The 144179-nt window shown below is 37.6% G+C and overlaps 1 protein-coding gene across 2 annotated transcripts; it reads left to right on the forward strand.

The window, feature by feature from the left end:
• Positions 1–3077: 3077 nt before the first annotated feature.
• Positions 3078–86626, forward strand: ZPLD1 (zona pellucida like domain containing 1). 2 transcript variants are annotated; one of them, XM_061383148.1, is made up of 12 exons: positions 3078–3316; positions 6292–6439; positions 32849–32962; positions 56726–56946; positions 61899–62080; positions 64440–64512; positions 69001–69098; positions 70512–70592; positions 74289–74460; positions 76441–76549; positions 83478–83507; positions 84148–86626. In XM_061383148.1, the coding sequence occupies exons 3-12, from the start codon at positions 32857–32859 to the stop codon at positions 84321–84323; spliced, it is 1248 nt and encodes a 415-aa protein (XP_061239132.1). In that variant the 5' UTR covers positions 3078–3316; positions 6292–6439; positions 32849–32856; the 3' UTR covers positions 84324–86626. The 2 variants fall into 2 exon arrangements, with proteins under 2 accessions (XP_061239132.1, XP_061239211.1); XM_061383227.1 differs by lacking the exon at positions 3078–3316 and adding an exon at positions 6029–6111.
• The last annotated feature ends 57553 nt before the right edge of the window (positions 86627–144179 follow it).

Genomic DNA, 144179 nt, shown 5'->3' on the forward strand with positions numbered 1-144179 from the left:
AGATGATCTAAATCTCCTTTGGGTATGTGGGCTCAATTCAATACTGGTTTGAGATTATTCATTCAAAGAGTATAGTCTCTCCTGAGAATTTAATAAGCTAGGTAAGAATAATCTGTGTCATTCAACTTGAGCATAATAATTTGTCTAGTGTGATTCAAAAGAGTTATTAAGGTAGCTTTTTATCTTTGGGAAAAACAATAGTAACATGGTGTGCAACATCACAGCAGCTGATGTAGACCATTTCCATAGAAAGCCGAATAATTCTTACATTAATCTGACTTCAAAAACTAGCCTTGATGAAGCAAGCATGATTGTATCCTCTGTATATGAGGTAAATCTGGACAGAGAGTGTTACGCACAGAGTTAAGCCTCCAAAAGAATCATTCAGCCAAGAATAATAAGTTGACCGTAGTAAGATAAATTTAATTATGAATAAATATAAGTTCCTTTATTTTGAGTGCAGGCAAATAAAAACTTGAGAAAAAACATCTATAAAGTTATGAGATAAGGGAGATACAATTTAGCAGCAATATGTATAAAATTAATTGCTGTGTAAGTCAGGATTCTCTAAAGAAGCAGAACCAAAAGTAAAGTATATACTTTTTCTTTTCCTCAGCTCTCTCTCCCTAAATATATATGCCCAGCAAACATAATGTTTGCTGTATGGAGAGAGGTTAGAAGGTAGAACATTTAAAAGCTTTTTTAAAAAATGCTGAAGAAAAATTGATTATTTTTCCATTTATGAAGTTCATGGAGTGAAGACTTTTCCATATACACTGTTTTTCATCCGTAATTGACATGTTTCTGAAGGTCAAAACCATACATAGGTTTAAAAAAAAGTAGAAAATGCTATTTTTGCTCTCTTTCTCAGCCTCTGTTCTAAGGATAGTGTTACAAAATACCTTCCTGAATGTGACAAAAAAATATGTTATGACCAATCTGTTTTGAAATGATTATCATAAAACTAACATCAAGATAGTGCCTGGGGTGTATCATTTTTCCCCTTCATGATAGTGTGTTTTATATGATAAAAATATGTACATGAAACTGTGATTTTGGACTTCAAGGACATTCAGTATTATGAATGCATAAATGGGTATAGGAAATTCACTCTATGACATGGGAAAATTCCACTACTGCTAATTGGGCACTACTGTCTAAAAAGAACAAGATTTTAACTGGAGAGTGTCTCATATTTTTATAGTAAGAAAGTTGACTCTTCTGACTTCTAGACAAGGTGGCAAACTAGTAGCTCAAAGATTTAAATAAGGAAATATTCAGTACCAATATTTGCAAATGATTTAAAAGCATGAGAAAGCACATAAAATTTAGATATTACTCCTTTCCAGATTTGTAATGGTATTCAACAAACAAAAATATTGATCTACTCTTTTCTTGAAAACACTGGGATGTCTGGCAAAGTTGAGTAATGTATTCCTGTATGGCAAGTTTCCTGAAAGAGTGTAACCATTGCTGCCTTGAGGAGAGCTTTGGGCCCTTTCATTCGACAAAGTTCCAGTTTCCCGCTCAATGTGTCCATGTGCCCATTCACCAAGTGGCTCACGCAGGTAGTCTTTGCAGTTTGTTTCCTGTCTTAGGAAAGCGGTGATGCTCACAGTTTAACTAAAGAGTTAAAAAGAGATTCCCACCATCCTCGAATGTGTATTGAACAATTGCAGTATGTGCCTAGCTTAGACATTTCTTAGAATCCTTGGTTTTAAAAGTAATAGGCCCATCTTATGACAATAGTGATATGATTAGAACGATTTTTCCTACCATTATGTGGCTTTCAACATAGATTTGCTGGAAATACAAACCACAGTTTCAGTGCTTTTATTGGCAAATAGGGCAATATTGGTGAACTGATACAGTAATTGTACTTTTATGGCCATCAGCACTGCAATTTACAATTATTTTAAATTTAATGCTTTTGATTAGGCATTTCCAGAAATGAGTGTGCCTAAGTAATCTAAGAATCAAGGAAATGCCTTATAAATCTAAGAATAATTTAAAAGCTTTCCTAAAGTTAATCAGACACCAAGTAAAGCTATTTCTGGATTTGATCATTTGTAAATAAACAACCCAAGAAATTGTAGAACTATAAATATTGTAGTAATTATGAACTCTTAATTGAAAGTGTCTAGAATATATCAGTAAATCTTGTATGTAAGGGGAATCTCTAAAAATACCTGAAAAAACAGAGGTTTAAATATCATGTGATATATGACCAAGAATGTAGTAGTATTTCCACTGATGATCTTAAAATAACCACTTCAACATTCCTTTAATGACATTTTCCCTTTTTGTGGTACAACACAATAAAACTTTAGTGTAGCCTTGTAGCTGCTTGCTAACTTACCAACCAGAAATTTATGTTGATCAAGAAGTAAGGCTAATTTATTTGGCTTTTAGACTTTTGAGATTAGAAATATTTGGTTAAATTACTTGTTGAATTGGGAAATCGATTGCACTTATGGGTAAAGCTTGTTTGGGTCCTCTTTCAAGTGTGACTGAATCTGTATTTATAATTTGTCTATAGTGTTGCATGGCCTGAAATCCCATTAGGACATAGAGCTACAGCGGCTTCTGTTAGTACCTGAGAAGCCTGTTACAACTCCCACAGTCCAGCTCAATAGTAAGAAAACTGCCAGGGTGCATCTCTGAGATGCCTACATGCCAAATGAAAATGAATAGTAAAGGAAATCTGTGCAGGACACTCTCTGATGTCAAAAACTATTTTCTGGCTGCTGGTTTAATTGATTGTATATCAAGAAAAGTTTAAAAATTAATTTGGGGCTTTCTGGTGGTCCAGTGATTAAGACTCTGCACTTCCACTGCAGGGAGCCCAGGTTCCATCCCTGGATGGGTAACTGAGATTCTGCATGCTCTGCCATGCAGCCAAAAAATAAGCAGTCAGTGTGTGTATACACATATTTTTATGAGGGGTCATTTATATGAGATCAAGTCCATCTTAAAACAAAAAATAACTCTGAAAATGAGACTAAACATCAAACTTTATCAAGCACAGAGGTTATCACAACAAAATTCTTACTTTATAATACAGTGCTATAGTGGGAAGCTAGAACTTTAATAGAAAATTATGCTAAAACTAGTCTTTCTTATCTTTTCCTTTAACTTTGAGAAAAACATATTTTTCCTACTTTCAAATACATTTTCTGTAATTCCTCACTGTTTTTCTTCATTCATTTGTTTATTCAAAATATATTATTGAGTGCCTCATGTAGGCCAGGCTTTCTTCTGAGTACTAGAGAAGCATTGGGGAACAAGAAGAATCCACAGCAGGGATTGCATTCAGGTATGTGTCTGGAGGGAGAAGACTTATCAATGAATTGTTATGAAGTTATTTTAGAAAATAAGTGCTATAAAACTGGATGAGATAAATCATCCAGGAAGCAATTGTATAATACATAGCGAAGCACAGAGGGCACACAATGAGCCCTGGAGGCAGCTCCATTGCTGAGAGAGAACTCTGTGAGACTACAGCAGAAATCAACCTTTGTCCTTTCCTCAATACACAAAGTGCTGGTGAACGTCATCATTCTAGGTTTGACTCTAGACAAACCTAGGAAGACAAAAATCTCACCTTCATGCCACATATTGGAAAGATGCTTTTATTAAATAACAGGAAGAATGCAGCTCTCCTGAAAGCAAGGTCCTAGAGCATCGACTTACGAACTGGGCTCTGTTATTGCTCCATGTGACAAGGGAGTCATTTTACTTTCATTTTTCAGCTGGAGGAATTCAGTCATTGGGATTTTAGTTACATAATCTTTAAAGGAAGTTGGGAAGGAGCCATCTAATTTAAGGAAACAGTTACGAATCAGGGTGCCTCCATAACCTAAATTCAGCCTTTTTAGGAACTAAAGGGTATTGGTCATGTCCTCTGATTATGAAACATTAAGTAAGTCCTTTTCTGGACAGGATGACAGTCAGATTTCCACTTCTGGTGCTATCAGATACTGATGAATATTTTATAAGGCTAAAATTATTCTTTGATACAAGCATATACTACATGGACAACTAAGTATATTTTCAACCAAGTCTCACAGACTGTAAGACAGGAAATCCTATTAATAAAAGGCTCAGAGTTTTCAAACAACTGGTAAAAATTTCCCCTTGGAAGTCTGTAGAACATACAACATTGCTGCTCATCGCGTTTTTAAAGCAAAGTAGTAACAAATAATGTCAGCCACTTCATCTTAACTATTTTATATCTTCCTTGCTGAAAGCCTCTAATGGAATTACTATCTTTTTAGCTAACCAACTAATGGTAATGGTATTCAATATTTATGAAATGCTCATTTTCAAATAGGATAGAAGCTACTGGTTTTTTTTTTTTTTTTGCTATAAATGACAGAATTTATTAATTGCTGCTTGATGTTGCGTTTCTATTTAACTTTTAAAATAGTAGAAACCATGGCAGAAACCATGGCATTCAAGGTAAAACCTGAAACGTTACTTGAAAACATCTAACTGAAAAGTTTCATTATAAAGTAAAATAGCCTCTGGAGAATAAAGCTGCAGTTCTGTCAACATAATTCAGTTCAGTTCAGTTCAGTTCAATTGCTCAGTCATGTCCGACTCTTTGCAACCCCACGAATCGCAGCACGCCAGGCCTCCCTGTCCATCACCAACTCCCGGAGTTCACTCAAACTCACATCCATCGAGTCGGTGATGCCATCCAGCCATCTCATCCTCTGTCATCCCCTTCTCCTCCTGCCCCCAATCCCTCCCAGCATCAGGATCTTTTCCAATGAGTCAACTCTTCGCACGAGGTGGCCAAAGTACTGGAGTTTCAGCTTTAGCATCATTCCTTCCAAAGAAATCCCAGGGCTGATCTCCTTCAGAATGGACTGGTTGGATCTTCTTGCAGTCCAAGGGACTCTCAAGAGTCTTCTCCAACACCACAGTTCAACATAATTAGGAAGGCCTAAAAAGAGGTTTCTTAGGATCATTTTTATGTTTTTAACCAAAAAAAATACAAGGAATTTTATATTGATGGGATTCAAAAAATTGGTAGATTCATGTACCTCATATTTGCTCATGAGTAGAATAGTATTATAACTATGCTTGTTTATGCAGCTGACACCTCCCTGAAAAACATGAACCTGAATTTGTTAGGTATAGAAAGCACCAAACTCTTTTTCAATACTAAATAGGATATAGAAGGCAATGTGAAAAGCCCCTGGCTATTTTTTTTTTTTTTTAGTAGTTATATTAGCTTTAAATTCATTCACCATTTAGGGAAAGAGGTTGGTTCAGGGGATTTACTAGAAATCTTAAAAGGCTGAACTCTTGGATTTTAATCTCAGTTCACAGAAGCTATAGGCAACTTGCCTCTATCACAGAGGCAACTGAGAATGTAAATGTTAAAGTACCCTGAGCCAAATGAATTAAGTAAAATTTTATAAAGGTATGAGCTAGTGATATTACTGATAAGATAATGTGATTTTTCAGGATAGCCATTATTATTTAATAGCCTATGGAATAATATAAATCTATACAATGGGCTTCAATCTAGCTCACAGTCATTCCTAAGCACAGTAGTACACGAAGAAAAGCTTTACTCTGATCAGAATATTTCAAAAAACTTTCCCCGTGGCATCCAAGACTCAGGTTCCCACTTTTTACTCAAGGAGAAATATAATAGCTATTGGGGTGAAATAAATGAAGTCCAAACCTATCCCAAGGCTCCAAAGCCTGGTGGAGGCCTCTAATCAAAAGCAGAGAATATGAAGCAGGTTCAGTGTCTGGTTCTTTATTCATAATTGGTTCCTATTGGGTTTTTTGCATTGATGGCTTCTTAGTCATTATCATCCCAATCAAACCAGCTTTCACTATGATATTCCATATCCCATTTTCATCGCTGCATGAAGTATAGTATTGAAAGGACCAGGCATCTTTCACGAAGCACAACAGGACATTGATAACCATGCAGATTAACTCCCAATCCAGTCTCAGGTCTTGTTTCTTACTTTATGATTTTTTTTTTCTACACCAGCAGACTTTCCCTCATCAGGCTGATGATGGCTCGCTTCATGCATACCACTCGAGACTTCTCTATAGTATAAAATAGAAGATCAAAAGCAGGTAGGAAAAAAGAGGGAATGAAATGAAAATTGAAAGAGATATAGTTGGAAGGAAACAAAAGTTTATAAAAGATGAGCTCAAGTTTCATGTTGGTGATGATTAGTCTTGTAAAACCTTCTGGGGCCTGTGGAAACATCTGCTTGTCTAAAATCCAGTTTTTGTTTTTTTTTTTTTTTTTAGACTTCTCATAATGAGCAGCTCTTCTCCCATTTGAAGGATACAGACTTTTCTGAATAAGTGTGGTAGGGCCAGGGATTTGAGCACTCAGCCACACGCCACAGAGCCAGGCACATGGAAGACAGCTGATTCCACCGATCCGAGGACTTGGGTAAGTGCCCAGCACTTAAGCCACCTAATGTGACTGCAAATGTTCCCCTTTTAGTAAGCATGGAAATTCATATTAATTTAATAGTGTTTTATGATGCAAGGAAGCCTCTAGTAAAACTCTTCTGATAGTGTGATTCCAGGGACGTGTAGAAGCTAGACTGGGAATTAAATATACCAAAAGGAAAAACATCTTCCCATATTTGGGAGCAGAAAGATAGAAACAAAACTTTATTTTGTGAACTGTATTCCCATGCATCCAAAATATTTTGATTAAATTTGTAGAAAGAACTGACCTTTTAGGAAACTTCTTCAATTCTAATGTTAGAGCTTCAGGTCAAATGTTGGACAGGTTTTTCCACACCATTGTATTCCAGGCTTGAGTCCTATACATGGTCCACCAACAATTGGCTTCGGCCCACAGATGTTCCATTAATAGAAACAAGCAGGCAATTTACATTTGAGATTTCTTATCTGAGTTCTATCATACCATAAAATGTTGGCTGAATATGGCATCATCGCTCACTGCAAAAATGATATGATAGTTAAAAATAATTATAATATATTTTTTTAATGAAAATTATTTTAAAGATGAACCTAGTATTGTTAGAATTGACATGGAATCTCACATAACCTGGGAAAAGTCATCCGTGACTTAGAGGGAATGTTGTGATTTCCATTTCTTGGGTGATCTCTAAGGCTCCTTCTTTCCAAGATTGCCTTTGGTAAAACCGGTTGTTTGGGGTGTTAAGAAAGATACCTCACTTCTTAGATTCCAGTGTTGGAGATAATAATCTTTTTGGTTTTTAGGAGTGTGACATTATTTGTTTTGCTACTGTAAATTGGTTTCTCATAATTCATTTTAAGGGCCAAAGAAAAACAATTCTAAACTGTTTGTTTAAATAAACTTGGTAGCAAAACAAAGGAGTTGATTTTAGTTAAAACCTTAATATTTCTTTTAATACACAGTAGAAAATACTTCTTTATTATGCTTTCTTATGAGGCACGTATTAGAACTATTATTTGAACCATTGTTCCTAGTTATACATTTTTTAATGTCCCTAAATGAATTTTGATTTTTCTTCACTGATAGTTATAATGGTTAGAAGAATATATGTCTCTATGTCCATTTTCTTTAGAGATTTTCAGAAATGTCCTGAAAATCAAATATAGTCATCATTCGGTTCAGTTCAGTTCAGTCGCTCAGTTGTGTCTGACTCTTTGTGACTCCATGGACTGCAGAACACCAGGCTTCAGTTAATAGTCATATAATGTAGTAGCAAGATCATGTAAAATATTAAAACAAATTCTACATTCCTTGTAAGACATTTAAAACTTTTGCCCCCTCTTTAAAGAAGGCCTATAATAATATGAGTAGATAATAAAAATTGAATTTTTCTGCAAGGAAATCTTGTTTTAAAGGTAACTTTTGAACTATGAGCAGATGCTCAGACTATTATCTATTTAGTTAAGGTATCAAAGAGAATTACTGGCAATTTATGCTTCTGTAGCTTTTTCAAAAGCTTGAATAGTGTTAAGTTCATTAGGAGAGAATGATAAATCTTCTGCATCATTTAAACACCTATTAGCAGTATTGCTTCAATGAATTCAACTTTTTGTTTAATTTACCAAATTCATGTGCTTTTTCTTTTCCTGTATTTAAGCTGGAATGTAAACTGAGTCAAGAATAAAAATTAAACTTGATCTGGATTGTTATGTTTTGTCTTCATTACAAAATGATATACCTGGAAACCAGACGTAACAGCTTCACTGCTGCTGCTGCTGCTAAGTCAGTTCAGTCATGTCTGACTCTGTATGACCCCATAGAAGGCAACCCACCAGGCTCCCTTGTCCCTGGGATTCTCCAGGCAAGAACACTGGAGTGGGTTGCCATTTCCTCTCCAATGCATGAAAGTGAAAAGTGAAAGGGAAGTTGCTCAGTCGTGTCCGACTCTTCACGACCTCATGGACTGCAGCCCACCAGGCTCCTCTGTCCATGGGATTTTCCAGGCAAGAGTACTGGAGTGGGGTGCCATCGCCTTCTCCGAACAGCTTCACTAAAATATGATAAAGTTAATATTAGCCTGAGTTTACAGATTCAGAGTCATTGATGATTGTTATTAGATATCTTGTTATTTGACTTCAAGTGAGGAAATATAGGAATTTCAAACTCTAAAGACTTCAGTGATGAGGTAAAAGAAAAAAAAAAAGTATGCCTCAAAAAAGTAAATGGTCAATTCCCTAGTTCAGTAGTAGTTTTCCAAATATTTTAAGAACATTGTAGTAAGTATTTGGTGGTAAAGAACCCATTTGCAAATTCAGGAGATATAAGAGACTCAGGTTCAATTTCTGGGTCAGGAAGATCCTCTGGAGGAAGAAATGGCAACCCACTCCAGGATTTTGCCCAGAGAATCCCATCGACAGAGTTGCCTGGTTGGCTATAGTCCATGGGGTCACAAAGAGTCCTACACGACTGAAGCCACTTAGCACACAATGGCCTTTAACCAAGGTTTACAGAAAAAATATGTTACTGAGAAAACAATATTGGCTGAAAGAAATCCCCTTAGAAATGTACTGTGTCCTATTTCATAGATTTACATGTTGTATGTATGATATCCATATACTAATTGTTTAAAGCAGGATCTCTAAACTCTGTAAAGGGTAGACAGTGACTATTTTAGTCTTTTTGGTCTCAGTCATGACTACTCAAATTTGATATGGTAGCCTTAGAAAAATACATACACAAGTGAGTGTAGTGATATTTCAATAATATTTCATTTGCAGATAATGGAATTTTAAAAAAGTTTTTTGGCCAAACTCCACCTTTGCTTGGATCTTAGTTCCTTGCCTCTTGCAGTGGAAGCACAATCTTAACTACTGGGCAACCAGGGAATTCCAAAAAGTCTAGAATTTTAAAATTTCATATAATTTTGGCTTTTTATGAAATGAAAGAAATGAAAGAATTTTTCAATCATTTAAAAATGTGAAAACTGCTTTTGTTCATGATACATACAAAAATAGAGGATGGGTAGAATTCAGCCTACTGTTTACTGAGCCCTGGTTTAAAGCATTAATTTTCTAGAATTCACAGTAGGCTATATGTAAGGAATATGAAAACCAAAATTAGATACATGTTTATTTATGGGCTTTTTTATTTTTATTTTTTTTAAGACTCAATGCAGCCAATAATTTATTTATTTATTTATATTTATAAGTAAATACTTTTTATTTTTTAATATAAATTTATTTATTTTAATTGGAGGCTAATTACTTTACAATATTGTATTGGTTTTGCCATACATTAACATGAATCTGCCACGGATGTACATGTGTTCGCCATCCTGAACCCCCCTCCCACATCCCTCCCCATCTCATCCCTCTGGGTCATCCCAGTGCACCAACCCCGAGCACCCTGTATCATGCATCAAACCTGGACTGGCGATTCGTTTCACATATAATAATATACATGTTTTAATGCCGTTCTCCCTAATCATCCCAACCTCTCCCTCTCCCACAGAGTCCAAAAGACTGTTCTATGGGCTTTTTTAAAGTAACAAAGTCATATAGAGAACCAACTCAGCAAAGTTAAATTTAGATTAATATGACATTTTGTTATTTCTATTGCTGTGTATGTGAAAAATTCAGATACTGGATACACAAAAAGTTTTGCTTGTTTAAAACGTAACTGAGACCAAATGAAAATGTCAGTGGCTTTATTTGTTATGTTAAGATTTTCTTTAAAATGGGGTTAACTTTAAACTTTCAATAATATTATAGTCATTTAATATGAAATCAAATCATTAGAATAAGAAGGAAGACCATTTATTGTCAAAATGTAGAATTTAAAATATGATATTTGTTTAAATACACTTACCTAATAAATAACCAGTGTTCATATAACTGCACTCTTATTGGGATATACCATCATTAAACCACTGAATGAAAATTTTTTGTACATTACATGAATTATACTTTCAAATTAAACCATTTTCTTGTAGGTAAGATATACTATGGAATTGGAAAGAAAAAAACTCATGGCTAACTTTTCTTTTTGTTTCAAATGTAATTAATAATACTTTGGATATAAGAAATTAATATATTTGATAGTTTTTAAAATACTAATCTTCTAGAAATTTTAAGTCATTATTATAGAATACATTTTAAAAACTTACCTTTATTAGTGTACTATGTATATTTGTATTCATATGGTTGAATTCTGGCACAGCAACTCTATTTAAGAACTTATTTTGAATAAGTATTTAAAATTAAAGTATATATATCTGCATTTTAAAATTCCTTACTTTATCAATTCTATCATAGAATGTGTTCCATCAATGATAGTGGAGTGAAAGGAGACTTAGGAAGGGACTATAATTAACTTTTGTGGGTTTTAGTTTGTAAAAAATTTAAGAGCTTGGAAATATTATTTACAGGACATAAAGGTATTAGATGAACTTTTTTTTTTTAAAGTGAAGTAATTAAAGCTATTCAAAGAACATAAAAATGCTAGCTGAATGTTTAAAAAACTTGGAATCAGGTAACTAAATTCAATCAATTTTTACTCTAAGCTTTATATATTTAGGTGTAATTTCAAATCAGAGTTCTAGACCTAAAATCTCATTTAAAAAAAATTCAATTCAGTTGCTGAGTCGTGTTCAACTCTTTGGACTTCAGCATTCCAGACTTCCTTGTCCATTACCAACTCCCAGAGCCTACTCAAACTCATGTCTATTGAGTTGATGATGCCATACAACCATCTCATCCTCTGTCGTTCCCTTCTCCTCTTGCCTTCAATCTTTCCCAGCATCAGGGTCTTTTCTAAAGAGTCAGTTCTTCATATCAGGTGGCCAAATTATTGGAGTTTCAGCTTTGACATCAGTCCTTCCAATGAATATTCAAGACTGATTTCCTTTAGAATGGACTGGTTGGGTCTCCTTGCAGTCCAAGAGACTCTCAAGAGTCTTCTCCAACACCACAGTTCAAAAGAATCAATTCTTCGGCACTCAGCTTTCTTTAGAGTCCAACTCTCACATCCATACATGACCACTGGAAAAACCATAACTTTGCCTAGACAGACCTTTGTTGCAAAGTAATGTCTCTGCTTTTTAATATGCTGTCTAAGTTGGTCATAACTTTGCTTCCAAGGAGTAAGCATCTTTCAATGTCATGGCTGCAGTCACCATCTGCAGTGATTTTGGAGCCCCCCAAATAAAATCTGTCACTGTTTCTATTGCTTTCCCATCTATTTGCCATGAAGTAATGGGACTGGATGCCATGATCTTAGTTTTCTGAATGTTGAGTTTTAAGCCAACTTTTTCACTCTCCTCTTTCACTTTCATCAAGAGACTCTGTAGTTCTTCTTCACTTTCTGCCCTAAGGGTGGTGTCATCTGCATATCTGAGATTATTGATATTTCTCCGAGCAATCTTGATTCCAGTTTGTGCTTCATCCATCCCAGCACTTCTCATGATGTACTCTGCATATAAGTTAAATAAGCAGGGTGACAATATACAGCCTTGACGTACTCCTTTGTCCAGTTCTAACTGTTGCTTCCTGACCTGCATACAGGTTTCTCAGGAAGCAGGTCAGGTGGTCTGGTATTCCCACCTCTTTCAGAATTTTCCAGTTTGTTTTGATCCACACAGTCAAGGGCTTTAGTGTTATCAATAAAGCAGAAATAGATGTTTTTCTGGAACTCTCTGGCTTTTTCTATGATCCAACACATGTTGGCTACTTGATCTCTGATTCCCCTGCCTTTTCTAAATGCAGCTTTAACATCTGGAAGTCCACAGTTCACGTACTGTTGAAGCCCAGCTTGGAGAATTTTGAGAATTACTTTGCTAGCGTGTGAGATAAGTGCAACTGTGTGGTAGTTTGAACGTCCTTTGCAGTGCCTTTCTTTGATATTGGAATGAAAACTGACCTTTTTCAGTCCTGTGGCCATTGCTGATTTTTCCAATTTTGCTGGCATATTGAGTGCAGCACTTTCACAGCATCGTCTTTTAGGGTTTGAAATACTTCAGGTGGAATTCCATCACCTCCACTAATTTAATTTAAAAATTAAAGCCACATAAAAATTAATACAAATAATTTCTAGTGATGAGTGTGTGAATTTGAGGATTTTAATTTAAGTGACATTTTGATGAAATTAAAAATTTTAACTTCATTAGTGATGTGATTCTTAAATTAAGTATTATCATGGTTCTACATTTTCACAGTGTTTTACTATCAGTAGCACTTTTGTAACAAGATAATCATTCATTGGGAAAAGGCAATGGCACCCCACTCCAGTATTGTTGCCTGGAAAATCCCATGGATGGAGGAGCCTGGTAGGCTGCAATCCATGGGGTTGCTAAGAGTCAGACATGACTGTGCGACTTCACTTTCACTTTCCACTTTCATGCATTGGAGAAGGAAATGGCAACCCACTCCAGTGTTCTTGCCTGGAGAATCCCATGGATGGAGAAGCCTGGTAGGCTGCAGTCCATGGGGTCGCACAGAGTTGGACTCGACTGAAGTGACTTAGCAGCAGCAGCAGTAATCATTCATTTAACAAACATATCTTGAGAATCTACAGTGGACCTGGCATTATGCTAAATTCTAAATACAAAGATGAATATAATGTTCTTGCCTTCATGAAATTTACAGGTTTATTAAGGGATATCAACGCAGAAGGCAATGGCACCCAACTCCAGTACTCTTGCCTGGAAAATCCCATGGATGGAGGAGCCTGGTAGGCTGCAGTCCATGGGGTCGCTAAGAGTCGGGCACGACTGAGCGACTTCACTTTCACTTTTCACTTTCATGCATTGGAGAAGGAAATGGCAACCCACTCCAGTGTTCTTGCCTGGAGAATCCCAGGGACGGGGAGCCTGGTGGGCTGCCATCTATGGGGTCTCACAGAGTTGGACATGACTGAAGTGACTTAGCAGCAGCAGCAGCAGCAAGGGATATCAAAGATGCCAAAATCTGGGATGATTTTGACAGCAGGAGGCATTTGGCAGTGTCTGGAATATGAAGTGCTCATTACTTGAGGGGGAGTTCTGGTAGACAGTTGGTAGAAGCCAGGGATGCCTTTAAACATCCTACAATTCTATTAAAACATCCTACAACAAAGAATTTATCCAGTCTAAAATGTCAATAGTGCTGGCTTTGATAAACCTTGTTCTAAGTGTAACACATTTTTAAAACTATTATAGAATGGTGTAAAGACTCTGATGGTCAATTTGACAACTCAATAAGCAAGAACAGTTGTCATGATAGAGGAATATATTGAAAAAAGACCTGTGTTTGAGCTGATTCTTGAAAGGCTGAATGGAATTGGAAAGAGTTTTCCAAACAAAGTCAGCCAAGTGAGCAAAGCTATAGATGTGTAAAATAACCTCTAATTTTTGGGAACTATGCAAAGTCTAGAGTGGGTTGGTTGGTTGGATGTTGGAGTTTAAAGACCTGAAGTTGGGCAGGTGAGTAGGAAAAGGTATTAGAAATGACGAAGCAATTTGAGCAGGTGCATATGATCAAAGCAGTCCATTTGTAGGATTCATCAGCCATGGTGTGAAGTGTCATGATTATTTGAGGAAACAATAAAATCCTACTTCACTTGACTAGAGAAGAACCACAAGAGGATAAGTCTCCCAGTGGGAAAGAAGATTCCCTACTTCTTTTCCTATAAATGTTTTGCTTCTGATTCAATATCTTTCACTTTATTTGTCAGAACTATATCAAAGCAACCATAGTTGAACCTTAACTCATTTTCTGTAGTTTCATAAATATGTTATGTTGCTGACTCTTGTGGACAAAAGCTGCATGTTGTAACATCAGGTGGCACTGCCCTTCTCTGGAGGTTCTATTTTCAGACTCCTGTTGCAGAGCCATGGTGAAGAAAAAAATAATCTGCTTACCAATAAAAAATAGACAACTATAAATGAAATCTTAATTGTATCAAAACCTTATTCTTCTGTCTCAGTGGTTCTCAATTTTGGATGCTGCATGCATGCTAAGTCACTTCATTTGTGTCTGACTCTTTGCAACCCATGGACAATAGCCCGCCAGGCTCCTCTGTCCATGGGATTCTCCAGGCAAGAATACTGGAGTGGATTGCCACGCCCTTCTCCAGGGGATCTTCCCAACCCAGGTATTGAACCCGAGTCTCTTACATCTTCTGCATTGGCTGGTTCTTTACCACTAGCACCATCTGGGAGGGATACGTACTCATTAGAATCACTGGAGGGAGAGATTTAGGTTTCAGTATTTCTTAAAACTCCCGAGGTTAATGCAGACAGCTCTGCTATGGATACAGAAAATTAACCTCATACTTTGGCTTTGCAATGATTTCTTTTTAGATTTTTTTCATTGTAAACACATCTTATTTTCATTAAAAGTTAAAATGACTCTTTTTTTTTTTTTTTTGCATACGCCAACTTTCAAAGAGTAGCTTTCTGGTTACAAGTGTAACATAACAAGAGGGAACTAGTCTGTAATTTCTTACATGATTCACAAGTTGAATGAGTCTCATGTATGTCACAGAGCAATAACTAGAGATTTGAACATGAAGCTTTGAACAATGATATTTACATTTTCAAAAAGTCTTATTGTGTGCCCGTTTCTGTGATCATGTGGTTCACATGGCTAGTGAGTGTGGTGCAATGAAGCAGGGCTGAGTTTGATCTTCCTATGGCTCATTCCATCTTCTTTAGCCACAGATTATATTCTCTGGTCTAGACAGCACTTTTGAAATTGTTGAGTTTTCTTGGTAAAATGCTGGAGAAAATTGTACGGTGCTACTGTGGTTGTACTGACATGAATTCCTTCCTGTAAAGAGTAACTAAAAATACCAGCCCCAGTCTTTTGTTTGGGCTTCCCAGGTGGCTCAGTGGTAAAGAATCCGCCTGCCAGTGCAGGAAACATAAGAGATGTGAGTTCAATTCCTGGGTCAGGAAGATCCCTTGGAGAAGGAAATTCTAGTATTCTTGCCTGGGAAATTCCATGGACAGATGAGCCTGGTGGGCTACAGTCAATGGGTTCAGGAAATTAGACACGACTTAGCAACAACAATTTTTTGTTTACTCATCAGATAGATATTAATTATCTAATTCTGTGCAAGAGGCTGCCTTTTTTTCCCTCCCTCTATCAAGAAACAGAATCTAGGCAAAGAGGAATTTATCATTACAAATTGTCTTCTCTCCAGCCCTCAAGGGGTTTTTCAACTGTATTTCTCTTTTCTAGTATCAGTGATCCCTTTGTGAAAAATTTCCTCTAGATACTAACTGCCCTTTAGCTATCTTCCTCATTTTCTCCTTAAATTCAGAAGATTCCTTATATAAGTATTTATCACCTCTACTTCCTTAATATATATTTATAACATTAATCCTCTAAGACATAAATAATGACTCTATAATCCAGCTTTGAGTCCTTACTCAGAACATGGAATATGTTTTCTTTCATCATTGTTCTTGTGAACAGTTAAGGCTGGGAATACTGTCTTCCTTTTGCTTGCTTCTTTTGTGTGGCAACATGTTTGTGGGTAGGGACCATGTAACCCATGGGTACCATGTTTCTACATTTAGTCTGTAGTCTCTTATGTTTCCAATTTGAGTACCTTTAGACTCTTACATTCTAAACTCCTGAGTTTCAAACCTCTGACTATAACTCACAGTAAGATATTTTGCATTGTAGACTAGTAAACACACATCCATCTATACATGTACAGCACATACACATTTTACAAAAATAGTCTATCCACTCCATCCTATACTATCCCATATATAGTATGGGATATACACTATCTTGTATATAGTATGGGATATATACAGCAACATTGTTGTTGTTCCTGACCCACTAATATACTAGCACAGTAATTATTTCAAAAGGTTTTTCTAATCTAAACCCACCATTTTCATCACAGCCTTTGGGTTATAGCATTCTTCTAAATGGGTCAGATAAACTCAAGGGATATTCAGATAGATTGAAAACAAAGCTGTTCTTTGTTTCATTGTTTTGATTTCTGTTTGTGAAGGGAGTTTATTTATTTAGATTTTCAAATATCACAAGAAGGAGAAAATGAGATTATTTTAATGTTTTTGAAAGATCTAATTCCTCCTTTTCTTTAAATCCCATTTATATTTTATCTTTTTCATGGAGTCCTTTAATGAATGGACCACACTAAACACCCACTGAAATTTACTTAGCATTTAAGTATGTATTGCTGGATGACACTTTTTGTGTAATTCTTTGGGTCAGAGACATTTGTCATGATAAGCCTTGGTTTTCATGCTGCTCCTGATAGACTGTTAACCAAAATGATCTTAAGAGGTGTGGTCTCCTCACCTCTGAGGATTTATGTTTAAATTTGCCAAAGGTACTAGCTGCAATGAAACACTGTCTGAAATTCATCCACTTAAATAATACATCCTTTTGCTCACCTTTTACCTTTGCTCACCTCCTTCCCCTCACTTACCTTTGCTTAGAGAGTGACCATAAGGGCAGTTCACCTTGTCTCTTGTGACTCACAGCTATCTTTAGAGCTTGCTTGGTGCTTCAGATCCCAGAATCCATTTTGGTTTGTGAGAGAGAGCTGAAAATTGTATTTAAAATTATGTCTTTGTTCCTAATTCTGGATATTGTAGGGATATAATTTTACTGGAATTATGTTCATCTCATCTGGAATACAAAAGCTCATAAGCTATCTTCTTAAGAAGTGATAATTTTCCTCCCCTTCAAACTCTCATTCTCTAATATCTTGACATCATTGACTCATCCTGTAAATGTAAGGTTGACTTCTGCCTTTTCCCCCACTAACTTTCCTTAATAAAAGATGAAATGTCCTTTTTCAAAGGTTCTATAACCCAGCTTTAGGCCATCACTTAGATCATGTAGGCCCTTATTTTACAGATAAGAAGAAAGACCAAGAGAAGCAAAGTGAGTTCCTCCTTATCACAGAGAATAAGCAACCAATAGTTTCCTTAATTTGAGTTTTTATTAAGATAAATTGCAAATAAAAAAGGCAAAACCAATACAATATTGTAAAGTAAAAAAAAAAAAATATAAAAAAAGATATTGAAATAACAGGATAATCTTTAATATTTTTACTGTATTTCCTACACATACAAACTTTTTTTTGATGAGTCATTTTAAAACAGAAATACTGCCTTTCCTTGAAAGTCAAGATTAATGCTTAATCTTTTCCCTTAATTATGATTTTCGGAGTAAGAATTTGATATAATAATCACTTCCAGTGATTGATGACTAACCTTTTACATTCATAAAACAGAAACAATGTGGTGTTTATTGAAATGTTTAAATAGAAAGATTTACATTTTAGGTTTTCTTGGCTTTAACATCGATTCTTGAGTAATGCTTTTGTGCCTATATGCTACTAGATCCAACTACTAAACCTTTGCTGGATCTCATTTCGTTATGTCCCAAGTGTTGTACTTTGTGGATGCAATTTTGTTAGCAGATAACTGAGTTAGAGATATTAGAAGTTATTACTATGAAAGCTGCTTTTAGTTACCTCCTTTTATATTACCTATTACAAGCATGCACTGCCTAGCAAAAAATTTAGCCGTTTGGCATCAATTCCCACGTCTAAAACACAAAAGCAGCTCTGTTCACCTCAATGTATTCCTCAGAGTGATGTCATGAAAGTTAATATTACAATCCCCCCCAAATAGTTCAACATGACAAAAAAATTATGAATGTTAATGAGAACCAGGGTTGAAAATGCATTTGAGGCAGAATAAAGCACTATTATAAATTACCAGCAACCTATTTTATTTTGTGATTATTGCTTCTTAAAAGCTTTTGAGACCTTTGAGAAACAAACAAAGATATAGACGCAAGGAGAAATAAAAGTGTAAGACCAATAGCAACTTATTTTCATGTAGTTTTAATTTTACCACTTTTGTCTGTGGAAGGACAGTGCTGTTCAAAAGGCTATTGCCTTTTTGAAACATTATTGAGATTAGGCTGAGAGACCTCTTATGCTTTAATTTCTTATAAAATGACAAGAGATAGACATGAGGGTGTTATAGATGCAATGTTTGCCACCTCATTGATGGCTGTAGACAGAGTGAAAAAGGCAGTAGAGTATCTCTAAATCCTCCTGAAATGGTAAAGCCTAAATTCTGATAAGGGAAGTGATTTTAAAAAGAAGGCTCCAGGGAATTTGTCATTATATTCTCCTACAGTTGTTAAAACGTCATACATTCATTGGCTCTTTATAACTGGAAGTCATCTCACTCATTTCTACCAAACACTTCATTTCACACATGAAGTAACTGAGGGTAAGGCACATTAAGTGACTTCCCTGAGACCACAATTAGTGATGAAACGGGAACTGGAGCCCAAGCCTATGGTTATATTTATTCGAAGGTATATTAGTGTAGCATAAATGTCACATTATATGAATTAATGGGTAACGTGAAAACAAAAATATCTCAATAAGCCTCTAGAAGGAAGTTGTTGGGGGGCCCAGCCTATAATTTATGATGATACAACAATGTTTTTTCCTAAGAAAGCTTTCATTGCCCCAAGATCAAAAAGATATTGTCCCAGGTCATGAAGAAATCTTTCATTATCCCAAGGTCGTAAGGATGTTCTACATAAATTAGCCTCCAGAAGTCCTAATGCTGATAATGTAATTTATGAAGCTGAAATGTCTCCCTTTTTATTAGAAACTTTCAGAGGAGAGAAACACATATTCAGAATGCATATTCTGTGTGTTTAGTGAAGTTGCATCAAACCGGCATTTATCATCAACAAATTCAACTATATAATATTGGAGAAGGAAGAAAGCAGAATTAATTTAGAAAGCATGTGCAGTCTCCCTGTTATTCCAGTCAACATATTTATTTATGATTTTATGTAAGTGTGAGAGAGACAACATCAAACTGATATCCCTCACTTGATCTTAGTTCCCCTGTAACTGAGTGTAAACATCTCAAGGTCTGGTATATGATTTTAGCGTTGTAAAGATATGATTCTATTTTGGCTTTTATAATGGCTTCAGAAGCAAAGCAACCATTTGCTTAGTGTTTAGTGTGAAATTTTCTTGATGTCCTATGAGTAATTGAAAATTATATTCTGAAAATTTTAAGGATTAATAAGTAATTAAAACTATAAATGACCAAACTTAGCTATTCTTGAAGATTTCAAGCTCAAATTCTGACTATTTATCTGTAAGTATAAGCAGACTTTAATAGTCAATTTTAATGGGACTTTGAGTACTATTTGATTTCATATGCAAGTAGTTAATTGGTGTACAAATAAGAGGTTGAATACACTATTTTTTTAATAAAATTCAAGTAAATATGTTTGAAAGAGTTTAATTATCTTCCATAATAATCCATCTATATTTAGTGCTTATAATAGATTTTAAAACTTATTCAATCTTACATTTTCTTAAATATCTCAATAATATATATGATCTTGGTAGCATGTTAATTTTACATTAAAAGTCTAAATTGTTTCCTCAGTTACACATCTCAAAAAAAAAAAAAAAGACCAACTTATTAGTTACATAGAGCAAATTCTCTAACACATTCGCATTATTAAGAATACCAACATGTATAGATTCTATAGCACGAAAAAAACGATTCTGTATTATCATTTTTAACATTTCTATGCCTATGTAATCCTGGGATTAATAGATGCTAACACACTTGGAAAGCAATTATCTTCTAACTGAAATTGCTTAATAGCCAGAGGCTTTGAATGGGACAAATCACCATACAGCATAACCTTATTTACAGTCTTTACAAGGACTTAATAAATTAGGGAAGAATTGTTGTACCCCACATGACTCATCTATCCCATATAATCCACACTTCTAATGTGCTTTGGATTCATATTACCTATTACTCAGATTTTCTCTCTACAGTCTCAGTCATGCAGCTCTTTTTTTTTTTTTTTTCCTGCAAGGCCCCACTGAAAAATAATTTTTTAAAAATTAATCTTTATTGAAGTATTGTTTTACAATGTGTGTGAGTTTCTACTCATAGCAGAATGAATCAGCCATACATATACATATCTCCCCTCCCTTTTGGACTCCCTTCCCATTCAAGGGACAGTCTCCACAGTGCACTAAGTAGAGTTCCCTGTGATACACAGTATGTTCTCTATTTTATACAGAGTATCAATATTGTATATATTTGATTAACTTTTCTACTTATGGACTCAAGCTATTTGAATGAATTTCATCTATTGTATTTCTGACTTGGACACAATCTTGCATTTTCTCACATTGTTTGAACTGGTAGGAATATAGGATTCTTACCAATGTAAAGTGCTGCAAAACAGTCAGATTTTCTATATTACAAAAGACTAAAGGGCTATCATAAACTAAATGCAAAGCATAAACCTTTGCATTTAGTTATATTACCTCTTTCATCTCTTTTTTTGGATCTTGGATAAGGGAAATATAAAAAGTATATTTAGGACCTAAAGTCAGTTATTTAACCATACTGTACTTCAATTTCCTCACCTTTAAAATGGGGGCAATTATAGTACTTGTTTCATAAGTTTTCAGTGAGAATTTAAATACTATTTAATAATTATTAAATAATGGTTATCATGAGTTTGGGTGAACTCCGGGAGTTGGTGATGGACAGGGAGGCCTGGCATGCTGCAGTTCATGGTGTTGCAAAGAGTCAGACACAACTGAGCTACTGAACTGAACTGAACTGAATTGTTGTCAATAGTAATTATGTAAACAGATAAATTATAAGAATTGATAAAGAATATGATTAACAATTTCTTGCCTAAGTGGCTTATTAGAGCTTTTGGGGGAAAGCTATCAGAGTGAGATTTGTCAAAGTCAGTTCAGTATTCAGTATTACTAACTACTGGTAGGATTTTAGGCAAACTAAGATCTTCCCTGGTGGCTCAAACAGTAAAGAATCTGCTTGCAATGCAGGGAACCCAGGTTCAATACCTGGGTTGGGAAGATCTCCTGGAGAAGGGAATGGCAACCTACTCCAGTATTCTTGCCTGGCAAATTCCATGGACAGAAGAACCTGGTGGGCTACAGTCCATGGGGTCACACAGAGTCGGATATGACTGAGCATGCACTCATGTAGCAACATAGCAAGACCTCTTTCAGTTCAGTTCAGTTCAGTTCAATTCAGTCGCTCAGTCGTGTCTGACTCTTTGTGACCCCATGAATTGCAGCACGCCAGGCATCCCTGTCCATCACCAACTCCTGGAGTTCACTCAAACTCACGTCCGAGTCGGTAATGCCTTCCAGCCATCTCATCCTCTGTCGTCCCCTTCTCCTCCTGCCCCCAATCCCTCCCAGCATCAGAGTCTTTTCCAATGAGTCAACTCTTCGCATGAGGTGGCCAAAGTACTGGAGTTTCAGCTTTAGCATCATTCCTTCCAAAGAAATCCCAGGGCTGATCTCCTTTAGAATGGACTGGTTGGATCTCCTTGCAGTCCAAGGGACTCTCAAGAGTTTTCTCCAACACCACAGCTCAAAAACATCAATTCTTCGGCACTCAGCTTTCTTCACAGTGCTAATCTTGCATCCATACATGATCTCTTTGGGTTTTAGTAAATGCAGGTGTCAGAAAAATGATTTCCAAGGAATTTTCCAGCTCTAAGGCTTTATGGTGTTACAGGAGAGATGTAAGTTCCCAATAAATGGATAAATATCAAAGTCAGTTGAACAGCATAATATATTTGATAAATGAATGTTACAAAAATCATCCTGTGAAGTACACTCACAGTGTGCTGAAAGGAACAGAATCCTGGGAGGAGAATGGCCAGAAACATTGCTGCTTGCTGACATCTTTTGCTATTTGGCCTCTGGCATTCAGCCTGCTCAGTCATACACACTGCTTATTTTGCCCACATCTGCCTTCCAAATGAGAATTAATCTCAATGCTAAGGTCTCATGTGGCCATCAAGCTCTATCTCCATAGAGATAGAAGAGAAGCTTTTTGACAAATCACCTGCAGCCATGGAGATTGTAGAGCTGTCCTCAGATTGATTTGTTTTCTCAAGACAAAATTGGAAATTCAAATATTATGTTATAGACACTGTGTCTCCGTGTCACTATATACCCCACGTCTTTCCTTGCTATCTGTCTCTGTTTTGTTAGTTATTTCCATCATAATGCAGCAAGGCTAACAATGTGGGCATGGTACCAGTTCCTATTGCTGTCTGATTCCTAATGGGTTTTGGATGGTTATGTGCATGGTGAGGGAACATTTAAATGACTTTTGTGTGTTGCACAGTCAGGAAAACAACATTTCCACACCAGCTCTTTTGATCCCTCAAAAAACAGCTATCGTAATACAAGCAGATGTTTGAATGGGTAAAAATAAATCCAGGTGGCTCCAGTCTACCCCAGGAGCCTCATACGACTCCATTGGGTCATCTAGGTTTGTCATTCTCCTGATCTTAGTGGGCACAATTATCACATTTCAAGTAGGCCTGAGTCCCAACCACAAACTTTAAACAAACAAAAAATACTTTTCTACCAGGATGATAAAGGGTCAATGTGAGAGTTGGGGGGAAAAGGCAAGGAAAATCAGTTTCTTTCATAGGAAAAATCAAAGAGAACAGTCTATGTCATGGATTATTAGCAGCTCTGGAGCAAAAGATGTACTTGACTTTAGTTTGAACCTGATCCAGTGTTAAAATACAGATAGCAACAAACTGTAAATACTTAGCAGGTTGCCAAATATGTCCAAAGCAAATTAGAAGTGAGAATAACTCAGGAGGGAAGCAGAATCAGAAAAGTCTCCACAAAGGAGGCATCTGACCTAGAGAAAAAGAGCATTTGAGCAGAGGAGAATGCATATGAGAACAAGAAAGCAAACACAAATGTGACATGTTCTGGAATTTGTGACAAGAGCAAATGCTGGACCATGTATTGTGTGAAGCTGGGGTGAATAAGGAAGAGGTAAAATAAACTAATAGGTAACATTGTAGTCTGATAGAGAAATGATGAGAAACTTAAACAAAGATGCCAGTAAGGTTGCAGATGGGCTTCCCTGGTGGTTCAGATGGTAAAGAATCTGTCTGCAACGAAGGAGACCCAGGTTTGATCCCTGGGTTGGGAAGATCCCCTGGAGAAGTAAATAGCAACCCCCTCCAGTATTCTTGCTTGGAGAATTCTATGGACAGAGGAGTCTGGCAGGCTACAGTCCACGGGATTGCAAAGAGTCAGACACGACAGAGTGACTAACACGTTTACACTTTCAAGGTTGCAGATGACAGGAGTGAAGCCTTTGGCATCTATGTGAGAAGGAGGATCAATAAAGTTACAAATAACTGTAAAAACTGTAGTTGGAGTTACTGAGTGAAATATAGGGCTAAAAATACAGGACAAAAATGTGATTGGGTGAAAAGTTAAGGTTTGTGTGTATTGCATCAGATATACACATAGAACTTGGATATAGAATGCTTAGACTGGAAATACAAGTCTGAATGTTAGGAGAGAGAGAAGGGCTGAGAATTTGATGACAAGAGAAGTATAGGGACTGGAACTTTAAATTTCTATAAAGTTGGGAATTTTCAAGCATAGACAGATTAGGAGTGTGATTTGTATGGTAGTAAGTGAGAAATCATAAATGAAGGAGAAACAGGAGTATAGAGGGCATGAACACTAGGGCAGGAAAGCATTTCTCAGGGTATGTAAACAACACTGCAAATGTCACAAAGAATCACAAAGTTGCGTGAGAAAGAGGTTGCTGGACTTGGTCATGAGAGGGTTCCTAGAACAAATAGAAGAGTAATTTTAGCAGAAATAAAGGAACAAGGAAACTCCCAGGGGAGAGCGGACAAAAGTTAGTGAACTAGAGATTTAGAATGTACTAATTTTTGAAGCAAGTTTCCAAGTAAAGAGACGAGCAGTAGGGCAGTACCTTTGTCTTTTGAGAAGGAGGTTATAGGGGAGAGGAAACAGCCTGGTGAAAAGAGAACATGAAGTGTGCGACAGGTGTCAGTTCTAACCAACAAACCTTTGATTATCTCTTTGCAGAAATTTTGAAAGAGAAAGTGTCTCAAATATTCTAGATTATGACCTTGGCTTCCATTTCTTCAATTACCCCTTTTAACTGTTATAACTACTAGAATCCTTGAACACTGGTCCCTTGATGTGATGTTGTATCCTCCGCCCAGGCCTAAGGAAAGGGACACATTGCAGTTTTTCCACATACCCATAGGCCAAATGGAGAAGGCAATGGCAACCCACTCCAGTACTCTTGCCTGGAAAATCCCATGGACAGAGGAGCCTGGTGGGCTGCAGTCCATGGGGTTGCTAAGAGTCGGACACGACTGAAGTGACTTAGCAGTAGCAGCATAGGCCAAATGTGTCAGTCAGTCTGTTAATGTGTTGGAGTAACTAAATAAAAATTTTAAAAAGGAAAAAATTAAAGTAAAAAAATAAATTAAAAGTAGTAAATTATTCTATACATTAGTTACTTTAAAAATATTTATTGTTCTGGCATTGGTAAGGGCATTTAGTCCTATGTATCATCATGTGGTCCTATGGGCCTTAGCGTGTAATGCTCATCTGTTTGGTCTTTACGTAGCATCATTGCCCTTGCTGTATCCACCATGGCTGGCATATCTCACATCTTCTCTGTGGACTTTAACACTAACTCTAGGCTTCCAACCTCTTCAGTCTTCCAACTCTGGCTCTTAAAGCCAAGATGTTGAGAACCAAAATCTTCTTTGTCTCTGGCAGTCAGAAACTATGCAGTTTTCTTCACCTTGAGTTAAAATAAGACTCTTTGGAAGTCAGAGTTAGGCAATGTTTTTCTTTTAATATAGGTTCTATTCTCATCTTCCTAAAAGGATCAAGAACTGAGGGGCAACAGAGATGATTGGCAGGAAACCCATTCAAAATATTGTCATATTACTCAGGAATTCTGCACGAAGATGGGGAACTTGAGGAATTTCAAGAGTAATTTTGACTATATGAGGTATGACTCATATATGACTATATGAGCTGAAGATCCTAACTAATCAATAGAGTGCTATCCCTCTGAATGTGTAAGAAATATTCTCCTGTAAATACATACTATATACTTTCTTTAGTCACTCCTTGACTCCTTTCCATAGCACTTATCAAATATATTTTAATGTATGCCATTATTGACTTTCCCCTCTCTAGTTGTTAAACTCTGTGAGGGTAAAGACCATGTTTGTTTTGTTCACTACTGGATTAATTCCAAGTACCTTGAGTCTAACATAGAAACTGCTTATAAACATTTTTGGAATGAATAAATAAATGAAAGAATTAACCAAGGAATACCAAATAGTGGAGTACAGATAGAAGATGGCTCTTCTATTCTTATGCAAAAGTGTACCAAAGTATTAAGTAATCTTTATTGTTATTGGTACTCATACAAATACCATTGATTTTTTTGGAGGTGGGTTGATATTCAGCCAGAAAATATCAGCACAGTGTCCCTTCTCTTTGGCTGATTACTGTGCTATGCTTGCTCATATGTATTTCGTGTATCACCTCTATTGAGAAATATTATCATTCCAAAATGATCACACTAATAGTCAATTGTTTAATTAATTGAAGGAAATGAGCATTTAAGATAAATAGCTAAATTATCACTTTATTATTAATTTGTTATGATATTTCATGAAAGGATAAAGAAAGTCAATATACTAATATGTATCTTCAAAGCTGCTTCAGAATAATAAAATGTACACATATCTTAAAAATGAATGTAGTAAATTATTTAAAAAAGAGTTTTTAGAGTGACTTAGTTCAATCTGTCAGTAGCCCCAGAACTAAGGTACAGAATAAATGTTCTAAACTAAACACTGTAGATCATTTAAATGCTATAGACTGCTTGAGAAAACCCTCCACAAAAAGACAAATGAGAAACGCAAGCAAAGGGAAATAAATGAACACTCACTTTGTGTCAGAGAAAATTGGAGTAGGTTTTACTCTAAGGAACAGCCTTCAGCATTCATATTTCCTCATGGTATACATTAGGATCTTTAGAGTCATAAAATTTCTAGATGTCTTCTTGATGACTAAACCGGTTTCCTTCTTTGTTTGAGGCATTATTCAGGAAGCACACAGTGTATTTTATTCCTTGCTGAGCAAGACAAGAATGTTCTATGTTAAGGAATGTATATACAAAATAATATATTTGTTGAAATATATTTCTGATGAAAGTTTTATATTTTCATTTCCCTTTTATTATATATGTTGCCTCTAATGTCTCAGTGCAACACAGAAATAAAGAACATAGAGCTTCAGTCTAGACACCTGATCAGAAAACAGATTACTTTATTAGAGTATTCTTCAAATAGTATTGTCTCTAGCATGGTAAAACTGGTGATTTTGGAGGGTGAGCTAATATGTCTTTCTTCTAGAGGCAAGACCATGTAACACTGTAAAACTTGACTGAGAAAGATAGCTGCCTACCTGTACAACTACAGTGCACTTTGCCTCAGATCTTACCTGGGTCCCATTGGCTCCTTTGAAGGCTAACATAGGACTTTATTCTTTTGATTTAAACTTTGATCTCTTTTAAAATAACACATTCCTTCTCCTTTTCTCTGCAAACTCTTCAATCTATTTGTAGTCAATTAAAGCTTAATCAACTTTTTCTGAGGAACAGACTTGAGTGCGTACCATAGAAGCACCAGAAAAGAGGTTAAGCTCCCTGTAGGGGACAGCAAGTCCGTACAGGTCAGTAAGTGCAGAGGAGGGCTCAGAATGAGAGGATTAGGGTGATCTCTGATGTCTAAGAGCCAATTTCCTATTTTTGTGAATCTGTATGATTAAACAGTATGCTTTGGTTTACTAAAAAATTCACATCTTAGATTGATGATTAAATATTTGAAGAAATGATTTTTGGTTTAAATTTTCTATTTTTTCCCAACTGGAAATGTATTATATAGAGTGGCACGTATAAAGGCAATAAAATTAAACACGTATGAAACTTTGATGAATTGTTTCTGCAAAAGTTATTTCTCAAGAGTAGATAAAGTGCTTTTGAACAGATTCACTTTTTCTCAGGTCACAGGAGTGCTATTTAATAAATTACTCTTCTTGGGTGCTAAGAGCCACCTTTATTCATCTGAAAAGGTTAATGCAGCTGTTAAAAGTGTCCAAGTTGTTCTCAGAGAATAATTTATGCACTGAAACTCTGTTTTATTTAGGAAATTCCTAACAAGAAAAAAAAATGTGCAGTACAAATTAAACACAAGTAGTTATAGTAGTTCATAACTGAAGTTGTTTTTTTTCCCCCTGAGCTCCATTTATATGGACTGATTTATATCCCTGACCATGTATAATTTTAGAATTCCCTGTCTTTCACCCCAGGATTTCCTATCTTTCCTTTTACTTAATTTTTTTCCATAGTACTTATTATAAATATACTGTGTTTCACATATAGATTCTGTTTTCTTCTGACTTCCTTCACTAGAATGTAAGTTCCATGCAAATAACTTTTTTTCTGATTGCATTACCTCAGTTTCCCTGGACAGTACTAGGCACATGTAAACATTCAATAAATGAATATAGGGATAAATCAATATTGATCAGATTTATCAAGTAATTACCAGATTTCCATTTGATGTACCATTGAGAGCATAATTTACCTGTCTCATGATTAGAAAATATAGTAAGAAAACATGGTTAGAAAAGTGCTTTAAAAAACATTCTGATACATAGTCAGCCCTGAACACTCACTGGTTCTATCATTAAATCAATTTGTGAAAAGAATACTTTTTTTTAATGACTCATTGCTTAAGTGAAATAGAGTCATGACAATTAAGTAGATATTAAACATATTTTGCCTCAATCGTCTGAATCCTTTAGTTCAAAGCATATTTTAAGAATACATTATTAATATAATTTACTTTTTGAAAAGTAACAAGACAATTAAATTTATTTGACAAACTCCAATTAAATCAAACAGAGTATTAGAATAATTCCAAAGATTAAGCTTGGTTTTGAATTGTGCTCTGCCATTTACTAGGTCTGTGACCCTGGGCAAGTCAATTAAAAACCTTAGGCTTCAGTTTTCACATGTGTAACATGGGTGAAAATTAAGTCTATGTCAGTAGTTTAATATTAAACATAGCACAGTACCTGACATATAATGATTCTTGATAAAAGGAAGATCAAAAAAATATTATTAAATGTATAAAATCTAGTGAAAAATGTTTGTGACAAAGCTATCTCAATTTACATAAAATTGAGTGAGGATTAAAAGTGAAATTATTTTTTTCTGACCCCAAGTTTAAGCAAATAAATTTGAAATTCACATTTTGGAAGAAATTATCATTTTCAAAAGAGAACTTAATACAAGAAATACTGACATTTGATGCAAATCACTTAGCATATGACTTCCTTTGTATTGCTAAGTATAAAACACAGAGCCTCTTAGTACCAGTTTAAGGATGCAGGTGTCCTTTTAAAATCAACACTTCTAAATTCCTGAAAAGCCAACATTATATATACAATCCTCTGCTTCCCTATCCCAATCAAATTTAAACTTATGGAGGTACTGAGTTAGAAAGATGTTCAAAAACCTTATGATACATGTCTTCAAGGTCATTGTTATCTAAGAATGTGTTATTAATGTTTTATTATATGGGCCATTTAGGCAGTCTTGTACAACATTTTTAGCACCAAAGTAGGGGCATTGGATGCCACACTTAGTTATGGTGGAGAAGATGGGAAATGTTTCTGCTCAGGTTCTCTACACAGATTGCTGGAGCCGCAGTGGGAAAACAAGCCTTTCAGGTCATCCCAAGGTAGACCACAGACACTGGGTTCTACCTTGTGATATAAAGCTCAACGAGGTTTCTCGAGCCAGATCAAGACTGGAATACACATGTCTATAATTGTCCAGGATCTGGGAAGCCTGAGCAAACAGGACATTGTGCTCTAATGAGTGTAAAGAGTCTCAGCATTGTCTCCAAATCCCAAGCAACCCCATTTCAGAAAAGAACTTTAGAAACTGTGACAAATAACATCTCCAAGCTTGCTACTACTGTGAGCTGATACTCATTTCCTATGTACAAAGGAAATGATGGCGATAGGGTTGAGGATGGGGAATGTACAAGAAAATAGTCCATCTTGTTTTTAACTTGTGGATGGAATATAAAGAGCCTCTCAAAGTCTTGAAAATGCCATGCGTGCTGCTAATGTTACAAGGATCAGAATGTGGATATTGCCTACATGAGAGATGTGTGTGTCCTTCAAAATTCCCCTGCTTAATGTACCTTAATATTAAAACACAGACCAGTACAAATAATGTTTTTATATAATAATGTGATTCAACTAATCAGGGCCGTTCCTAGGCCGGGGCCACCTTCATGTCATGCAGTCTAGCACAGAAAAAGATGGCTTAGCCCAAGGAACACAGGCCCTGTCGCTACCCCTCTCTATTGGATTGAGAAAATCTTCCATATGTTCAGACCATGCTATTGATAGCTTATGGTGAACGATGTCAGATTTGTGGTCTCCAAGAAAGATTTAGCTTTGGGACCAGGGGCCAGGCTTGAATACTCAGAGCTTTTGTGTGGCCGAAGTTTTATTACAGTGAATAAGGACAGAGAACGCTTCTGACATAGACATCAGAAGAGCAATGGAGAATTCCCCACTTGCTAGTCTTGTCAAGGCCTTACATACTTTTACCAGACTCACTCCCACAACATACATTTCAAATTAACAAGATTAGAACTAACAATAGAAAGGTCTTACCAGACCCACTCCCACATAAAATAACAGAATTAGTCAGAAGGTTCCTGTTAAGGAGAAACATGTCCTTAAGCAAGATACATTGTTGTTATATAATTAGTACAGAGCTTAAGAGAAAACATACCCTCGAGAAATATGAGTTGTTTTGTTGTGTAATCATTATCTCTGGGATTAAAGAAAATAACTTATGTCTTATGTGACTAAGACAAAACAATGTAGAAAAAAAGTTTGTCCTTTTCTCCTGCTCCAGAGCCCTGGCCCTTTCCTCCTTGAGGGCCCCGGACTCCTTATTAACCTACTTAAGAATTAACTCTCTCACTATGTCCCTTTTGTGTTTGTAGTTTATAAAGTCTTATGATCATCATCTTGATTTTCAAATGTTACATACAGAAGATGCCTGAGGGAGGACTTGAATCTGTATCTGCTAAAATAAAAATCAGTGGGTTTTCTGTTAAAGCAAGCTGCCTTCTACCTCTACCTTCTACTCTTCAAAAAAATACTTATTAAGAATTTTAATATCTATGACAGGCTGTAAGTCTTGTTCAAAGAGTAGGGCTACATCTTTTAGACAACCTCAGATCTGATCTAAAGTTGTAAAGCAAAGGCTTTACTAAGCTGCTGTTAGTGGCCTGTTTCAAGTAACATGTGTTTCTTAACCATTTTTGGTAAACATATATGTGTCCAGTTTAGCCTGTAATAATAATTCTCAATTCTTCCACAATGAGGCCCTCCTCTCTGATTTTAAAAAATAATTTTCTTCCTCACAATGCCCATATTATAAAATACATCTATTAAACAAATTGCATTCACTACATAAGAATTTGTTTTTATATAAAAAGATCTATTAAAGGGTACACAATTTTAAAAGCTAAAAAAAAAAAAGTGATGATAAATGGCAACCAAAATAACACTAAATATATTTAATAACAGATGATGTTTAGGTAGCTTATGCAGCAAACTCTCATCAGAAAGATCTGGAGTTGAATTCTAGTCCCTCCACTTGTTTTCCATGTCACTTTAGTATCCTGAGACTTATTTTTCTTTTTCAGTACACAGAGTAGTAAATTCAATATCATCAGGTTATAAACACCTGATGTTTATATATGAATGAGGGACTATAGGAAAATTATCTGGCAACACACTGCTTTCTTTGTATACAGCATCCACTCAATAAATATTATTTTTCTCCTGTGGGAGAATATAAAAGCTAGAAAGCATTTCTGAATAATAAAAATGACTTGCCAATGAAAATTCCTGAGTCCCTCAGGCTGGGAGACCTCTCTAGATAGAGAGATAACAGTGTGTGTCTCCAGTGCCTTCTAGGAATTAATGGAATTCATCATGAGCAGGAAGTTGTGGAGACTTCACTGTGTGTGTGGTGGGATGTACTTTTCAGACATAAGCTGCTGTCTTTCCTAACAATCTTCTGTAGACTCCAAAAGAACAAGGCTGTTGTAGTCTATCTGAAATGTCCCGAGGAGCTAGACATTGAAGGCATAGGTGTGGTAAAGAGACCCCAGGGTCTGGGTCAGCAATTTGTGTGAGCCTTTTGTTATAGAGTGTCCTACCAGATCAGGTATATGGTTGTTCTTCCAAAAGTCATTAGGTTTGTGTCTGAGTGGTAAGTGACAGTGACAAAGAAGGAAGCTCCTGTTGAATTAGTATTTTTTTCTGTTTATTTTTGGGAAGAAACTCGTGCTTTCCTTTCCCACATCCTCACCAATGTGACTTTGTTAATAATAAACATGTTATACTAAAAACATGATTCAAAAGCAAGATGTATTTCCTTCCTTTTGCTAAAGGCTACGCTTGGTCATCTAAGGGCAGATCATTAAGAACAGCTTAGATGTTATTATTCCCCCAAACCCAAAAGCTTTAAACATGCAATAAATTATTTGAGTAAGCTATTTACAATTTTATTTTATTTTTGTTTTTTATTCACAGATCAAAACCACCAACCCAAAAGAACTTTTTTCCCAATGCACAGACTGTGCTCTGATAACAAGCTGGGCACTTCTAGAAGATATTTTAATTCTATAAGGCCAGTAAAAGACTTAGGGAAAAAAAATTTAAACATCAGCCTGACTGGTATTTAAGTATTAAAGTCAATTTATATTTATTTGTTCAACACATAGACAATTTCTATTATACTCTTCTAAGAATTCAAGGTTTTCATAATTCTATATCAGATATCATCCACTAATGAGCAGTCACTGGAGGAACCATAATATTATTCCACACACAGTATTTTTCTGTTCTCCCTTTGCTTTATTCCTTTGTTTCCTGAGAAAATGATATATAAACCATCAATTTTGAGAAATATCAATATCCTGGGATTCCTTTGCTGAGAAGAAAGATTTCTTGACATTATTTGTTCATTAACAGCATTGAGGATTCTCTGAAAATCAACTCTTGGGGGTTAAATCCCTCAGACTATGGATATTCTACTTTAAACAGTATCGTTGCCTCCACATCATCAGTCTGCTTTGCTATGCTGTTCTAATCTACCAAATACTTGGTTTGAGTTCTTCCTATTTATAATAAAAATCTTTCATTTACAAATGTTTTGATTTATATCTTAGCTCTTCTACTACAAAAGTATAGCTTTGTTATACTTGGCAAACTGGAGTCAAAGAATGAGTTGAGATCAGCCTCAGTCTTCCCAGCAAGTAAGAGTGAAGGCTGGTGATGTCCACATGAAAAATAACTCTTTTCTAGGTTTTGCAATGGAACAGATATGGTTGCTGTTGCTACTAACAACTAGAGTGCTTCCAGGGTCTGCTCAGTTCAATGGCTACAATTGTGATGCCAATCTCCACAGTAGATTTCCTGGTAAGTCTGAAACCAATCTTTTCTCTAATTGTATCTGTAGAGAGTGATTATGTTTAAATAGAAAATCATTTAAATGCATATGTAAAATGAGGGGGATATCTGTCTTTATTAAGTGGATATTAACAAATGGAAAATGACAAAAGACATTTTTCTGAAGTTGTAATTTATAACCTATTAACATATAAAATGTTCATTGTATTAGTTTATATTATTATAATGGCTGCTCACAGATGTGAAAAATATTAGCTAATGATTCATAAAATTGGGAGAGGCTAATGTCATTCAAAGTTTGTCTACTTGATGGATTTTTTCTCATAAATTAATTCAGACTTTAAAAATTTCCATTATATTCTAATAGATTTATTTAGGAAGAATACTTAGAAAATGATTGTGAAATATTATATAGTACTCAAACAAAATACTCTTCCAATGAAATGTTGGTCACCAAAATACACAGGCCAGCTTCAGAATGCATTTCAAGCAATCCATTAATATTTTGACAGACATGAGACTTTGACCATCTTGATGGATGTGTCCCACAGGTTGTTAAAATCTGCATTTTTTTAGAGGTAATTTAAGGTTTCACTTAAGTATTCATCTTTTTATATCAGCTGAAGTTATAGAGCCATAGTTCAATATTTACAAAAAAAGGATTAGGTAATCTGAAACTATTTTTCTACATATGTATTGCAAACTGAGATACATTCTGTCATCTTTTACATGCTCCTATGTTTGGAGCACAGCAGAGCAATAGCACATCTACACAGAGCAATCAGTAGGTAGTTATTTAGTTGATGTGAAGTATTGAACACAGGTAATCTGGCTTGCTCCAGAATAAAGAAAGAATATGTAGAAATATCTTCATAAGCCCAGATCTAGTAGGAGACTATTTGGTAGGTTAAGTAAAATAAGGAGTTCAGGATGGGGAATGTCTAAAAGCAAGTATACAAAGGTAAGTTCAGGCAGGGTTCTTAATAATTTTGAGTACACAAATGATAGGATTTTTTTTTAACTGTTTTACTATGGAAAATTTAAAACATATTCAAAAGTAGAGATTAGTAAAAAAACAAAAACAAAAACACACACCCATAGTAATCATCCAGCTTCATCAGTTGTCAGCATTTATAAATTTTGTTTCATATGTCTTTCCTACTACTCCCATCCCTAGAATATTTAAAATAAATTAATTATTCATGTTTCATTATATATAAGTGACAAGAACTTTAAAATCATTACACTTATTTGTTTAACAAACTTAATAATAATTCCTTAATATCACTCAATATTCAGTCAAGTTGCCTCTAAATCAATACGGTACATTTGTTGATGTATTTCTTGAGTCTGTTTTAATATATAGCATGCCTTAGCTTTCCTAAAATGCCATTTATCTCTGTAAGTAACTTGGTCATTTGTTTCTTAGAATTCCAACACTTTGGATCTGGTTGAGTGTAACTCCTTTGTGTCATTTAACATACTCCTCTTTCCCTATATAACCTGTTAACTTATTAGAGCTAGAGGTTTGAATAAATAAATGCAGGTTCAGTTGTTTGGGCAAAAGTAATTTGTGTAATGAAAGTGTTTCAACTTTATTTTGTAGGCAGTGAAGAGCCATTGCATCTTTTTAAACACACCTTTTTAAGGATTTTATATGGTCACATTTTATTTGAGAAAGTAGACATTGGGGAAAAATGTGAAAGACAGAATCAAGTTAGAAGAGACTAGAGGCAGAGAGCAGAGAAGGCAATGGTACCCCACTCCAGTACTCTTGCCTGGAAAATCCCATGGATGGAGGAGCCTGGTGGGCTGCAGTCCATAGCGTCGCTAAGAGTTGGACACGACTGAGCGACTTCACTTTCACTTTTCACTTTCATGCATTGGAGAAGGAAATGGCAACCCACTCCAGTGTTCTTGCCTGGAGAATCCCAGGGATGGCAGAGCCTGGTAGGCTGCCGTCTATGGGGTCACACAGAGTCGGACACGACTGAAGCGACTTAGCAGCAACAGCAGCAGCAGCAGAGGCAGAGAGAAATGTCACGAAGCTATGGCAAGGGAAGCAGTAGAAGGAGGCAGCTATTCAGAGATAAGTATTTTGTGGTGGATACATCAGAACTTGAGAACTGATTTGATTTGGGAGGTGAGCCAAGGAGAAGACCAGAGGGTATTTTGAAATTGAATAATTGAATGTTGATACTGTTAACTGACACTGAAAGCATAGGGCATTTACATGTTTTAGAAAGGAAGTTTGGATTTGAAAAGAATGACTTTGAAGTACTTTTAGAATGTAGAGAGGCAGCCTCTATCCAGAAATAGGAAATACAGACCTGGTTTGAGGAGAGAGGCTGAAAACGGAAAAAAGCTGTGTGAGAGTTGAATCCCCGTGCAGCGAGTGAGCAATGAATGAGAGACAGGAGAAGGCAGAAGGAAAGGTGTGGAAATACATTACTCTTTAAATAACTTTGGTGGTAAAGAAAAGAGGGGGAATAAGCTGAGCCAGCAATTAAGTGAAAAAAAAAAGGATTTGGGGATTAGAGCACTAGAGACACCTAATCTATTACATAAGAATATGAATCAGCAAAGGGGAAATATTCAGAGACTGGGGATACTAACAAAAAAAATACTAACAAAGTATATACATGAGCAAAGGGAAAGTATTCAGAGATTGGAATACTAACAAAGAAATACTTCATGTAATGAGGAAAGTAAATACGGAAGAGATCAAAGGTACAGGTGGGTAGGAGTTCACTTTGGAAAAGTGGTAGCTATTTACTTGATTTAGGAAAGAAGAGAGATAAAAGATACAGGCTGAGAAGTTGAGAGGTTTTAATTGTGTTCATCTCCTCAGTGAAGTCGGAGGCTTAAGCCCTCAGAGAGGGAGGGGCCATAGGCCTGGCCGAGGCCTGGGAAGGGTAGTCAAGTCTTAATCTATTATGGATGGAAAAGAAAGCCAAAATGTAGGAAGATTGCTCAGTAGAGAGAATATAGCTGATGTTGTAGTTATTATACTTGTAAAGGTAAATTGAACATGTAAATGAGCCAAGGAGTGACTAGGACAGCAAAAGGAAGTATTTTTCATGTGAAAGTGAAAGTGAAGTCGCTCAGTTGTGTCCGACTCTTTGCAACCCTATGGTCTATAGCCTACCAGGTTTCTCTGTCCATGGGATTTTCCAGGCAAGGATACTGGAGTGCGTTGCTATTTTCTTCTGCAGGAGATCTTCCCAACCCAGGGATCAAACCCGGGTCTCACACATTGTAGGCAGATGCTTTACTATCTGAGCCACCAGGGAAGTCACCATTTTTTTTTTAATGTGGTAAATTTTAAAAATGATGTGGAAGCTTCCATCTACAGTAGTACTTGCAGATCACCAGCATCAAAATCAGCTGAGATAGTTGTTATGTTTGGACTTCATCACTTCACCCCAGATGTGCTGTGCTGTGCTTAGTTGCTCAGTCATGTCTGACTGTTTGCGACTCCATGGACTGCAGCCCATCAGGCTCCTCTGTCCATGGGGATTCTCCAAGCAAGAATACTGGAGTGGCTTGCCATGCCTTCTCCAGGGGATCTTCCCAACCCAGGGATTGAACCCAGCTCTCCTGCATTGTGGGCAGATTCTTTACTGACTGAGCAACCAGGGAAGCCCTTACCCCCGATATGTAGTGTCAGAATCTCTGAACGTGGTACTGGGCATTTTTAAAAAATCCTGCAGGTGAGTCTCATATGCATTTTGATTGAGAACAATTGACAATAATGGTGTTAGATTATTGAGTCCATTATTCCAGTCAAAAGCATAATCATGTATTAAGGAAATATAACTAAAAACAAAATCTTCTCCCAACCCAGAAATCCTTTCTACTAACATGGAAGATATGAAAACACTCATTGAATTAGCATTAAACCAGAATAGGATATTCAATACAGGCAATTCACTGAAAGTTTGCAAAGGCAGAAAGGAGTCTCACTCTTTTACATAGTCAAGCAGAGACAACAAATTATATGCATATTTTCAAAATAAGTAATAACTGTCCTAAAGTAAGAGGGCTTGGCAGCACCATTTGTCATGTATAGTTCATCCTAAATTTACCTGGTTATTGGAGTGACCATTCATGCTAGTGTATTAGCTTTATCCAGAGAAAAAATAAAATTCTCACATCTTTATGAAAGGAGGTACTTTTGCAATTTGAAGCAAGGTTCCAACTGAAGTTAGGCTCCCAGCCTTCCCAAACTGTGATATAAGGGTACTACTTTCCTTGATGTTTATATTTCTAAGAGATAGTTCCCAAGTCCTTGAGAAAGAAGTCCCTCAGTCATAAAGCTAATTTTCAAAAGAATTTATATACATTTCACGAAGATGAGAAAGTACTTATGTGTTTTCTGATTTAAAATGATCTCTTTATTTTCAACAGGGAAAATTAAAATTTGTATTTGTTCTTACACATTTTTGCATTTTTATTTCTGTTGGGCTTAGACAAGTATCCAAACTTCCCAAACCTATGCATATACAAACACATATTGTTGCAATTTAAAATTTATATTAAAAAGTATCTAAAATTCAGATAAATTAGAAAGCCCAAGAGAGGCTTTAGTTATATGGATATTCTTTTCAAGAATTTTTGCAGCCCAGTTTTTAAACCCATTTTTGCAGATTGCTTGCAAAAGAAGATCAGAGTGAATAAATAAAGCCTGAAGGTTAATTGCTCACTTCCCTCTTGACTTGTGGCTTCTCTTCCACATCAAGATCACCCTTGATGTCATCAAGAGTTCCACAAGCTGCTCAGATACTAAGCAAAGGCCTAGAATGAGAATGAGTCTGGCAAAGGAAGGAGCTATCTAAATGCAAAGTAATGTTAATAATGATGAGAGTAATCATCTCACCCTATCTGACCTTTGCTGTTTCATGATATTAGAACTATTTTCTTTAATTTCCATGGCATTTATCCTTGAGTCAAAGGAACTATCATGGTTTAATTTATTTTAAATTTAAAGGGACACCATTTAATTTTAAAGGTAGTTAACTCTTGGCTATCCAAACTAATAGTAGGGAATAGACTCTTGCCCCACTGACATTATAATTATGCTCTTCCAAGAATAAAACTCAAACCATAGTTGACTTTTCGAATACCAAGGAATTATTTGGCTGCCAAAGTGAAATATACAGGTAAGTCTTTTTGGCTCCTGCAATAATGTACACTAGTCTCTTTTTTAGAAGACGGTGTATATAAGAGTCTGCTAGAGCTTCTAAGTCCCTAAAGAAATCTGTAATGATAAAGGCACAATCAAGGAAAAGATTAGGTTTATGACACCAGAAACTTTGTGACCTGACATTGTTTTATGATGAACTAATGAGTCATAGGAAACTGAATGTTAGTGTTATATAACTTGTCATTTTGTATTCTATTTGAAATAGCACCAAGAAGGAGTAAATACAATACATTACATAATTTTCTCTTTTATTTCTTAAAACAAACCTACAAAACTGTTTTTAATTTTCATTTTACAATACAAAGATTGAGAATTAGAATTTGTCTAGTATTGGGAAGCTAGCAATTGTCAGAGATATAAAACTAGAACTCTTTTCATCAAACCATGATGCTTAAAGTAATTTTGAACACTAAGTTTAAAAAATGTTATCTATAGAAAACCAAACAATCCAATTATAAGTGGGCAAACAAATGAATGGACATTTTTTCAGAAAAGCTGTATAGATGGCCAAGAAACACATGAAAAGATACTCAATATCACTAATCCTCAAGGAAATGCAAGTCAAAACCACAATGAGATATTATCTTACATTTTTCATAATCGGTATTATGAAAGAGACAATAGATAACAAATGCTGGTGAGAGTGTAGGAAAAACAAGAACACTTGGGCACTACTGATGGAAATGTAAATTGGTGTAGCCCCTACGGAAAACAGTTTTATAAAGATTCCTCAAGAAAGTAAAAACAGTACTACCATACAATCCAGCAATTCCATTTCTGTGCATATTATGTGAAGGAAATAAAATCTTTGTGACAAAGAGACATCTGTACCTGTATATTCACTGTAGCATTATTTACAAATAGCCAAGACATGGAAACAATTGAAATGATTATCAATAGATGAATTGATGAAGAAGATGTGAGATACACACACACACATATGTGCACAATTCAACTATAAAAAGGAGGGAAATTCTGCCATTTGTGATAACATGGATGGGCTGTAAAGGTTATTATATTAAGCAAAATGCAATACAGAGAAATACAAATCTACATGATCTCATTCATAGGTAGAATCCAAAAGGCAAAACCAAAGCTCATAGAAAATGAGAATAGATTTTTTGTTACCAGACTCAGCGGTGGGGACATAGGAAAATGAAAGAGAGTGGTGAAAAGGTACAGACTTCCCATTGTAAGATAAGTAAATACTAGGGGTGTAATGTTCATTGGAAGGACTGAGGCTGAGGCTGAAACTCCAATACTTTGGCCACCTCATGTGAAGAGTTGACTCATTGGAAAAGACTCATGCAGGGAGGGATTGGGTGCAGGAGGAAAAGGGGACAACCAAGGATGAGATGGCTGGATGGCATCACTGACTCGATGCACATGAGTTTGGGTGAACTCCAGGAGTTGGTGATGAACAGGGAGGCCTGGAGTGCTGTGATTCATGGGGTGGCAAAGAGTCAGACACGACTGAATGACTGAACTGAACTGAATGTTAAACATGAGATTATAGTTTACACTGTTGTGTATTTAAAATATATTAAAAATTGCTAAGAGAGTAAATCCTAAAATTTCTCATTACAAGGGGAAAAAAGCACTTTTTCCTTGTTTTTTTTTTTTTTTGGTATTTATATGAATGATGGCTCAATATTCAGATCAGATCAGATCAGATCAGTTGCTCAGTCGTATTTATATTAAATTTATTACTTAAATTTATTTTTATAATCATTTCACAATTAATATAAGTCAATTCATTATGCTGTAAACCTTAAACTTATATGGTGTTGTATGTCAGTTAGGAAAGAAAGCTTACAGTGAATGGTGCTGGATTCTTGATTTCCAAAGAAGATTTAGCTTTGGGACCAGAGACCAGGCTTGATCACTCAAGAGCTTTTGTGTAGCATGGTTTTATTTAAGTATGAAGAGGGACAGAGAAAGCTTCTGATATAGACTTCAAAAGGGGGACAGAGAGTGTCCCCCACTAACTAGTCTTAGCAAGGGAGCTATATACTTTTTTAGTTGGTTATTCAGTTCAGTTCAGTTCAGTCACTCAATCGTTTCCGACTCTTTTTGACCCCAAGAACCACAGCACACCAGGCCTCCCTGTCCATCACCAACTCGCAGAGTTCACACAAACTCATGTCCATTGAGTCAGTGATGACATCCAGCCATCTCATCCTCTGTCGTCCCCTTCTCCTCCTGCCCTCAATCTTTCCCGGCATTAGGGTCTTTTCAAATGAGTCAGATCTTCACATCAGGTGGCCAAAGGATTGGAGTTTCAGCCTCAACATCAGTCCTTCCAATGAACACCCAGGACTGATCTCCTTTAGGATGGACGGTTGGATCTCCTTGCAGTCCAAGGGACTCTCAAGAGTCTTCTCCAACACCACAGGTCAAAAGCATCAATTCTTCTGCTCTCAGCTTTCTTTATAGTCCAACTCTCACATCCATACACAACTACTGGAAAAACCATAGCCTTGACTGGATGTACCTTTGTTGACAAAATAATGTCTCTGCTTTTTAATATGCTATTTAGGTTGGTCATAACTTTTTTCCCAAGGAGTAAGTGTCTTTTAATATCATGGCTGCAATCACCATCTGCAGTGATTTTGGAGCCCCTCAAAAATAAAATCTGACACTGTTTCCACTGTTTCCCCATCTATTTGCTATTAAGTGATCAGACTGGATGCCATGATCTTAGTTTTCTGAAATTTTTCTGAATTTTCTTAGTTTTTCTGAAGCCAATTTTTTCACTCTCCTCTTTCACTTTCATCAAGAGGCTCTTTAGTTCTTCTTCACTTTCTGCCCTAAGGGTGGTGTCATCTGCATATCTGAGGTTATTGATATTTCTCCCAGCAATCTTGATTCCAGCTTGTGCTTCCTCCAGCCCAGTGTTTCTCATGATATACTCTTCATATAAATTAAATAAGCAGGGTTAATTGGTTATTACAGTAAATCAAAGGAATGTCTCAAGGCTGTATAGATCTTACTAGACCCACTCTCACCATTTACATTTTAAGATGACAGGTTTAGAACTAACAGTAGAAAGATTTTACCAGACCAACTCTCATAAAATACAGTTTAGGATAACAGGATTAGTCAGAAGGTTTTCAAGAAGGAGAAACTCTCCTCAAGAAGGCTACATTGTTGTTATATGATCCTTAGTACAGAGTTTAAGCTGAGTTGTTTTGTTGTGTAATCATCTGCTCTGGGCTTAAACAAAAAACATTTTATGTGACTAAGACTAAGGAATGTAGAGAAAATAAATGTTTGTCCTTTTCTCCTCCTTGAGAATTCCAGATCCCTCTCTCTTCCTCTAGGACTCCGGACTTCTTATCAACCTGCCTAGGAATTGAATCAACTAATTGTATCCCAATAAAAGTGAAATTTGCTAATAACCTCAGATATGCAGATGACCACTGTTCTGAGAGGAAGCAAAGAAGAACTGAAGAGCCTCTTGATGAAAGTGAAGAGGAGAGGAAAAAGTTTGTTTAACTCACCATTCAGAAAACTAAGATCATGGCATATGGTCCCATTACTTCATGGAAAATAGTTGGGGAAACAATGGAAACAGTGACAGCCTTTATTTCTAGAGGCTCCAAAATCACTGCAGATGGTGACTGCAGCCATGAAATTCAAAGACACTTGCTCCTTGGAACAAAAGTTATGATCAACCTAGACAGGATATTAAAAATCAGAGACATTACTTTGTCAACAAAGGTCCATCTAGTCAAAGCTATGGTTTTTCCTGTAGTTATGTATGGGTGTGAGAGTTGGACTACAAGGAAAGCTGAGCACTGAAGAATTGATGCTTCTAACTGTGGTGTTGGAGAAGACTCTTGAGAGTCCCTTGGACTGCAAGGAGATCTAACCAGTCCATCCTAAAGGAAATCAACCCTGAATATTCATTGGAAGGCCTAATGCTGAAGCTGAAACTCCAATTCTTTGGCCACCTGATACAAAGAGCTGACTCATTTGAAAAGACCCTGATGGTGGGAAAGATTGAAGGCAGGAAGAGAAGGGGAAGACAGAGGATAAGATGGTTGGATGGCATCACTGGCTCAATGGACATGAGTTTGAGTAAACTCTGGGAGTTGGTGAATAACAGGGAGGCCTGGTGTGCTGCAATCCATGGACTCGCAAAGAGTCAGACATGACTGAGTGACTGAACTGAACTGAACTGAACTGAAAGGTAAAAACAGCATGTAAATGGAGAATCACAATAGAAATTTCCATATTAAAGAATTTGAAAAATGCTGTGGTAGAAAAATTTATTTAGCTTTTATCCAGGAGCATCTTTACTAAGGAAATCTTTTTTTCCTAATTCAGTTTAGTTCAGTTGCTCAGTTGTATCCGACTCTTTGCGACCCCATGAATAGCAGAGGCCTCCCTGTCCATCACCAACTCCCAGAGTTTACTCAGACTCACATCCATCGAGTCAGTGATGTCATCCAGCCACCTCATCCTCTGTTGTCCCCTTCTCCTCATGCCCACAATCCCTCCCAGCATCAGAGTCTTTTCCAATGAGTCAACTCTTCGCATGAGGTGGCCAAAATACTGGAGTTTCAGCTTTAGCATCATTCCTTCCAAAGAAATCCCAGGGCTGATCTCCTTCAGAATGGACTGGTTGGATCTCCTTGCAGTCCAAGGGACTCTCAAGAGTCTTCTCCAACACCACAGGTCAAAAGCATCATTTATTCGGCACTCAGCTTTCTTCACAGTCCAACTCTCACATCCATACATGACCACAGGAAAAACCATAGCCTTGACTAGATGGACCTTTGTTGGCAAAGTAATGTCTTTGCTTTTGAATATGCTATCTAGGTTGGTCATAACTTTTCTTCCAAGGAGTAAGCGTCTTTTAATTTCATGGCTGCAGTCACCATCTGCAGTGATTTTGGAGCCCCCCAAAAATAAAGTCTGACACTGTTTCTACTGTTTCTTCATCTATTTCCCGTGAAGTGATGGGACTGGACGCCATGATCTTCGTTTTCTGAATGTTGAGCTTTAAGCCAACATTTTCACTCTCCTCTTTCACCTTCATCAAGAGGCTTTTTAGTTCCTCTTCACTTTCTGCCATAAGGGTGGTGTCATCTGCATATCTGAGGTTATTGATATTTCTCCCAGTCATCTTGATTCCAGCTTGTGCTTCCTCCAGCCCAGCATTTCTTATAATGTACTCTGAATATAAGTTAAATAAGCAGGGTGACAAGATACAGCCTTGACGTACTCCTTTTCCTATTTGGAACCAGTCTGTTGTTCCATGTCCAGTTCTAACTGTTGCTTCCTGACCTGCATACACATTTCTCAAGAGGCAGGTCAGGTGGTCTGCTATTCCCATCTCTTTCAGAATTTCCCACAGTTTATTGTGATCCACACAGTCACAGGCTTTGACATAGTCAATAAAGCAGAAATAGATGTTTTTCTGGAACTCTCTTGCTTTTTCCATGATCAAGCAGATGTTGGCAATTTGGTCTCTGGTTCCTCTGCCTTTTCTAAAACCAGCTTGAACATCTGGAAGTTCACAGTTCACGTATTGCTGAAGCCTAGCTTGGAGAATTTTGAGCATTTCTTTACTGGTGTGTGAGATGAGTGCAATTGTGTGGTAGTTTGAGCATTCTTTGGCACTGCCTTTCTTTGGGACTGGAATGAAAACTGACCTTTTCCAGTCCTGTGGCCACTGCTGAGTTTTCCAAATTTGCTGGCATATTGAGTGCAGCACTTTCATAGCATCATCTTTCAGGATTTGAAATAGCTCTACTGGAATTCCATCACTTCCACTAGCTTTGTTCGTACTTATACTTTCTAAGGCCCACTTGACTTCACATTCCAGGATATCTGGCTCTAGGTGAGTGATCACACCATTGTGATTATCTGGGTCGTGAAGATCTTTTTGTACAGTTCTTCTGTGTATTCTTGCCACCTCTTCTTAATATCTTCTGCTTCTGTTAGGTCCATTTCTGTCCTTTATCGAGTCCATCTTTGCATGAAATATTCCCTTGGTATCTCTAATTTTCTTGAAGAGATCTCTAGTCTTTCCCATTCTGTTGTTTTTCTCTATTTCTTTGCATTGATCGCTGAGGAAGGCTTTCTTATCTCTTCTTGCTATTCTTTGGAACTCTGCATTCAGATGCTTATATCTTTCCTTTTTTCCTTTGCTTTTCACTTCTCTTCTTTTCACAGCTATTTGTAAGGCCTCCCCAGACAGCCATTTTGCCTTTTTGCATTTCTTTTCCATGGGGATGGTCTTGATCCCTGTCTCCTGTACAATGTCATGAACCTCCATCCATAGTTCATCAGGCACTCTATCTATCAGATCTAGTCCCTTAAATCTATTTCTCACTTCCACTGTATAATCATAAGGGGTTTGATTTAGCTCATACCTGAATGGTCTAGTGGTTTTCCCTACTTTCTTAAATTTTAGTCTGAATTTGGCAATAAGGAGTTCACGATCTGAACCACAGTCAGCTCCTCATCTTGTTTTTGTTGACTGTATAGAGCTTCTCCATCTTTGGCTGCAAAGAATATATTCTATCTGATTTTGGTGTTGACCACCTGGCGATGTGCATATGTAGAGTCTTCTCTTGTGTTGTTGGAAGAGGGTGTTTGTTATGACCAGTGCATTTTCTTGGCAAAACTCTATTAGTCTTTGCCCTGCTTCATTCTGTATTCCAAGGCCAAATTTGCCTGTTACTCCAGGTGTTTCTTGACTTCCTACTTTTGCATTCCATTTCCCTATAATGAAAAGGACATCTTTTTTGGGTGTTAATTTTATAAGTTCTTGTAGGTCTTCATAGAACCATTCAACTTCAGCTTTTTCAGCGTTACTGGTTGAGGCGTCGACTTGGATTACTGTGATATTGAATAGTTTGCCTTGGAAACAGAGATCATTCTGTCATTTTTGACATTGCATCCAAGTACTGCATTTCGAACTGTTTCGTTGACCATGATGGCTACTCCATTTCTTCTGAGGGATTCCTGTTATTTGAATGAGTACCAGTATTTCACAGGAAATACAATAGTTAATCAGCTTATTTCATTGATAGACTTCTTGGGTGAGTCAATCAAAATGAGCTGTCCTATTTTGTGTTAAACTTTGCTTGCCCATTGCACTGTTCTGTGCCCAAAGCCAGGGTGGAAAATGGGATAATTATTCCAGGGAATATGCTCTGGCCCTCTGTGCAGATCAGAAAGGCCAGCACTCCTTCTTTCCTACACAGCAGTAGTGTTTGGCCCCAAGCTGTGAAGAGGATGCCTGCTTTCACTTTGCAGAAGAACTAATCCAGACAGCGATTGCTGATCACATCCTGATTAATCTTCAGTGATAAAGTGCACTGTTGAGAAGAGGAATTCGTCAGCAAGTGCATTGACTGAACGATTCAGAGTCCCTCCCTTTCTTTATTTTAATAATGAAGTTCTTTACTGCATGAAATTTTTTATTTCTTCTACTTGTGTAAATAAAACCTATATTCGTTCTTCTGCTTGAAAAAGTCTGAACTCTTCTACTTCCAAAGAATGTGCAGCAGCAAGTTCAAATAGAAGTCTGCAGTTAGTCTGAGACTGTATATTCATTTCTTACAACCCTGCAAACCACAGCTTTCACTCACTAATGAAAAACAGATGTGGAAAATTGAGGTGGCTAGGTACCTGTTCAATACAGACAGGAAACCTGAATTCCTCATCCACTTTAAAATCTTCATCAACTGCTGATATTTGGGGTAGATAAAATATCAGTACCCCTTTAAACTTCTTGCTTTTTTAGCACCAAAACCTTAATATTGTATAAAAACTCAGGAGGAGAAGTAGTTTTCAAAAATGAGTTAAAACCACGCAAATAACATCTGTTTTCTAAGCAATTTTTAAAAAGTTTATGTGGTGTCAAACATCACTACTCTCATTTTATAGAGATAGAAATGGAAATAATATATAAATTACTTTTATAATCTGCTAAGATTATATAGTTTTGGAACATCTATTGGAGTACAAGAAATAAATAGAGTTGACCCTCTGTATCCACAGGTCCACATCTGTGGATTCAACCAAACTTGGGTTGAAAATATTGAGGAAAAAAAAATAAAAATTCCATGAAGTTCCAAAAGTAAAACTTGAATTTGCTGCATGCCAATAAATATTTACAAATAATTTACATAGCATTTACAATTACTTACATAAAATTTACATTTGGCACCCTACTCCAGTACTCTTGCCTGGAAAATCCCATGGACTGAGGAGCCTGGTAGGCTGCAATCCATTGGGTCGCTAAGAGTCAGACAGAACTGAGTGACTTCACTTTCACTTTTCACTTTCATGCATTAGAGAAGGAAATGGCAACCCACTCCAGTGTTCTTGCCTGGAGAATCCCAGGGACGGGGGAGCCTGGTGGGCTGCCATCTATGGGGTCGCACAGAGTCGGACACGACTGAAGTGACTTAGCATAGCATAGCATAAGTAATCTAAAAATGATTTAAAGTATACAGGAGGATGTGCATGTAGGCTATATGCAAATACTATGCACGCTATTTTAATTAAGGGATTTGAGCATTTGTGGATTTTTATTTAATTTTGGTATCCAAGGATGGTTCTAAAGTCAACCCCACATGGATATTGAGGGATGACTGTCCTGTATTTCCAGGTGAGATTTCTATGGCACTATAAGGCAGCATGGGGCTTCCAGGTGGTAACAAATGGTAATGAATCTGCCTGCCAATGCAGGAGACCTGAATTCGATCCCTGGGTTGGGAAGATTGCCTGGAGCAAACAGCAACCCATTCCAGTCTTCTTGCCTAGGAAATCCCATGGACAGAGGAGCCTGGCTGGGTATAGTCCATGGGATTGCACAGAGTCAGACAGGACTTAGTAACTGGGCATGAACTCACAAAGTGCACTCTTCAGCTTACAGAAAAGGCTCTTCCTATTGTATTGAATATCCAACATCCGCTGGATCATGGAAAAAGCAAGAAAGTTCCAGAAAAACATCTATTTCTGCTTTATTGACTATGCCACAGCCTTTGACTGTGTGGATCACAAGAAACTGTGGAAAATTCTGAAAGAGATGGGAATACCAGACCACCTGATCTGCCTCTTGAGAAATTTGTATGCAGATCAGGAAGCAACAGTTAGAACTGGACATGGAACAACAGACTGGTTCCAAATAGGAAAAGGAGTTCATCAAGGCTGTATATTGTCACCCTGTTTATTTAACTTATATGCAAAGTACATCATGAGAAACACTGGACTGGAAGAAACACAAACTGGAATCAAGATTGCTGGGAGAAATATCAATAACCTCAGATATGCAGATGACACCACCCTTATGGCAGAAAGTGAAGAGGAGCTAAAAAGCCTCTTGATGAAAGTGAAAGTGGAGGGTGAAAAAGTTGGCTTAAAGCTCAACATTCATATCATGTATGAAACGAGTTGCCAGTCCAGGTTCGATGCACGATACTGGATGCTCGGGGCTGGTGCACTGGGACGACCCAGAGAGATGGTATGGGGAGGGAGGAGGGAGGAGGGTTCAGGATGGGGAACACATGTATACCTGTGGCAGATTCATTTTGATATTTGGCAAAACTAACACAATATTGTAAAGTTGAAAAATAAAATTAAAAAAAATACATTAAAAAAATTGAAAAAAAATTGAAAAAAAAAGCTCAACATTCAGAAAACGAAGATCATGGCATCTGGTCCCACCACTTCATCGGAAATAGATGGGGAAACAGTGGAAACAGTGTCAGACTTTATTTTTCTGGGCTCCAAAATCACTACAGATGGTGACTGCAGCCATGAAATTAAAAGACGCTTACTCCTTGGAAGGAAAGTTATGACCAACCTAGATAGCATATTCAAAAGCAGAGACATTACTTTGCCAACAAAGGTTCGTCTAGTCAAGGCTATGGTTTTTCCTGTGGTCGTGTATGGATGTGAGAGTTGGACTGCGAAGAAGGCTGAGCACTGAAGAATTGATGCTTTTGACCTGTGGTGTTGGAGAAGACTCTTGAGAGTCCCTTGGACTGCAAGGAGATCCAACCAGTCCATTCTGAAGGAGATCAGCCCTGGGATTTCTTTGGAAGGAATGATGCTAAAGCTGAAACTCCAGTATTTTGGCCACCTCATGCGAAGAGTTGACTCATTGGAAAAGACTCTGATGCTGGGAGGGATTGGGGGCAGGAGGAGAAGGGGACGACAGAGGATGAGATGGCTGGATGACATCACTGACTCGATGGACGTGAGTCTGAGTGAACTCCAGGAGTTGGTGATGGACAGGGAGGCCTGGCATGCTGCGATTCATGGGGTTGCAAAGAGTCGGACATGACTGAGTGACTGATCTGATCTGATTGTATTGAATAGGTTTTGGTTTCTATGATCAGTTTTAAACTAATGCTACCTTAAAACCCACTGATACAGGGACAATCATATTCACAGGAATACCTGCATCACAACTGCACAGAGCCCTTGTCTGCTCACAGTAGATTCACCCAGCTCACCAGTGTCTGCTTTAATTGTTTCAAACAGTGTTCAGGGAATAGTTGCCATTTGAAGTGAAGTTCCTGCTCTTCTGGATACTAAACTGCTATGAATTGTGGAATGGGTAGAGTAATGTAGGAGAAAAAGGTTCTATTTCTAATTTTATTTCACACATGGCCACCTGAGCAGTAAAGTAGACCTATTTGGGCTCAATCTCACAAAGCCTTTCACAAGTGCTCTTTCATTGCAATTCAAACTAGTTAGTTCCTCAGAAAGAAAGTGAATGAGACACACACCCATCCCCTTCATTATTCGGGTCTCTCTCTTTCCTGTTCCTTTTCCATTTAAATCTCTCCCACTTATAAGCATATAAATCTTACAATTTGGTGGGAGTGCTTAATCCCACCAGATGGAACCCATCTAAGGATTTGTTTCTGCGTAATCAAAATGTATTGTGTAGGGGAGAAAAAATAATTTTCCCTTTACCCTTCTAAGTCCTGAGGTGAGGGCCCCTATAATAAAAGAGAGATTAACAGAAGAAAAACAAACAAAAGTTTCATAACATGTTAATCTTTTTGGGCTCTAAAATCACTGTGGATGGTGACTGCATCCATGAAATCAGAAAATGATTGCTTTTTGTCAGGAAAGGGATGACAAACCTAGGCACTGTGTTGAAAAGCAGAGACATTACTCTGCTGACAAAGGTCTGTATAGACAAGGCTGTGGTCTTCCCAGTCACATATGGTTGGGAGAGTTGGACCATAAAGAAGGCAGAACGCCAAAGAATTGATTCCTCTGAACTGTGGTGCTGGAGAAGACTCCTCAAAGTCCCTTGAACAGCAAGGAGATCAAACCAGTCAATCTTAAGGGAAATGAACCCTGAATATTCCCTGGAAGGACTGATGCTGAAGCTCCAGTATTTTGTTCATCTGATGTAAACAGCCAACTCATTGGAAAAGTCCCTGATGCTGAGAAAGATTGAGGGCAGGAGAAGAGGGCATCAGAGAACAAGATGGCTGGATGGCATCACTGATGCAACGAACATGAACTTCGGGCAAACTCCAGGAGATGGTGAGGGTCAGGGAGGCCTGGTGTGCTACAGTCCATGAGGTCTCAAAGAGTTGGATACGACTGGGCAACTGAACAACAAAACCTCCTATATTCATGGGTGATACTTAGAAAAACTGAGTAATTCCCTGAAATGGCCCAAGTCACCTCTTTAAATACTATCTCCAGTTAAAGATAAAAGAGATGTAGGGGAAGCTGGCTATGGGACATTATCAAGCAAAGCATAGCAAACAAGAGTATTGTTGTTATGCAGATTTAGGTCAGTAGCCTCCATTTTTAAGAGTTTCTGAAGATCTAGTTGTTCTACTCTTCCTTCCTGGTAGGAAGAGGGAGACACACAAATGGAGAGTTCCCTTATAAATGTAAATGTCTCTTTGAGAAGAGTAACTTCCACTTGTTTTCAGGGATTCTCTTATGTATGCTGTTTCTTAAAACTAATCAACTTAAGATAGTCCTTCTGCCCAGGAGGCATATTTTGAGGTAGCAAATTCTTCTCCCTTTCACTTACAACACTGGCATCACATGGGAACTTGTGAGAAATGCAAAAATGAGGCCTCATCCCAGATCTACTGAATCAGAATCTGCATTTTATTAAGATTCTCTGTAATGCATATTCATAAGAAGTGCTGATTGGAGCATGGTAGTCATGATGTCTTGCCAGATTTGTGTTGTTACATAACCACAGTATTTATGCTAACCTCAACTGGGTGCCACATACTTGCTCACTGTTAATGACAAGAGGGATTAGCAAATCCATTGCTATTAAAGGGAAGTGATTTGTAAGATGAATTATTAATAATAAAGCAAGATAATTAATTGCTAGACTAATACACTTAAAAAGGCTAAATACCTAAACAAATAGCAAGAATTCATTAATTTCATATTATTTACCATATTGAATTAGAAAATATCTGATGTAGAGAATTTTGATGTTCATTTAAAATTCTGAATCTCGCAATTGGCAGAGAAAGGATAGGATATATGAGTTCTGGATGAACAGTGAAGATGAGCCCATATCATTGTGTACATATTTTCTTTGTGAATCTTGAAAGCTGATATTAAAGAGTTAGACACTGTGAATGCAGTTTGTCAAAGAGTTTAATTAAACATATTTTAATAGACACTTCCTGAGTATTTGTTGGGCACTCTGACAACACCCCGGAGAAGGCAATGGCACCCCACTCCAGTACTCTTGCCTGGAAAATCCCATGGACTGAGGAGCCTGGTAGGCTGCAGACTATGGGGTCATGAAGAGTCGGACATGACTGAGCGACTTCACTTTTACTTTTCACCTTCATGCAATGGAGAAGGAAATGGCAACCCACTCCAGTGTTCTTGCCTGGAGAATCCCAGGGATGGGGGAGCCTGGTGGGCTGCCGTCTATGGGGTCGCACAGAGTCGGACACGACTGAAGCGATTTAGCAGCTTAGCAGCTGATAAAACCCACAGCATTTAATGATTTCATAATCTAGTGGAGAAACAAATATCCACTCTCAGGAATAATGTATGCAACTTTGTAGACCCATAGGGTAATGTGGAATAGGGCAGAAGAGAATGATTATATATCATTGGAAAGATGAAGTCTTATAAAAGGACACTGTAGAAATTACTTTTCTGTTCTCAGCCCACTTCTATTACCTGACTGCTATCAATGAATATTTCATCTATTATTAATTGATATACTGAGTATTGATGATTATCAAGTTTATAATTCTTACTCTTTACTATCCTCTAAATATTAGAGGGAGGCCTGGTGTGCTGCAGTCCATGGGGTTGCAATACTCGGACACAACTGAGCGATTGAGCTGAACTCATAAATTATGAAGCAATAGACTGGTCTAAGGATTACAAAGTAGTCCTTTTTCTCAAAGAGATCACAGTCCATAATGGGAGATAAGTATGGTGCACATTTACAGAATGATTGGGCAGATAGTGGAGTGGGATAGAAAGAGAGCCTCGCCCATACTAGCTGATAAGGAACAGTTTCCTGGAGAAGATGGCACTGAGCTGAATTTTGAAGTATCAGTAGGAGGTAACAACATAAAGGAGTGGAAAACATAGCACAAAGGGGACAGCGTGAATCAGGACACAAATGTGAAGTAAACATGCTCAGGCTGGTTGGGAGCTGGATGATTCCATTTTCCTTTGACTTTAAAAAGCAAAGAAGTAAATGGTGGGGAATGAGATCAAGTAGCAAGCACACAGGCAAGACCACAGGAAACCTTCCCATGCAAAATAATCTCTGTAAGGTAGCAAAATATCTACTTAAATATGAAATCAAATTGTCAACTACTAGAGCATGCACTGAGAACTCTATTTATGCCTAGGGAAATAGAGAGTGAGTATCACTGCCTTATTTGGCATACCATAAATGTATGGAAGTGAATAGATAGCATTAAATATGTCACAAGAGAGATATCATTCCCTTAATTTAAACCAATTGAAGATTTGATCTTCTTCACCTTTGTTTGAGAGGAATTAATTGATGCCTGTGCTAGCTTAACAAGGGCAATGATTGCTTTGTCCAGACTTTGTGCTCTCTTTTCTTTTCTGTTTTATAACTGGAGACTAACCCGAGGAATGGAACTGAATTTGCTACAAACTGATCCCACTTGGAGAAATGATAACAAACTAAAGACTTTACATTTTAAGAAAGGGACCTGTTCAAATCCATCCTAATCTAGCTTTCTAAAGACTTGTCACTCTCCAGAGAAACACATTCTTCCCTGGTTGTATATAGTAAAGACATCTATTCAGCACACCTTTTCCATTTGTGAGGCTTTGAGGGAAGAAAAAAATACTACTTCATGTTGCCAAAGGGCACTTCTTTGAGTAGAGACATTTTTTTTAAGTTGTTAACAGTTGCTCTCAACAACAAATTTTTTTTAGCCTTTTTATTGTCCAATCTCTGGCCAGAATTGCAACAATCCTTTGAACAATCAGTTCAATTCAGTTCACTTCAGTCGCTCAGTCATGTCTGACTCTTTGCAACTGCATGGACTGCAGCATGCCAGGCTTCCCTGTCCGTCATTAACTACCAAAGTTTATTCAGAACTCATGTCCATTGAGTCAGTGATGCCATCCAGCCATCTCATCCTCTGTCGTCCCCTTCTCCTCCTGCCTTCAATTTTTCCCACCATCAGGGTCTTTTCAAATGAGTCAGCTCTTCATATCAGGTGGCCAAAGTATTGGAGTTTCAGCTTCAACATCAATCCTTCCAATGAATATTCAGGACTGATTTCCTTTAGGATGGACTGGATGGATCTCCTTGCAGTCCAAGGGACTCTCAAGAATCTTCTCCAACACCACAGTTCAAAAGCATCAGTTCTTTGGCACTCAGCTTTCTTCACAGTCCAACTCTTACATCCATACATGACCACTGGAAAAACCATAGCCTTGACTAGACGGACCTGTGTTGGCAAAGTCTCTGCCTTTTAATATGCTATCTAGGTTGGTCATAATTTTCCTTGCAAAGAGTAAGTGTCTTTTAATTTCATGGCTGCAGTCACCATCTGCAGTGATTTTGGGCCCCCCAAAATAAAGTCTGTCACTGTTTCCCCATCTATTTCCCATGAAGTGCTGGGACCAGATGCCATGATCTTCATTTTCTGAATGTTGAGCTTTAAGCCAACATTTTCACTCTCCTCTTTCACTTTCATCAAGAGGCTTTTTAGTTCCTCTTCACTTTCTGCCATAAGGATGGTGTCATCTGCATATCTGAGGTTGTCGATATTTCTCCCAGCAATCTTGTGGGATTTCTCCCAGCTTGTGCTTCTTCCAGTCCAGTCCAGTTTCTCATGATGTACTCTGCATATAAGTTAAATAAGCAGGGTAACAATATACAGCCTTGACATACTCCTTTCCCTATTTGGAACCAGTCTGTTGTTCCATGTCCAGTTCTAATTATTGCTTCCTGACCTGCATATAGGTTTCTCAAGAGGCAAGTCAGGTGGTCTGGTATTCCCATCTCTTTCAGAATTTTCCACAGTTATTGTGATCCACACAGTCAAAGGCTTTGGCATAGTCAATAAAGTAGAAGTAAATGCTTTTCTGGAACTCTCTGGCTTTTTCGATGATCCAACAGATATTGGCAATTTACTCACTGGAGTGCATCATTGAATATCTTAGTTTCCTGCTCTCTGGGACTTTCAATTTATTGAGAAAACAATTATGCAAATGTGTATGTGATTCAAAGTTAATATGATAGTATAGGAACAGAGTAGCATACTTTAGGTTTGGGATCATGAATGTGTTTGGGAAAGAGACGATGAAACTTGAAACCTGAGGGGTGAGTAGGAGTTTCTCAGACAAGGACTGGGAATAAGAGAAGCATCTATGGAGGTGAAGAAGACCATTTAAAGGTCTTATGTAAGCTTTATTAGGCTTTTTAAAGTGCTCACGGTATTTTATTGAGGAAGAACATATAAAATAACATATACCAACTTTAAGCGCGTGGCTTAAAAATTTCACCATAGGTTTACACTCATTATCAACACTCAGATTAAGACAGAGAACAACTTTGTCACCCTCCAAATTTTCTTTATTTCCCCTATTCTAGACAGTTTCCCTCCGGAGGTAACCACTATTCTGGCTTCTGTCACTTAGATACATTTAAAGAACTGAAAAAAGTTCAATGAAATGGTTGTAGAGACCGAGGGGGATAGTAGAGAGGAGATGAGAATGCAGTGGTAGGTAGGTGGCGGGCCACAGAGAATCTTGAGGAACTGGTTCAAGATTTGAACTTTTGGCTGGAATGAAATGAATAGCTGTTGAAAGTCTGCGCAAAGAAATAAAATGATTAGATTCACTTTTAGCAGTTGTACTAAACAGAGGGCATTAAGAGCAGAATTAAAGGAACCAGTTAGGAAGTTAATGTAATATTCTAAGAGAAAAGATAATGGTTTACATGTGCAAAGGAACAGCATGAAGATGGAGAAAAATCAACAGATTTAAGAGCTAATTTGAAGTTTAAATGTTTGAAACACTTAAACATTTGTTAAAAAGAACTCATTATTTTAATAAGAGCACCATTTAAAAATTATAGTTGTGTTTGAACAGCTACTGTCATTGAAAGCTAATAGATATATTCTCAAATTTAAAATGATATTTATTATATTCTTTCTTGGCACAGTATAACTTCACAATGAATTCATTTTATTTTCCACCTACAAAGGGAATGTTGTTTGGAGTTTACCATAAGAACTAGTCTAATATTTTCCTTTTGGCCATAAACAAGATTTTCCATCTTTCTTTCACTATGAGAAAATTTAAAATTTTTTGTATTGAGTTTAAAATCATAATCAAACATAGAAATTTCCATTTTGATTTATTCATGTCCTCAAAATATGACTCATTTTACTAACAAAAACCAGTATGGAGAATAAACACTCCAAAGAAACATGCCATTGAACATTTTTACCCTGAGGTTAGAACTGATATATTTAAGAAAATTTACTTTATGCTAAAAAATCATGAGTGAGATTTACATATTACTTAGATCATTAGCCAAAAATATTTTATTTTGCTTGTTTTACCTTTTTGGAACAATTAGGGTGATTTCTCCAAATAACCTAATCCAATTTTGTTTTTTTTTTCACATTTTGAAAACCAATTGTATGTTTCAGATTCTTTATCCCAGTGGTAATAGCAAGAGTGGTAAAGAGTAATAAGGTTACTGTATTAATTTCCTAAGTCTGCTGTAACAAAGTGCCACAAGAGAGTGACTTGAAACAACAGAAATTTATCATTTTCCAATTCCAGAGGCCAAAAGTCCAAAATCAAGGTGTTAGTAGGGCTAAGCTTCCTCAGAGGCTGAACAGAATTCTTCCTGGCATCTTCCTGGTGGTTTGCTGGTGGTCTTTGCTGTTCCCTGGGCTTTCAGGTGCATCACTGTAATTCTTTGTCTTCACATGGCATTTTTCCTGTGCCTCTGTCTCTTCAAATGATAACACCAATCATATTGAATTAGAAACCCATCCTATCCAGTATGAACTCATCTAAACTAATTACAACTTCAATAACCCTATTTCCACATAAGGTCACATTTTGAGGTACTGGGGGTTAAGATTCAATGTATCTTTTTCTTTTTTTTTCCTGAAGGGAGGGAAGTAATTCAACCTGTAACTGTTACCAAATCCAAAAAAATAACAGCTTCTGCCACTGCGAAATTACCTAGCAGCAATTGAATTGGCCATTTTTTACATATATTGTCTTCATTACATGTAGAAAAATAACTAAATAGATATATGAAAATGTTGTGCATGTATGTGTGTGTGTGTGTGTGTGTGTGTAGGCATGCCTGCTCACCTCTATAGACCTGGAATGGATCCCATCACTGATAACTCATGGAATCATGGAAAAGTGCAAATTTGTCTTACGTTTTAATGCTGAGCTCATTGCTTTTATTCAGTCATAGTCACTGGAAAATTTTTTTAGGATTGACTATGCATTTCTGAATGAAATATCAACAGGTTAGTTTTCATTTTCTTCCTCTCTAGCATAGCTTAGTAAAATAAAACAATCTGGATGGATGGCTTCTGTTTCTATATCCTGGATAAGATGGGTTACAAAACACCAAGGTGCTCAAAACTTTGGCTTAGGAGATTTCTTCCTTACACTTGGGAAAATGCATCGTTTGTAGTGAGTCTCTCTACTCTAGACATGTGTTCTAAATAATTCAGTTACTTTCTTCTGAATTTCCTCGAGACCTAATTTTTTCCACTCAATTCTACAACAATCATTTTACACCACTTGACCAACATTTAATGCACATCCACTGTATACCAAGCACTAGGAAACAGAGATGAAATATAATATCTACACTCGAAGATCTCTCCCGAAATAACAAAGTCAATGACTGCTTTTACTGGGTATTTATCTTAATACTTTCACAGTGGATTATGGTGTGTTCAAGTATACAAGCCAGTTAAACAGACAGAGGGGATGAAAATAACTCAGAGGATGTTAAAGTTATTCTTGGACCCTGTGCTATGCTTTTGTGACTTGTTTGTTTTTTATATTTTTTATTTCAGCTGAGAGAGATATCAATGTCTACTGTGGGGTCCAGGCCATTACAATGAAGATTAATTTTTGCACAGTTCTTTTCTCCGGTTATTCTGAAGCAGACCTGGCACTGAACGGAAGGCATGGGGATTCCCACTGCAGGGGGTTCATCAATAACAACACCTTTCCTGCTGTGGTCATTTTCATCATCAATCTCAGCACCTTGGAGGGCTGTGGAAACAGTTTAGTGGTAAGATTAGAGTGAAACTATGTGCTAGGTTTGGCGATCATAACTAAAAAAACCAAAACAAAACTCCCCATATCATGAAATACTCAAAAACCCAATAAAACTGAACAAACCACTTTCCTTTGCCTGTTTGAGGCTTCTGATCCCAAACGTATGATTTCATTTTCCAGTAGTGGTTCTGTTTATTGTAGCTGGTGGTTGAGGGGCCTGAGATTAACTGTGCTACTCTAACCAGCATTATTTTGTATGAGAGACACTGAGGAGTATTTCTCTACAGTTTTTCATTAGCTGTGTTCCTCATGCTTTTTATGGAAGTATCTTTTATATTCCAGTGAGTTTGGCACTGAATCACTTGGCCTATTATTTCTTAGTGACCTCGTTCAGGAAGAAAGATGGAATACCGAATGAGAGAATCATCTAGGTATCGTGTTTACCATTGAATAAGCCACAACACTGTTTTGTAAAAGAGGGCTGTTAGCATTTCCAGCATGAGTTTCTTCATACTGTGGATCTATCCTTTGAATTAAAAAATGCTTATCATATGAAATCTTACCCATGAAATCCCTGCAACATGCTCCATCCAGTCATTGTGAAAATTAAAGCACCACTTCAGATATTTCTACCTTGAATGAGAGCCACTTATCTACACTATTCATTTACTTATTCATGTATTGAATACAAAAAATAGAATTATAACAGGCATTCACTCTCCTGGTACTTAAAAGTTAATTGAAGTAAAAGATAATTGTGATTTGGTGGGGGTGTTAGGCTAAAATTTATTTAAAACAGTTTTTCCTTTTGCTTGTTTAAATATAGTTTTATTGGTTAATCCTAGCAAAGACAAAAAGAAGATTCATTGAACATGTCCACTTAGGCCAGTAAAGAAGGAGAGATTGGCTTTTCCTCTTGATAAGTTATTGTTTGGGACTAAGGGGGAAAGCTTGATTATTCTAAGGACAGAGCTTTTAAGACCTGATGGGAGATAGGAGACAGGAAAAAGGGATTTCTTTGAATCTCCTTTATCTTTTCTCAGAGGGCAGTTAGAATATTGTGCCCATGACAGTTTCCAAATATACAGCTTGAGTATTGTTGACTCTTTTTATTAAAAACGTTTATTCATCTCTCTCGGTTGTGTGCAGAGAGGTTATGAAGTGGGCCTAAGGGACAGTGAGGGGAAGTGAGGCAGGTTGATTATTATACATCCAAGTTTCCTTGTGGAGGGAGGGAGGGAGGGGGAAAGGAAGGGACAGAGGGAAGTAGGGAAGAAGGGAGGGAGCTCAAGTGGAGAGAAGCAGCACAGCCTCTCCCCTCAAGGACTTTGCTTCAGGGAGCTTCCTATTCTCCATTTCAGTCTTATCTTGCTCCCTGTTGCCAAAAAAAGAAAACAATTCCAGAGAAATGCCAGGCAAAGCACCCACGTGTGTGTGTGCATGTGTGTGTGTGTGTATGTATCATTTCTTTGTGTGTGTTTTTTTTTTAAACTGAATGAGCCTGGTATGTAATGTACATGTATGTTTGTACACACATACTTTTTTTTCATAGATAGAATTTGCATGTTTAGCTAGCCAGTCAGGCAGGCAATGTGTAGAGAGGAAGATTTACTTAGTTTATATTTTTGTCTTAGATATCACCAGCTTTGGTATCTGCTCCAAGGACAGTTCTATATGGGAAAAATTAAGTAGACTACTAAATCATATGGATTAGAATCAAAATGTTTTTTCATAAGGGTTCTGGTTCTCTTCATGAATCAGTTAGATAATTGCTTCAGCTTTGCCCATGTGCTCTTAGGTCCATGTATAAAGTGTATTCTCTTGTTGAAAATTAAATGTTACAGGTCTCCATAATAGCTGCTAGAATATTAATTGATCATCATATTGTATTTGACATGGGGGGAGAAGTTCAATGGTATTATGACAACCAAGAACATTATTGATGTCAGAATTGTTAGTTCTCCATGAGCACAGGGGAGGCTACCCTTCCCAGCCCCTTTGCAGTTAGTGAGGGCTTTGTAACTGGTTCAGTCCTGTAGACTCTTATTGGACTTGACATGTACACAGCAAAAAGCCTCTACATGACCTACTAGCTCTGGCGTTTTCTGTCTTAGCAGTACTAGAAGCCACATGCTGAGATGGCAGTGCTACAGGGAAATAGACCCAGTCTGAGGCAAAAACACTGTGTAAACACTTGGAATGGAACCCCCTTTACCAAACTGTATTGGACATGTAGCATAAACAAAAGGTGAACTTTTGTTGTGTTAATATACTGAGATATAGGGGTTGAATTGTTACTCCCATATTACACAGCCTGTGCTGACTCAAATAATATGTTACCATGGTTTAAAAATCCTGAGTTTAATGATCATAAGCCCATATAAAGTTTGTTTCACTGGAGAGCCTGAATTTTGACAAACATACTGCTAGTAGTCACTGTTTATAAAAGAAGTATTCAGGTGACCCTCTACTTGGTAATTCACACATGAGAACAGAGAGCCTGGGCAATAATAACCTTAGAGCTGAGTCACTTAGTCATGTCTGACTCTTTGCAGCCCCTTGGACTGTAGGCTGCCAGGCTCCTGTGCCCATGGAATTTTCCAGGCAAGAGTACTGGAGTGAATTGTCATTTCCTTCTCCAGGGATCTGCTGAACCCAGGGATCAAACCCATGTCTTTTATGTCCCTGAATTGGCAGGTAGATTCTTTACTACCAGTGCCATCTAAGAAGTCTAATAGGCAGTCATTCCTGTATGTCATTACCATCTGAGTGTTCTAAGATATTGATACTATCATCAGAGACAGAATTCATCCCAAATCCTTGACCTCCAGGTTAAAATATGTGACCGTGAGCCTGTGCTGTGCTATGCTTAGTCTCTCAGTCATGTCTGACTCTTTGCAACCCCAAGGACTGTAGCTTGCCAGGCTCCTCTGTCCATGGTGATTCTCCAGGCAAAAATACTGGGATGAGTTGCCATGCTGTCTTTCAGAGGATCTTCTCAACCCAGGTCTCTCACATTGCAGTTGGATTCTTTACCAGCTGAGCCACCAGGGAAGCCTAAGAATACTGGAGTGGGTAGTCTATCCCTTCTCCAGAGGATCTTCCTTACTCAGGAATCGAACCAGGGTCTCTTGCATTGCAGGTGGATTCTTTACCATCTGAGCTACAAGGAAGCCCAACTGTGAGCCTAGTGCTTCCCAATAACATGTATGATGTCAACTTCACCCAAATAATATTTCATCAGAAAAACCTTCATTTAGTTATAGACTTGCAAAACATCTATAACTATGGTAACATAATTTAAGGCCTCAATTTTTGAAAGTCTTCCTTCTTTGACTTATTCTAGATATTTCAGATTCGGAATTGCAATTTAAGTGTTTGAATTTTATATTAACTTTTTAATTAAGATATTAACATGTAATAAAATAAGTGGCAGAGGATGAGATGCTTAGATAGCATCAACAACTCAATGGACATGAATTTGAGCAAACTCCGGGAGACAGTGAAGGACAGGGAAACCTGGTGTGCTGCAGCCATGGGGTAGCAAAGAGTTGGACATGACTTAGCAACTGAACAACAAGAATAAAATCATTTGTGTTAAGTGTAACAAAAAATATTAACAATTCCTTAAATGGTGTTTATTAAATTTTGGTGGAATTGGAGAATTCAGTGAAAACTAATCAGTCCCAAGAGAATACACACATGGACAATATTTTTATATAAATTCTAGAAGTTCATGATCCCTCTGCAACATCCCTGTGAACTATTGCCCTGAAAGGAGACGAGAATCTCCATGTACCAGAGGAAGACCCTAGGGAGATTGACCATCAGAAAATTTGTGACCTTCATTCATTTGTTTAAAATTTATCTCAGGGGTCCCAGGATGCTGGTGTCACTGAGGGACAAAGGCAAATAAGACCTAGAGGGTCCCTGCCTGCAAAGAGCTCTCTGATTATGGATGGAGGTGTGCTGAGTCAGACCACTCATGTGCTATGACTGCTTCTGTGAGACAGAAAGTATGCGGGGTCGGGAGAAGTTCCCAAGGAAGATGAGATCCAGGGAAGTAGGATATGTTGTGGTGAAGAGGGCCAGAGAGGAGGCAGTAGTATGCACAAATGCTAGAGCAACAAGGGCCTTGATGCTGGGGCATTACTAACCAAGAATGGGAGCCTGGAGATATGAAGCTAACACTGAAAACAAGATCATGTTAACAGGGCTCTTTTAGTCCAGGCCATGAAATTTGGCTTTACCCGTGAGTATTTTCAAATTACTTGCTCTTGCACAACAAGTAACATATAGTTTCTCTCCTTTCTTATTTATGAAATATGAGTAAACCATCTCTGGTAATATGAAGCTTTATTTATTTAAAAGAAACATATGAGTCAGATAGAGAAAGACAAATATGATACTGCTTATTTGTTGAATCTAAAAAAATGTTACAAATGAACTTATGTACAAAACAGAAATAGAGCTACAGATATAGAAAATAAAGTTATAGGTACCAAGGGGGAAAGTGGCAGGCGAGGGAAAAATTGGGAGACTGGGACTGACATATGCATACTACTATATATGAGATAGATAACTAATAAGAATTTACTGTATAGCACAGGGAACTCTACTCAATACTCTGTAATGATCTACATGGGAATAACATTTAAAAAAGAGTAAATATATTTATAATTGATTCACATTGCTGTATCACAGAAACTAACACATTGTAAACTAACATTGTAAATCAACTATACTTCAATAAAAATTAATTAAAAAAATTAAATCACCCTCTTATTGAGAGAAAAAAAGACATATGATCACTTAGAATTATGTGTGTATAATTTCAAAATTATGTCATGTTATAGTTGCAACAGCCCCTGGAAATGATCTGATCTAATGTTTTATTTTGCATATGAAATGCCTAGATTTATGAGTAACTATTTAATCACTGAGCTTGACCTACAATTCTAACAGGTATCCACAGTTCCTGGAGTCAGTGCTTACGGAAATGCAACTTCAGTACAAATAGGAAATATTTCAGGATATATTGATACTCCAGACCCACCAACAATCATCAGCTATCTACCTGGGCTTCTTTACAAATTTAGCTGTAGTTACCCATTGGAATACCTGGTTAATAATACCCAACTTGCTTCGTAAGTCGCATTTTATTCTTACTTTCTCATGTTGTCTTTTTATTTGGGTCATTTTTATCCTTGAGGAACTTACAAAGATATTAATAGCAGGATTTGTTGAGGAAGTTAAACTGAATCTAATGGAAACTGTATATGGTCTTATGTATCTATCTACTTAAGGCTATGGTTTTTCCAGTGGTCATGTATGGATGTGAGAGTTGGACTGTAAAGAAAGCTGACCATCGAAGAATTGATGCTTTTGAACTGTGGTGTTGGAGAAGATTCTTGAGAGTCCCTTGGACTGCAAGGAGATCCAACCAGTCCATCCTAAAGGAGATCAGTCTTGGGTGTTCATTGGAAGGACTGATGCTGAAGCTGAAACTCCAATACTTTGGCCACCTGATGCAGAGAGCTGACTCATTGGAAAAGACCCTGATGCTAGGAAAGATTGAGGGCAGGAGGAGAAGGGGACGACAGAGGATGAGATGGTTGGATAGCATCACCAACACAATGGGCATGGGTTTGGGTGGACTCTGGGAGTTGGTGATGGACAGGGAGGCCTGGTGTGCTGTAGTTCATGGGGTCACAAAGAGTCGGACATGACTGAGCTACAGAACTGAACTGAACTTATCCATCTATAACGATTATTGTTTTGAAGAACGTCAACAGTTCAGTTTTAATCTGTTCCCTAAATTAATACCAGCTCATGTTAGTCAAATATTTGCCTTTGGTTCTCCTGGCTCCCTTCAGAACTGCCCAAGAACCCAAGAATCCTGGGGGCTTATGCAGTCCAGAGGATCTGTCATGTTTCCAGTGCGTAGATCATTTGGTCACTGTAGTGTTGGGTCCTGCTTGGGTTCAGTCTCTGCCATCTGTGCTCACTGTTGGACTGCTGCCTCAGAATCTGAGGTCTCCATGCCTCCTGCTGAGGTGTCCCCTGCACAAATGCTGATGATTCCCAGCAAAGGTGGTATCACTCATAGCCAAAGAGCTTCAGACATGGATTCATTGCCCAGGTGGCTCAGTGGTAAAGAATGCACCTGCCAAGCAGGAGATGCAGGCTTAAAATCCCTGGGTCAGGAAGATCCTCTGGAGGAGGAAATGGCAATCCTCTCCAGTTGCCATGGGAAATCCCATGGACAGAGGAACCTGGCAGGCTATAGTCCATGGGATCTCAGAGAGTCATATCAGACTTAGCGACTAAACCACTACCACATTCATTCATTACTCCCAAAGCACACACTCCAAGACATGTTTACATCCATACTGCAATATAATCATATGGATTTGTGAAATATTTTTGACAAAATGGGGTGATTAAATAAAAACTTTCCCTCTTCAGCTGTAGGGTTTTCTTTCACAAAAGTAAAGTTATTGTTTAATCTCAGTCATAAGGGAACATGGAGGACACATTTTGCTTCAGTTTAAAAAATATTCATAGATAATTTAATGGTACAGTTATGATAAATGGCTTGGTCAAAAGCAAGATTTCGATGTAGAAAACAAGAAAAGAAAGGCATTGAGTCAAAAAGAAGCAGGTGCAGAGAGAAACGGGTCATAGTCTTTCACTCTGCTCCCCTCAACTTCCTCACTAAATTCATTCCTGAACTTAGGTGCACATGGATATGCATTCATTTAAATGGGACTTCCCTGAGAGCTCAGTTGGTAAAGAATCTGCCTGCAATGCAGGAGACCCTCGATTCCTCAGATGGAAGATCTGCTGGAGAAGCTAAAAAGCTACCCACTCCAGTATTCTGGCCTGGAGAACTAGTCCATGGGGTCGTAAAGAGTCAGACAGGACTGAGCAACTTTCACTTTTGGAGAAGGAAATAGCAACTCACTCCAGTATTCTTGCCTGGAAAATCCCATGGATGGAGGAGCCTGGTGGGATATAGTTCATGGGGTTGCAAAGAGTCGGACAGGACTGAGCGACTTCACTTTCACTTTTTCTTTATTCAACAAATATTTATTATACACCTAATATGTACCATGCAACGTTCAAACAGTGAAAAAAGTAAAACAAAATTCCTGGTCTCGTGAAGCTTGTATAGAAATGGAATTGATGAAAATGTATTCACATTAGATTCAGACTTTATTGGAATGACTTTTTTTCCCTGCAAGTCTCATATATGTAATAAAAATGTAAAAAAAAGATTCCTTTATAAATAAAAAGATCAGAAAGAGCAGTTTGCCTTTATTTAGTCCCTCTTGCTTTCTGATTACTTATCTGTTCAGTGATTTAAACAATATGCCCTTTCCAGACCTAGTTATGTCAGGATTGCTCAAGAATTTTGGTGCCTTGAATCTAACATTAAGGTGTGATTGAAGCTGTTAATTTAAAAATCTCATCAGTGCCTCTCTTTTCCTCAATCTGTGTTAGGTCCTCAGCTGCTATTTCTGTGAGGGAGAACAATGGTACGTTTGTCAGCACTTTGAACCTGCTCCTTTATAATGTAAGTTGACCGTTGAAAGATGCTATTTTTTTTTCTCTCATTGTTCTGAGAGAACAGTAAATGTTATGTGAACAGTGAACAGTGAACAGTATGTGAATGTCTTTCCTATAAAGATCCACCAAAAGTTACATTAACCCTGTTTTACTTTGGTAACGTTTATTCATCTTCACCACCATTTCCAAATATCTTAGTGATAAAGGTATGCTAACGATTCCATTATTTTCCAGAAGTTGATAAATGATTTAAATTTTACTTCATATATGTGATTCTGCATAGTTACTCCAAGTGTCTATCTACATTTATACGTATATATTTATTTGTGTGTGTGTGTGTGTAAACATATTCAGGGTCAAGATTTTGGAAATAATATATATGTGATAAAAAGATAGGAAAAGTCCAGATGATACTTCATTTGAAGGCAAGATACTTGGTGTTCAGTGTGTTACCATTCCCAGTGTGGGTTTTGACTGTTGTCAATTCTGTCATATCTGAAATAGTTTGGGTTTGACTACATAGTATTGTCTAAACTTTTGTCATATAAATATTGACAGTGGCAGCAAAATGTGAAAAATATATGAATTTCTATTTATAACTCTAACGTTAATCCCCCAAATGATATTTTCATGTTGATTAAAAATTTTATTCATACATTTTAAATGCCTGATTTAAATATTAATTTTTCAATATATCAACCAACATTTTTGTAAATTATGAATCTGATTTTTACATTATTATTCATGTCATCATGGCACTGAGTTATAATTCATGCAACTGATTTAAAAGTCAGTGCTTTATACTTTGCATATAATGAGCTATAAATATTGTAGTAGGACACTTTCCAAAGGCATTTAAAAAATCATGTTTATAAGTTTGTAGTCTGACACCACAGAGTTCTAAACAACAAATTAAAATGTGTTGGAATGAAGATTGCCTTTCTGTCATTTCTAAACTTTCTTCTGCAAGGAGAAGCTGCCAAGATACTTGGTTTTACAATACTCAGCAAATATGTGCCAATATTCATTCCCAGTATGACCAATATTTATTATTGTTGTAAGCAATATTTTAAATTGGAAAGTTTCTATCTGTTAATTTATATGTGTAATCTCCCTGAGATAGCACTGTGATGACTGCCTTGGATTCAATATTATTTGTTCCAATTGACTGAAACAAAGATGGGAATTCCCGATCAAAAGAGTGAAAAATATACTCACATGACATTTAAGGATACCACTATTTTCTGTGAAATTAAGCTATTCTCTTAATAAAAATTTAGAAGTGTGGACTTGAGGAGAGCTTTGCTATTAAGCTCTTTCCTTTATCATTAGAAATAGTATAGTAGTCCTATTGTTAAACTACACCTAAGCCTTCAAAGAGTTCCTAGAATCTTAGTGCCAAATGAAAGCCTATAATCTGATGATAACCTAAGATTTTAATTTGATGGTTAAAAGGTAATTATTTGATATGACTATAAACAAAATACATAGTATCAAAATCATTCTCATTTTTAACCAATTTGCAATGATATTACTAATGGTTGAATTAACACATTGAAATTTAAAATTTGTTTACTAAACAGTTATTTAATAAAATTCAACCACTTCCCTACAAACCAGTTTTTTTTTTTTTTTAATCAGCAGACTATTTTTTAAGAGCAGTTTTAGGTTTATAGAAAAATTGATCTAAAAGTACAGAGAATTCCTATAGACCTCCAGGGCCTACATACAATTTTCTTTATTACTTACACCTTGCATTATGGGGCATGTAGCATATTTCTTATAACTTATGAGCCAATATTGATATATTAAGTAATTTTCATAATTTACATTTAGGTTAATGCTTCATGTTATATATCCTATGGGTTTTGAAAACTGTGAGTGGCATGTGTCCATTATTGTTCATCATACAGAAGACTTTCACTGCCTCAAACTAGTTTTTTAACTTGGCACCATTGTAGTATTTTGCCATCTTTCAGGACATTAAAAAAAACTAGCAATTTATACTGGAAAAGAATTTTTGTTATTGTTCAGTCACTAAGTCACGTCTGACTCTTTGCAACCCCATGGACAGCAGCATGCCAGGGTTCCCTTTCCTTTACTATCTCCCGGAGTTTGCTCAAATTCATGTCCATTGAGTCAGTGATGCCATCCAATCATCATCCTCTGTCGCCCCCTTATCTTCCTGCCCTCAATCTTTCCCAGCATCAGGGTCTTTTTCAATGACTCGGCTCTTCAAATCAGGTGGCCAAGGTATTGGAGCTTCAACTTCAGCAGCAGTCCTTCCAATGAATATTTTGAGTTGATTTCCTTTAGGATTGACTGGTTTGATCTTTTTGCTTTCCCAGGGATTCTCAAGAGTCTTCTCCAGCACCACCATTTGAAAACATCAATTCTCTCGTGCTCAGCCTTCTTTCTGGTCCAACTTTTACATCTGTACATGACTACTGAAAAAAAACTATAGTTTTAACTAAACAGACCTTTGGTATACTTTAATGAAATTATCCAAAACCATATTTATTATTTGTTTGGAACTCTAACACTTAGCTACCCTAATGTGATTTTATTGCAGCATTTCAAACTAAGTATTATGTTACAACCATTTGGGGCCATATTTTCCTATTTTACATGCAAAGGTTTTGATTTCTAACCCTTGGGAATTACAAAAAGTTATATTATTCACCTACTACTCTTATTCTGTGGTTAGCTATTTGAAAAGGAAAAGTTGTACTGAATATGGATTCAGTACAATTATTTCTGTGTGTTATGGGATTCATTGAATGTACTTATGAAAATTTTACCTGTAAAAAAATGACATTTATTGATTTTGTGATTTCAATATGTGCAGTTTACTTCGAGTTGACCTTGGCCCTTATTCTTACATAGTATAAATATATTAGTTTTCTTCTCTGTGGAAATTAAGTGAGGATGATTTTGAATTTGAATTGCACCTAAGTAATAGTGTCTTCTGAGCAGATAAAGAAACAGAGTAAATCTAAAACTGTGCTATGGTAATTATGAATTATTTTTAAAGTTGAAGAAAAAATCTACAATAAATATCATTGATTTTAGGGACAATATTTACTAACAGGAGTAAGGCAACTATACAAAATAAAATCTAAACATTACTGTTTAGAAGAATTTTAGAAGAAAAAGGTGATAATTAAGATTAAACCATAGCTGAGTCATATCATTTGCAAATGACTTTGTAGTATAATATTTGTAAAAAAAAAATGAAGTAATATCCTTTGGGACAATACTGATGCAAGTACAAGATGAATGAGCCATAATAGTCGATGAAGTGTGTATAACTTGAAGAAGTTGGAAAAGGGAGCCAGGAAGAGAATTAATTAAAAATACTACCTATGAGAAATGGTTAGAGGAGCTGTTATCATTTATCACAGAAATCTAGAAAATAAGTACAGCAAATAATCCCTCACTTATCAGGCTTAATTTGGGAATGAAATGCTCCACATGAATACAACCCTTTCAAAAGTGAAGCATCCAAGTTACTACTGCGTTAAGTTTCAAAATTCGGTATCTGTTGTTTCTTCCCAGCCTTCTGAAACAGAGTGAGCTCTGTATTCCGCCTTTGCTTGATGATACTGAGATTTCATTAAATATTTCCCTTTGCTGCAAAATAGCTTTATCTTCAGAGTTACTAAATTTGGGGGAAACAATTTGCCTCCATGATAAATGATTTGACAACTTAGATTTTGAGTTTCTTCTTTATTCTTCATTTTTTTTTCTGCTTTTCTTTACTATCAATTTCTAATTTACTGCCTTAATCTACTGTAAATTGGGGAATTATATAAATAAGCTCTGCAGAATTGATCTAAACTAACAGTAAAAGGTAAAAATTAAGCCCTAAGACACCCTTCTGTAAGTCCTCACCACGTTATCTAGCACAGGAATTCCATGGCATGCATTTTTGGCAACTTGGAGAACACACTGGTCCCTTTTTTGTTTTTGTTTTCAGTTAAATTATTGTAATTTAAAATTGCGAGATAAGTGACTTTGGGTTAATGAGAGATTATTAAGAGTATAAAGATTTACAACTCCAGTGGCAAAGGGCTTAAACTGAAGCAGATATAATTTAAATAAACTGAATATTAGCTACTAATGTAATTTAAATAAATGAAATATGAATTAAATAAACTGAATAGTGATAGTTGAATATTAGCCAAACTAAATACTAACCTCTTACTAGTAACCATTGCATGTAATTTAAATACATTGAACATAAATCATCATAAATGATAAACTATGGACATGAAAAGATTTATGCATGGAAGTGAGTTTGTTACTTGGATATGATTTAAGAACAGTTCTGCCAAAAACTAGAGGATTAACTAGGTCCTTTTAGGAGATGGTTCAGTAAATTTATGTTGATTTGCTCTCTCTTTTTTTTAATAGGCCATTATTGTCTTAAGTAAACGTGCTGTTGTTGGGAAGGCAATGACGGGTTAATTGCTTATTTATTTTTTATTATTAGGATTCGACCTACAATCAGCAGTTAATTATCCCAAGTATAGGACTACCTTTGAAAACCAAAGTATTTGCAGCTGTACAAGCCACTAATCTGGATGGCAGGTAATTTCAAGCTCCCATCTTTTGTTGGTTAATACATTTTGGCTGCCTAAAGCCTGATGTTGGAGAAGGCAATGGCACTCCACTCCAATACTCTTGCCTGGAAAATCCCATGGAAGGAGGAGCCTGGTAGGCTGCAGTCCATGGGATCTCGAAGAGTCAGACATGACTGAGCGACTTCACTTTCACTTTTCATTTTCATGCATTGGAGAAGGAAATGGCAACCCACTCCAGTGTTCTTGCCTGGAGAATCCCAGGGACGGGGGAGCCTGGTGGGCTGCCGTCTATGGGGTTGCACAGAGTTGGACACGACTGAAGCGACTTAGCAGCAGCAAAGCCTGATGAATCATAAAGTTAGCTTATTCACAAAAAAAATATTGTCATTGCCGCATCATTTAGGAATGCCTAATAAATAGAAATAAATTATAGGATTAAAGGGTGATACTTTAAGTCATTAATTGGAAAATAACATTTTTTCCCTTAAAGAAGGAGAGATAGTGATGGGAAGAGGGCATGGGGAGAGCTCTGGGATACCAGAATATTCTGCTTTTTCATTGAAAGGTGATTAGTCAGATACAGTAATTTTGTGAACACGTGGTCTGTACATTTTCTATGTACACATTTTCTATGTGTGTGTGTCTGCGTGCTCAATTGCTCTAGTCATGTCCGACTCTTTGTGACCCTGTGGACTATAGCCCACCAAGCTCCTCTGTTCATGGGATTCTCCAGGAAAGAATACTGGAATGGATTGCCATGCCTTCATCCAAGGGATCTTCCTGACCCAGGAATTGCACCTGCATCTCCTGCATTTTCTGCTTTACAGGTGGATTCTTAATTGCTGAGCCACAGGGGAAGCCATCCTATGTTTGTGCTAATATTCAATAAATGTTTATTTAAAACAACAAAAGAACTCTGGCCCACAAATATATTTAACAATCCCCAGAAACATCTCTTCAAAATAACCAAATAAGTCATTTCATCTGATTCTTAGAAAATCCAGGATGATCAAAATTGAAAGGAAATTCAAAAGTAAAGATCCAGTTCTACCTTAATAAAAAATTGTAACATGCATATGATTTATTTTGGGCTTCTCATATATTATTATTTAAACTTTGCATCCTGAAGAGATTGGTGGTCTTGAGAAATTTGGTTCTACTTTGCCTTCTCCCTTTTTGTCTTCTTGGCATTTCTGTTCTTGGTTTTATGTGATAGTTGATGTGCAATGGCAATCTGTTGCAGACTTTTAAACATTCTGAGTTTAGGAGAACATTTTATTAAACTAGAAGTCTCAGGAAATAATTAGGTAAACAACTATATTCCCTGGAGTAAATGTTTGTGAATATCTACTTCCTTTGGGTTAATAACTAATATCCAAAGGAGACTCTGACTCTAGATTATTCTTCCTTTTCCTTGCAGATGGAATGTCTTAATGGATTATTGCTACACGACCCCATCAGGGAACCCAAATGATGATACTCGATATGATCTCTTCCTTAGGTAGGTGTCTAAGTCTTGTATTGATAGCAATAATTCAATTGTAGATAATTCCAATAGAAAATTGAAGACAGATGAATTGCAAGGTACTTTTATAGCTTTTAAATTTAAAGTTCTGAACATTCTGAACAAAAATTAAAATATAGTTGGAAGTGTAAAAGTGGAGAACAGTTTTCAACATGAAATGCTGAAAGGGCTATTGTTGGATGAAAGTTACAAGTAAGTTTGGCACATCAAAGATGTTTTATTCATGTTTAGGTCATACGGGAATATTTCATTGTCTTAGGAAAAGCATGGTTAAGAGATTATTGGCAATAAGAGAAAGGCAGTGACTATTTTTATGAAACTAGACTGTCTCATGGTATGTCAAAAGGAGAGTAAAATTAAAGTAATGGTCTAGATAATTTAGACCCCATAATGCTTTTCTTCATTTATCAGCATTTAAAATGAAAACCTACCACTTTTTTTTTTTTTAAAATCAGATGCAATAACTTTGACTTCATTCCCCAATAGACAGTGATAGACTGAACGTAATCTACATTTGGGAAAAAGGGACATGGATCATAAAAACATTCAATCATCCTAGTTCCTTTTCAGCTTTTTTATCTGACAGGAGAACAGACTTGAGAGTCAAGCAATGGCTTCTAATCATGCTTATAAAATACAGTTGGCTCTGATCACTGCTGCTTATTGACACATGATGGGAATAATATGATGGGAAATCAAAAGAATAAATTTTATTGGTTAATCAAGGTTAAGGTGCTACTCAGAGTGTATGATCAAACTGACACTCATCCTATTGCTGGAAGTGTTCATTTGGTTAACATTTTTGGGAAACAATATCCTTAAAAAAAATTCTTAAAAGATTTCATATCTTTTGATTCTACATTTGTGAGTTAGGAAGCATATTCTAAAAGTATTTATCATCTTCTTGTCTATCAGTGCTATTTAGAATAGTAAAAATAGGAACCAACTGCATGTTCAGCAGCAAGGAAAGGGGTAGGCGAATTATGGAGAAGCAGCAAGTTGAAAGCTCACGTAGGCATTATAATCACACAAAGTTATTTATAAAATATAAAAAAAGATTTGTTCTATTTTATCTCTTTCCCTTCTGTCTTCTCGATAGTCCTATCTTTATAAATATGTGGTTGTTTACAATTTAAATGTATTAAAATATGAAATGAAAGAATTAGCATACACAATTGTACAATTGACCTCATTTATATATTATAGAAAAGAGTGTAAGGAAATATTAATACATCCAAAGATTCACCATGGTTATGTATGCACAATGAGATTGTGGATCATTTTGCTTTGACATTTTTGTTTTTCTATAATCTATAGAAATTTCACAATTTCTATAATCATTGCATATTATAATCTGGAATATGATCGTTAGACTTCTAGTATGACTATGGTTTCAGCTTAGTTCTTTCAGTTTTCTTCTTGGAAACTATAGAGACCGAAATGGTTCCCCAAATGACATTTTCAGTGAGATTAGGACGAAAAGAAAACCTAGAAATTACAAAATATTTGTTAGTGTTGATAAAATTAGTTAATAAGACCAAAACATACAGTATAGGAAAAGGCTGGGAGGAAGTGGTGTGGGAAGAGGTGGCAGGAGAAGTGGGGAAGAAAAGTGAATGCTGAGGGTGCCAGTGCCGTAGAACCTAGAAACAGCCTGGAGAAATGCACACCTACAAGGACAGAGAATCATAAGCTAACTGAATCGAGAAAAAACAGATGAACAAAAAATTTATAAAATACAAAACAAAGGGGGAAATCTACAAGGAAATGAGAAGGATATGATACTACCAGAGGCTGCAGTTAATAGACACTCTAAAGTTATTAAGAAGTATGATATTATGTGAGGCTAGACACGTAGATAAAAATTTACAATACTCAGTTGAAAATAGATCCAAAGCATGGTCATTTATTAGGTGATCAGTCAGTTCAGTTCAGTCGCTCAGTCGTGTCCAACTCTTTGCGACCCCATGAATCACAGCACGCCAGGCCTCCCTGTCCATTACCAACTCCCGGAGTTCACTCAGACTCACGTCCATCGAGTCAGTGATGCCATCCAGCTATCTCATCCTCTGTCTTCCCCTTCTCCTCCTGCCCCCAATCCCTCCCAGCATCAGAGTCTTTTTCAATGAGTCAACTCTTCGCATGAAGTGGCCAAAGTACTGGAGTTTCAGCTTTAGCATCATTCCTTCCAAAGAAATCCCAATAGAGTGCGATAATATGCAAATCAGTGGGATTGACAGAGAGTTTTAAAAACAGTGCAGGGCAGTAGATAATCATAAGAAAAATAAAGTATGAGATCTGTACTTTGCTCATTATACCATGATAAACTTTAAATGGATTATTAATTTAAATGTAAAAACTACAGATTTAAAAGTGATGGGAGAGAAAATGCAAAATATCATTAGAACTTTGGAGTATGGAAAATCATCTTTAGCCCACATACTAGAAGCCATAAAATAAAACATTTAAAATTAAATTATATAAAAATAAAATTTCTCAAACATATGTACATAGGCACATGCACACACAGACACACACACACAGTGAGGACTGGCCAAAGCCAAGCAACAAAGTAAAACAATTCACAATTTATATAACAAACAAGGAACCACATTTCTTAAAAACCAAGGATTTAAAGGAATCAGAAAGGAAAGGCCAATAATACAATTAAAATTTGGGCAAAAAACATAAACAAATTTCAGATAAAGAAATACGAATGGCTCTAATATATATGATAAATGCACATATCCATTCACACTAACAAAAAGCTGAAATAATATTACATGATGATGGTTTATTGTCCCTGTCAAATAGGGAGTAATCCAGAATTTTATGCATATACTTTGTTGATATAGCTCTGAGGGAAATTAAGTATTTTTTATACATTACTGGGACAGTACAAAATGTGGCAATACTTAGGGCAATATCGCAAAGTCTGTTGAATGATCCTTACAGACATATTGTGTAGATAACCCTGCACATTTTCCAAATGATGCATTGTAATGCTGTTCATTATTATTTGTAAAATTCAAAAGATTCAAAACAAAGCAAGGAAATATACATGGGACACAGGTTTTGTCAACTCCGGCACATGTGCATGATGAAATAGTATACAACTGTGAGAAAAGATGAAGGAGGGTCTCTATTGATACAGAGAGATCTCTAAGTTACATTGTTAAACTATAAAAAGGCAAGATACAAAACAATATAGAGAGTTTGCTATGATTTGTTTAAGAAGAGGGGAACATTGAGAATATGGCTTCTGTTTCTACTTGCGTTATGTCCTGTGAGGCTGCAGTAACATGTGAGATCACCTCAGGCAGGTTTGTGTGTGGGCGTGCAAGGGCATGGCCAAGGGCAAAGATAGATGTTTTACTTTGTATATTTTATGCTGTTTGGATTTTTCAACATATAAGGGTGTGATTCCTCTAAAATTTGGCAGAAATATTGTAATCATAAACTGATTTGTTTAAATTTTATGAACTATGTCACTCCTACCTCTGTTGAGTTAGCTTGTTTTCCTATTACAAATCTGTAACACGGCATAATTTTGTTAGCTCTTAATGTAATGGGTGCTGGGGAAACCCTCTTAATATTGCAGAAATTAATGTACAAGCCATGGTGGGTTCTTACTTTCCAGTATTAATTGTTGTCACTTTCTCTAACATGCAGCTGTGACAAAGATCCTCAAACTACCGTCATTGAAAACGGCAGAAGCCAGCGGGGCCGCTTTTCTTTTGAAGTGTTCCGATTTGTGAAACACAAGAATCAGAAAATGTCTACTGTCTTCCTGCACTGCGTTACCAAGCTCTGCAGATCTGATGACTGCCCCTTCCTCATGCCAGTAGGTTTTTGATAACTTTATTCTGAACTGTTGTATTAAACTAAGCTGAAGGTTATCAAGTGTTAGGAACTTATTTCTACATAGAAAGTGAATATGCATCAGGTCAGATAGTTTGAAGTACAATTTTTTCATTCATCCAGTAAAGATATCTTGAATACCTACTTTGTGCCAAGCATTATACTGGGAATACAGAGATGCGTGCATGAATTCTGAATTTAATTAGCTTAATTGTTAGAAGCATGAGATAGTCAAGGAATAAAATATGACAAAATGTTATGATGCAAAGGCAGACATATATATGCATTGTAGCAAAAGGCACTATTCATCATTGTGAGAGAGGTGAAACAGAAGAAGATGAGAGACTTGATTGAAGAGATGTGATTTTGAAGACAGAGACATTCTACACCAAAGGATGGTCAAAGCACAGACACAAGAAACAGAGTAACCTGCGAACTTCCAGTCTCAGTAGGGCTACGGAGCAGATCAGAGGATGATGGGCAAGCCTGTGGTGGGGGCAGCACTGGCACTAGAAAGGTTGATTGACCAGATGGCCAGGGAATCCCTGGTATTAAAAGATAAAAACTATAAAAGATGTGGATCTGTACTACATATCTGTTAGTCACTCAGTCATGTTCGACTCTGCAATCCCATGGGCTGTAGCCCAGTAAACTCCTCTGTCCATAGAGTTCTCCATGCAAAATTACTGGAATGAGTGGCCATTTCCTTTTTCAGGGGGTCTTGCCTATCCAGGGATTGAAACCTGGGTCTCCAGCATTGCAGGCAGATTCTTTACTATCTGAGCCACTAGGGAAGCTCATATAGCTGCCACTAAAATATACACCCATTTACTAGTGAAGAAATAAAATTCTATTTCTGATAGGCCCTCTAGGATCATACCAATATTAACATGGATTAAATAATGGCAAGCCAATCTGGTATTCTTGCCTGGAAAATTCCCTGGGCAGAGGAGCTTGGTGGGCTACAGTCCATAGGATTGGAGAGTTTGACATGACTAAATGACTGAGAATACACACACAAACTCAATATTAACCTGAGAAAAATGCAGCCATTTTTTTTGATTTAAAATAGCTTTAATGTCTGTATAGTCAATGCTATGTTTTTTTCAGTAGTCATATATGAATGTGAGAGCTGAGTGCTGAAGAGTTGATGCTTTTGAACTGTGGTGTTGGAGAAGACTCTTGAGAGTCCCTTGGACTGCAAGGAGATCCAACCAGTTAATCCTAAAGGAAATCAATCCTGGCTATTCATTGGAAGGATTGATGCTGAGGCTGAAGCTCCAATACTTTGGCCACCTGATCCAAAGAGCTGACTCATTGGAAAAGACTCTGATGCTGGGAAAGATTGAAGGCAGGAGAAGGGGACAACAGAGGACGAGATGTTTGGATGGCATCACTAACTCAATGGACATGAGTTTGAGCAAGCTCTGGGAGATGGTGAAAGACAAGGGAAGCCTTGGGTGCTGCAGTCCATGGGGTCACAAAGAGTTAGGCATGACTGAGCGGCTGAACAACAACAAGCTTTAATGTGTTTATATGTGTGCTCAAATTCATGTATTTCTTTACAATCATTGATTATATTCATTCTGTATCAGGTGGGGTTAAATGAAGAGTCTGCATTTCCTTGGCTCTGTGCTGACCAATTTTTCAGGGAAAAATTTATTAAAGGCTTGAGAGAAATAAAAGTAGAAAAGTTTGATAAACACATCTCTTTTTCAGGAGAGCTGTTGAGCTATGTAAATTAATGAGGCGATGCACAATTACATCAGAAGGAAATAAGAAATGTGGCCTAAGCCAGGATAAGAAACTGTAGCAGTTATATGCAAAGTAATTAAATGCACAGAAGTAACTGAATAAAATTAAACATGTGGTATCTCTTCTAAAAGAATCTGCTTTCCAAATGGCCATAAAGAACCAATTTAGTGCTGGTGTGGAATTTCACTTCTTTTCATTAACTCCTTAGGTTTGCGGCCACAGAGAAAGGCGAGATGTGGGGAGGAGGACCACTCTGAATCCCCAGAGTATTTCTGGAAACGCCGTACTCTCTGCGGGTCCCATCATTACTCGGAGTGGTAAGAGTGCGCCTCCTTTTGTGTGTAGTAATAGATGGTTCCAAAATGGCTTGTTCTTTGGCTTATAGGCATAACTCAAAATAGTTCCTAAATAGCATTAATTAACTGTGAGACAAGATAAATTGCTAGACAACTTTAATTTCATGGTAGTTTCCTCTTTATTCAACTGACTCACAAAGGGCAATATTGTCTTTACCACATTTCCCTTCACACATACACACACACATACACAAACACACACACACATACACAAACACACACACACAGTACGCTTCTGGACATGTTTCATTTGCCCATCCAGATCTACTCTGCCCTTCCCAGCCCCTCTCTGACCTAAAACACTTATCTCTGTGAACTGCATCCGCTGGATGGATGCCTTGCCAAGTATAGTTTCTGGTTGGACTAGACCCATAGGTGGCGCTGTCAGAGGATGGGTGTGAGGTTCACATGGCTCCCACCAGACAACAGTCTCCATTCAACTACTCTCTCAGAGTTCTGGAATCTCTCCCTTTAACCCATAGTCCTAGTAACTTGACTTTCTCTTGTGAATTCCCTCCATCTTTATAAAGTGAGTGAAGTGAAAATCTCTCAGTCCTGTCCTACTCTTTGCGACCCCATGGATTGTTCATGGAATTTTCCATGCCAGAATACTGGAGTGAGTATCCTTTCCCTTCTCCAGGGGATCTTCCCAACCTAGGGATTGAACCCAGGTCTCCCACATTGCAGGCAGATGTTTTACCAGCTGAGCCACACGTTAAGCCCAAGAACACTGGAGTAGGTAGCCTATCCCTTCTCCAGGGGATTTTCCCCAACCCAGGAATCAAATCAGGGTCTCCCACATTGCAGGCAATTCTTTGCCAACTGAGCTATCAGGGAAGCCCCCATCTTTATAAATTGTCCTAGTCGGTTCAGTTCAGTTGCTCAGTCGTGTCCGACTCTTTGTGACCCCATGAATTGCAGCACGCCAGGCCTCCCTGTCCATCACCAACTCCCGGAGTTCACCCAAACTCATGTCCATCGAGTCGGTGATGCCATCCAGCCATCTCATCCTCTGTCGTCCCCTTCTCCTCCTGCCCCCAATCCCTCCCAACATCAGGGTCTTTTCCAATGAGTCAACTCTTCACATGAGGTGGCCAAAGTACTGGAGTTTCAGCTTTAGCATCATTCCTTTCAAAGAACACCCAGAGCTGATCTTTTTTTTTTTTTTTAATTTTATTTTATTTTTAAACTTTACATAATTGTATTAGTTTTGCCAAATATCAAAATGAATCCATCACAGGTATACATGTGCTCCCCATCCTGAACCCTCCTCCCTCCTCCCTCCCCATACCATCCCTCTGGGTCGTCCCAGTGCACTAGCCCCAAGCATCCAGTATTGAGAATGGACCGGTTGGATCTCCTTGCAGTCTAAGGGACTCTCAAGAGTCTTCTCCAACACCACAGTTCAAAAGCACCAATTCTTCGGCGCTCAGCTTTCTTCACAGTCCAACTTTCACATCCATACATGACCACTGGAAAAACCATAGCCTTGACTAGAAGGACTGTCCTATTAAATCTCCTTAAATTACCAGTTTGAATACCAATTGCTTCCTTCCAGGATCCTGAATAGCAATAGTATGTAAATACCCCTACCAGTACACACATTTGTGCTCTTGAATCTAATGGCCACAGTTGTTTATATAATACATTCTCATATATACAATTATCTGTGCATGTGCGTCCATACACATACACTTACAAACACTCTCCAAAGGGATACTGCTTTTATGAATGTGAACCCAGAGACATCCAGAATTACTTGGATCAGGATTCCCCAGCCTCTGGGATCTAATGCCTGAAGTAGATCTGAGGTAAAGCTGATATAATAATAATAAAAATAAAGTACACAATAAATGTATTTCTCTTGACTCATCCAGAAACCATGCTCCTATTCCAACCATGGTCCATGGAAAAATTGTCTTCAATGAAACTGGTCCCTGGTGCCAAAAGTTTGGGGACTGCTGAGTTGGATGAAACAGACATGCATTATAAGTAACACACACTGAAGTCTGAAAAATTGGTTCTAGTTCAGCTTATGTCCTAATAAGATGTAGGACTTGGGATATTACTTCACTTCCCTGGGAAAATGTTTCTTTATTTCTTTATTTTTAAAATAAAAGGTTTGAAAAAGTGGACTTTCAGATTCTATCTAACTCTATTGTTCTAAATTTGTCTAAAAAGAAAAGTGGAGTTCTGATTTGGATTATATGGTAATCATTTTTCTCCATTTTATATTAGGCATAGGTTATTATTATGTTTCAATTAGATTATCTTTACCTTTTCTCCCATACCTCCTATCCCAAAGTGAAAAGAAAGTTTCATCTGAAAGAGATAATTAGGAAAAAAGTCACTTGGTTCTGAAAAATCCAGATAATTGCTTTAATTATTTACTTCTTTGTGTTTGTGTAGACATATTAGTAATTAAAAAAAGCAAACAAACTAATAGGCCATTTAAAAAATTCATGAATTTATTAAATATAAAATTTCAAACTTAGTTCATCCTCCTTGATAATTTGGAATATTTTGAATGGTTTGAAAATGACTGGTTTGTGGTTTGTCAGAGGCCCAATTCTTATCTCTAGCTGTCAGAAATAGCTCATAGAGTTATGCTGCATGGAAACTCAGTTCTTATTGCCAATAATTATGAATGCTTTTGAGTAGGCACGAAGAAAAATATTCTTATTTCTATAGAGCATTTCAGTTTGTTGTAAGAAAAGAACCTTGAAAATCACATCTCTCTGCGGATGTTGAGATGTAGGAAAGTGGATTACTTTCTTCCTTATTAACCTCCTTGCTTCTTTCTTACATGGATCAAATCAAACTAATGATAACAAATTTTAAATAATTTGCAATTATAATATAGGGCTTCTCTGCTGGCTCAGTGGTAAAAAATCCTCCTGCAATGCAGGACACCCAGTTTCAATCCCTGGGTTGGAAAGATTCCCTGGAGGAGGAAATGGCAACCCATTTCAGTATTCTTGCCTGGAGAATCCCATGGATAGAGAAGCCTGGTAGAGTCCATAGGGTCCCAAAGAGTTGGACATGACTGAGTGACTAACACTTTCACTTTCAGTATAATATAATTTTAAAAACAGATCAAAATTATTAAGATATCCAAATCCAAGTAGCAGTTTCTATTCCTACTGTAGCTAACCAGCTATCCAGGTTTATAAGTTTCACCCATATCATGTCTAGTCATCCAAAATATCTATGTTAAAACCTCAAAGAACTAAAGCTTTTGATAACAGTACATCTGATGTCATGCCTGAATTTCTTCCTTTCCAACTGAGACTTATTTCCACCTCAGAGATGACATTTATTTCCCAAAGCACTAAGATTTTCTCTTAGTCACCTTGGTCTCTCTATTGGTACAGCTCCACAGGGTCATGTTTAAACTTCATTTCTCTCTCACTCTCTGTGGATTTATTTATCATGATTTTGATAAATAACAGTAGGATGGTCTTTATTTGGATATCATGGTGGCCTCACTACCTAGAGGACCATGTATAATAATGTTTTTGCTATAATACTATAATATCCTTACAATTAAAAAACTTTAATTCCATGTAAACACTGTAGACTCTGGAGAAGGAAATGGCAACCTACTCTAGTATTCCTGCCTGAGAAATCCTATGGCTAGAGGAGCCTGGTGGGCTACAGCACATGGGGTCGCAAAAGAGTCAGACATGACTTAGGAACTAAACAACAAATGCAACTCAAAAATCAAGCCATATCCATCCACCGGCAAATTCTATATAAATTAAATGTCCAGCTTAATGATCAGGGATACCTTATTCCCTGAGTTTCACTTTATTTTTTACCTTAGTTCAGCTAGAATTTCTCTCTGCAGATCCTGTGACTTTCAAAAGCAAGTCTAATTTCAGGCATGATTTCCTCTCTTTAGAGTTCTCTGATACTTGGAATTTTTGCTCTGTTTACTCATTGAACCACTCCTTCCCATAGACATCTGTCTTGGATCAAGTTTAAAAAGTTGTTAAACCTCAGAACTTCTGTCTTGTTTGTATTTTAATGAAATCAAATCCATTCTGGTTGTTTTTTACCCAATATTGTTTATCTTTTGTTAGCTGATTTAGAAAATTATATACATCCTCAGAATTCAAAATCCTCAAAGTTCATGAAATGTTCTTATTTTAGGCTCTAAAAGGCTATAATTATTTGGTAGGGAAATGCTTATCATGGGGTACAATTCTGGAAATTTAAAGGTACAATCACTGAAAAACAATAGTACCTAATTTTTTAAAATATAAATTCCTGTGGAGAAGTCCAAGCCAAACACTTGTTAAACTAGGGTCATTGAGTTTCATGGATAGGGAATAATTCACTCTAGCCTATTTATTTAGTCCCTCCATGGACAGCAACTCTTCTAGGAACTGGAAATAAAGCAGAGAAGAGGCCACAGTCTTTGCCCTCGGGGATCTTAGAATTCAAAGGTAGAGATGAAATGGCTACTCCATGACACAGTGGAGAGTAAAAACTTCCAAGGTTCTCAACTTGAAATATGTGGTTCCTTTTACCACATAGGTAATTGAAGACTTAAAAAAAAAAAAGTTTGCTTGTGCTAAGAAAGGAGAATATTCATTCTGCATATAGCTTTGTAGATGTTTACGTTTTCCATCTATTTCAGCTACTTATCTGAGAGAAAAGCAGAGAATGACAATTTATCTGCCACTTCTGGCTTTTAAACAGCTGTGGTATTGCTGCTATCACTTTCCTGCTATGAGTCCTCAGCTAGCTATGTGTTTTTTTGAAGATCTCCCCAGGTTTAGATTTCCAATCTGGTCAAATTCCATAAGATGACTTTTAGTGTAGAAGTGTGTAAGACCAAGTTGGTGTGAGAAAAAAACTGAAATGTGTGGTGATAGAAAGTTCCTGGAAAATCACTACCACCTCTTTCTAGACAGAGCTTTGATTTTCCTTTTAATTGCAATGATCCTAACATTGCAGGATGCCAGGAAACAGCAGATAATGGATAACCTTATTCTCTCTGACCTTATTTAGTATCAAGTACACTTGCAAACAATATTCAAGTGTTACACATTCTGATTTCAGCCATCTGCCAAAGGTAGGATGCCCTCAGTTTTTCAGAGTCCTGGAACCTGCAGCGCATGTAGCTCCTTCGGCACTTTTGTCTCCACATGGAGATTTTGTCCACATCCAAGTCCTCTTGGGTGACAACTGGGATGTTGTTCTTACAAAAGTGCTGGTAGTAACGTAAAAGAGGAGGGGATATTCTGATTTCTTCTGTGAATCTGAAAGTGCAAAAAATAGGTCATTACAGTCATGGAACTTTTGCTTAATTTGAGATATATACCAGGAAGCTTTTCATTCTTTAAGAGAAACCTTTTTTAAAATAACAAATAAATGTAATTCCTAAACAAAGAATAACTTTTAGAAAGGAATTTTACAGCATTAGATATTCTCTTCCATATCCTAGTGAGGCATCTCATTTTGGGAACATGGATCTTTTGGATCAATTAATCACAGTGTGCAAATCCTATCTGTTTCCATGAGAAGCAGTTGTCCTTGTAGGATAGTGTTAGTTGGAGGTAAGGATTTTCCTAAACATGTCTTATAATGAAAACTGATATTTTTTTCTATTTGTCCTATAACAATGCACTACACCATTTAAAGAATACTATGAATGAGTGCTCTATTTATTTTGGACATTGTACTTCAGGACCAAACAGCAGAACCATCATTTCTGCCAACACTCATATGTTTGAAAAGAAATGCCATCAGCTGTTTTATAAACATCTCACAAGCTTCTCCCATCAATTGTTTCAAATATTAATCCTAGAGTTTTGTCACTTGAGATATTTATCTTTTTACTAAAAACATTTTTCACACTTGCTAGTTTATATTATTTTAGGAAAAGGATTCTGAAACTAAGCTTTTATTTAAGTGTATGTTTACTTTATTATAAAGGCTGTGACAGATGGAAGTTTCTTCATCTGTAAAATGGGAGTAGCAATAATATCTAAACCATATGGCAATTATGAAAATAAATGTGATAACATATGAGATAGCACTTTGTATACTGTGTGGCATTACACACATATTAATTATAATAATATTTATATTCCAGAAGCACTAGCCAACTGCACACACTTTGTGATTCAAATAATACAGGCACACATATACACCCACATGTTTAAACACAAATATAAAATCCACTTGTTGTATAAGTTCAAGGGTTAATTGCTATATGATTAAAAAATGGGTAACAAAAACTGGGAAACCAAGTGAGAGTGGTCACTGCATCTGCTGTGTTTTCAGGGAAAAGTGAAGAACCAACAGCTTCAGTCTCTTACTTAACAAATGCAAATAATTACAACTCAAGCTCAAGAGTCATGTTTTCCTTTCATTTAGTTATTAAGTATGAATTTATCTTCTGGGAACTTGATGTTTTCTGCAGAATATGATGGAAAAATCAGCATCACTTAAAATAGAGTGGCACTAAATAATGAATATTTCTCTATAAAAGAATTAAATAGCAGGTTATACGGCTTTAAAAAATGTATTAATAGTAGATGTTAACAATTACTTCCCCCACTAACCTGACTAGAGATATAATAATAAAGTGAAGTCAGCAGGAAAGAATTTAGCATAGTATGTTGTACGATTTTATTTGTACACTCAGAGTAGTGTCAGAGTATAGATATGGAGGAATGGATAGATGAAGAAATCTTGGACATGTGGAACAGGAAATGAGAAAGCAGAGAGTCTAGGAGACTTTCATTATTGCCTTTCCCAAGGAGCTTGTGGATGAAGGTGAGGGGACATATAGGTGAAAAGCAATTACAGAATTAGACATTGGTAAATATTTGGAGACACAATATTACTTTCATTTCTCTCTTCTTCCCCTCAGATGAGACACCGACCAACAATTCACAGCTTGGTAAGATAATTAACATATATTGAAAGTGAAAGTATAATTTTTAAAAATGTTAAGTATTTTTTGGTAATTAGTTGCAAAACTGTCATCAACTAAATATAATGAGCTCTGGTTTTACAAGTTTATTGCATTTTAAATAACAGTTCACTGAGAATTTCTGAACTCATATGCAATCTGTTGGTCAATTTTTATAACATATTATAAGTGAAATTTTTGGCTACTCAGGGGATACCAGGCCTCTAAATTGTACAGTCCTTTGGGCTTCCCTGGTAGCTCAGATTGTAAAGAATCTGCCTGCGATGCAGGAGACCAGGTTCAATCCCTAGGTCAGGAAAATTCCCTGGAGAAGGGAATGGCTACCCAATCCATTATTCTTACCTGGAGAATTCCATGGACAGAGGAGCCTGGCAGGCCTACAGGCCATGGAGTCACAAAGAGCTGGACATGACTGAGTGACTAACACTTTTGGGTAATGAATTGAAGTCAAATAAATTGTAGCATAATCTGATGCTACTATTGTAGCATAGTCTGATGCTATTATTCTACAAGATACTGCTGACAGAGGCTTTGCAGGTATAAATTTGGATAAGTTAAGATAAATCTGATATTGGACCTTTCTATTGAGTGTGTTTATTACTTGCAGGTTCTCCGAATGAACCTCCTTTTCAGCTGAACGCTGTCACCAGTGCCCTGATATCAGGAATGGTCATTCTGGGAGTCATAAGCTTTTCCCTTCTTCTGTGCTCACTGGCCCTGTTACATAGGAAGGCACCCACCAGTTTGGTGTTGAATGGCATACGCAACCCAGTCTTTGACTGACTGTCACAGGCCCCAGCTCTCGAGAAAGGGCTTCACTGACTCTACAGTGTGACTGCAGTTGAATGCCAGCCAGCATTTATTTGCAGGCTGGATAGAGTGTAGCTTGTTAGCATAACAATAGTGAGAGAATTTTGATAATATTACTTTTGTCACATATGTTTGTGGTCAACCCTATTTGTATGGCACCTCTGGGTATACTGACAATAAGCAAACAACATTCAGGATTTAGATCTTACAAGATCTGTCATTATTTCATTTCATTTCAATTTTCATTTGATTATTGGTTTTGGAGAGAAAAGGTGGCCATAGGAAAAAAAAATTGTTGCATTTTATCCCCTAAGTATTAAAAATTATTGTGATGGCACTTAGATTTGCATATATAGTCCTGAAATGAAAGTTGTTTTTTGTTTTATTCAGATAACTGCAGCTTGGGGATAGGTTTTAATTGGATTAGCCAATTTGGACACCTGAGATTTAATTTCTCATTCTATGACCTCCTACGTTTTTGGTGATTTCCATGTCTGAAAACATATATTAAAAAAAACAAAAATAAAAACTCGGGTAATGTATCCTAACCTGGAGGGAGCATCCATTTTTGCAGTGAACAGTAAAAGTAGTTGTAAGCCTCTAAAGGATACTAAGTGACACTTGATCATTATTCATCTGGTAGAAGAAGCTGTGATCAGTTTTCTCCTGGTTCAAGCAAGAACATCAGCACGTGTTCACTCTGCTCCCAGGTAAACCCCTCAGCTGCTTCTGCAGCTGTGCAACAACTGCAGATTATTCTTAATTCAGGAACCATCATGTGGGAAAACAAACAGTAATTGTGGGAGAGGACATTGTCCCCACACACAAGCATAGTGTTCCTATGAGGGTTTTTAACAACCTAGGTTCCTTTCTTTCCCTAGAACAAAGAGAAAACAGGTTAAATATGTTTTGCAGAACTTTGTTGGGGTTTGCATGGGGGAAAAATGTTTCTTTTCTTACAAATTTCTCATGTAGAGAAAACATATAGTCTGGAGGAGGCCTACTTTTTCAGAAATAGTATTTTCCTCTAATAGTAACCCACAAGAAGCATTTTATTTTTTATCAGTTTTGGAAAAAGTTTTAAAAAGCCAACTTTTAAACCTATATTCTTACAGAAAAAAATCAACCTTTCCTTTGTCTAATTTATTCATGCAGTGGAGCAAATAAAACAACTCAGTGATAAACACCAAAACCTAGCACATGCAGCTACTCAAAGTGGTGTTTTAACTGTAAAAACTGCTGTAGAGACTAGTTACTATTTAATATTTGTGACCCATTATTCAGGACTCAATTTTACCAAACAAGTTTGTGATGCAAAGCAATATGCAAGTTTATATTTGTTTTAAATGAAGTGCCTATGCGCTAAAGTTAATAATTAAATCAGTTATCAAATCAAAAAACACCTTTTTTCCAATTTTCCTGAACAGTTCAGAAAAAAGTATTTGTATTACACTAATTAGCTATAGAGTAATAACTGCCTCAACTTTCTCTTTCAAGGAAAAGACACAATCAGAGGAAAGTGGGATCTATAAAGTCTCTGGATAATTTCTTCAATATAACAAAGTCTAAGACTTAAAAAGCCAATCTCCTCTTCCTCATGTTACTTCAAACTAACTTCAAAATGATTGAAGTAACCATTCTGAACTTTGTCTGTATTAGCAATTTATTTACTAATATAAAGGGAAAAATCTTACAGAAAAAGCATGAACCATGCTATTTATATGACCCTCCATATACATGGATAGCATTGGAATATTCTGGTAAATCTGTTTCAGATACTGTAAATGACTTGACATTGATCTAAGTATTAAATCCCGTGAATAGGACATTATATCATTGAAACTGGTTTGTCAGTTTGGTTTTTGTGCTTTGGGGATGACTACCATTTCAGTTGTTAACCTTTCAAATTCTAGACACTGTTCTCTAAAACAGAATAATGGGCATATCAATTTGCAAGCAACTTAAATTACATATTATTTTTGCCACCTTTAATGTCACGAATGTGAGGTCCAAAGCTATAATGAGACAAACCAGTTTGCTTTAAATAACTTTATTCTTATATACCTGCAGTTATATGTAGCATTTAGTTATACTGAATATTCCAGTTGTTATAGTGTGAAAACCTTACAAAATATGTGCAAATATTCCTTCAGTTTTAATACCTCAAACTGTTTTTTGCACTTCAGGGGTAAGGTGTGATGACATGTAAAAGATGATTGTTTAATAAAATAATTGTAAATGAATATCTTTTAAAAAGTGACTTTTCTGTTGGGTGTTTTTTATTTTTTTAAGATATATTTCTTGTGTTGTTTTTAAGTCATAATGGAAATATATTGTGTCCTACTCTCAACATTTTATTCCTACTTTTACCAACTTTAAGAAAGATTAAACTTGAAATAAGCTGCCTAATGTAACAGGGAAGGGCAGTAGCTCTGGGCGAGATGAAGCCTGCCCTCTCCACCCTGAGCTTCAGCAGCCCTGTGATGGGAGCATATTCATGAGATCAGCCGAGGGTAAAGAAATACTTTACCTTGAGTTTGGGCTCTGATTAAAACTGAGTCTATGGTTTTGTGTTTTTTTTTTGAAATTCTGAGGGGAAAGTAAAAACTGGAAAGACAGGAACTCAGCTTCAGCCCAAAGTTGCATAGTCTCTCATGACAGTTCTGTCAGGATCTGGCTGTCATTCCTTGTTTTGGAATATGACATAGAGCTGAGGAGAAATCCTTTTCCTCACTTAGGGAGAATCCAATCTTACAGAAGTGAGTACTTCTCTGGGTCCTCAACTATTGGCAATTAGCTTTGGGAGCAGCACAGACATCATGGTCCATGAAGGAGCATTATTCCCTCTGGAGAAGGTAAGGCAGAGAATTTCTAGAAGTTAGAAAACAGCAGCAGAGAAGTATATGGGAGACATTTGTTTGCAAACACACATGAGGCATAGTCTGAAGGATTCTCAGAGCACTTGGCAGGAGAGAGCTGTAACAGGATGGAGAGCCTTCTGTCAAGGCAGTGGGGGCTATTAGGCTAGCATACATTTGCTTTCATTTTATATTTATAAGGGAAATAGCAAGCTGACCATAGATCAATTGCTTTCAAAAATTAAGTTCCTCAATTATTTATGAGTGGGGAGACATTTAATACAAACCAATCCAAATCTGTAATTTAAAAAATATATATACTTGGGTAGTAAACAAAACAAATACCAGGATTAGCTGGTGTTTTAGGGTTCTCCAGAGGAAAAGAACAAATAGGATGTATGTATTTAAGGAATTGGCTTTCTTTATTATGGAGGCTGACAAGTCCCAAGATTACAAAGGGCAAGATGGAGACCCAGGCGAGCCGATGATGTGTTTCCAGTCTGAAAGGCAGCAGGCTCAAGCCCCCAGAAGAGCTCTTGTTTCACTTCTAAAGGAAGGACTAAACCAGTGTCCCAGTTAGAAAGGCAATCAGGCCTTCCTGGGCCTTTCAGGGAGGAATTTCTCCTAGTCATGGGAGAGATAGACTTTTGTTCTATACTGACTTTCAACTGAATAAATGGGGTCCAACTCACATTAGGGAGGGCAGTCTGCTTTACTTGTGTATTCAAATATTAGGTCTCATCCAGAAACATTCTACAGACACACCCAGGGTAATGTTTGACCAAATGTCTGGGCAAGGTGTGACCCAGTCAAATCGACACAAAATGAACCATCACAGCTGGTAAGGTTGCAAACATACCGTCAATATGTGTCACACTACTAAAAGAGAACACGTCCTAATGTTCTCTTTTTAGGGGGAACTAAGGAAATGAATAAATACAAATAGCACACAATTTGATAATCTCCACTTGAAATTATTTTGAAATATTTAATGTCTTGAGGTAGGGGCTTGTGAGCAGGGGGTCCTCTTTTACCTTAGCTAAAAATACAGATCAAATAGAGAAAAAACAGGGCCATGAGTTGGTGGGCAGCAATGTGCTTGGAAATTATAGTGAATTATCTCCCTCCTCTTATCAGGAGAAACAGAGCAGAAGAAGACCTGGCATCAAAGTACTGATTGGATCTACATCCTGCAGGCTTGGCATTGAGGGTGCTGGGAGCCAAGGAGTGGATTGAGGGAAATCATCAGCTGTGACAACAGGCCAGAAGCACTAAGCAACATAAAATAGCAAAGCAGAATAATAGGAGCAAATGCAACAAGGCAGTTGCTGAAATCTGGGAAGAGAGGCAGCTTCTCAGAGGGTATGAGTTCACTAAAAGTGAAAATGTTAGTTGCTCAGTCGTGTCCCACTTTTGGGGACCCATAAACTGTAGCCCACCAGGCTCTTCTGTCCATGGAATTCTCCAGGCAAGAATACTGGAGTAAGTAGCCATTCCTTTCTCCAGGGGATCTTCCTGACCCAGGGGTTGAACCTGGATCTCCTGAATTGCAGGCAGATTCTTTACCATCTGAGCCACTAGGGAAGCCCATGAATTCACTGGTAGAAGACAAAAAACAAATCTCCTGGAATTGTTACCCACATTCCTCATGACAGTGACTTGTCTCCTCCAGATGCTCAAAGGAAGTGAAAACTTGATAAATATAAATTATACTTTCATGTTTCTGAGAATACCTTGCCTGATAGCTTATAAAAAGCACTAGTCTCTACAAATTTGAATGACACAGGAGAACTAAGATAGCCTTGATTAGTACCACTTTTTGCTTAGATAGAAAAGAGAGAATTCGTTTTGGGTTCTAGACATAATATTTGGAAATCTCTGTTCAATAAACTTCACTTAAAAAGTGCTTTGTATTCTTGGCAAAGTGAAATTGAGAACTCAGATTTTCTGCACAGTTCAAACCTCCAGTTCCTTTTTGACCTGAGGATCTGGCTATTTTTTGTTTTACTTAAATTGCCAACATAATCACCTCAATTTTCTCTTCCATTTTCCATGTTGAAAAGAGAAGTGACATCACTCTATGGAAGTTTAGTCAAAGGCAACTTGGCCCAGATGTTGACATTAGTTTTCATCAGGAGCTTAGCTGTTTTGGGCTTCCCTGATGGCTCAGATGGTAAAGAATCCACCTGCAATGCAAGAGACCCAGCTTTGATTCCTGGGTTGGGAAGATCCCCTGGAGAAAAGAATGGCTACCCATTCCAGTATTCTTGCCTGGAGAATTCCATGGACAAAGGAGCTTGGCAGGCTACAGTCCATGGGGTCACAAAGAGTCAGACACAACGGAGTGACTGAACTGATAACTTTTTTAGCAATGCCCAAAGTGGAATCCATTACTAAATAATCCTGCTGGTTTGGCTAATCAATTAACACTGGAAGATGCTGGGAGAGTTTGGGTTTGACAATTTCATGCAACTCTTATAAAGGTCCTGAAGCTATTTTTCCCTTAGTACTTAGTTTTCTAACTTTAGAAATTATTTACCACTTGGGGATTGGAACTGATTTTATTTTAAAAGCTATTGATTTGCTAATATATATTTTGTTGTTCATAAACCGAGATGGCAGAGAATAAGGCAGAGTGCCCACTGAGAGAGAACTGAACAAATTTTATCTCAAATTCTCTAAAGGTAAGTCACAATTTGTTTTTGCATCACATTCACTCTCAAAACTCAATATGGAACAAAGGTTATTCACTATCTCTCATTAAAAGATTTTTCAATATTTTAGTTTTGATACTGCCTTCTTTCCAGTTTGTCAACAGATCCATAATGAGAATTTCTCTTATTTCACACTCCATAATCCCTGGTCTGCAGCCCTTGTCCTATGGTCCAAAATGGAAAAAAGGTCCAAAAATAGAGATAAAAGCCATACACACACCATAAATACTTTAAGGAAATTTCATGAAAGCTGCTGCTGCTGCTGCTAAGTCACTTCAGTCGTGTCCGACTCTGTGCGACCTCATAGACGGCAGCCCACCAGGCTCCCCCATCCCTGGGATTCTCCAGGCAAGAATACTGGAGTGGGTTGCCATTTCCTTCTCCGGTGCATGAAAGTGAAAAGTGAAAGTGAAGTTGCTCAGTCGTGTCCGGCTCTTAGCGACCCCATGGACTGCAGCCTACCAGGCTTCTCCATCCATGGGATTTTCCAGGCAAGAGTACTGGAGTGGGGTGCCATTGCCTTCTCCAGGACAATTTCATTATTTCACTGGTTGGAACTTAGTCACATGGTCACACTACCAACACGGGTGTCCCGGAAATGTACTGTGGGTGTTCATGTGCCCAGCTGTCGACAGAGGATCTCACTTAAACCTATGTTACTAAAATAGTGTCATTATTTACTCACAGCTTTAAAACATTAAATATATTGATGTATGTACAAAGACTTTTATCACCATTATTTTTAATAAAAATATTAGATGCCACAAACATTTCTAAATACAGAATTCTTAGATGTATTATGGTACTTTGCTGTGATTTAATGATATGTAAGCACTAAAATCAGTTATAAAAATCCTTTGTGTGCTCAGTCACTCAGTTGTGTCTGACTTTTTGTGATCCCATGGACTGTGCAGCCCACCAGGCTCCTCTGTCCATGGGATTTTCCAGGGAAAAATACTGGAGTGGGTTGCCATTTCCTTTTCCAGGAAAAAATCTACCCAAATAGAAAATGCATATATGACAGAACATGAAAAGTAGCAGAATAGAATAGAAGGGGAAGAAGTGGAAGAAGTGACAGACTTTATTTTCTTGGGCTCGAAAATCACCACTGATGGTGACTGCAGCCATGAAATTAAGAGATGCTTGCTCCTTGGAGGGAAAGCTATGACAAATCTAGACAGTGTGTTAAAAAGCAGAGACATTACTTTGCCAAAAAGGCCTGTATAGTCAAAGTTCTAGTCTTTATGGTAGTGATGTATGGATGTGAGAGTTGGACCACAAAGAAGGCTGAGCACCAAAGAATTGATGCTTTCAAATTGTGGTGCTGGAGAAGGCTCTTGAGAGTCCCATAGACAGCAAGGAGATCAAACCAGTCAATCTTAAAGGAAATCAACCCTGAATATTCCCTGGAAGGACTGATGCTGAAGCTGGAGCTCCAATACTTTGGCCACCTGATGCAAAAAGCTGACTCATTGGAAAAGACTCTGATGCTGGGAAAGATTGAAGGCAGGAGGAGAAGAGGGCAGCAGAGGATGAGATGGTAAGAAGACATTTCCAACTCAATGGACATGAATCTGAGCAAACTCTGGGAGATAGTGAGAGACAGGGAAGCCTTATGTGCTGTAGTCATGGGGACACAACTTAGTGACTGAATAATAGCAACATATATAATATGAGCTCACACAGAAAAAAGATAGGCAGGAAATTGATAGAAAGGTTAACTATGGTCAGTTCGGGAAAGTAATTGGTTTTGAGATTAGCCTTCCTATATTACTACTCTCTAACATGTTTTCTTTTTTTCTGTTTTTTTTTTTTTTTTTTTCTTTTTTGAGAAAGTATCCAGATAATTTAAACTACCAGAAGGTAGTTTCAGTGGTCTGGTAATTTGGAAGCTGAAGAAAGTGTTTTGTCTATATTATAATTGTCTATAGATAATTGTATCAATTCTTGGCTTTATTTCATCTACTGAAAAAAAAAATTCTTTGAATGTAATCTAATGAACATATAGGAAGAAAACAAAAATCCAAACCTTTCTGAGAGACAATGGAAATGCAACTACTCTATTTATTCTAAAACAATTCTAACATTTTACTCAACATGAAAATGGTCTGCAAAGTACTTAAGATTATACAGTGGAAGACACTAAGCAAATTTGGGGAACTCAGGATTCCTGACAAGAATAAATGAGCTGTCTTACTTGTTTTTCATTTGTGCATTTGTTTCTCCCATATCACTAGTATTCATTATGGTCACACAGCCAGGCTCACAATGAAACTGAGTTTATGCTCTGGGAAATGCTGGAAAGCACCATCTTCATTATGTCAACAATGAAAATTACGTTTGTCCGTGTTCTTTGGAGCTGGTGGCTGAAATGTCTGAAAACAACATCCAGGCATTTTCCCTCTCACTCTGGGGGAAAAATATACCTTCTGACATTATTATTATTATTATTTTTACTAATAATCTATTTCCCCTTTGCCCTTTAAGACTGAGAAAAACTGCATGTAATGAATGCTATTTGTACATAAAGGCAATTTCCAGAATAAGTATAATGCCACAGCCTGTCAATTCTTGAGAGAAATGGCTTATGAAACATTATCCCCTTTAGCTGAACACTACTCATATTTTGTAATGAACAAATGACCATTTTCTGTGCATTTTTGCCTTACCCTGTCATCTCATCAAACCCTGAAAATTGCTTTGTTGTTGTTGTTCAGTCAGTAAGTCGTGTGCCACTCTTTGGGACCTCCTGGACTGCAGCATGTGAGGCTTCCGTGTCCTTCACTATCTCTCAGAGTTTGCTCAAACTCATGTCCATTGAGTCAGTGATACTATTGAACCATCTTATCCTCTGTTGCCATCTTCTCCTTTTGAGTTCAGTCTTTCCCAGCATCAGAGTCTTTTCCAATGAGTCAGCTCTTCCCATCAAGGGGCCAAAGCACTGGAACTTCAGCTTCAGCATCAATCCTTCCAGTGAAAATTCAGGGTTGATTTCCTTTAAGATTGACTGGTTTGATCTCCTTGCAGTCCAAGGCACTCTCAAGAGTCTTCCCAGCACAACAGTTCGAAAGCATCAATTCTTTGGTGCTCAGCCTTATTTATGGTCCAACTCTACATCCATACATGACTACTGGAAAAACCAGAACTTTGACTACACAGGCCCTTGTTGGCAAAGTAACGTCTCTGCTTTTTAATACACTGTCTAGGTTTGTCATAGCTTTTCTTCCAAGGAGCAAGCATCTTTTAATTTTGTGGCCGCAGTCAGCATCTGCAGTGATTTTGGAGCTCAATAAAATAAAATCTGTCACTGTTTCCACTTTTTCCCCATCTATTGACATAAAATGACGGGACTGGATGCCATGACCTTAGTTTTTTGAAACTTGAGTTTTAGCCAGATTTTTCACTCTCCTCTCACACCCTCATCAAGATGCCCTTTAGTTCCTCTTCACTTTTTGAGAAGAGAGTGGTATCATCAGCATATCTGCAGTTGTAGGTGTTTCTCCTGGCACTCTTGATTCCAGCTTGAGCTTCATCTAGCCAGCATTTAACATGTTGTACTCTGCACAAATAAGCAGGGTGATAATATACAGCCTTGATGTACTCCTTTCCCAATTTTGAATCAGTCCATTGTTCCATGTCCGAGTCTAAGTGTTGCCTCTTGACCTGCATACAGATTTCTCAGGAGACAGGTAAGGTGATCTGGTATCCTCATCTCTTGAAGAATTTTCCACTTTGTTTTGACCTATGCAGTCAAAGGGTTTAGCATAGTCAATGAAGTAGAAGTAGTTTTTTTTTTTTTTTTTAATCCCCTTGCCTTTTCTATGTATGATCCAAGGGATGTTGGCAATTTGATCTCTGGTTCCTCTGCCTTTTCTATATCTAGCTTGCACATCTGGAATTTCTTGGTTCAAAGACTGCTGCAGCCTAGCTTGAAGGATTTTGAGTATTACCTTGCTAGCATGTGAAGTGCAATTGTACATTAGTTTGAAGATTCTTTGGTGTTGCCTTTCTTTGGGATTTGAATGAAAACTGATATTTTCCACCTGTGGACACTGCTGATTTTCCAAATTTGCTGGCATAATGAATATAGCACTTTAACAGCATCATCTTTTAGGTTAGAAATAGCTTGGCTGGAATTTCTTCACTTTTAGTAGCTTTGTTCCTAGTAATGCTTCCCAGCCGCTCACTTGACTTCATACTACAGGATGTCTGGCTCTAGGAGAGTGATTACACCATCCTGGTTATCCAGGTTATTAAGATCTTTTTTGTATAGTTGCTCTGTGTATTCTTGCCACCTGTTCTTAATCTGTTCTCCTTCTGTTAGGTCCTTCTGCTAGTTACCCTTTCTGTCCTATATTTTGCCCATCTTTGTTTATATTCCCTCCATGCCCTACTCAGTATCCTTTGGATAGGGTGGCCAGGACTCCATTATTAAAAAAGCAGTAAAGTCTGAATTCCTGCACCTTTCAGGGAAAAGGCTGTAGCAGCTTCCCTGTATTAACTCAATAAATCTTTGAGTTAAATTTTTTAAAGCAGAGATCTTTTCTTAAAATGTCAACCAGTGACAGTATCTTCATATATACCCAGAGGGTTTGAAATAATGCCTTGAATACTACATGGTTTTTTCTACATTGGTAACTGCAGATTTCAAAGGGATCACATCTTGCCTCAGCCAAAAAATATCGTTTTTCTTTCTTGGAATGGGATTCAGAGAATTTTGGGGACCCAGGGGCGCGGGGTTGGGTGAGGCCAAGCCACTGGGCACCAGGCATGCTAGGGCCCGCTCAGGAGAGCTGCTGGGAAGAGGGTTTAGCTGCTCTGTGCATCAAGAGGGGCAGGCAGCCGACTTGAGGGACACGTTCTTTGTCGTATGGCGTTACAAGACTGCCATCTTTACAGACGCCAAGGAGTTAGACATCATATAGAAGCCGCAGCGCATCTTGAAGGGCACCGTCAAGCCGCTGCCAGACGAGCTGCGCCAGCTTCTGGACGCCTGTGAGTGTGGCTCTCAGGCCGGCCTCTGTGGGACTAGCCTTCGGGGCAGATGGAGTATTTGAGGCCCTGTGCATGGAGCCCTTCTCCAGCTCACCTGAGCTGCGGATGTGATCACTCAAGAAGCAGCGCCAAGGAGCAAACAAGCTGTGCAGTGAGAGACCCTTCCCTCACCACTCCTTCCACCTACCAACACCCACGTTCCGCGCCCCCCACCCCCCACCCCCGTGTGCATAAAACAAATTTGGGTGTCTAAAAAAAAAAGAAAGATTATTCTGTTAATCCCATCAGAAGAAAGAAAAATGTATATCTTTTGCTCTTCAGTTTCAATGACTTGCCCCAATATCTGAACTCTGGGCTAACTCTAAATGCAAGGCGAGAAGCAAAGAATAATGTGCTGTTTTAAATGTAGATGGAAGATAAGATGTTGGGGCTAAATTTTAAAACCACACCAAGATATATTCATTCCCCTCTCACATTTAAATAATGCTCACATTAAATAATTGTTCCAAAGGAACTGTCAAATGAAACAGTCAGTTATAGCTTTTCCTAGCTGAGCTCTGACAACCATAAAAGTCTAAGGCTTACAGTGAAGCTATGAAAATAATTTTTTAAAAAACTCATTTGCAAAACATGAGCCAAACCTTATTTCTATCTGATATTGGCAGAAAAATGAGCAAGTTCTACAATATTGATTAGGTGAAGCTTTCTAGATTATATTGATTATGCAGGGCTAGCTGAAGGAATCTAAACCGTGTAGGACAAAATTGAGTTTTGAGGACCCATGCATAAATTGCAAAGACACAGGCATTATTGCTTTTAACTTTTATCTTAGATGATATCTTTATCTGTGCTTTCTACTCTCAGGGAAAATGTAGAATTGACTATGAAATGCAGAAGCTCTAAAAATCAGTGCTTAGAGCTTCCTGGGGGCCTTACTTGAAGTCAAGAGATTGAGCACCTTGCTTGTAAAACAAGTTGCTCATTCCTGAGAGCTGATAGCACATCATGGCCAACATTGGTCTGGAATAAAGAGAAATAAACTGGAAACTTACAATAACCCTAGAATGCTAGTCCTGGATGTATGATCCCCTGACCCTCACTTGTCAGAAATGGAATTTCTCAGAACTCAGTTCAGATCTATTCAGTCAGAAACTCCAGAGGTGGAACCCCGTATTTTCTATTTAGCAAGCTGTCTAGTTGATTTTGGTGCTTTCTAAAGTTTGAGAACCACTGCTTGGAAATAAGCTTGAAGGCAATTCCAGAAAGCTGAAAAGAGATGACCGTGGATATATGGCATCATCTGTATAACCCCAAACAGAAAGAAGGAGCCACTACCTAGTGTGTGGAGCTCTTAACACCTCGATTAAGAAGTCCTCTATTATGTATAGCATTTTGACTCGAATGTTTACAATTATCCATCATTTATGATTACCAGGGCTGATTCAGAACTGGCTGGACAGGTGTGTACCTTCTCCCTCATTTCTCCTTGCTTATTATCTATGCTTAGTATTTTATATGCTTAGTGAAAGGGGATGAACATTCCAGATTGAGGAGGATGGTTCTTTGGTCAAAAACGTCCACACCCCTGAATTCCTCTGTACCATATTCTTTAAGGACAGAGAGTGCTCCAGAATTTGGAAAGTTTTTATTGTCTAGATTGTGTTGATTTGGTCTCTAGAAATATTCTGTAGTAGAAGAAAATAGGCAGACCTGATTTCAATCAGTTGTAACTTGTTAGCTGTATGACCTTGAGGAAGTCATTTAGCTTCTTTGAACTTCAGATTCTTTATCTAGGAAAGTGAAGATTCTTATACCAACTTTTGGGGTTAATTTGAAGACTAGAGATAATCTGAAATGAAAGTCACTCAGTCATGTTCAACTCTCTGGGACTTCATGGTCTGTAACCCATCAGCCTCCTCCTTCCATGAAATTCTCCAGGCAAGAATACTGGAGTAGGTTGCTATTTCCTTATCCAAGGGACTCTTCCCCATCCAGAGATTGAACCCTGGTCTCCTGCATTGTAAGTAGACTCTTTATTATCTGAGCCACCAGGGAAAGGCCTGCCACTTGGAAGATATTAGACCCTCCACTCAACTTGATTTCCCCTTCCTTTTGCATCTTTGTTGGCTATTATTGTGATTTCTGATTTAATTTTGTTTCTAATAGGGTGGTGAGAAGTTAAGAGCATGGGCTGTGGGTTTGAATCCCACATATTTGTGTTTTCCTCGTGTGTACAGTGTGAAAAATAATACTGTTTACCTTCACAAGGGAAGGGAATAAATGAATATAAGGTGCTTTTCAAATGACTGACAGACAGTAAGCATGCCATTAATGTTAGCTATTACTTTTAACCTCATTCCTCAGCCTGTTGTGATTTCACTTTTATTTATTATTCTGCTAGTACTTTAGTGGAAAGAAATCATCTATTCACTCATTCATTCAGCAATTATTTTTGAAGATCTACTATGTGACTGAACTGAACTGTGTGAAAGGACTACAGCAGGAATAGATTGCTGCCTCAACCTGTCTGTTCAAAATCTGTTTTTAAAGACATTTTTGAATTTACCACTTACTTCTTCTCCAGGTCTCCAGGTTAGTTTTCTAATCTGTAAAACATGGATAACAATAATTCTTTCTGTATCCATGTTAGAGTGCTGTAAATAAAATGAGATAGTAAATGAGATTCCAAAAACTGAAACGAGAAGCCTCAAGACCTTACATATATAATCAAATCATATACAAATAGCGTAGCGTCAGGATAGAGGAATACAACTACTGCTCCTCCTTTCCAAACACATCCCCCAGCTTCCTACTTGTATTTTCTTTAACAACCTTCGTGCTCTTAGTAGGATGAGATGAGTGAGAACAAACTATTTAACAAGTGTGAAATAAAGTAGAAAGGCCAAATTCATAAGATTTTCCTCTTTTTCAAAAACTTAAAGCTCTAGACACTACTGTAATGTTGCATATTACCAAGGTTATTTGTTGGAAAGAAAGTTTATCAACCACCAAGATAACACTCTGGAAACGAGGACTGGATTCTTGCACCCTGAATGACATCTGAGTGTTGGGGGAAGTGTGGCTCCTTGACTGCTCCAGGCTGCTGAACTACAGGTTACTACAGATCCACTTCGGAGCCAAGAAACATGGCAGTGATGAGGGCCCTTTCTCCCTCAGGGCTGTGATGACAGGGTCTTAAGTTTGACTTGCTGCTTTTCAGATTCATTGCTGCTGGATCTTTGGGAACTCCCTGGATATCTGTGTGTCCATCGGGGCGCATGCTTTCCTGTTACTTGTCACCTTCCACGACTGGATTCTAATTCCTGACTTGTTCTCCATTTTCCTGACAGCCTGCATAGCACTTTTCTTTGCCTCTGCTCCTATCAGTTGCTACCAGGTCCTGTCCTGCTGTTAACTAGAATCATGAGCTGCATTGTTCCTGACCAAAGGTGTCACTAGTATTAGAAGATTTCCCTCTGGGGACTCTTCTTTCACTTCTCCCCCATGGAATTTTACACCAGCCCAGCTTATGTCTAACTCTGACCATGGTTTGATTTTTAATTTTAGATGGTTGGCCTTCAGGGGAGTCACTGCATATAGGTTCTTAACTGTGTGTATTTTTGGCTTATTTCTTTTACGCTGTAGTCTGCTGAGCAGTTTCAGAATCTTACAGCCTGGAACATGTGGGTCAAGGCAGGGAATCTATTGAGGAGAAAGGGTCATTTCAAACTTTCCTAAACAGCAATTTAGGAGACCCAAGCCATTCAAATCATAAAGTTTCTAAGAAGGCAAGCAAAAATATTGTTAATTAAATGTTTAATCTTTATTATAGCTAGCATATTAATTTTAAGTAGTTTTAATTTATAGCACAATTTTATGTATGTGTGGCATGTAGCCTTTATAGTGTTGAGTGCCCTCTTGTATATTCCATGAATATAGGGATGCTCATTTTATTGGGCTCTGAACATCATTTTAGTATTAAATATATGGAAGAATTTTATGCTTGTTTTTATGACATCATTGGCCTCAGCTAGCCTTACTTTTATGCCAGTCTCTTGACAAGAACACAGCTTCTAATTTCAACATTGTTTCTATTGGAAAATACATAAATACACTGTCTTTCATGAACATTTGCTTGTTTATAATTTCAATAAACCTAAAGGACAAAGACCTAGGTTTTCTTCTTTCTGTTAGAACTTTTTTCCTCTTTATTTTTCCCTTTTGGGATAATGATTTCCTTTTAGGTTATGTGGTCATGCCATGTGGTGGTTGAACCTTTTACTGTGAATGAAGCATTCATTTCCTGAGTTACTAAATTCTTAGGAAACTAACATTCTTAACAATGCATCTAAGTATGGGGGGTTGTTGTATATATAAATGTATTACAACCAAGAAAAGAATCCTTAATTAGAAAGCAATTTCATTTTTAAAAAAAGCTATTGAAATAGAAAATAAAAGTTGATTTAAACCATATCTGTCTTTTATTGTTGGCACTTTAACTGCTCTTCTCTCAGTATATTTTAGCTCACAGTCTTGTCCAGAGATCTAGATTTTATTTGGCCAGTGAGGCTGAAAACCCTCTCCCTGGTCATCTGGAACAAGATGGAATCTGACAGATGCAGCTGCAGTGCATAATATTCTCAAAAACACTGAACTTCTGGAGGTTGATAACAAAGTAAATTGTACCCAGGGTCTTAGGTAACATACAAAGCAGTAACAATTGGTGATATACCAGAAAGAATACTGAACAAGAAGTTGAGAGACTGACATTCACTTTGACAAATCGTAATTTCTCTAAAATTCCATTCGATCCCTTATTTTTGTGCTTTATTAATTTCCTGTTGGAAATGCAATCAGCATTTCTTCTACTTCATGTGTCAAACTACTTTAATACATTAACATTTTAACAAAAGTGGTATAATTACATGTAGAAACATATGCATTGCAACCTTAAGTTGTCTGTCCTTGGAGAGAGGGTAACTGTTAAGCCTAATTATGAAGAAAAAAAAACTAAAAGCCTAACTATGAAGATTTAGGCTAAGCCAGCAATAAATATAATTTGGTATTTTAAAACTCCCATCTTCAGACTTTATATAATAAACTATACATGCTAGAATAATAAGATCTTATAAACAGCAAACATATAATCATTTTTTGTTTGTACTTAAAAGCTTTTAATTTTATGTCAGTTGTTGTCATTATATATTGTAAGAGGCAAATCCTCAAAACTATCTTTCTATATGAATGAAAAGTCATATATATTGGGAGACTATTTCATTTCATCCATGTGCTGTTCATTTCAGTCCAGAGTTAGCAAATATTTCATACGCACACACTGAAATCTCTTATAGTCCAATTTTAAGGTTGTCAGGTATTCTGATTTCAATCTGACTTGACCAATTAAAATTGCAATTTAAATGGTTAGATTCTGCCATTAGATTTTTAATTACCTTCAATTCTATCAGAGTGCTTCCAATCCTTTGTAGCAGATTCATTTCCTACTTTACCAAAAAGACAATACTCTAAATAGGCTTTTTGCCCTGCTAGTGATTTCTTTCTCTGCAAAGAGTTTTAACACATCCTGTTGTTTATTTCCTCTCTTACTCAAGGACAAATTTATGTATAAAATAAGTAACACACCATACAAAGGAAAGACAAGATGAGAAACATGATAATATTTACCTTGTGAAAAAAGATATTCATAATTTCTTTAATATATGTGACTGAGCGTGTTTGTCATTTTAACTAGGAACTGTAAATGTTCATAATAGTATGACTCTCCATTGTTAAGCCCTCCTTTGCCTAGGTCATTTCAAATACAACCTTACTCTAGAGAACATAATTATGTAATTAAATACATAGGAAAAAAGAAACCTTCACTTACTGGCCTCTGGTTTCAAACACAACATTGAATTAAATCATAGAGAATCCATCTGAAATGTATACATGTACACTTATATAAAAATATACTGTAAAAGATGTAGCAATAGAAAGTTTCATTCTTTTTCTTGATGCTATCACCAGGCATTTCTGGGCAAGTCATTAATTGCTTCATGCCATCAAGGACCGTTTAGTTGACTGAAGCAATAACCTTCTAAGTGGCCTCACTGGCTGGAAAGATTTGTTAGGTTCCAGAAGAAGCCCATGATAGTTTATACAGGAGTGCGAAAAGTCAGGCATGCTGGAAATGATTTTGTTACTGCATCTAATAACTTTGAGAATATGAATGTTATTATATGTGAATAGGTGATTAAAGGAAAATGGTTTTCTTTCCTTGATGCTTGAGGATTTTTGATGTAACCAGTGTCCAAAAGTGAAGGTGACTCTATTATAATGCTCCAGCATCTTGGCAGAAAAGCGTCCCATTATTTGTAAACCCTTAATCAAAATCTAGTGTGACAAGAGATTGCCAGTTTCTCTAAACTGGATCTGTTGCCATTATAATCAATTCCGACAAGCTCCTGGCTCATTTTTAGAAGGATGTACTGTTTATCCTTGAATCAAATAATAACCTAAAAAAAGCCAAATTAAATTTTTTATAAGATCTGCATATCTTACATAGGAAATTCATATATAAACAAAGAGTTTGCTTCTGTGCCTGTCACTGACTGGTATTATGTGAAGGTACTACAAGCTAAAGTGGTTGACAGCTTTGGATTCAGGCAAATCTTAGGTCTGCCACTTGCCAGCTATGTGATCTTACACAAACTTCTTAATATCCCCTAAACCTCAGTTTCCTCATCTGTGAAATGAGGTGACCATATGTGGTTGTGAGGATTAAATGAGATTGTCTAATACAAATTTTGAACATAGGACCTAAGACAAATTTTGTCTAATACAAATTTTGAACATAGGACCTAAGTGTGTCCTAAATCCTTTGTTCCTGGTGATGATGGTGAATAGCTTTCAACTCAAACTGAAGTTCTTTGATAGTTTTCCCTTTGTCCATATTCAAGCAGTAGTCAGACCCTTTAATTCAGCCTCTACAATAACTCATGCGTGCATGAGTGCACACTAAGTTGTTCAGTCGTCTGACTTTTTGTAACCCCATGAACTGTAGGCTGTTAGGCTCTTCTGTTCATGGGATTACCCAGGCAAGAAAACTGGAGTGGGTTGCCATTTCCCCCTCCAGGAGATCTTCTCGACCCAGGGATCAAACCCACATCTCCTGCATCTCCGGCATTGGCAGGTGAATTGTTTACTACTGATTCACCGAGGAAGCTCACAATATCTTATATCTATGCTTTATATTTAGTCCTAGCTTTCTGCTCTGTATCGGCCTGTATTCAAATGAGAGTGTGTGCAAAAGAACTTTATAAATTCTAGTAGACTAAAGAATTATTGGTTATTTCTAATATTTTATTGCAACTTCCCAGAACTATGGTAATTTATTAACAGGTATATCTGCCACTAGTCACTTCACATTCTAATCCATTCTTAGCAGTGCTACCATAGGTATGTTTTGAAGCATTTCTTTTTAGATCACTACTTTTCTCAAATACTTTATATCTCCCCTAGGCGTGATAGGGGAGATGGACAACAATCTACTAAAGTGGGTCATTGCCTCTCTTTTTAACCTTGCCTTCCAACATTTCCCCTTAAATACCACTAACAGTCTTCTCTTCATCACTTCAAAAGATGTCTTCCTCTGAATTTGTTCTAACATTGCCTTATATGAATGGTTAACTAAGTAGTTCTAATATTTAAAGATTTATATTTATTGAGGTATAATTGAGATATAACATTATATTCATTGATGAATACTTAGGATACTTCCATATCCTGGCTATTGTAAATTTTTCAGTGAACATGGAGCTACGTATATCTTTTTGAGTTAGTGTTTTCGTTTTCATTTTGATAAAGACCCAGAAGTGGAATAGCTAGAGCATATGATAATTACATTTAAAATTTTTTAAGGAACTTCCTTGCTACTTTCCATAGTGGCTGCAACAATTTACATTCCATTATATACATCATAGTTGATTCTTTAATTGGACAAATATTTATTGAAAAAAATTTTGTATGCTTTCTCTCTGTACTGAATGGTCTATTACTCTCCTGACTACTTAAATTCCTATCCTCCAAAGCTTTACTTAATTTTTTTTAAAATTTAACTTTCTTGCGTCTCTCAGGTGGGAATCCACCTCTTCTTTACCTGTTCTCCATTTTCTAGACTCTATTTATATTCACCCTTTCCTCTTAGTTTGCCATTTATGACTTAATCTGAGAAGTCTGGAGGACGAAGGCTGGGTTGTTATTTTCCCTCCACCCTCCACAGTGCCTTGTGTAACATCTTTCACAAGGAAGGTGTTAAATTAGGAGAAAAGACACTGTCTTTTTCTCTATAGATGTATTTGCTAATAGTAACCTGCAGTAAAGGAATAGAGGGACAAAAGATGCAGCAGCAGGCAAACTGAAGAAAAAAAATCCCCCAATATCCCCCCCAGAGGACATAAAGATTGGCTTTGATGCTCCCTTCTCTTTTTTCATGTACTCCTCTTAGTCTGTACATTATTTTGATATTTGTTTTAACCAGAATTTGCCAGGATAAAAATGGTAGGTGAAGGCCACAGATGAAAGATGGAGGGAGAACAAAGTTTCTTCCCAAACCAAAGTTCCATTGTGGACTGAATCTTTGTAATGAAGTGTCTTACTGAGATGTATGACACATCCGCACTGTCATACAGCAACAACAGAAAACACACCTATAACTCTATTTTTTTTTTTTTCCATTTGATGACGACTGGTATTAGCCTGATGGGGTCATTTGGTATTCAGAGTAAGGTGAAAATTCACAGAACAACACAGCCTTTTCTCAATGGCCATTGTCCTCATTTTGTGCTCCTACCTCTACCCCAGTCTTTTGTGGTTTCTCTTTAGCTCCAAATTGCTTTGTGTGTGTGTGTGTGAGATGTGGAAGATTGAAAGATTCAATTAGAAAATACTTTATTGGCCTTCCACACCACCAATGTGTAGGATTATCAGTGTTTACCACAAGTACCAATTAGGCAACATTGAGAGGATTGCTTCAGTCGTCTCAAATCTTTCATCCTTCATGTAAATCACTGTGAACTCTGCAGAAGATGTAATGGGAAGGGTCACTTGGGAATCACAACAATATTGATAGCTCTGGGTAAGATACTGTTATAAATTTTTGTTGTACCTCTCATAGAGTAATTAACTGGATAAAAAGCATTGTGCCTTAAAGAATTTTAAAATCTAGGGAGAGCCATTCATCTTTCTAAATAAATGAATGAAATTGGTCATCAGCTACAGTTGTATCTCACCCTATGGACAATAAAGACTAGTCATCTTTATTGTGAGAAATGTAATATCTTAGTCCTCCTGTTTTAAATTCCACTTAAATAAAAGAATAGATGGACTGAAAGATAAAGAAAATACATTCATCCTCAAATTAGCAATTATACTGGTTAAAACAATAAGTTTGTTGTTGGCAGGTCGCCTGACTGACTAACTATTAATGAACAGAGTGGAGAAAGCATTACCTCCCCACCCCCACCACATGCATTAAAATGTTGTTCTGGGTTCCTTGGTTCCTGAAATGGCCCTGGGGTGATGGCTTTCATTCTCCCGACATCACATGAGTTTTACTTTGCGTCAGATTGGGAAAAGAGATGTATTGAGTGCTTTTGTTTCTGTGACCAACTCTTCTCCTTTCATTAAAAGGTGCATTAAACACAGTTTACAGGGATATTCAAATCACACAGGTTTTCTTTTTAAAGTTTTCCACTTGATGGAACAGAACAACCATATCAGAATACATTGCCATTTGTACCAAATCCGCTGTTTCAGAAAGATATTGCCTGCAAAACTGCTGCTAGCTATAAAATGAATAAAATATCAATGCTGCGCTACAAGTTACACACCAGATGTAACCAAGCTTTTCTGGAAACTATATCCACCAACAGGAGCTATGTGAGAAATTGGCCTCGAGCTCTTTCGGTCTCATACACAGGACTCTAATTAGAATGCTGATAAATACTTCAACAACTAGTATACAGAGTTGGCATTCTGTGGTTTAATTTATGTAATTCTTCTGACATTCTCTGGTAGGGAATGATAAACCATACTGCTGATATCAGGCTTTCATGAAAGCAATAACAACATTAGCCAAACTCTATTTACAAAATAATTGCATTAAACCTCAGTCATGAATATGCCTGCAAATGCTGAATGAGAACAGCTTGGATAAATGCAACTGATAGATACTCATCTCATATAACTTTTAGTTTTTAGTTTTAGATTCCTTGACTTTTTATCCCTTTCTTAAAATGCTTTACTATAACCTGAAGTATAGACTGATGTGGGCTTTACAGTCAGTCCTTTTTGCCTACTCTTGTTGAGATACACTGGGATTTTGCATATATAGGAAAAAGCCCCTTTATCATGGTAATCAAAGTCTATGCCCCGACCAGTAATGCTGAAGAAGCTGAAGTTGAAAGGTTCTGTGAAGACATACAAGACCTTCTAGAACTAATACCCAAAAATGATGTCCTTTTCATTATAGAGGACTGGAGTGCAAAAGTAGGAAGTCAAGAAACACCTTGAGTAACAGGCAAATTTGGCTTTGGGATACAGAATGAAGCAGGGCAAAGGCTAAGAGAGTTTTGCCAAGAGAACACACTGGTCATAGCAAACACCCTCTTCCAACAACACAATAGAAGACTCTACACATGGACATTACCAGTTGGTCAACACTGAAATCAGATTGATTATATTCTTTGCAGCCAAAAATGGAGAAACTCTATACAGTGAGCAAAAACAACACCAGGAGCTTACTGTGGCTCAGATCATCAACTCCTTGTTGCCAAATTCAGACTGAAATTGAAGAAACCAGGGAAAACCACTAGACCATTCAGGTATGACCTAAATCAAATCCCCAATGATTATACAGTGGAAGTGAGAAATAGATTTAAGGGACTAGATCTGATAGACAGAGTGCCTGATGAACTATGGACGGAGGTTCATGACATTGTACAGGAGACAGGGAGCAAGACCATCACAAGAAAAGAAATGCAAAAAAGGAAAATGCTGTCTGAGGAGGCCTTACAAATAGCTGTGAAGAGAAGTGAAAAGCAAAGGAGAAAAGGAAAGATATGCCCATTTGAATGCAGAGTTCCAAAGAATAGCAAGGAGAGATAAGAAAGCCTTCCTCAGTGATCAGTGCAAAGAAATAGAGGAAGGCAATAGAATGGGAAAGACTAGAGATCTCTTCAAGAAAATCAGAGATAGCAAGCGAACATTTCATGCAAAGATTGGCTCAATAAAGGACAGAAATGGTATGGACCTAACAGAAGTGGAAGATATTAAGAAGAGGTGGCAAGAATACACAGAAGAACTGTATAAAAAAGATCTTCATGACCCAGATAATCACGATGGTGTGATCGCTGACCTAGAGCCAGACATCCTGGAATATGAAGTCAAGTGGGCCTTAGGAAGCATCACTGTGAACAAATCTAGTGGAAGTGATGAAATTCCAGTTGAGCTACTTCAAATACTAAAAGGTGATGCTGTGAAAGTGCTGCACTCAATATGGCAGCAAATTTGGAAAACTCAGCAGTGGCCACAGGACTGGAAAAGCTCAGTTTTCATTCCAATCTCAAAGAAAGGCAATGCCAAAGAATGCTTAAACTGCCACAAAATTGCACTCATCTCACTAGTAAAGTAATGCTCAAAATTCTCCAAGCCAGGCTTTAACAGTATGTGAATTGTGAACTTCCAGATGTTCAAGCTGGATTTAGAAAAGACAGAGGAACAAGAGATCAAATTGCCAACATCTGCTGAATCATTGAAAAAACAAGAGAGTTCCAGAAAAACATCTATTTCTGTTTTATTGACTATGCCAAAGCCTTTGACTCTGTGGATCACAACAAACTGGAAAATTCTGAAAGAGATGGGAATACCAGACCATCTGACCTGCCTCCTGAGAAATCTGTATGCAGGTCAGGAAGCAACAGTTAGAACTGGACATGGAACAACAGACTGGTTCCAAATTGGGAAAGGAGTACATCAAGTATGTATATTGTCACTGTGTTTATTTAACTTATATGCAGAGTACATCATGAGAAACTCTGGGCTGGATGAAGCGTAAGCTGATATAAAGATTGGTGGGAGAAATATCAATAACCTCAGATATGCAGATGACACCACCCTTATGGCAGAAAGTGAAGAAGAACTAAAGAGCCTCTTGAAGAAAGTGAAAGACCAGAGTGAAAATGTTGACTTAAAGCTCAACATTCAGAAAATTAAGATCATGGCATCCAGTCCCATCACTTTATGTCAAATAGATGGAGAAACAGTGGCAACAGTGGCAGACTTTATTTTTTTGGACTCCAAAATCACTGCAGATGGTGACTGCAGCCGTGAATTTAAAAGATGCTTGCTCCTTGGAAGAGAAGTTATGACCAACTTAGACAGCATATTAAAAAGCAGAGACATTACTTTGCCAACACAGGTCTGTCTGGTCAAAGCTATGGTTTTTCAGTAGTCATCTTTGGATGTGAGAGTTGGACCATAAAGAAAGCTGAGTGCCAAAGAATTGATGCTTTTGAACTGCAGTGTTGGAGAAGACTCTTGAGAGTCTCTTGGACTGCAAGGAGATCGAACAAGTCCATCCTAAAGGAGATCAGTCCTGAGTGTTCAGTGGAAGGACTGATGCTGAAACTGAAACTCTGATACTTTGGCCACCTGATGTGGAGAGCTGACACATTTGAAAAGACCCTGATTCTGGGAAAGATTGACGGCGGGAGGAGAAGGGGATGACAGAGGATGAAATGGTTGGATGGCCTCACTGACTCAATGGGCATGAGTTTGAATAAACTCCTGGAGTTGGTGATGGACAGGGAGCCCTGGCGTGCTGCAGTCCATGTGGTCAGAAAGAGTTGGACACCACTGAGCAACTGAATTGAGGTGGACCAGATACAACCATTGACTTTATTATGTAGTTATTTATTTGGATTATATATATATATTTTTTTTAAGGTTTTTTTAAATTTTTTTATTTTTTAACTTTATAATATTGTATTGGTTTTGCCATGTATCAAAATGAATCCACCACAGGTATACATGTGTTCCCCATCCTGAACCCTCCTCCCTCCTCCCTCCCCATACCATCCCTCTGAGTCGTCCCAGTGCACCAGCCCCAAGCATCCAGTATCGTGCATCGAACCTGGACTCGCAACTTGTTTCATATATGATATTATACATGTTTTGATGCCATTCTCCCAAATCATCCCACCCTCTCCCTCTCCTACAGAGTCCAAAAGACTGTTCTATACATCAGTGTCTCTTTTGCTGTCTCGTATACAGGGTTTTTGAAATATATGTGTATATATTTGAAGTATAGCTGATGTAGGTGGAGCTAGTGATAAAGATCCTTCCTGCCAATGCAGGAGACACATGAGATGAGGGTTCCATCCCTGGGTTGGGAATATCCCCTGGAGGAGAAAATGTCAATGTACTCCAGTATTCTTGTCTTAAAAATCCCATGGACAGAGGAGCCTGGCAGGCTACAATCTATAGTGTTGCAAAGAGTTGTACACAACTGAGGCAACTTAGTGCACACACATTTGAAGTATAGTTGATGTACAACATTATATGTTACAGGTGCACAATATAGTGAGTCACAGTTTTTTAAAGGTTATACTCCGTTTATAGGCAGGCTTCCCTGGAGGCTCAGATGGTAATAAATCCCCCTGCAATGCGGGAGACTTGGGTTCAATCCCTGGTTTGGGAACATCTTCTAGAGAAGGGAAGGGCTGCCCATTTCAGTATTCTGGCCTGGAGAATCCCCATGGACAAAGGAGCCTGGCAGGCTACAGTCCATGGGGTCACAAAGAGTCGGACAAGACTGGGCGACTTTCATTCCATTTATAGTTATTATAAAATATTGGCCAAACCCCCTGTGTGGTACAGCATATGCTTTTAGCTTATTTTATACCTAATAGTTCGTACCTCTTAATTGCCTCCCCCCTTCCTTCTCCCCTTGGTAACCACTAGATTGTTCTCTATATCTGTGAGTCTGCTTCTTTTTTGTTATATTCACTGCTGCTGCTACTGCTAAGTTGCTTCAGTCATGTCCGACTCTGTGCGACCCCATAGACGGCAGCCCACCAGGCTCCCCCATCCCTGGGATTCTCCAGGCAAGAACACTGGAGTGGGTTGCCATTTCCTTCTCCACTAGTTTGTTGTATTTTTTTAGATTCCACATGTACGTGATATCATATAGTATTTGTCTTTCTCTGACTTATTCCACTTTTTGAACCTTACTTGTGTTGTACTCTTTCAGGTTGCAAAGGATAGAAAGATATGAAAGTTTCTTTTCATGATATGAGTTTTTGGTCTGGATTCACATGGAGGAGTCATGGAAGTGTTGAACAATGTGTTGAACTTTGTTCAACAGATACATAATCAGGTAGATACATAATCAGGCCTCATGGAGAACTGGAAGTCGGTAAGAATGAAAGCTGCTCTAGTGGTCCTACACTGGAGAAGAAAATGGCAACCCACTCCAATATTCTTGCCTGGAGATAACCATGGACAGAAGAGCCTGTTGGGCTACAGTCCGTGGGGTCACAAAGAGTCGGACATGACTGAGTGACTAACACAGTGGTCCAACAATAATTCTAGTAATGTATTATCTCCATGTCAGTTTCACATTCTCTGTAATTCTTTCTCTACTGTTACTGCTATCGAGATCAGGCTACCTTCTGCTTTCATTTACACATGGTTCCTCCTGTCTCATGGCTCCAGTTCATTGTAGACTTTCCACGTGTCTTTCCATCTGTGCTACTATACATTCTATGTTTCTTATTTTTTATTCAAATTTCTCAGGAGAAGGGATTTAATCAGGGCAGATAATTATGGTCCAGCAAGGAATACCTACAATAAGTAGATGTTTAACTATAAGACACACATCACAGACTAAGTCACTGTAGGGTTGAGTGCCTTTGGTTTACGGGTTCTTTAACTATAACAAAGTGTTGAGGTGATATGTTCCAAAGAATATTGACATATGCATTGGAACTGAATATCTTTGGTTATGGAGAAGACCCGTGAGCTCTTTTTTAGCCCTTGAAGAAACTTAGGTAATGAAATTGTCGACCAAATCATCCACCAAAAATATAGTATATAATTGTTCATTTGAACTTGGTTTGCAAGAGATTGAAACTGTCCTGCCACTCTATAGGAAGTCAGGTGTAAGTACCCTAGAATTTTTAACTTAATAGTTATGAGGGGATATAGATGGTCTTACCCAAAGCTTTTATTTCGCAGTTGAAGAATAGACTAAGTGAATGGTCTGAGATCACACAGCTGATTAGTGTCTATCTGCTACATTATGAATTACTAGTTAAATGGGTGCGGAAAACATTTTTCCTCTAGATTTTGTGTTTTAGCTAGAACACTGAGAGCAGTGCTTCTGCATACTGACAGGGAAATCCTATTAGTTTCGAATGATTTCTTCACCACTTAAAATCCTTAATCAACAGATCAAAGAAAGGCCACAGAATTCATTTGAGTTATTGACAAATGGCTGAAATAGCTATATTTCTCCACATTAAAATACTTAAATTCATTTATTCCTCCATGTTTATACACACTAAATTGTAATGCCATTTTACATTTTTCAAAGGATGCGATCATACTGTGAGTCACAGCATCAATGCAATTCATAATTATGCTTTCTTTTTGGTTTATTTCACGGCCACATTGAAGCTTGGCAAACGTACATGCAAGACCTTAAGCCAGGAATTTGCAGCACTGGAAGATTTCACATATTCTGATTACCCTTTATTATAGACATTGTTATTTATATACTCCCAATTACAATTTTGTAATGTTACCTTCCATGGAAAATATATCAGATTAAGCCAGCCTTTTAAAGTGTAAGAAATTAAATCAAACTGAGAAATCCTGGGGTATAAATTATGTCCACTTAGGCAATTTCAAGTGCCCAGGTTAAGTGATAGATGTCTTCCTCTCTCAGGTTCACCCTTTTCTCATCCCTGTGAAGCTCAGCCTGTTAGATTCCTATTAGATTCACAGTTCTTGAGAAAACAAAGCTAGCCTTTGAGCTTCATTTGGAGGGCACACTCCTAGAGTAAAGATAAAACCATTTTGCATACCATTTACTAACACTACAAGCTGGACAGAGGAGAGAAGGGCTTTGCAGGTAGAAAAGCGATAGTGGAATCTTATTATGAAGGAAAGAAAACAAATACATACAAATACACCTGTTGGAAATAAAACAAAAACCTCTCACCCATCAAATGACCACTCCAGCCAGCAATTGAATTTAAAGCATTTCATAGAGCCATCCTAAGCTGGCAACAGTAAATTACTGGATTCAAATATGTTGTTGGTATTCAGAGTCTCAGAACAGTCCTCAAGTCTCAGCTTTGCTCCACTTATGGTCATATTTTCAGTGAGTTATGGCTAACAATCACCTAATATGTTTTAACTGTCAAACTTTATGCAGTTGGTAATGATCCTTCCAGAATGGTTTCTGTGGCCAATGAAGCTTTCACCCATAAACCATAGACTTCGGAAGGAAACAGGGAATAACCAAGGCATTTTGTGTTTGTATTTGTATTCATTTGGATACAGACCCATACTTCCTAATGGTGCATCCTTTCATTCTCTAAATGTCACTCTTAAATGCTAAGGTAGTACATATGGCTCTGAATAGCACTAAGAATTTAAAAACAAAACTCTTGTCCTTTTTATATCTTGGACTATGATTATCAACTGTAGCCAATTAGGACAAAGACATGGGGTAAGTCTGAAACTGAGTCCTCCTACCTAAATTCATAGTATAAAATTATAATATTCAGCAGGTGTAGCATAGTTCATCAGTGGGTAATTCAGTGAAGCTGTTCTCTTCAGTGAAGTTAGGATGTGATCATTGTTAGCGGAACCCAGCTATGGGGAATCTGGAAGGCAAGGACCCACCATCCATCATTTGGATCACCAGGTATGAAGGCAAACTTACAAACCAGGGTTTATGAACAATAATCCAACCTCAGGAAGATGGAGTTTAACTGACAGGATTATTCAAAGTGAAAAGGGCAGAGAGGTGGATTGGGGGTAGTGGTTGTGTTAACAACACTGGCAAGAATGGTAGCAGTCATAGCTAAAGCTCTTTGGAAGGAATGATGCTAAAGCTGAAACTCCAGTACTTTGGCCACCTCACGCGAAGAGTTGACTCATTGGAAAAGACTCTGATGCTGGGAGAGATTGGGGGCAGCAGGAGAAGGGGATGACAGAGGATGAGATGGCTGGATGGCATCACTGACTCGATGGACGTGAGTCTGAGTGAACTCTGGGAGTTGGTGATGGACAGGGAGGCCTGGCGTGCTGCGATTCATGGGGTCGCAAAGAGTCGGACATGACTGAGTGACTGATCTGATCTGATCTGATCTGATATACCAGGTGCTTTGTGAAGTATTATTCCATGAACTAGCTCATTTACTTATTACAATAATTCTGTAGATATTGTTATTTTCATTCTGAAAGAAAGGAAACTGATGTCTTATTTGCATTTTTATCTACCATTTCAGATAGGCGTCTTGAATCCTTGCCCCTTGGATCTTTACCTCGATCTTTACCCTAAGAGACAGACAGAAGAGTGTTAGAGGGAAGTTAGAGTTAGGGAGAAAAGTGAGATCAAATTATTTTTTCCCCCAGGTCCCTCTCTATCGGGTCATGTCAGGCTGCCTGTGTCCCTCATTTCACAGAACATCTGCTACTGAAGCACAGTCACTAGCAGTGTGACATGCCACTTGCCATACTCTAGTAGGGAGAGAGAAAACCGAACACCAAGTGATGCAAAAATCCAGCTTGTGGGGCAGGAACTTAGATCTCCTTTGGCTGTGATCACAGACCTAGGTGGGCTGAATGAACTAACTAGGGAACTAACTAGCTTTATCTGTGATGTCAGGAGGGCACCACAGACTCAGGCAAGGCACAGATGCAATTAGACTCCTCTGAAGATTGTACAAATTTGACTCTCTACCTACTGGGAAACATTTTTTCCTCTTATTAGTTTTTCTTTTATCTAATTGTTATGACATCATGATACAGTGGGCCTTTCCCTAGGAACTTTGAAATAAGGAAAATCTAATTGCTCTGAGTAAAATTTAATGTCAGTTGAGCTGAGAAATCCACAGAACTGCCAAAGAGACAGACTAGCTCTTAGGTCTATAAGATTTGATACTAACTCTCCTAGGTATGTAAGATTTGATAGTAACTCAATTTAGTATGCTTCTCTTGTGGCTCAGATGGTAAAGAGTCTGCCTGCAATGCAGGAGACCTGGGTTCGATCCCTGGATTGGGAAGATCCCCTGGAGAAGGAAATGGCAACCCACTCCAGTAATCTTGCCTGGAAAATCCCATGGATGGAGGAGCCTGGCAGGTCCAGTCCATGGGGTCGCAAAGAGTCGGACACGACTGAGAAACTTCACTTCACTTCACTTTCAATTTAGTATGTTAATATCAGTTAAAACAGCCTCTAGGACAAAGAAAAAGAGAAAGGTAAAAGGGGACTAGATCCACGTTGGCACAGTCTGGTTTAGTGGAAAAAGATCTTTGGTTAATGATTTTGACTATTCCTGGCTCTTTTGTCAAGACTGTCCCTATAGGAGATGGTGGCTTTATATGAATATCCAAGTTTTCAATTGTATTCTCATTAAGGAAATGTTTGGACTTTTCATACATTTTGTCTTTAGGGAAATAATGTGTCAGCTAGAATTGAGAAACTGAATTAAGTAGATTTTATACTAAAATAAGTCACTTGTCACTCTGGTTTTATTTAATCAGTTTTGTGAGTTCAGTTAATACAAGTCTGCAGCTGAGAGACAGATTATTGTATGTGTGCTAACAGACAAGGCTTCACTGTCTTCAAGATGAAGGGCCAGGGGCTGCCATGGGGAAATTATCAAGCTAATCTCACCCCACAAAGCATTTTGGGAGGAGGGCAAGTTGGTTTTCCACAGAGAACCCCTACTCCTCTATGGTAATCTGGGGTTTTGCTTATTTATTTTTAAAGGTGTTGAGTATCCCTAAAGTGTCAGGCACTTTACTTTGTACCAGCAACATAGTGGTGATCCAAGACACAGCCCTGGCTGTCAATGACCTTAGAGTCAAGTGAGATTACAAGCGTGCAAGTCCTCTTCTGTCTTCTGTTCAGTTCATTTCAGTTCAGTCTCAGTCGTGTCCAACTCTTTGCGACTCCATGAATTGCAGCACACCAGGCCTTCCTGTCCATCACTAACTCCTGGAGTTCACTCAAACTCACGTCCATCGAGTCAGTGATGCCATCCAGCCATCTCGTCCTCTGTCGTCCCCTTCTCCTCTTAACTTCTGCCTACCAGAGACTACAAACACTAAGGATGATTTAGACACATGAGATGCTTTGGGACCTGTGTAGATAAGTTGCTAAGACAGGAGGAATATCTCTTGGTTCATAAAAATACTTGGTTACCAAGTAAGCTTCTGTTATGGCAGGAGTATATACAGTTCTATAGCATCCGGGATTTATCCCTGCTTGCTCCCTCTGATTTGAATGTTCAGAACTTGCCAGGTGTCCTGCACCACCCTCACCTGGACTGGGACTCAGTTCCCACCTTGCTCCTTACCATAGACATGTACCCCTGCCTTCTCTTATCCCAAGGCCAGAGTAGAACCAGATGTTCTTTTTTCCTGGAGGGAAGGCCTCTAGGAAACATCCTGTCAACTATTATGAGTGTTGATATGTAAATATTAAAAAACAATTATTTCCTCTGGTTAACAATTCCATTGGAGAAGGCAATGGCAGCCCACTCCAGTACTCTTGCCTGGAAAATCCCATGGATGGAAGAGCCTGGTAGGCTGCAGTCTATGGGGTCACTCAGAGTTGGAAACAACTGAGCGACTTCACTTTCACTTTTCACTTTCATACATTGGAGAAGGAAATGGCAACCTGCTCCAGTGTTCTTGCCTGGAGAATCCCAGGGACGGGGGAGCCTGGTGGGCTGCTGTCTCAGGGGTCGCACAGAGTCGGACACAACTGAAGCGACTTAGCAGCAGCAGCAGCAGCAGCAACAATTCCATTAATTTATCCATTAATTCATATTAAATATAATATGTCTTTGGAACAAGTACTGTATGCAAGACTCACCAGTTCTTTCCTTTTACTGCTTTATTCTAGAAAAAGAGATAAGCCACATCTTATTATTCTATTTAAGACATTTATATCGATTGCTTGTGGGAACGTTGAGGCATTAGGAGCTTTGTGTGGTAGGTGGTATTGAGATAGATCTTGAAGTAAAAAATATGCTTTTACAGGCAGAGACAGCAAGGACTCAAGACAAGGCAACTATAATCATAGGGAATAGGAAAGAATGCTGGCTTTGAAATCCACCTGGCCTTCTAGACTAGCTCTGCCAATTATCATATCTGTGACCTTAGAAAAGTCAATTTATCTCTTTCAAGCTTCCATTTTTTTTTTCTAATGAGCAAAATGGGATAAAAATGTATATCTTTACACAGTTGTAAGGATTATGTGTAATGATGAATGCTAAAGATTTCTGTAAACTTTAAGTGCTATATAATGGTAGGATTTTGTTCACACACAATTCATGAAAGAAAAGCTCAAAGGAGTAGCATAATGTGTTTTAGGAATTCTAAGTGTCTTGGCCATAAATTCTGTCTAGGTATTTAGGCTAGTTCTCATCTGAGTGACCCCAGAAAAGAGTTACCTTTTTTCTCAATTACTCAGCTGGAAAATGGAAATGATAATTTCTACACACCATGGAGTATGTTATGGAGATGCTGTGATGACTAAAATAACTGGACATGGAACAACAGACTGGTTCCAAATAGGAAAAGGAGTACGCCATGGCTGTATATTGTCATCGTGCTTATTTAACTTATATGCAGAGTACATCGTGAGAAACGCTGGACTGGAAGAAGCACAAGCTGGAATCAAGATTGCCGGGAGAAATATCAATAACCTCAGATATGCAGATGACACCACCCTTATGGCAGAAAGTGAAGAGGAACTAAAAAGCCTCTTGATGAAAGTGAAAGTGGAGAGTGAAAAAGTTGGCTTAAAGTTCAACATTCAGAAAATGAAGATCATGGCATCCGGTTCTATCACTTCATGGGAAATAGATGGGGAAACAGTAGAAACAGTGTCAGACTTTATTTTTTTGGGCTCCAATATCACTGCGGATGGTGACTGCAGCCATGAAATTAAAAGACACTTACTCCTTGGAAGGAAAGTTATGACCAACCTAGACAGCATATTGAAAAGCAGAGACATTACTTTGCCAACAAAGGTCCGTCTAGTCAAGGCTATGGTTTTTCCTGTGATCATGTATGGATGTAAGAGTTGGACTGTGAAGAAGGCTGAGCACTGAAGAATTGATGCTTTTGAACTGTGGTGTTGGAGAAGACTCTTGAGAGTCCCTTGGACTGCAAGGAGATCCAACCAGTCCATTCTGAAGGAGATCAGCCCTGGGATTTCTTTGGAAGGAATGATGCTAAAGCTGAAACTCCAGTACTTTGGCCACCTCATGCGAAGAGTTGACTCATTGGAAAAGACTCTGATGCTGGGAGGGATTGGGGGCAGGAGGAGAAGGGGACGACAGAGGAGGAGATGGCTGGATGGCATCACTGACTCAATGGACGTGAGTCTGAGTGAACTCCGGGAGTTGGTGATGGACAGGGAGGCCTGGCCTGCTGCAATTCATGGGGTTGCAAAGAGTCGGACACAACTGAGTGACTAAACTGACTAAACAACTGATAAAATGCAAAAAGTGTTTGGAAGTGAAGAGTTAACATAAATAAGCTCAACTGAGTACATTTCTGCAAATATCACTCTACAGAGATTTCTTTTAATGTGATACTGTTTTCTTTTTAATCGGAAAATAGGAAACATTTGACAAAGCTCTTGAAATGATGGCAGATTAAGTAAATGCATTAAAATTTGATCTACAGTAAGTGACTGTCTCCTTTCAAAAACTGTCAACTTGGTTTTTAAAAATTGCAGTATTCCAGTACTTGATTTTGGTTAATAACCATCAGAGCCATTTCGGGGTTTGGAGACAAATTTCATTTTAATATACAACATTGGCATAATTTGGGAATGATGCTTATTTCAAAACTAAATTCCTAATGTAAATGTCTGAAAAAACCCTCTATAAAACCCAACACAGAGGAGTTATGTCCTCTTTACAATGTAAACATAGTCTAAAATTGCAGTAAAGATATAAACATAAGACTTTTGCAACAGTCATGTGTAAATGATTGCATAATTCCTAATGTTTTGTCCCTTTGTTTTCCAAATGCTGCCTTTAAACTCTGCTTAATCTGTTTCTCTGACAGTCTGTGGTGTTGTATGACATATACTGAAGAAGTATTTTCTTCAAGATTGCCATTATGAGCAACATGTTGCCATATAAGAAAATGCTATGGGCAATGCTTATTTGAATGGCTTCTAAGACAACATCTTCAGTTCAGTTCAGTTCAGTTCAGTTGCTCAGTTGTGTCTGACTCTTTGTGACCCAATGGACTGCAGCAAGCCAGGCCTCCCTGTCCATCACCAACTCCCAGAGTCTACCCAAACTAATACCCATCGCATCGGTGATGTCATCCAACCATCTCATCCTCTGTCGTCTCCTTCTCCTCCCACCTTAAATCTTTCCCAGCATCAGGGTCTTTTCAAATGAGTCAGCTCTTCGTACCAGGTGGCCAAACTGTTGGAGTTTCAGCCTCAGCATCAGTCTTTCCAATGAACACTCAGGACTGATCTCCTTTAGGATGGACTGGTTGGATCTCCTTGCAGTCCAAGGGACTTGGACTTGGACTTGCAGTCCAAGAAGTCAAGAGTCTTCTCAAACACCACAGTTCAAAATCATCAATTCTTTGATGCTCAGCTTTCTTTATAGTCCAACTCTCACATCCATACATGACTACTGGAAAAACCATAGCCTTGACTAGACGGACCTTTGTTGGCAAAGAAATGTCTCTGCTATTTAATATGCTGTCTAGGTCGGTTATAGCTTTCCTTCCAAGGAGTAAGCGTCTTTTAATTTCATGGCTGCAATCACCATCTGCAGTGATTTTGGAGGCTCCCATCCAAAAAATGTCTGTCACTGTTTCCACTATTTCCCCATCTATTTGCCATGAAGTAATGGAACTGGATACCATAATCTGAGTTTTCTAAATGTTTAACTTTAAGCCAACTTTTTCACTCTCATCTTTTACTTTCATCAAGATGTTCTTCCATAAGGGTGGTGTCATCTGCATATCTGAGGTTATAGATGTTTCTCCTGGCAATCTTGATTCCAGCTTGTGCTTCCTCCAGCCCAGCATTTCACATGATGTACTCTGCGTATAAGTTAAGCAGGATGGCAATATACAGCCTTGACATACTCCTTTCCCAATTTTGAGCCAGTCTGTTGTTCCATGTCCAGTTCTAACTGTTGCTTTCTGACCTGCATACAGATTTCTCAAGGGGCAGGTCAGGTGGTCTCGTATTCCCATCTCTTTCAGAATTTTCCGCAGTTTTTGTGATCCACACAATCGAAGGCTTTGATATAGTCAATAAAGCAGAAATAGATGTTTTTCTGGAAATCTTTTGCTTTTTCAGTGATCCAACAGATGCTGGCAATTTGATCTCTGTTTCCTTTGCCTTTTTCTAAATCCAGCATGAACATCTGTAAGTTCACGATTCATGTATTGTTGAAGCCTGATTTGGAGAATTTTGAGCATTACTTTACTAGTGTGTGAGATGAGTGCAATAGTTTGAGCATTCTTGGCATGCGTTGCCTTTCTTAAGGATTGGTATGAAAATTGAGCTTTTCCAGTCCCATGGTCACTGCTGAGTTTTCCAAATTTGCTGACATATTGAATGCAGTACTTTCACAGCATCCTTTTAGGATTTGAAATAGCTCTACTGGAATTCCATCACCTCCACTAGCTTTGTTGCTTCCTAAGGCCCACTTGACTTCACTATCCAGGATGTATCCATTGCTCGGGCAGTGTATTTTTGTATTAATTGAATCTTGGAATTTGAAGACTCCAACAGTTGTGTCCTTTTCTCTGAAGCTTATTTCTGCCACCCTTAGTCACGTTAATGATGATTCATCTCCGTTACATGATGATGGTAATGGCAGAGTATGCCTGGAGACACAATTTATAAATGTCTCAGTTTCAACATTGAGACAATGCAAAAAATTGTATATGCAATGAACTCCCTATATTCCTATGTATTGTACTTCTTCTCCGTATTCCATGATAATCTGCCTGTTTCTAAAAGAAAAAAAAAATGGGAACAGTGAATACAAAATCCAGTTAGATACTTACAAAATTGGTAAAATTGCTTAAAGGGGAGAATAAAAATGAATATGTTCATGATTTTGTTTACATGTATTTGGTGAAATAGTATAAATAAATAGAGCAGGGAATTCCTGCCTGATCCAGAGGACTCAAATTACATTGCAGGATTTAGAATTATCTCTTGAAATTACTTTGTAGACAGTTAACATACTTCAGGCTAAAGCATCCACCTTTCTCTCTCACAGGCAATAAATGCTAAATGGTCTAAGGTCCAAATTAGCTTTTTTCACAATTCAAATTCACTGAAATATTTAATTACCAAAGCTTAATTTTGTTTTGACAGGAGAAAAAGAGAAGATGAAGCTCTTCAGGACAAAAATCCATCTGCCACCAGTAACAGCCTTTGTATTTAAAGGGCGGTCAGTGTTAACATGACTTTCCTTCCCTGTACTATTTTTGTGTTTCAGTTATTTGGGAAGAAGGGCATTTAAAAATGGACAACTATAAAAATATGATGCAACAACAACAAAGAAATAAACTTCATGGACTTTGTGAGGAGATAAAGGGAAAATGGAATATGGTCAATATAGGGCCTCTCAAACTTGCCCCACATCTTCTGTGTTGAACAGAAATGAATGGATATTGGTGATATTTAGCTTCGTAGTAATAATGACTGGAAATGTTAACATGAATAACATTACTGCATAAACCACATTTGGAAAAAACATCTCTTTGAGACAGTATTACTTTGGCTGCTATTCAAATGAGCAGGAACAAATGAGGCATTTATACAATTATTTTTTTTTCTTACTCAAATCAAGCTAAATCTCATTAAGAAATGATTCTACCAAAATGAGCCTATGCAATTAAAAATAATTTAGAGATAATATTTTTGACAAAAGTTGATGTTCTATATATAGATGCACTTATTTATCATAGAAAATAAAAATCAATTTTCTGTTAAAGGGCCTTCACTCATGACTGAGGCAGGTTAGATCGAATGAATGCAAATACATTATTTCTTTTTTCTGCCAGGAAGTTCTATTATTAAACAAGGAAGTAGATTAGTGAAACCTAAATCCATTTGATTAAAAAAAAATAGTCCCTCCTCTTTTTATGTTGCTCATCCCATATATGTATTTTTAAAAATATAACTGCAATTTGGCTGCTAATTATTTACAAGTCAATTGGAAAACCTTTAATATGCTACTTTAAATCAGATACAGGGAAAGAGTGACTCAGTGATTTGAATCAAATACAGGAAGCCTGGCAATTGTGGAACTAATCTGTTTTGCCCAATTATCTGTGACTTCTTGGTAGTTATATTAGTCCTTAAGGCAGAATTTTTGAATCTGTGGGAGGGATTCTTTTACCTCCCATTTTCAGCTGCTGTGCTTAGAAAATAATGAATATCTTTTTCCTGATAAAGCTTGATTTTATTAAATTATGTGGGCACTTTTGTTGAAATGGATTGATTTATATGTACAGGTCTACTGTTGAACACTATTCTTTTCCACTGATCTGTATGCTTACCTTTATGCTAATATCACTCCCTTGATTAGTGTAGCTTTAGCAACTAAGTCTGATAAGCTATCCGACTTTTGTTCTTTTTCAAAATTGTTTTTTTCTATTCTAAGACTTTGTGTTCTATATAAATTTTAGAATAAACTTGTCAGTGTCTGACAAAAAAAGCCTGTTAGAATTATATTTGGAATTGTGTTGAGTCTATAGCTCAATTAAATGAATGACCACCGATATTTAATATTTTGGCAATATTGTTTTGCATATTTTAAATTCTGGTGTTAATTGCTGATGTATAGAATATGCTTTTTAAATTTTTGTTTATATATATATTTAAATTTTTTATTACCATTTATGTGATTTACAGTTTGTGTTAGTTTCAGGTATACAGTAAAATGAATCAGTTATACATATACATATATCCATTCTTTTTAAGATTATTTTCCCATATAATGCTTTACAGAGTATTGAGTAAATTTCCCCATACTATACAGTAGGTCATTATTATCTATTTTTCATATAGTAGTGTGTATGCTGCTGCTGTTCCTGCTAAGTTGCTTCAGTCGTGTCCGACTCTGTGCGACCCTGTAGACGGCAGCCCACCAGGCTCCGCCGTCCCTGGGATTCTCCAGGCAAGAACACTGGAGTGGGTTGCCATTTCCTTCTCCAATGCATGAAAGTGAAAAGTGAAAGTGAAGTCGCTCGGTTCTGTCGGACTCTGAGCGACCCCATGGACTGCAGCCTACCAGGCTCCTCCATCCATGGGATTTTCCAGGCAGAAGTACTGGAATGGGGTGCCATTGCCTTCTCCAAAGTAGTGTGCATATGCCAGTTCAAATCTTCCAATTTATCCCTCCCCCCACCCATTAATCCCTGGTAACCATAAGTTTGCTTTCTACATTTGTAGCTTTCTGTTTTATAGATTAGTTCATTTGTACCTTTAAAAAAATTCCACATATAAGTGATATCATATGGTATTTGTCTTTCTCTGTCTGACTTTACACAGTATGACAATCTCTAGATCAATCCATGTTGCTTCAAATAGGATTCTTTTTCTCTTTTTGTAATGGCCAAGTAATATTCCATTAGTGTTAGCCAGTCAGTTGTGTCCAAATCTTTGTGACCCGATGGATGCAATTCTGCAGGCAAGAATACTGGATTGGGTTGCCATTCCCTTCTCCAGGGGATCTTCCTGATACAGGAATTGAACCTGTGTCTCTGGTGTCTCCCGGGAAACCATTGGCTCAGATGGTAAAGAATCCTCCTGCAATCAGAAAGCCTGGGTTTGATCCTGGGTTGGGAAGATCCTCTGGAGGAGGGCATGGTAACTCACTCCAGTATTCTTGCATGTAGAATCCCATGGTGGGCTACAGTTCATGGGGTCACAAAGAGTTGGACTTGACTGAACTACTAAACACAGCACACAATATTCCGTTATATATAATGTACCTCATCTTCTTTATCCGTTCCCCTGTTAATGGACATTTAGGTTGCTTCCATGTCTTGGCTATTATAAATAGTGTTGGCAATTAACATTGGAGTGCATGTATCTTTTCAAGTTATGGTTTTCTCTCCATATATATGCGCAGCATTGGGATTGCTGGGACATACGGTAGCTCTCATTTTAGTTTTTTAAGTACCTCCATACTGTTCTCCATAGTGGCTGCATAAATTTAATTCCTACAGAGTAGAAGGGTTCCCTTTTCTCCACAGCCTCTCCCGTGTTCATTATTTGTAGACTTTTTAATGATGGCCATTCTGACTTGTGTGAGGCTGTACCTCATTGTAGTTTTGTATTTGCATTTCTGTAATAATTAGTGATGTTGAGCTTCTTTTCATTTGCTTTTTAGTCATCTGTATGCCTTCTATGAAGAAATATCTATTTATCCATTTTTTGACTGGGTTGCTTATTTTTTTGATACTGAGCTGTGTGAGCTATTTGTATATTTTGGAGATTTAATCCCCTCTCCATTGCTTCATTTTCAAATACTTCTTCTCATTCTGAGGATTGTCTTCTCATTTTGTGTATGGTTTCCTTTGCTATGCAAAAGCTTTTAAGTTTAATTATGTGGTTGTTGTTGTTCAGTTGCTACTGTGTCTGACTCTTTGAAACCCCATGAACTGTAGCATGCCAGGCTTCATGGAGTTCTCCAGGCAAGAATACTGGAGTGGGTTGTCATTGCCTTCTCCAGAGGCTCATCCTCGACCAGGGATTGAATCTACCTCTCCTGCATTGGCAGGTGGATTTTTTACCACTGGGCCACCAGGGAAGCCCTTAATTAGGTCCTATTTTTTAATTTTATTTTCATTACTCTTGGAAGTAGATTGAAAAAGATCTTGCTGCGATTTATGTCAGAGTGTTCTGCCTATGTTTTCCTGTAAGAGTTTTATAGTGTCCAGGTTTAAGTCCTCACTCCATTTTAGTTTAATTTTGTGTATGGCGTTAAGGAGTGTCCTAATTTTGTTCTTTTACATGTAACTGTAAAGTTTTCCCAGCACGACTTATTGAAGAGACTTTCTCCTTAGATATTCTTGCCCTCTTTGTCATAGATTAGGTGACCATATGTGCATTTATGTGTGGGTTTATCTCTGAACTTTCTATCCTGTTTCATTAATCTACATTTCTGTTTTTGTGCCAGTACCATACTGTTTTGATGACTATAACTTTATAGTATAGTCTGAAGTCAGAGAGCCTGATTTCCCCAGACCCATTTTTGTTTCTCCAGTTTGCTTTGAAATATGAGGTCTTTTGTGTTTCCATACAAATTAAAATTTTTTTCTAATTCTGTGGAAAATTGCCATTGGTGTTTTAATAGTGATTACATTGAATCTATAGATTGCTTTAGTAGTATGGTCATTTTCACAATATTGATTCTTCCAATCCAAGAACATGGTATATTTCTCTATTTGTTTGTGTTGTCTTTGATGTTTTTCATCAGTATCTTATACTTTTTTGAATACAGGTCTTTTGTCTCCTTAGGTAGGTCTATCCATGTTGTTGCAAATAGCAAGGTTTCATTCTTTTATATAACTAAGTAGCATTCCATTGTGTGTGTATGTAATATGTACATGTATATATGTGTATGTGTGGATACATATAATATACCACATCTTCTTTATCCATTTGTCCCCATTCATCCATCAGTGGACACTTATGTGTTTCCATATCTTGGCTATTGTAAATAACACTGCATTGAACATAGGAGTACATGCAACATTTTTGAGTTAGTGTTTTTGTGTGCTTCAGATAAATACTGAAAAGTGGGATAGCTGGGTCATATGATAGTTTTATTCTTAATTTTTTGAGATATCTCCATACTGTTTTTTATAGTGGTTGTAGCAATTTGTCAGAGAAGGCAATGGCACCCCACTCCAGTACTCTTGCCTGGAAAATCCCATGGATAGAGGAGCCTGGTGGGCTGCAGTCCATGGGGTCGCTAGGAGTCGGACACGACTGAGCGACTTCACTTTCACTTTTCACTTTCATGCACTGGAGAAGGAAATGGAAACCGACTCCAGTGTTCTTGCCTGGAGAATCCCAGGGACGGGGAGCCTGGTGGGCTGCTGTCTCTGGGGTCACACAGAGTCGGACACGACTGAAGCGACTTAGCAGTAGCAGTAGCAGTAGCAATTTATAGTAACACCAATAGTGTATGAGTGTTCACTTTTCTCATATCTTCTCCAACATTTGTTCTTTCTTAAGTTTTAGAGAATAGTCATTCTAAGTGATGTAAGATAATATCTCACTATGGTTTTGATTTGCATTTCTCTGGTTATTAGTGATGTTGAGCATCTCTTCATGTACCTGTTGGTTATCTCTGTGTCTTCATTGGAAAATTCTTTGTTCATGTCCTCAGTTCAGTTCAGTCACTCACTCATGTCCAACTCTTTGTGACAGCATGGAATGCAGCACACCAGGCCTCCCTGTCCATCACCAATTTCAGGAGTTTAGTCAGACTCATGTCCATTGAGCTAATGATGCCATCCAACCATCTCATCCTCTGTCACACCGTTCTCCTCCTGCCTTCAATCTTTTCCAGTATCAGGGTCTTTTCAAATAAGTCAGTTCTTTGCACCAGGTGGCCAAACTGTTGGAGTTTCAGCTTCAGAAATCAGGCCTTCCAATGAATATTAAGGACTGATTTCTTTTAGGATGGACTGGTTGAATCTCCCTGTAGTCCAAGGGACTCTCAAGAGTCTTTTCCAACACCACAGTTCAAAAGCATGAATTCTTCGGTGCTCAGCTTTCTTTATAGTCCAACACTCACATCCATACATGACTACTGGAAAAACCATAGCTTTGACTAGACGGACCTTTGTTGGCAAAGTAATGTCTCTGCTTTTGAATATGCTATCTAGGTTGGTCATAACTTTCCTTCCTGGGAGTAAGCATCTTTTAATTTCATGGCTGCAGTCACCAGCTGCAGTGATTCTGAGCCCAAACAAATGAAGTCTGTCAGTGTTTCCATTGTTTCCCCATCTATTTGCCATGAAGTGATGGGACCAGATGCTATGATCTTAGTTTTCTGAATGTTGAGCTTTAAGCTAACTTTTTCACTCTCGTCTTTCACTTTCATCAAGAGGCTCTTTAGTTCTTCTTCACTTTCTGTCATAAGGGTGGTGTCATCTGCATATCTGAGGTTATGGATATTTCTCCTGGCAATCTTGATTCGAGCTTGTGCCTCATCCAGCCCAGCATTTCGCATGATGTACTCTGCATATAAGTTCAATAAGCAAGGTGACAATATACAGCCTTGATATATTCCTTTTCCTATTTGGAACCAGTCTGTTGTTTCATGTCCAGTTCTAACTGTTGCTTCCTGACCTGCATACAGATTTCTCAAGAGGCAGGTCAGGTGGTCTGGTATTCCCATCTCTTTCAGAATTTTCCAGTTTGTTGTGATCCACATTGTCAAAGGCTTTGGCATAGTCAATAAAGCAGAAGTAGATGTTTTTCTGGAACTCTCTTGATTTTTCAATGATCCAATTAATGTTGCCAATTTGATCTCTGGTTCTAGTTGAATTTGTTGCTGTTTTTGAGTTATATGTGTTCTTTATCTATTTTGGATATTAGCCTCTTATCGGGTATATGATTTATAAAATATATTTTCGCATTTAGTAGGTTGCCTTTCCCCTTTGATATTTCTGCTCCATTTATTCTTTTGTCTTTTTATTACTCTATATTTCTTTCCTACTTCTTTGAGACTAATTCAATGCTTTTAGCAGTAAATTGTATTTTATCTATTTCTATTCATTTGTAATTAAGTTGTTTTGTTGTTATTTTTACTCTAAGCCTAACAACATGCAGCCTAACTTATCAAATTCTATGTAAATTTAATATTGCATGGATTTCTACTTTCCACTATTCATTTCATATCTGATAGTCTCCACCTTCCATTTCCTTCTTGATAAATGTAAAACACATGACATTTAATTTCATTTACCCACATATCCATTTTTGTACTCTTATTTTCATGTTGTTTTCTTCAACACATGTTATAAACACCACCTTACAGCATTATTAATTTTGCCTTAGAGTCAGATGTCTTTTAAGAAAGTTATGACCATAAAAATGTAGTTATTTATTTTACCTCTTTATCTACCATTTCCAGTATTCTTTCTACCTTCCAATAGACATGATTTCTACCTTACATTATTTTTCTTCATTTTGAAGAACACCTTTTTTACCTTTTGTGAAGTTCTGTGGGCAATGAATTCTATCAGATTTAATATTTCAACATGTTTATAATTCATTCTTATTTTTGAAGGATAGTTTCACTGGATTAGAATTCTGAGTTAACATTTTTTTTCTTTTAGCACTTAACATTTTTTCTTCCATTATTGTCTGATTTACATTATTTCTTATGAGAAAACAATTATAATTTATATCATTGTTAGCTATAAGTTCATTGTTTTCTTCTTGTGTGTAATGAATCTCTTTTCTCTATTTTCCAAGAGTTTCTCTTTATAGTTATATTTTAGTAATTTGAGTATGATATTGTTTTCTTTGCATTTATACTATTTGGTGTTTGTTGAGTTTATGGATACATAAATCAATGTTTTGCATCAAAACCAGGAAAAATTGATTGCCTCAAATACTATGTTACATTTACTATCTTTTCTGCTCCTAAGGCTCAGGTTACATACCTGTTTAGACCATTCTTTCTGCCTTCCAGCAGGTCACTATTACTCTCTTCAGTTTTCTTTATTCTTCTTGCTATTCTTCAGATTGGGTAATATCTACTGACCCATCATCAAATTTACTGAGTCCTTGTCCCTTCTGTTGATAAACAGTGACTTGCAGTGATTTTCTTTTTCATTTCATTACTTTTGCAGCTCTAGAATGTTCTTTTATTATTCTAAATTTTCATTTTTTCCTGCTAAGGACTCCTTTCAGTTTACTTTTTATTACTATATTTTCCTTTAATTTTTTGTTTATATTTTTCTTGAGTTCTTAGAATATATTCACAATAGTTTGTTTAACAGCTTTGTTTGCTAAAGTCAACAATAAGCCTGTCACAGGGCTGGTTTCTGTTGATTGCTTTCTTGTGTCTATGGATCACATTTTCCTATTTCTTTGTATATCATATAATTTATTATTACATACTACATTTGGAATAATAAATTGTAGAGAATATGGATTCTGCCATATCCTTCTAAGTGTCTTAATTTTGTTCTAATAAAAAATTTAATAATTATTAAACACCTTGAGTTTTTATAAGCATGGTTTTCATATGGTTAATGTATATCTGACAAAAGTATAAAGTATTTCCCAAGATACTGCAACTTCCCAGGATTCAAATTCCTCCAAATTATATCTTACTTGAGTTTTTGTTGTTGTTGTTGTTAGGATTTGGTTTTTCATTTTATTGGGCAAATCTAGAGAAATCTGCTCTAAACCTTGTGATGTCTCACCTGGATTCCCAGGATACCCCTAGTGTTTTATAAATATATAGATCTACACTGTCTATCTGGACAAGACCAAAACTTCCACTGCTGTCCAATACCTAATGTTGGCTCTGAACCCTATACCAGCCGTTTTCTGGTAGGTCTACTGAAGGCTTACCTTGTACATATGCAACTCAGCCTTTAATGAAGGGCTTGCCTGAACCCTCATATAAATTTCTATCTATCCCTTCCACAGCTTCTTCCTGTCTGATGCCCTCAGATTTCAGCTGCTCCAGCTACCCTAAACCCTGTCATCTACCTCCTCAGTCCATTGCTCTTATTGTTTTTGTTCAATGGTCAAGTTGTGTCTGACTGTTTGCAACCCCATGGACTGTAGCATGACAGTCTCCTCTGTCCTCCACTATTTCCCAGAGTTTGCTCAAGTTCATGTTCACTGAGTTGGTGCTGCTATCTAATCATCTCATCCTCTACCATTCCCTTCTCCTTTTGCCTTCAATCTTTCCCAGCATTGGGGTCTTTTCCAGTGAGTGGGCCCTTCACATCATTGGCCAAAGTTTTGGAGTTTCAGCTTCAGTAATGGTCCTTCCAATGAATATTCAGGGTTGATGTCCTGTAGGATTGGCTGATTTGATCTCCTTGCAGTCACAGCACTCTCAACTGTCTTCTCTAGCACCACAATTCGAGAGGATCAGTTCTTCTATGCTCAACCTTCTTTATTGTCCTCAGCTCATTAGGACTTCCATATTCTCTCTGAATTACAGCTGCGAATTTCCACTGTGCCAAACTCAGGCACGATGGAAAACATGTGAGAAAAGTCAGTAAAGTTAGGAAATTATCTCCAGGTTGAGAACTGGGTGACTGTGGGGTTAATCTCATGGGCTTTCTCTTCCCTCAAGGTTTATGTGCTGCCAGTCATTCGGTGCCTAAAAATAGGGTTTTCATACATTTTGTTCAGCTTTACAATTATTCATGTTATAGGGATTGATTAGTATTAATCAATCCAAGTAAATCATTATATCTGGAATCAAAAGTCCTCTCTACGTACTTTTTTAAAAGATTGCCATATTCTTGTGTGAGTCTTCAAGTATATATTTTAAAATTCTATTTTACTTGCTCTAATAACGTCTAATCAAGGCTATGGTTTTTCCAGTGGTCATGTATGGATGTGAGAGTTGGACTGTGAAGAAAGCTGAGCACTGAAGAATTGATGCTTTTGAACTGTGGTGTTTGAGAAGACTCTTGAGAGTCCCTTGGACTGCAAGGAGATCCAACCAGTCCATTCTAAAGGAGATCAGTCCTGGGTGTTCTTTGGAAGGAATGATGCTAAAGCTGAAACTCCAGTACTTTGGCCACCTCATGTGAAGAGTTGACCCATTGGAAAAGACTGATGTTGGGAGGGATTGGGGGCAGGAGGAGAAGGGGACGACAGAGGATGAGATGACATCCTCTGTCAGAGTATGGCATCACTGACTCGATGGATGTGAGTTTGAGTGAACTCCAGGAGTTGATGATGGACAGGGAGGCCTGGCATACTGCAATTCATGCGGTCACAAAGAGTCGGACACGACTGAGTGACTGAACTGAACTGAACTGAACAGTGCTTATCTGAGGTACAAATTATTTTTGCCGAATTTGTTTTTTCATGGCATTGTTCTTTCTGAAAAATATGGTGATTCTTGCTTGCATGCCTATACAGTTAAATAAATAAGAAAAATAAAGAAAATAAGAAACCCAGAGCAAAATTAAAATAAGGATTAGAGAATAGTTGCTTTGCAAAACTGTGGGTTTGGGGGAAACTTAAGAATTTTTAGTTCTAAATATAAAAAGTCAGTCTCTATAATAGTATTATATGTAAACATGGGAATTTGGGGTACCTATATTTTCTGCTATGTATACTAAGGAAGACAAATAGTTGAGCCAGTATTCAGAGAGAGAGAAAGAGGAAGGGAGAGAGGGGGAAACTCCTTATTGTGGTCAATAATCTGACTTTGTTCTAGCACCTGTATATTTCTTGTGGGTTGTTGGTTCAGTGCCATTGCTAGTGTTGACCAATAAATTTACCTGTTTTCCTTTCAGTTAGTTTAATTAACCTGGGTCTGTAACTTGCTACAAGAAGAATTTTAAACTAATGCTGACAATAAAGGGTTGAAGGAAAATAAAGAATAATTCAAGAGAATGTATTAAATGTGGGTGGGGCAACCTCAATTTTTCTAGTTAGATGTATTTTTAAAAATAAATTTAGGCCCTGGTACATGTTGTTTTAGACTTCCTTGATGGCTAAGTAGCAAAGAATCCACCTGCCAATGTAGGGAAAGATGAGTGCTATCCCTGGGTCAGGAAGATCCCTTGGAGAAGGAACTGGAACCCACTCCAGTATTCTTGCCTGGAGAATTCCCTGGACAGAGGAGCCTGGTGGGCTATAGTCTATGGGGTTTCAGAGTCGGACATGACTGGGGGACTAAACAAGAGCAACCATCACCTGTTGTTTTGCTTATGATAAAAAGATTAAATAAGTGTGTCTTTTTAGGTTTCTTTGCTGCTGCTGCTGCTGCTGCTGCTGCTGCTAAGTCGCTTCAGTCGTGTCCGACTCTGTGTGACCCCAGAGATGGCAGCCCACCAAGCTCCCTTTTCCCCGGGATTCTCCAGGCAAGAACACTCGAGTGGGTTGCCATTTCCTTCTCCAATGCATGAAAGTGAAAAGTGAAAGTGAAGTCACTCAGTCATGTCTGACTCTTTGTGACTCCATGGACTGCAGCCTACCAGGCTCCTCTGTCCATGGTATTTTCCAGGCAAGAGTACTGGAGTAGGGTGCCATTGCCTTCTCCGGTTTCTTTAGGTTTCACTAAAAGGAAAATATTATCTGAGAGGTTGAACGGGGAAGAAGGTTTTACTTTGGATTTCTTAGATTTTATTTCATCAGCTAAATAGGAATGAAATGTATCATTAAGTATACTTGCTTACCAGCAAATATTTCACTGAATAATTCATATCCTTTACGCAGTGGTCTAGGGATTTACTTGATTAAAATCTTTAAATAATCCACATAGTTTAAATGCTTATCCTAAAATGATTCTGCTTATTATCTTAGGCAAAATATCCATGTCTTGTCTCTTTAGATTACCAATTTTACTGCTACTTATGGAAAAATAAGTTAAGGTGGTTAATGAGTGCCAAATTCATCCCTGCCGGGAGCCAGCGTAAGGAACTCCTCCCGTGGCAAAGGTCATGAGGAAGGAGGTTTGGCATACGCAAAGGCGGGATCGAGCCTCAGGAGTCCCCCTGGAAATTCTCGAGCATCTACCCCCAAAACCAGAGTCTGCCTACTTTACTATTTTGTGCTCTCACCTACACCTCTGACTTTACCGGGGGCTGTCCCCCACCACCTCTCTCGGAGAAGGAGTTAACTTAGAGCTCCAGTTAATAATAATTCCTGGGCGTGACAGGAGTGTTTCAACCTACAAACTCCTCTGAAGGTTCTCTAGCCTGCCTGACAGGCTTGTCTGGCCACATGTTATTGTTCACAGCCTCCCAACCGTGAGAGGCACGAGATGCTTTAAACCTTCTAAAAACAGGTTCTTTTGAGAAGTTAGGAAATTATTAGGATAGTATAGTGGACTGATTAGAAATTGTATTGGTGAAGGTTTTTTCATTTGTTGAGCCAATGTTTACTGCTAAGTCTCCACATCCCCTGCCCTTATACACATTAATGAATATATAGAAGAAATAAGTATTAACCTTTGATATTAATCACATTAGACCTTAGGCTAAGCAAATTCTTTCCTTAATTAAAACCCACTACACCCTCACCCTATAGGAATGTAACTTTATCTGGTGCCTTCAGAAGGTGGCATCTGTTTTAAGAATAATCACTCCTGGAAAAATAAGTGTTCTGGTTGACTGACCACTGTCACAAGGAGAGGGTCATAAATTGTCAGCAGGCCCCCTGGCCAGAAGATGATGTAACACCCCTAAGACCTTTGTATACATTTGTATGAAGCACCTGATTTTGATAAAAGTCAGGACTGCTGACCCCGCGTGGCTTTTGTATTACATCTCTGTGTATAAAAGTGGACCCTGGAAAATAAAGAATGGGATCAGTTCCTAGAAAGACTGGTCTCCCCATGTCGTTCTTTCTCTCACTTTCTGGCTGAATTCCCATCTGGATCGTGGAGGCTTGTCAAGCCTACTAATTATGCCTGGGCTTCTAAGATCTGACCAGGGAGGCCTTAGTGTCTCCTCTCCTTCGGGAGAACAGGAGGATGCCTGCAGCCTATGTAGGTGATGTAAATTTCTTGTCTTGAAATTTTATTGGCTTTCCATGTAAACCAAGTTATTCAGCCTCTTTTCTCCACTGAATTTTCCTACTGAGCTATCCTTATTTAATCACTCTTTATATCTTTAATTAACATTTAAATAAACTATTGTTTCCTGATCACCAACGCCATCCCTGCTTCGAATTCCCTGGATCCACCGGTGCTGGACCCCGGTACATCCCTGCTAATGGAACAAAGGACTTGCTATTTCCTGTTCAGGAATTGAAGGTGGTTAATTATTACATTACCTATATTCATACAGAAGAATTAGAACTTTGGTATAGAAGCTGCCACATAAACTATTTAATTGCTTGCACAGAATTTTAAAAAGAATTATGTTTGTTAACATAAGAAAGGCATAACATTTTCAAGTTTAATACTATTAATTAGCTATGAAACATACACAAGTCTAATCCATGAATACAGGGCTCCCTTCCATTAAAATTTTTATTCATACTATTTTTATGAACAAGATATGGCAATGAGATGAGGGGATGCATTAAATAAGACAAAGCCAAATTTTATGACTTGGTTGGGGGAAGGAAAACACTAGAGCTTTCAAAATAAGACTTACAATGATCGTTTATGGAATTAGATTCAGGAGAGGCTGTTAAGTAACTGGATGCCTTTAACTCACCAAAGGGAAATAGTTTTATCCATCATGGTGAAAAACTAGCAGATCAAATGTATGTTCAAATCATTTATCACTCATGAATTTAATCAGAAAATTAGTGTGTATTGAGAATTCTGGCATCTAATTTATGTCTTAGTTTGGTCGGTATGCAAAGAATTGGAGACTCTGGCACATAGAAAACAAGTATGGTTTCTGTTGAGGTTTGGGTTATATAAGATGTATAGCTGATGTCCTTGCCCTGTAAGCCATTTTTATCTCTTCCTATTTTTTCCTGCAGTATTGAGCATGAGAACAAAAACATCTGTCTGAAAAATATACATTTTGGAAAAGTCTATGTAAGGCAAGTTCATCCAAGCATACTGTGTTATTTGCTCCCAAGACATTTTTTTTCCACTTTGTTTTGATTATCTCCCCTAGCTTGCTGTCAGCTTCAGTGCTAGATTTTTGGTTGCCTTGTGCAAACCTTGATGTGTGGGCCTGCTTGTGTGTATCAGATGTGGCAGCATGTCAAGGTAAAGAGAAGAATGACTACAGGATGATAAAATAGTTTTTACTGAGGAGGTTCATCACACCAAGTCCTAGGGTTGTTCCATAGTAGCCAGCACCCTCTCCAATAGAGTCATGTCTATTTGAAGCCAGAAAACTTTCTTCCTGAGAATGCTCTGTCTTATATTCACGTGGCCCTAAACCCTCCCACCATCCATCACAGTCACTAGTGCTTGGATCCCATCAGTCCTTATGGTAAGAAACTGCATACATAGTGTGAATCAGAAATAGGTAGATTCTTCATTTCCAGCCTTTCTCCATTGTTAGAATTTTGCTTCTGTAGCTGCCTATGGTAAATCTCAGAGGTTTACCAAGAGCTGGGCAAGTACTTTGAGAACTAACTACTGTTCTTTAGGAGCATTGGAACTTTGATTTTTTTTTTTTTTTAATTGTACTGTTTCTGTAAATGACTACTGGATGGACTTTCACCTCTATCAGGGGTTGTCAGAAATAAATGAATCATTCATTAATTGGTTCAATGAGCCATTGACTCTGAGCTCAAATGGCTATACCATGGACACCAGGATTAGGCCAATAATTTAAACTTAAAAGAATAATGCCAAATACCATAGCCAAGATAAGAGGGGACCTGAAATAGAGAAAAAAATACTACAAGGGTTTAAACCACACACATTAGGCATGAATCATATTACTAGAGCTCTTCAGAAAGAGGCCTCTGCTGTCTTTGTACTTCTTTACTATGAATCTATTATAGGACGATACTGTTCAGTTCAGTTCAGTTCAGTCGCTCAGTCGTGTCCGACTCTTTGAGACCCCAAGAGTTGTAGCACTCTAGGCCTCCCTGTGCATCACCAACTCCCAGAGTTCACTCAAACTCATGTCCATCGATTCAGTGATGCCATCCAGCCATTTCATCCTCTGTCGTCCCCTTCTCCTCCTGCCCCCAATCCCTCCCAACATCAGAGTCTTTTCCAATGAGTCAACTCTTCGCATGAGGTGGCCAAAGTACTGGAGTTTCAGCTTTAGCATCATTCCTTCCAAAGAACACCCAGGACTGATCTCCTTTAGAATGGACTGGTTGGATCTCCTTGCAGTCCAAGGGACTCTCAAGAGTCTTCTCCAATACCACGTTAGTAAAACATAATTACCCAATTTTCTTCTTTTGTTTTCCTTCTTTTCTGCCTTCCAGAAATAACACCATGGCCACTCTTTTCTGGTTATGTTCCTGTTGTTTAAAGGAGAGTTACCTCCAGTATGCTGCCCTACTTGGATTCTCCATACAACACAAGGTCAGGCAATTCTTTCCTCAGGATGGCTTTGATTGCATTTCCTCAGTTTAACAACTTCTCTCTCCCTGAAGTGTACATTATATACAATTGTGCAATAGCACTTTTGAGCTTCTCCTATGTGCCTGGCCCAAGGGTATGACATGAAGATATATTAGTGAAGAAGATACAGGGACTATTCACCCTCTTTCTAACCACTTAAAAATAGCTGGCATGCAGTAAAATCAGCCTGTTCTAGGCATTCACACAGGACTACAGTCCATAGGGTCTCAAAGAGTCTGACACAACTTAGCATTTTCTGAAGCGACTTACCATGCACACACAAACTCTTACCTCCCTGGCTCATTAAAGCCATATTTTTTCCCCAACTTTCAATATCCATGACTGGCACCCCAACTTTGTTTACTAAAATATCCTTTTATCAAACTTCCTCTTTTGCCTTATCAATCTTTCACTGCAAAATCCCTTGATTGTGGCTTTACTGGTAATATCTAGTGAGAGTAATTCATAGTAGTCTTCCCTGCAGAAGTGAGAAAATGATGAGTGAGTATTTATAGCTCAGAAGAAAGAAAAAGGAATAATATTCACAATTATTATGTGTTAAATGCTATGAGAAGTACTAACATTATTTCATTTAATTTAGTAGCTAAATATATAAAATATACTATGCAAAGTGAAGGAAGTGTAAATAAAAGAAAGGGGTAACATAACTGAGAGAGTTAGTTACTCTACCTGAGTACTGAGACGGTGATTAGGTGCTTTTTGTATATGAGGTAAGTGTTGACTTGTGACACACAAAGATGATGCTGGTCAGCTACTGGGTAGCCATAACATGTCAGCTTGTCTTCTGCCTTCTCCTCTTGCTGTTCTCCAGTTCATTCTACACTTGGCAACCAGAGAGAATGAAATCTCAGTGATTTCTCATCACACTGAAAAGGTCAAACTCTTTCAGTGGTGAACAGAGATGTAGATCTGATCTGTCCTTCCAAATTCAGCTCTGGCTGTCATCACTCTTTCACTCCTTTCACCCCCACCACTCTGGCCTTCTGAGTTCTCAAAAATACCAGATACATTCCTCTGGGAGACTTTTTAATTCCTCTGTCCAGCACGTACTTCCCACTCTGTCTTAAAGAATGGGTGCACTCTTGGGCTACAGCTTGTGCATTATGATGATTCCCAGATTGGATACATTTCAAACAAGCCTGTTCGTCACCTACAAGAAATTCTTATCTGATAACCTGGCCTAATAAGCAGTTTCATTTCATATAGCCTTATTTGTTACATTGACACGTGTTTGCCTCAGAAACTTTATCCAGTGAAAATGCTGAATTTACTTAGGGCATGGATTTGTTTATGGTTGTGGATACCAGTTTTGGTTTTTAGATTATCTTTGAATATTTAAATCTGAAAGTCCTTGTTCACATCAACAGTGTTGTGCATGTAACTGGCTATGGACTTTGAAGTTCTGATCTCTGGATACTGTTGCTGTATTTTGTGAAATTATCAGCTGTTATCAAATAAGGAAATAATTAATCACACTTACTGTAACTGAAATTAACACCAGGCTACCACTGATCTGCTTTTCCTAGCTAACTTGGATTTTAGGGATCATTTTACTGTTGGGAAACTCTTAAGCTCTCCAGGAGGACTTGATTTAGTTGTGTTTGTTTCTCATATGTTTGTACTTTTTCTCTACCAAGTTTGCTTAAAATCCCAGGGGTTGTTACTTGATAATGCACTTCTTTGGATGGAGGCTGGGGAGTGATGGGATAATTAACAAAGCAGGTGATTTTAGCAGAGTGGGCAACTGTCAGTGGGACAAATTTGATGGATAAAGTGAAGTAATTTGGTGACTCTTGTGGGCTTGGAATTTTCAGGGCTGTTCTCTGGGACTCAGTGCTGGTGGGAGCAGCTGGGTTGACCTAGGTGGTCAAACAGAAACAGAAAATCATGTAGGTTAGTTGGGGGATATAAAACTGCATCAGACACAAAGCATCAGTTCAGTTCAGTTTAGTCACTCAGTTGTGTCCAACTGTTTGCAACCCATGTACGGCAGCACGCCAGGCCTCCATGTTCATCACCACTCCCGGAGTTCACCCAAACTCATGTCCATTGAACGGTGATGCCATCCAACCATCTCATTCTCTGTCGTCCCCTTCTCCGCCTACCCTCAATCTTTCCCAGCATCAGGGTCTTTTCAAATGACTAAGTTTTTCACATCAGGTGGCAAAAGTACTGGAGTTTCAGCTTCAAGATCAATCCTTCCAATGAACATCCAGGACTGATCTCCTTTAGGATGAACTAGTTGGATCTTCTTGGAGTCCAAGGGACTCTCAAGAGTCTTCTCCAACACAGTTCAAAAGCATCAATTCTTCGGTGCTCAGCTTTCTTTATAGTCCAACTCTCACATCCAAAGATGACTACTGGAAAAACCATAGCCTTGACTAGATGGACCTTTGTTGGCAATGTAATGTCTCTGCTTTTTAATATACTGCCTAGGTTGGTCATAACTTTCCTTCCTGGGAGTAAGCATCTTTTAATTTAATAGCTGGAGTCACCATCTGCAGTGATTTTGGAGCCCCCCAAAATAAAGCCTGTCACTGTTTCCCCATCTATTTGCCATGAAGTTATGGGACCAGATTCCATGATCTTAGTTTTCTGAATGTTGAGCTTTAAGCCAACTTTTTCACTCTTGTCTTTCACTTTCATCAAGAGGCTCTTTAGTTCCTCTTCACTTTCTGCCATAAGGGTGGTGTCATCTGCATATCTGAGGTTACTGATATTTCTCCTGGCAATCTTGATTCCAGCTTGTGCCTCTTCCAGCACAGCATTTCTCATGATGTACTCTGCATATAAGTTAAATAAGCACAGTGACAATACACAGCCTTGATGTACTCCTTTTCCTATTTGGAACTAGTCTGTTGTTCCATGTCCAGTTTTAACTGTTGCTTCCTGACCTGCACACAGTTTTCTCAGGAGGCAGGTCAGGTGGTCTGGTATTCCCATCTCTTTCAGGATTTTCCACAGTTTATTGTGATCCACACAGTCAAAGGCTTTGGCATAGTCAATAAAGCAGAAATAGATGTTTTTCTGGAAATCTTTTGCTTTTTTGATGCTCCAACAGATGCTGGCAATTTGATGTCTGGTTTCTCTGCCTTTTCTAAATCCATCTTGAACATTTGGAAGTTCATGTATTGCTGAAGCCTGGCTTGGAGAATTTTGAGCATTACTTTACTAGGGTATGAGATGAGTGCAATTGTGCAATAGTTTGTGCATTCTTTGGCATTGCCTTTTTTGGGGATTGGAATGAAAATTGAGCTTTTCCAGTCCCATGGCCACTGCTGAGTTTTCCAAATTTACTGGTATATTGAGTGCAGCACTTTCACAGCATCATCTTTCAGGATTTGAAATAGCTCGACTGTAATTCCATCACCTCCACCAGCTTTGTTCGTAATGATGCTTCCTAAGGCCCACTTGACTTCACATTCCAGGATGTCTGGATCTAGGTGAGTGTAAGAGATTACATCATTGTGATTATCTGAGTCATGAAGATCCTTTTTGTGTAGTTCTTCTTTGTATTCTTGCCACCTCTTCTTAATATCTTCTGCTTCTGTTAGGTCCCTATCATTTCTGTCCTTTATTGAGCCCATCTTTGCATGAAATGTTCCCTTGCTATCTCTAATTTTCTTGATGAGATCTCTAGTCTTTCCCATTCTTTTGTTTCCCTCTATTTCTTTCTATTAATTGCTGAGGAAGGCTTTTTTATCTCTCCTTGCTTTTCTTTGGAACTCTGCATTCAAATGTGTATATCTTTCCTTTTCTCCTTAGCTTTTTGCTTCTCTTCTTTTCACAGCTATTTGTAAGGCCTCCTCAGACAGCCATTTTTCTCTTTTGCATTTCTTTTCCACGGGGATGGTCTCGCCCCCTGTGTCCTGTACAATATCATGATCCTCCATCCATAGTTCATCAGGCACTCTGTCTATCAGATCTAGTCTCTTAAATCTATTTGTCACTTCAACTCTATAATCATAAGGGATTTGACTTAGGTCATACCTGAATGGTCTAGAGGTTTTCCCTACTTCCTTCAATTTAAGTCTGATTTTGGCAATAAGGTGTTCATGATCTGAGCCACAGTCAGGTCCTGGTCTTGTTTTTGCTGACTGTATAGAGCTTCTCCATCTTTGGCTGCAAAGAATATAATCAGTCTGATTTTGGTGTTGGCCATCTGGTGATGTCCATGTGTAGAGTATTCTCATGTGTTGTTGGAAGAGGGTGTTTGCTATGACCAGTGCCTTCTCTTGGCAGAACTCTGTTAGCTTTTGCCCTGCTTCATTCTGTACTCCAAGGCCAAATTTGCCTTTTACTCCAGGTGTAGTTTGCCTTCCTACTTTTGAATTCCAGTCCCCTATAATGAAAAGGACATTTTTTGGGGGGTGTTAATTCTAAAATGGCTTGTAGGTCAAAGAACTGTTCAGCGTCAGCTATTCAGCATTACTGATCAGGGCATAGAATCCATAGCCCTTCAGTATAAGCTCTCACCCTCTGTCCCTCTCCTTTGTCCTAACAAGATATTAAAAGCAAGCATAAACCCATCAAAGGAAGAAGATGTTTTTTAAGAATACAGGGTTTTGTTTGTATGTGGAGGTAGGGGGAGTGGGGTAACTGGGGGGTGGAGCAAGAGGAGAGTGGTATTCTTTTGTAAGGCATTATAAAATAAGACACCTCTTAACTAAAATAGTGTGCAGTGATGTGTTCGAATAAGATCAGAAAAAGTCTTTATCTTATAATCAGGGAAGAAATATTTGAACCCATTTTGCAGCATTAAAAAAAATCACATTGTATTTAAAGGAAATATTGAGAGCAACAGTCTTCATTGGGTAATTCTTGATAAGGAAGTTGGACTAAAGGGAAATGCAAATACTGTGACATGCATGCGTGCTAAGTCACTTCAGTTGTATCCGACTCTCTGGGACTCTATGGACTGTAGCCCGCCAGGTTCCTCTGTCTATGGGATTCTCTAGGCAAGTATATTGGAGTGGGTTGCCATTTCCTTCTCCGGGGGATCTTCCCGACCCAGGGATCTAACCCGTACCTCTTAAGTGTACTGCATTGGCCAGGAGTGTTCTTTACCACTAGCGCCACCTGGGAAGCCCCATGAAGACTGTGACAGAGATTATGAAATAGACTGGGAAGTGCATTGAAGGAGCAAAGAAAAACCACTGTCAGATAGATCAAAAGTGAGCCTAAGTAGAAAGGAAATTGCCAAAAATACTGTCTGATGAGACTAAATCTGAGAAAAATAAAGTCATCGTGACTTGAATTCATGTCTCATAATACTCAGCTCTGCCTTCATATATTTTATTTGCCGAGAAACCTCTTCCACATTGATGCAAATGGTAGTAGAGTCAGCTTACACTAATGTATACTCTTTCAATAAGACACCTCAGTGCTGACTCACCACACATCTTGAAAGCATACAAATAGAGTATGCCATGGGAGGGAAGGATTGTATTTTGAATGCATGGTAAGTAATGGTAGACCATTTAAGTACAGCATTTGCTCTGGAAATCAACAGTCTGGATTTTCTGTTTCTACCTCATTTATGAATGGCAAACCAAGATCAAGAAAGGGAATAGCTGAGAAAGGAATTCATATGAATACTGACAAATACAAATCACATGAAACCTTTGTTCTTTGGTCAACTGTGTCACAAGAAAATGAACTATCGTATCATCTCAAATAAAATGTCATTGATTACTACCCTTTTGTGATAATAAAAATACCAAGGAAGTTGAACATGTATTCTTGGAATGAAACCAGCCTTCTGAATCAGACTTTTCATGGAAAATGTCTAGTGTATATTCTTCATAGGAGTCACCATATTATATGAGGGATAAACATGCAGCTTGATGATGACTGAACGTGGATGACTTATGTGGTTATGATTCAAAGTAGCAGGGGCAGTTCAGCTGGTACTTATCAGAAAACACCCATTTTCAAAAATTGAATTTGGGTTTTCTTTGGACCATTTGCTGCCTGAATTGGTTTCTATTACATGCTTTACTCTTCTCTGGAAGACACATGCACTTTGTATATAGTTTTCCAAATAATTTTAATCATTAAAAAATATATGTCAGAGAGCTTTATACAAGTGTTGCATCCAATGCCCCTCTATCTGATTTCAGCTTTTTTTTTTTAAGTAGCTGTTTTTGCTAAAACCCCGGCTTTGTGTTATGAAATCATGGTTCCCATAAAATATAAGTCTATGAAGGAATCTTAGAAATTATCAAGTCTAATAGTTCTTAAATTTAGCTTGCTAAAAATCACATATGTCAAATCAACTGAATCATACTCTGGGGATGGACCAAAGCCAGATAGTTTAAACCGTTTCTCAAGGTGATTTTGATAAAAGCAGTGAAAATCATTGACTATTCTCCAGAGAGATACTTCTGTTCTATAGGAATTCAACAACCTAGCCAAGGTCACAAAGATGGTTTGGACAAGTAAGAACTAAAATTCAAAACTGTGGACATTCAGGTCAGTGAGTGTTCTTTCTAAAGTATCAACAATATAGAAAAGTTAAAATATAAACTTTTCCTCACTATGGATGTACTAGATGCCAGTGACTTTTACACTTCAAAGTGATAGTTTTATCTTATGTGAATTATACCTAATAAAAATAATATTAAAAGTACTAATTTTATTTAATCTGCATATAGGCAAGTTAATTCATTTTCTAAATATCACCAGAAAGGGAACACACATTATGTCCGGCTAATACATTGAGATGGATCATTTAAGCTATTCAGTCAGCTTTCTTGTCTGTAAGATTGGAGAATGAAAGTGAAAATGTCTTTGTTGTAGAATTAATGTACAGCTTTGAAAGAGGATATATGTAGTGTGTTTGGTACATAGTAGATGTAGATGTAATTATTCCCCTAGAATGATTTGTAATGACAAAACAGTATTTTTGTTTTTCTAAATCTGTAGGAATCATATCTCCTTCATAGGGATAGATAACTTCACTGGAATAAGGAGTTTTGATTATCAAAACTGCTAGTTTTACTTGAGGATGTATAGCCTGTTAGGTACTTTCTTTGCCTCCTCATCTTGCCTATCACATAGTAGGTGATTAATAATTTATTTACTGACTCACTGATTGATAGATACCTATAGAGATTAGCACAACCTTTTATTGGTGGGAAAAAAACTTCCTTGAAACCTCTATTCAAGGCAGAGCTCAGTGAATTCCATTTACTCCATATGTGAATGTTCTGTTTTCCTGAATCTGATTAGGTTACAAGTTGTAAAGGCAGGGCTCGTTTTGGGGGTAATTACAGCGTTAAATGCACCCAAAAGGCTATTAAAAACTGGCCATATCCAATGCATATAATAAATAATTAATTGGACAAATAAATAAATAAAAATTACAGCTCATAAAAGCTCTTCATTAACTTGCCCAGTACTAGTCTGGCTCTTGCAATTAATTTTAAACTCTCTTATTTCTCCTTTATTAAGTAAGCTGGAATGAAATAGAAATGATATAATTGTTTTTGCTTTCTCATTTGGAGAAACACTCATGCAGGCTCAGTTCTCAGAGCACACAGAAAATGAAACTAGATGATCCCCATGCAATACACAAATAACCTCCTTATTCCAGTGAAATTATCTATCCCTGTGCAGGAGATATGATTCCTACAGATTTAGAAAAACAAAAACAGTGTTTTTGTTTTTACAAATCATTGTTTTACAAATCATTCTAGGGGAATAATTAGAATTCACCCTTCTTTTATAACCACTGTTTTGTGAAGCTTCTTTGACATTAAGCCCATTTCCTCTCTTTTCGTGGGGAAAAACTCACATGGGTACACTTCCATGTCCTGATGATGACTTGTATCCTCCCTGCCCAAATTCCTGGTGTAAGAGTCAAAGGATACAATACAAACATCCAGAAATGAAGTTTGCCAGTATGGCTTCCATGGAAAGTATTGAGTGAATGAATCTGTCTCTTCTGTGAAGGCCAGCTGATGTAGTATTTCCAAAAATGGACATGATGTGGTATTGTTTTGCAGGATTTTGTAGATCTTAAGGCAGTGTGGTCCAAAATCACTGTAGATGGTGATAACAGCCATGAAATTAAAAGACACTTACTCCTTGGAAGAAAAGTTATGACCAACCTAGACAGCATATTAAAAAGCAGAGTCATTACTTTGCCAACAAAGGTCCATCTGGTCAAGGCCATGATTTTTCCAGTAGTCATGTATGGATGTGAGAGTTGGACTATAAAGCAAGCTGAGCACTGAAAAACTGATGCTTTTGAACTGTGGTGTTGGAGAAGACTCTTGACAGTCCCTTGGACTCCAAGGAGATCCAACAAGTTCATCGTAAAGATCAGTCCTAAATATTCATTGGAGGGACTGATGTTGAAGCTGAAACTCCAATACTTTGGCCACCTGATGCAAAGAGCTGACTCATTTGAAAAGACCCTGATGCTGAGAAAGATTCAAAGTGGGAGGAGAAGGGGACGACAGAGGATGAGATGATTGGATGGAATCACAGACTCGATGGACATGAGTTTGAGTAAACTCTGGGGGTTGATGATGACCAGGGAGGCCTTGCATGCTGCAGTTCATGGGTCACAAAGAGTTGGACATGACTGAGTGACTGAACTGAACTGAACTGAAGGCAGTGTGGCAGTGGAAGTGAGCACCGTTTGAGAGAGTTCTCTTCTCACTCTGTTCAGTCAGTTCAGTTGCTCAGTCACATCTGGCTCTTTGCAACCCGATGGACTGCAGCACACCAGGCCAACCCCTGGAGTTTATTCTAACTCATGTCCATTGAGTTGGTGATGCCATCCAACCATCTCATTCTTTGTCATCCCCTTCTCCGCCTATGCTCAATCTTTCCCACCATCAGGGTCTTTTCAAATGAGTCAGATCTTCACATCAGGTGGCCTAAGTATTGAAGTTTCAGCTTTAGCATCAATCCTTCCAATGAATATTCAGGACTAATCTCCTTTAGGATGGACTGGTTGGATCTCCTTGCAGTCCAAGGGACTCTCAAGAGTCTCCTCCAACACCACAGTTCAAAAGCATCAATTCTTTGGTGTTCAGCTTTCCTTTTACTCCTACTTTCATACCCATACATGACTACTGGAAAAACCATAGCCTTGACTAGATGGACCTTTGTTGGCATAGTAATGTCTGCTTTTTAATATGCTGTTTAGGTTGGTCATAACTTTTCTTCCAAGGAGTAAGTGTCTTTTAATTTCATGGCTGGAGTCACCATCTGCAGTGATTTTGGAGCCCCCTCAAATAGTCTACCACTGTTTCCCCATCTATTTCCCATGAAGTAATAGATCCCATGATCTTTGTTTTCTGAATGTTGAGTGTTAAGCCAACTTTTTCACTCTTGTCTTTCACTTTCATCAAGAGGCTCTTTAGTTCTTCACTTTCTGCCATAAGGGTGGTGTCATCTGCATATCTTAGGTATTCTTCTCACTACTGGTTTTATAAACTCTCCCACAGGAAGTTGTAGGTACTCAGGTAGAGGACACATTCTATTCCAATGACTTGGTGGATAGATCACTGATTATCTGTGTAGAAATGCCTCTTTCGAGCTCATTGTTTTGGGTTCTAAGAGCTTCAAATGAAATTCAATTATTATTTTTTTGAATTAAAAAATCAATAGATGAATAATGTCCCATATAATTATTTGAAGGGATCTTAACTTGATTAAAATGAAATATCC

This window comes from Bos javanicus, chromosome 1, assembly GCF_032452875.1.
Source record: "Bos javanicus breed banteng chromosome 1, ARS-OSU_banteng_1.0, whole genome shotgun sequence".
Taxonomy (NCBI): domain Eukaryota; kingdom Metazoa; phylum Chordata; class Mammalia; order Artiodactyla; family Bovidae; genus Bos; species Bos javanicus.

Excerpts from the sequence above, each read along its gene's own strand:
- ZPLD1 (XM_061383148.1), top strand. The coding sequence starts at position 32,857 with ATGGAACAGATATGGTTGCTGTTGCTACTAACAACTAGAGTGCTTCCA. Across the intron at positions 69,099-70,511 it reads GCCACTAATCTGGATGGCAG|ATGGAATGTCTTAATGGATT; the intron begins GTAATTTCAAGC and ends TTTTCCTTGCAG. Across the intron at positions 83,508-84,147 it reads GACCAACAATTCACAGCTTG|GTTCTCCGAATGAACCTCCT; the intron begins GTAAGATAATTA and ends TATTACTTGCAG.